At 39.4% G+C, this 144,179-nt stretch overlaps 4 protein-coding genes across 4 annotated transcripts; 3 read left to right on the top strand and 1 right to left on the bottom strand.

Moving 5' to 3' along the window:
- Positions 1 to 29,388: 29,388 nt before the first annotated feature.
- tnn (tenascin N) lies at positions 29,389 to 66,992 on the bottom strand. Its single transcript, XM_083928032.1, has 19 exons — positions 66,851 to 66,992; positions 59,606 to 59,803; positions 59,085 to 59,285; positions 58,523 to 58,897; positions 53,795 to 53,928; positions 53,550 to 53,679; positions 50,030 to 50,212; positions 49,287 to 49,376; positions 41,670 to 41,933; positions 39,514 to 39,777; positions 38,949 to 39,212; positions 37,172 to 37,435; positions 34,679 to 34,809; positions 33,986 to 34,124; positions 33,638 to 33,789; positions 33,066 to 33,162; positions 32,810 to 32,974; positions 32,063 to 32,226; positions 29,389 to 30,742 (listed from the first exon to the last, which is right to left on the bottom strand). Exons 2-19 carry the CDS (start codon positions 59,799 to 59,801, stop codon positions 30,593 to 30,595), a joined length of 3,363 nt encoding a protein of 1,120 aa, XP_083784158.1. The 5' UTR covers positions 59,802 to 59,803; positions 66,851 to 66,992; the 3' UTR covers positions 29,389 to 30,592.
- A 14,561-nt stretch (positions 66,993 to 81,553) lies between these two features.
- Positions 81,554 to 84,108, top strand: mrps14 (mitochondrial ribosomal protein S14). The gene is made up of 3 exons (XM_083928920.1): positions 81,554 to 81,650; positions 83,316 to 83,480; positions 83,582 to 84,108. Exons 1-3 carry the CDS (start codon positions 81,582 to 81,584, stop codon positions 83,762 to 83,764), a joined length of 417 nt encoding a protein of 138 aa, XP_083785046.1. The 5' UTR covers positions 81,554 to 81,581; the 3' UTR covers positions 83,765 to 84,108.
- Positions 84,109 to 84,795: 687 nt separating this feature from the next.
- On the top strand, positions 84,796 to 91,043 carry cacybp (calcyclin binding protein). The gene is made up of 6 exons (XM_083928510.1): positions 84,796 to 84,894; positions 86,764 to 86,974; positions 87,097 to 87,193; positions 88,330 to 88,429; positions 88,939 to 89,033; positions 90,027 to 91,043. The coding sequence occupies exons 1-6, from the start codon at positions 84,877 to 84,879 to the stop codon at positions 90,199 to 90,201; spliced, it is 696 nt and encodes a 231-aa protein (XP_083784636.1). The 5' UTR covers positions 84,796 to 84,876; the 3' UTR covers positions 90,202 to 91,043.
- A 1,524-nt stretch (positions 91,044 to 92,567) lies between these two features.
- plk3 (polo-like kinase 3) lies at positions 92,568 to 100,120 on the top strand. Its single transcript, XM_083929128.1, has 15 exons — positions 92,568 to 92,886; positions 93,829 to 93,936; positions 94,051 to 94,167; positions 94,348 to 94,477; positions 94,605 to 94,692; positions 95,165 to 95,260; positions 95,380 to 95,578; positions 95,813 to 95,939; positions 96,210 to 96,325; positions 97,064 to 97,184; positions 97,284 to 97,367; positions 97,827 to 97,989; positions 98,206 to 98,335; positions 98,510 to 98,620; positions 98,743 to 100,120. The coding sequence occupies exons 1-15, from the start codon at positions 92,671 to 92,673 to the stop codon at positions 98,938 to 98,940; spliced, it is 2,004 nt and encodes a 667-aa protein (XP_083785254.1). The 5' UTR covers positions 92,568 to 92,670; the 3' UTR covers positions 98,941 to 100,120.
- Positions 100,121 to 144,179: the final 44,059 nt, after the last annotated feature.

Here is a 144,179-nt window from a genome sequence, read left to right on the forward strand (position 1 = left end):
CTATAGTCTACAAATATACTCGTGTAGATATAGAGTTGAAGATAATGTGACTTTTGATGTGTTCCTCCTTTAGATGCAAACTAATTCAGAAAGCCGCCTGAATCATTTCCCCTTTAACCACTGTATTTTTAACAATTGTTGTGTTGAAGGGCAGATGGAGCCTACTGCATGATGTTGACTAAATTGCGATCAGGAGCCTGATAGTAAATAACAAATGCCATAAAAATATATTTCATAGTGACATTTCTTTGCTGATAGGGGTATAAGGTGCTGTTGAAATAGTTTGTAAGGTAGAATATGTAAATTATATAGATTTATCAGGCCTCTAAACTGTCTGAAAAATGTCCTCGGGGCAAAATAAAACCAACTTTACCTTCAATATAATTTAAAAACAACAAACTGTTTCAACAAGTGACCTTTCCCAGGTCTGATTTATGTTTCAATGTCAAAGTTGTTCAGAGCATCTAATGTAATCCATCTCCCACAGGGATTTATAGTAGAGTAGGGAATTCTCCATGTACTTATTTCATTAACTACGTAGATGAAGTTTGCCTCAGTGCATTTTTGTACAAGGAACAAAGGTTGAGAAGCTTTGAATAAAAGGAACAAATTGTTATTTGATTGTGAGAGACACCTCTCATGGCAAAGTATAAGGTGCTCTTAAATCTTTCAAGAGAAACGCTGATATATGTATTATAGTTTATTTTACATATTCCAATCATTCATCAATTCAAGGTATTTCTGGCAATCACTGGGAAAGTACACAAAAAGGAAATTGTGTCTCTGCCCTGCCTAACATTTCAGGTTAATCGTTTTTTTTAACTTTTTTCCATTTGTTTTAAAAAAGAGAGAGAGAGAGCTTTAAGGAAAACAAAGAAGTTGAAGCTTAGCAAATGCAAATGTTTTGTCATGGAAACAGCATGCCTGTAATTAAAGACAAAAGAGCCTGAGGTATTCTCTTGGTGTTATGACGCCAGATCCTCTAACATCAAGGGAGATCAAGTTATTTGTTTTCCTCATTGTAAGCCAACTAAGTACTTTAAAAATATATATTTGGAGGAAAAGGGGGTTTGAAATGAGAATCTTATTATTCAGACTAAAACTCTCTGTCACTGGAACACATTCACACTGTATTAGTATTTGTTTCTACTGAGCCTCTTACAGTACAGGAAACTTTAATTTATCTTTCAATTACTCTATGTAAAAAAAAAACAACGTTATAATGACACATGGTCCTCTATGATATCAAAAAGAAAATGTTTTATTTCATGGGTTCACTTTTTCAAGTGAATGAAGTGATATGACCACCATGTTTGGTCGTATTTGTTATATAAGCCAGAATCTGAAATTGCATTGATTTGAAATCTTGCCATGACATGTAAATGTTGACAAAATGTGATCTTGACTGTTTGAGAAGCTCATATATGCTAAAACTAAGGATTTATTGTTGGATAACCTTGTATATTACTGTCAAATTTAGCTCTAGTTTGACTTAAACATGTACTATATAGTTCCTTTTTTAATACATTTTCTACACATTAATAAAATATTCAAATAGTCTGATTTGGTGTGTTTTGTTTCTTTTTGTTGAGTACATTCTATTATATATGATAAGATGTAGAGAAGCTTGTTCATGCGTTTGTTTCTAGTTGCATATAAAAGCAGCCATCAAAGTACTGCATATTATTCACAATGCTGCTGCCAGGATTTAAATAAACCCTAAAATGATAGATCACATAACTGCCTGATCCTGGATTTTTTAGAATAGACTCTAAAATATGTCTCTTAGTTTTTAAGGCACTAAATTTACCCCCCCCCCCCCCTTTATAGATTCCATATAGTATAGTTAGTTCCTTATAGTTTTATGATACTCCAGGAGGCTAAGATCCTCCACAGCTGCCATTTTAACTGCTCCCAGGGTCACCACAAAAATCTTTGTGGCAGATGGATTTGTGCGATATCACAAGATCACGCGGGAATCGCAGAATTACATCACTCACTCATCACTCACTCATCTTCAACCGCTTATCTGGGGTCGGGTCCCGGGCCACATTAACCAGCTCTAACTGGGGGATCCCGAAGCGTTCCCAGGCCAATGTGGAGATATAATCTCTCCACCTGGTCCTGGGTCTTATGGCCCGGCAACCAGGAAGTGCGGCAGACTTTGAAGTCAATTTGACATAGTGGCCAAACGATACAACTTCTGCGTTAATCACGTGGTTCCATTGGGCCCAAAATACTATTTCTGATTGACTTACATGGCAAAAGAGACGTCTGTAAATCGGTCGATCATTTTTTATCATCACAACTTTCGCAAAATGACTTGTGTTAATATCAGAATTTGATCAATTCAGTCCAATAACATTTTTGAAAGTCTACAAGAGCCGCACAAATAAATCATTTAATTCCCATTCAAGTTAGTCAGAGGGCTCAACCAGAAATAGCCGGCTCGGTCTGCGGAAGTCCCTAGTGCGCCTGCTCTATAAGCCTGATAGTGTGGAAGTTGATCATCCGGGTATTTTTAGACCCAGTAGTTGAACTTTTCTGGCTTCATTCGCCACAGAGCAGCTTTCATAGGAATGCAGGGGACTCTGCCTCGAAGGCTGTATTCTTAGTTCTTGTGTTAGTTCTCTCAATACATCCATGGTTACAGCAAAACAGGAAGACAACTGTTGATTCAACAATGGTGGCTCCTAAAGAGGTTAGCATAGATGCTGCAATAGCATCAGTTATGTCAGACTTTGAGAGTGAAAGGAGAGAGCACGGCCACCAACGGAGATGTTTTCGCTCTTTTGCTTTTCAGATGGTGTTCATACATAATGAAACATGATGATGAAACATACAATGTTGCAACTGAATAAACATCCTTGTGCATATGTATGGTTGTAAACTTGTTCATTCGTTCATTCAAGTTCTTTAACGTCAATGTACCACATCTTTGCATGAACAAAGCTTAAAGTTAAATTAGTTCACTTTTAGAGTCAGATTTTCTATAAAAGAACTCAAGCTGTGGTAACTACTACTCCCCCTTCTTACTGCTATGAAATAATGTAGTACCCACCAACTGACTCCATGTCATAAACCTTTCAAAGTGTCTTCACTTCTAATTGGAGACCATTAAAGAACAAAGACAGGCCAGCAGCAGTTAAAGTGAACAGGGAGCGTGCACTCATATAGGTCTGCCAGTGTGGTTCCAGGCCCTTCAATTTCTGCTCAAACACATCAGACGCGCAGACATGGACACACTTCTGAAGACAACATATTGGCTTAACATTCATTCTACATACGTTTTCATCTTCAAAGAGGTGATTGTAGAGAACGAGCTGTCGGCAAGAGCCCAGTTTTAAATTGATTAGACCAGTCAGAATTACAGGAAAGATGAATTTGAATTAATCAAACAACATCAATTGGGGTAAGAGAAGGAAAGGAAGGGCCTTCAGTTTACAGTATTAGTCATTTTGTGTGTGTAAAAACAACATGTGGATTTACAGGGGTGTGGTGGGTCAAACTATTTCTTGAGTCCGGTTGTGACTTTGAGGTTGCTAGTTAACTAGCAGAGACACTGCCAGTTGCTGCACCTTGTCAAGATGCAAGCTGCACTATGTTAATTAGTGAGCTGTAGCTGTGCTGAATTTGTGCCAGGCTAGACGTTTCCAGTCTTTCTGCTAAGCTAACTAGGTGCTGGCAGTAGCGTCACATTTATCATACATGAGTGTGGCATCGAGATTCTCATCGCTCACCAAAAAAAGCAAATAAGTAGGTTATAATTCCCAAAATGGCATACTATTGCTTACCTTCCCGATACTATTTATATGAAGTACAGCGCAGTGATTAATCTAGTAAAAAATAAGTAAGTACTGGAGATCATCTTGCAATAGGATCACACCAGCCGTGACACCAAATCGTGCCAGGGGCGTAAAGTGGAGGCGCCAATGTACTCTTTCCTACTTGTGACAAAATCTGGCAACAGACAGACATAAACAGACAGCAAAATACTCAAATACAATTTTGTGGTAGTTCCACATTTGGTCTCCAGGAGCACATTTTGCACACAGACTCACAAGGTGAAGACAACCCCAGTGCCGCTGTTGTGGCTGGTAATAATCGTTAGATACGTATATTTATTGGCCTCAGAGTCAGTCATTAATAAATCACAGACTAACAATTACAAACTTTCAGATAATGCTCCAGCGAGGGGATTTGAGGAGCAGATAAGAGATGCATGTCAGTATTTGCCTGAGGGTTGCTATAGTAACACATTGTTCAACTGAAACCCTTATCAGCCATAGTTTACAGCGAGCTACCAACTACAGTTGACCTTGCATAGTTATATTATTTAAAATAGAAAGAACACATCCCAGTAAAATAAAAACGACAGAATTGTCATTTCACCGCTCTCCTATCAATGAAAAGGTGTCTCACTGAAGAAAGAAGTGATCGGAAAAGGGTTCACAGGTTCGGCCGATGTTGTTAACTTCCTGTTGATGTCATTCACATACACTGCAACTGCAACAGGGAATAAACTGGGACACATTTAGAATGGTTATGTTTCCAACTGTGAATTGGTCTGTACCCAGAACTGGAGTGCATTTTTAAACAGCTAGTTTTTGCATCTTTACTCATAAAAACAATGCACAACTACACACATTTGATCACACAAACAGATACTCTACAAACCCTCATTTCAGCAGTTTTCAGATTCATTGTTTAATTACTGCATGTTCTAATTATCCATTAATTATCCATTCAAATGTCTGGTCAGCAGAAACAAACTGATAAGTAATGAGCCTGCATGAAGTTTGTGAATATATTAGAGTCAGACACAAATAAATGAGCAACACAGCAGTGTAGTAAAGGTCAGCGAGATAAGCTCATGTTCAGCCTTTATCAAAACAAAACATTTCCAAAGAACAGCTGCGTCATGAAAACAATGCTCACAGTTTGACTCTCTGTCAGAAATGTGGAAGTGCATGGGCTGAACAGGAACTACTGTGGGTAGATACAGTAGCCTCCCTTTAAGAAGGAGATGCCCCCCCCCCCCCCCCCTTCCCTGCAGTTTTATAAAAAGATCATAATTTTCTTCACATTCTGCCAGCCACAAGTGCACAGTGTGCCTCACTCTGCCTTCAACCAATGACAGAGCTCCAAAGGGAGCGGTAGTTTGAATTAAAAAACGGGTCAAATTTACCTGATTAGCGTATGATTAATTCAAGAGACTACAAATCCTGCTGTGCTGATGATGAATGAATGAACAAACCCTTAGGTGCTCATTCTATGTATATCTGCAATCCCCACAGGTTGTCTGGTAGAACAGAAAAGACGATAGGTTAACGAACTAACACCCCACTCATTCATTGTTTGCAGTTTTACGTGAATGGGAGCACGTGGGTACAATGAGTTATGATATACTGAGACTTGTGATTGGTGCAGAAGGTGACACTGTCTGCTCATGCGAATGACATGCACAAAGACACAGACTGTACTCTCTGTGAATGTAAACAGTGAGTGGGCTGAAAAAGTGGGATGCTTGTACTGGAAACTGTTGAGGCTAGCATTGGCTAACGTTACCGCCGAGTTCTAATAATGATTTGAAGAAAGAGTTTATTCAATGAACATTGTTTATAATTAAATACGGTTAAATGATGATGAGCTAAGGCATAGCGTTTTAACGGCAACATTCTGAGGATGTTTTGGGACGTTTTTGGGGATAAGATTATACACTGTCCTTTAGGAAACATTCCCACACTGTTACGTGATAACAATAAATAAAGACATGCCTACATGAAAACATTACTGCAGGTTACATTCTCAGGACATTCTTAGAGCAAAATGTATTCAACTTTGTCCACAGGAGATGTTCTTTTCTGTGATGTTGAAACATTCATACATATATCAAAGGAGTAGACTAGGAATACGGTAAGAACATGATCTTTTATTACAACTAGCTGATGGAGTAAATTCCTCATTTCTTCTCACTTTCTGTACCCTGAACTCTAACAAAGTTTTTTCATGTGGATCTAGAAATATACTGGTTTAATTTTCTTTTTTATAAATGTGTCAACCATTTAAGACTTACAAGGAATTACAACTGTTTATTTATTTTTTGGTTCAAAACATTTGCATACTTTATGTGTTTCTGTGGTTTGCTGTAGTGATATTCCACATTACAGCTGCCAGTAATTACATCTCAGACAACTGGAAGAGCGCGATGTCCCAGCTAAATCACAGACCACGCAGTCATCTGAACCTGCCTGGGTGGCAAAAATGACTCGAAGATTCCTGGCGAAAATAGATCTAATCTCATCTTGAAACTAATTAGGAGAAGTTGATTTGAGTGTGATAACAATGTTATACCACACTCTCCACTAAAAGATACTATACCTCTTACACATTGATTTCCATCAGTTCAATTATATTAGTGAACTCATTTATTTAGTTTAATTAATCTGCATGATACAGTCACATGAGTGTCCCCTACTGCCAATCACAACAGCTGTCAGTCACTGACCGATAAAAAGAAAGAGTTGAAACCAAAGGTGTATTCTGTGTTTCTATTCTACCAACTCTAAATATTCACATTTATATTATTAAGAGCGACATTTTTATTTACTTGAGTCCATTATTTAACTATTTATATTTTAATTTGCAATAAAATGATGTTTTATTTTAGCACTTCTCTGAACTATTTAGGTTTTTTGAAACTATATTAATCCCCTATTTCTACACCAGATCTAAAGGTAAAAGAAGATTTTTTTTTAAGCTTAAAGCTGTGACAGAAGTACATCAAAAACAGCATGACTGATGTGAAAATCTTGGGTTATGTTAGAGAGAAATATAACAGTTTGGTTAAGAATGCAGTTGCGGTTGTTAGAGGTTCAATCGAGGTACAAATATAAGTAAAAGTAAATGGCAGTCACCCATTAGGCTGGCTGTAGTGTATCAGCCTGCAGGCTATTCAAACCTGTCCATTCTCATGCAACAGTGATGTAGCCTCTTAAATATTGTATAGTTTGATGTGAAACAATTATAAGAATGCATGTAAATTATATATTTTAGTTCCATTATGCAAACATTAGCTAGAACAATGGCAGTGACTGAGCCTGGAACAGTAGTCCCATTGTTGCAGCTTCTTTCTGGACTCCAGAGGAGCTAGAGCTGATTGAACGAGTGTTCATCCCGTCACTGTCCCAAACATAACGTGATTATCTGACTACAAAGGCTCCGCGTTCTAAGTCCATGAAGGTTGGTTGTGGTTTCTCTCCAAATTTGCCAGGTTCACCTCTCCAAAATTGGTTGCGGGTTGTGAACATTCGTTAAGACTTAATATTTTCCCTCTGCTGCCTACATCACAATGAAAAAATTTAAAATGTTGCGCAAATGTCAGAAAAAGTGTTTTTTGTGATGCTTAACACAGCTGAATAGCATGAATGTCTTGTCGACCTCTCATCACCCTACCCATCCAGTAATGCCTCCACTTCCCTCCATAGGATTGAGCACAGAGCTGGTGACGGGGTGAAGCTGATGAAAAGCGGCGTTGTGAGCCTTCCCCAGCCTCTCGTGTGCTCCTACAGCCTCTTTACATCTCACTGAACCCAGAAAGTTAACAGGCCCTGGCAGGCATCTGAATAAGAGGGAGGTGCAACCCAGATTCCTCAGTTAGAGTCTCTCTGTGACAGGATTGTAAACACCCGGGCTTAATTGGCAAACCGGCCGGTGAGCAACTTTATTTCCATCAGCCATCTATTGATGCTCAAAGCTCCATGAGTTGGATGCACGGGGCCTGACAGATCACTGTAGGCATGAAGATTTAACTATTCACAACCTCAGGGGAATCTGATGTGAGGTAAGACTTGATGTGCCGATTGAGAATCAGATTAAATTTGTTGTTGTTGTAATTAGTGGATCATAAGCAAAAGAGCGAAAAACGACTATTTTTGTACAGCAATAATCCATCCGACCGTTCATTAAGGTTTTCAGCACTCTTGAACACTGTTAATAATTAAAGAATGGAGCCTCTGAAGTCTTAATACTGCTTAATGAGACTGTTCTTCCTAGCTTTTACCTAATACTGATTGACCAATTATGCCCTACACTAAGATTTATTTTAGATTTACTTTACTTTATGCAGCTGCTCAGACTTTATCCATCCAAAACCCCAACCCATATAGCAACCACTAAATGCATCGCACTCATGCCCCCGCCTCCTGAATGCCCCCGCCTTTAAATGTAGATGGTTCCAAGAAAATCAGTCAGACTGACAGCTTGGCTCCAGGGGAACAATTAACCAAAAGTGATCCAAGAGCAAACGGTGAAGAGAGAACGTGTTTATAATTTTTACATGCTGTTATTTTCAGCTGACTTTTAGAAGCGTTATAATGAACGAAGTGTTATGGATTTATTCAGTCTGTTAAATAGTGTTAACACCCCCTGTCCTACAGTTGGTATGTTGTCATATTGATGTATAATTGTAACCTTATTTTGAGCAACATCTATACCTCATGTACAAAAGGGCTCCAAGGGTCTTACCCTTTGATCTATTGAGTGGCTTCATGCAATAGTTTGTATATAGCATGTTCCCACAGAGAAACCACAGCTGTATGTGAATCCACATTGTAAGACATAGTTATCCTGGTATTGCTGATGAGGCTTGGTCACTTTTTCTTTAGGTGAAGTCTGTAACTCTACCATCTGGAGTGACAGAAAACTCAACATTTCCACAATTATTTTTTTATTCCAGCTTATAACTGACTTAAGTGTGTCTTGTAAAGTTAGGCAACCATAGCTGGTAAGTCACAATAACACATTTGTAATCCTATTCATGTGCTCAATTTCTTCCAAAACACAAATATTTAATTACATTTTATCAAATACAATCTCCCCATGTACTCTCACTGTTATTGGTCTACATAATTAACCTCTGGGGTACAGGTTCCCCTGGTTCACTGATCCTTTTTATAGCCACGGAGTTTGTTTAGCTGGGGCTTCACTGTGTTCTGGTTTGTCTCCAATATATTTCTCCTGCTACGAAGAAATGCTTTGCTATTTTCTATTCATGATTTAAGGTCAAATAGGAAATGGAGTTTGACTTTTTTTGCAGTTTGCCAGCAGCACTCCTTAATGCCCGCCCCCGAAGAGGTCTTCAGAAGCCATTCAGATATGAAAGCTGACATATATATGAAAGTGTCTCTCAGGGCTGCAGTGACCTGAGAGTCTGTACTTTATCAGGAGAAGCAGTGTTACATGCTCAAGACTTTGGAAGGGATTTTTTTTGCAAAGGCCCAGGAGGAGGAGGAGGAGGAGTATGTGCTTGTGTGTGAGTTTTTTTGAGAGAGTAAGATCATATTTGCTATTTGAGAGAGCATTTCAGTATTCTTTTAACACATTGATGCACAGTTTGAATTGAGGGAAGGCCCTACAGAGGAATAGGGTAAAATTTGTAACTAGTCGATATCAACATGAAACTTCCCCGGTTGATTACTTACATTAAGACGATTCTTTTTTGTATTACAAGTTTTCTGAAATTTTACGTTTAAATATGCAAATTAGGCATTAGCTTATGAAATATGCATTAATTTCCAGAACAGAAATGTGAACATTGGTTCAAGCCAGGTTCAAAATTCTTGTTTCATTTTGATGACATGCAGCATAAGGGTCAAAGGTCTTTACAGAGGGGATTTTGGACACCTTTCTATCACCCCATGAATCGGAAAATACTGGCAACAGCCTTAAAAAAATCAATGTGCGCCATGTTTTCAGGAATAAAATGTTGTATAAACCAGGCTATGAATGATACATAAACAAACCCCTCAGTAAAAACCTTCAGAATATCGATAGGGATGAAACTGGAAAGTCTGCTGAAGTGGAGATTTCTGGCTCAGAGTAGGAGAAAAAAAAACATTATAGAAAATGGCCTTTACAAGATATATATTGTCAAATCGCATGCATTTTGCAAGACACTATGAATATGGTAAAAAGAAAAAAGTTTATTTATGTTTTTGTTTTACAAGTTCTCTGAAATGCTATGTTAGAATATGAAAATGAGGCATTATCTAATGATAACTTTTTCACAAAATTAGAAGAAATCTACAGACCCAAATAGTGTAGTGTACTAAAATAAACCCCTAAATGTGTATAATGGATGTTTTATTTCCACTAATCTGAAAGAAGACATGTTATGGAAGCCAAATAAGACAAAATCTCAAAACGGACCAGTATATGAAAATATGTCTCCCCTTGAATGTAACTGAGGGAAATCATGCTGTAATGATATGTGGGTACAACTGTCAACTTGTTTTTTGGTTAAGGTGTGGAGTTAAAGACCAGGAATAAAAAAGGAATGTCAGGAATGTCAGTCTAAACATTTGAAGAGAGAAACCCTAAAAAAGGAAAGAAAAGGAAATGTTTATCTCACCTAAACTACAGTTATATGAACTGCAACTAAAAAAAGCTGTGTGCGTAATCACAGCCATCGGAAGTTAGTGTAAGCGTCACATGGTTTAGGTTAAGAAATTTCTTCCTCAAGGCTTAGAACACATTTTCATGACTATTAGGAAACATTGTAAAAAAAACATCTGTGCAAACACAAGCACATGATGGTCCACACCAACACAAAATGTTTACAGATTTGTTATAATGTTTTTCTTTGTTGAGCTCAGCGAGTAAAAAGACATTTCCATTGTCAAGATTGCTTCCTTTCTGCAGCCACTCATACAAACTAAAGCTCACTTAAGGTGCTCTGGGTGCATTCAGGGACCAGTCTGTTGTTTTGCTAACAGGTGACATTGATTAACAATAATTAGCTGAGGGAGGGTACTGGATACTGAGATAATAACAAGATGAGAAAATGTGAGATTAATGCAAGCAAAGGATTTGATCGCTGCAATGTTGTTGTGAATTGAAGTTGAGCAGAGTTTTATGTTGAAAAAAAGCTCATTTTCTTTTTTTCTCCCTAACTGCAGGGTGAACATTTCTAATTGAGCTTGCTGGCTTTGTCAACATGTTCCCCTTAGATACACATTTTAAATTAATAATCAGTTTCAGACTGCATGATTCCCGTAATCATTGTAACTTAAAACAGCTGTGACACTGCGTATGAATGGTTTCAAACACTCACAGCAACAACAAAAAACCCAAGAAAGCTCCGCATGAAGGAAGAGTCCTTACTAGAATTCTACACAGGTGCCAGTTCTGGTGAAGTTAATGGGGCTGGCATGGAAAGTACCACTGTAACCCAACTAGACCCAAAACTACTGTATGTGCGCATGCATTTGTCTTTTAGAGTGTTCTCAAAAACAGAGAAGTACACTTTCGTTCTTCTTTGCTACCCAATGACCACATAGGGTCATGCCACTGTCTGTTTATCAGACAATTGTGTTTGGAGGAAACACCAGTCAGTTTGGCTGTAAAAGATAACGGCACAGCAATTATTATGAAGCATTAATCAGCCATAACACACAGTTGTGTTCGAACTCAGAGACTGTCTATCCATCTATCTACCCATCTATTTACCTATCTATGTATCTAGTATGTATGTATGTATCTATCCATCCATCCATCCATCTATCAATCCATCTATCTAAAGTTCGACATTTGCTTACTTGCCAAGAGTTAGATGAGAAGATTGATACCATTTCCCAACCACATACATCTATCAGTTGGTTTTAGCAGTTTTGTTATGACTTGACTCGTTATCTATTTCTCTAGTTTGTTTTTTACTAGCTACCTTACACTCAAATCTCCATGGCAACCCAAAATGTTGGCTAGCTTGAGTGACTTTTTATTCCCAGTGTGTCTCATTTGGCTCCTTCTGCATTTGGAAGAACTGGGGAGCAAAAAGGAACTGAGAAAGTCCCCAGTGATTTAATTTAAGAACATTGAAAAACACCTATTTTACTGCGAGCTCACAGTGTCGCCCTTTATTTATTTATGCAGCACAATAAATCAAGCTACATTCTGTTCTTCACAAGACCAGACAGATATGTTGAGTGCCAGAACCCAGGCTGCATCATGTAAAAACTATGCTGAGATTATTATGCAACTGAATGTTAAAATAGCTCAGACTGACCTCATAGCTGAAATGTGCATTTAGGTGCCCTTCTAAAAGCCTTGAGTTTACATGCCAACCAATAGATCTTTGATGATGACTTTTCTCGAGAGCAAGCAGCAATTCCTTATATAGACTAATCATGTCTTTGCCTGTCCTGCTCTCTGCCTTTTTACAGCATTGGGCCCAAACATTTTACAAGACTGAATCACAGCTAAGGTTTGCCTCTTGGGGTGGAGGCGGGGTGTTGTGGCGGTGGGTGCTGGTTTTATTAGCAGACTGTTTCTGGACACTTGTCAGATTCCACTACGGCAACCTTTTAGTCACTTTTCATTAGCACTCACATTCAAGAAGTCACAGAGTGTACCGTGTTAGGGTCACTCATATTTCAGTGTGTGTTGGCAGAACCAGTAGGCCGTGATGATTTGTAATGCCCCTTTTGCACAGTCCAGTAATTCCATGGGGCTGTCTTTAATGTTACTTGTAATGTCATAGTCACTTTTTCGCTATCATGATTGTATGAGCAGTGATCCAGTGGGAGCTCGCTGGTCTTTCCTGCAATTTGTTCAGCTACAGACTCGAGCTGGATAAAGGGATATATTGTTTGAGCTTTCCCTCATAGGTGAGCTCAAATGAGAAAAAAAGGTTTCTATAAGCCAGCTGTGCACCACCACAGCACAATGCAGTATGTATTGAGAGTAATGTCTCCATAGAGGGAATGAGACGCATACAAGGGTCACTGCAGTGTCATTTGAACACGAGGTGTACTTAGAGAAAAGAGAAGGTATAATTGGGTCCATATAACGTAAGAACAAAATAAAGGCACACTGTTGCATGAGATCCAACAGCTTTTTCCAGATCATTCCTCCTTCTCATAGTTGAAAAGCAACTGACCTGAAGCATCATGCAGGTGGAATATATAGCAAAATCATTTTCATATAAACTACTGTAAAGAAGGATTTCCATCAAGGAAGGTGCTGCTACGCCGAGGTCATTAATCAACACTTGCTCGAGGTGAATGGACACTGTAGTGCTTCAGCAGCAGCTGTGATATAGCTTCACCGTGTTGCACTAAACGCTCTGCCAGTCAGCCTGCATCCTCTGTGCTTGCAGTGTGTGTGTGTGTGTCAGTGTGTGTGTGTGTGTGTGTGTGTCAGTGTGTGTGTGTGTGTGTGTGTGTGTGTGTGTGTGTGTGTGTGTGTGTGTGTGTGTGTGTGTGTGTGTGTGTGTGTGTGTGTGTGTGTGTGGGCGGATGGTTGCTATTTGTCTAAGATGGCACAGACACACCTGCAGACATGGTGAGGCTTGTCTCATCAATTTTCATGTAACCATGCCCCGTAGTAATGAAAACACAAACGCTGCATGTTCATCCTGTCAGATAGGCAGGAAGTGTGTTTTCAAGATTATCAGCTGTAGTAAATGAACATAAAACAGAAGTGGTGATGTGCTTATATTTCAGACAGCGCTTCGCATTTATTGCTTGTAAGTTTCAATATTTTTGTTTGAATTGTGACATTTCCACAGCTACTTTAACGGGCATTAAAATACATCTTTTTATGTGTTAAATTCTTAGCGAATTGAATTTGGAGAGTGTAAAACAGACATCAGAGAAATAATAAATTTCATTACATTTTAAAAAGGAATTTCATGGTTATGTGGCCTAACTATACAAGCCAACGTAGACCACTTTTTCAGTTACTGTATGATCACGAGTACACATTATATTGTTTGTGAGTACAGTATTCCAGTCAGTGCACTTTAACTCCTAACTTCCCCTTTCAGGGGAGCAGAATAAAGAGACTGCTACTTAATGCCAGAGGAACACTGTTTTTCCCCTTTTTTCTTACTTGAATAAAAATCCTCTTTTGCTTGACTGAATTGAAAGGGCATTGGCCACAACGCCACAGGCATAGCAAGAGTGTGTGTGTATGTGTGTGTGTTTGTTTACATGACCTCACTCTTTTATATCTCTTTTGCATGACTCTTGGACCTGGTGGTACACACATTAACAGCTTTCATTTCCGCTTTTTATTTCCCATTTTGGGACTCTGAGATGGGTGGAGTGCTTGTTGCTCTAATATACTGTTGTTATGTAAAACGGTGCAACCAATCGCCTGTAACTCAAGCGTGTGTTGCAGCTGGGTTTTATAGATCAGCTTGTGTTCATGTAGAGGATCCTCTCTTTTTAATATCCAAACATTTGTTCGAGACACGTTTAATAAAGGCTTCTTTCATTTCATTTTAGTTGACCTAACTTCCCCATCTCTGCCTGACATCATTCAATGCTTGTGTGAGTAAATGTTTAGCAACCACAAGAATCCAGTTTCCCATGCAGGAAACTCATAAGCAGAGACAGAGGGCCTATTCTTACACAAAGTGGGCAGGGTGCAGTGACGTGACCAAAACACACACTCACTCACACATAGAAAGAGGAGGAGGAGGAGGAGGGGAAACAGGGGTAGAGAGGGAAACAGGAACAGAAAGTGAAGACTTGTCAAGATGTCTGGGTGACGGGGACCAGAACAGAGCAGAAGCCAGATGCCAAAACAGAAACAACAGAAGTTTGAGCAGCTGACTGGATTAGACGGGAGGGGCGAGCTGACCTGCCACTTCACATGTGCCTGTGGGGGTAAGGTGCTGCTTTCAAAAAAAGATCTTGAGTGCCAGTAACTTGAAATACTTTCTGAGTGGTTTACAGAAACTCCTGATGCTTTTTGTTGTGTGGAAAAAGAGAGGCAATAGTGCTGCTACTATGGCAGACTCCTGTTAAAAAGGTGTTGTTTTGGCAGTGGTTAGATTCGACAGGACGTTGGACTAGTTACAGAGATGAGCTGATATGTTTCTTCCTACTCTTGAGTGTCAGTATAACATACTCAATTTTCTTGACTTTTTAAAATAAGCCATTCAAATTTCAGTTTATTAAATGAAAAAACATTGTAGTTACTTACTTTCCGTTGCTCTGTTCTTTTTCGGCTAAAACATTGACTGATGTTGGTTTTAGTTTCCTCCTCTTACTCTAAGAATGTCCTAAACTTTGCTCACTGCACTTGGGATCGAGTTGACACAAGTCTGAGTCTGTAATGGGCTTGTGCACTTGCCGTTGATCACTGTGAATAACTTCACTCCTTCAGACTGTCAGCAGGCCTGTAGCAGCCCAAGTGAAACAGCTTCACTTAGTGATGCAATATAGCTCATGTTTTCCGCAAAAATAAAAATGAGCATGGCTTTAATAGTTTGTTGCTCGCTGACTCAAGTCAAATGGAACGTGTCCAAGTGCTCTGGATTAATACTGACTGATGAGCGATCTACTCTGACCTCTTGCTTGGGGCAAGTCATTAAAGATTCCTGCCTTGCCTTCTGTCACAACTTTGTCTTTTGGGTCGCACATGTTCCTTAAAAAAGGCAACAGGGGCTAACTGGGTGAAATCATAACATTTTTCTCAGCCCCTTCCTGGCTTTGTGTGCCCCAGAAGTGGCCTTTTCCTGTATATGAATGGTTCCAGGAGAGCACAATGTCATGAGAAAGTGAAGTACCCAAGAGTCACATTCTTAGAATGGCATCCCAGTGAGACAATATCTCATATTTAAAGGCTGTGGCCTCATTTAAAATATTCAGAGCCATAGAGTCATGGTTTTGTAAATAAGTATTCTATTTGAATACAATACATACCTTGGCTTTATATGTGAGCACACAGGAAAGACTAAATGAGATTACAACATCAATGATCTAAGATTCTTTTTTATATTTTCTGTCAGTTAGTGTGAACACTGAGGATCATTTTAGACATAACTATACAATGAGTATTCTTCCCGGCCAGAGACTATAATTATCATAAGGCCTGGTGACTTATCCATTCCATTTAATGACTTTACCATTGATGCATTGTTAGTCATCTACCTAGATCACACCTCTGTGCTGTTCCCGGCCTTTGTCTCTCTCCGACAGACTGATTGTTCAGTGACTCTGGCTTGTCGTGTTGACACTGTTTTCATAATGTGAGGGAGATGAGAGTGTACGCAAAAGGTACTGATGTACCTACAGCAAAGGAAATGACCAAGAATAAGGTGGCAGCTCCCAACAATATGCACAGTTTACAGTGTAGTTTAAAGTAACGTTTCCATCCAAATAGTGCCAACTTAAAGGAAATAAATACACATTTCCATCTATTACTGTTGTGTGTAATGTCTATGGCTATATCTCAGGTGCATCAAAGGAGATGATGGTCCATACATATCTGATTTTTTGGGATTTTTTTTATGTTTTTTTTTTTTTAGGAGCAAATTTGAAATGTGCATAAAAGGTTATGAGTAGTTCAACCAAAGAGAAGCTGTGAATCCAACCCCAAAAATAAAATAGTCATCATGTTCACACTGGAAAAGTGATTAAATAAAATATACTCAATATACTTTAAGAATAAAATCCTTTTTTTTAAAAATGATGCGTGCTGTTGATATTCTCCCGTAATGCAATGCAAAAAGGAAATGGTGGAGGTTCTCACAGCTGCATAGCTCCAGGAACACATCAGAAAACTGAGTTTGACTGGCAGTGACCCTAAAGACGCAGTTTGAGTTCCTTTGTAAAATGCAAGTGAAAACAACAAAGTAAGTTTCTGCAAAAACAGTATACATAAAGATAAATATAATGTATAGTGGAAACAGTGAGTATGTAGTAGTTTTTAGAGACCTAAAAGGGGATTGTGATCAAGTTAGGTCATAGAAACATCTGAAAAAAAAATCAATACATTTTACCCTTGTTTTTAACTTTAATATAAAAAAGTACACAGAAATACATTTTTAAATGTTGCCTTATATACTATTATATATATATATATATATATATATATATATAAATGGCAACATGCACAGCTTCAAATATGTTGGTTTATTTTAGTCTCACTTTGACATTTCACATGCCACTTAGCTTTAAGCGTTCAGCTTCCTGTTGAGCAAATGAGCAGGCAGGAAGTTAGCAGGCTGTCTTTGGGTAAACAAATTTCACACTTGAGACACAACGCATGGCCACAGCCACAGCAGATCTATTTGCTCTCCAAATGCAGGTGCATCTTCCTCGCTCGCACTCTTTCTCTGCCTATAAGCAGCCAAATGCGAGATGAAAATCTTTTCTCCCTCCTGCATCTAGAATACAAAGAAGGTCTCTAGCAGGGAGCTATATAGAGTTAAAGGGACGTACTTGATGCAAATGGTGTTTGTGAATGGATGTTTTTAAGACTGTTTCAATAAAGAGGTTGCCTTAAAACCTCTGACTTAATCAAACAGTCTCAGAGAAAACAGGAACAGTATTACTTTCATTTCTAAGACTGACTTATTTTGCGGACCTACTTCACCCATTGAAGCACATAACCTTGTGTTTTCTTCTCCAAGAGGGCTGTTAGAATGAAAACTTAAGCCACACTCCATCTATCCCCTCCAATGAGAGCCATTAGCTGGGTATATTCAGATGAATATCCTGCAGCAGGTCTCTCTATAGCCTGCCCCTCTCCTCTTTTTTTCCTGACACTCTCCGTCTCAGTGGGACTCTTAGAAAGATTGGTTACCTTTATCTCTGTCTGGCCTTCTCTCAGACACAATCTCCCTCTTCCCCTCCTCCTCGTCTTCTTCTCCTCTCTCTCTCTTTGCCCCTGTCTTCCTCAGTGGGACTTTTAAAGAGATCTGCCCTGAATCCTGAATGGCTCCTCTGCAGTATTAATGAGGGGAAAGCTGAAAATCTGAAGCTGACACTGACAAGAGTAGGAGAGCAGCAATAGAGATGTTAAAGACAGAGACAGAAAGACCGACGGGAGTCAGGGAAGGAAGAGCTGTCCGCTGAAAACCAAATGTATGTCCATGTTCACTATCTCTTTCTTTTGTTCCACAGACACACCCAAATTGAACTACATCTCTACAAAACTAAACTGAAGGCTAAAGGGCAAGAGGACAAGAGAAGACTCCAGAAGACAAAAGAGCAAGAAAATCGAGGAATGCCAAGCAGTGTAAACAAACTTAAGAGCTTAAGAGCAGATTTGGGCATTTTCATCCTGCATCAGCTGGACGATTTCAAAGAAAATCTTGTCGTAAATAAACAAGCTTTTGGTCTTTTTCGATCTGTTTAAAGAATACTTTGGTTTGCGCCTCCACAGGGCTCTTCAAGGAGTCATAAGTGAAGTCACCCTCAATGCTTCCTGTGTTTCCATTTAACATAAACAACACAAGCCTGAGTGCGTACACACACCTCATCAGATAGTGCTCTAGACACTGAGCTTCAGAAGTAGAAAGCAGGATCACATGAAAGCTCAATGTCAAGTCAACAACCATATCTGACCTGACAGCTGTAAAAGAAAGAGGAAAACTTTGTATCTTATAACAAGTTGGAACCAGATCACGTAAAATGACTTAAATTGGCACCGTATCTTGATTTATCTGGGTGTGTCTAGCTACTTAATATGCACATTTACTGACTTACAAACTTCACAGCCACTTTAAGGATTTATTAAAACTTTACAACTGCCAGACAGACTCAATTAAAAAGGAGTCACAGCTCCGTATCTGAAAGCCATGGATGGAAGAACGGACAACATCCAGGATTTTTTCAATCAACTTTGGAGCTTTGCTACGGACAAACACAACCAGGGGGTGTACAACACAGTCTGCCTGGTGGTGCTCCTAACTCTTCCCCTGCTGGTTCTCTTCACCACTTTGGTGGTGTGCTGCCACTGCTGCTGCTGTCGCCATGCCAACAGCTGCTGTTGCTGCTGCAAAGACACCATGGCAACCGCAAGGTCAGAAACAAAGAAGAAAAAGAATTCGACCGAAGACTTGTGGATTTCTGTCAAGACGGGGCCGATGACCCCTGACAGGGTCGCCCTGGCCATGCTATAGGAATCCATTTCCTATTTTGAAAACTGAGACGGACCTCACATTGTAATGGCCACAGATTTGGTTGAAATATATAAACGGTTTACAGATTCTTGTCATTTTGTACTCATATGATGTTGTGTGTGGAGAATATTTACAACATTTTCTATGAGCTTTTGGTACATAAAGGAAGAAATATGCAGAAGCGTATACAAAACTGCAAATTTGTGTGTGCTTCTATGAGTGGGTTAGAGGGAGTGTGTGTGTGTGGGTGTGTGTGTGTGTGAGAGAGAGAGAGAGAGAGAGAGAGAGAGAGAGAGAGAGAGAGAGAGAGAGAGAGAGAGAGAGAGAGAGAGAGAGAGAGAGAGAGAGAGAGAGAGAGAGAGAGAGAGAGAAAGACAAGTACAGTGTTATTGAGAGCACTTTGTTTTTGGAGCTCACATGTGAAATTTATTGCGTGTTGTGTATTTGGAAGAGAGAGAAAGAGACAATTTCAGGTCCGCCCAGTGTTCAGATGACTGTATTGCTGCCTTCTTTTCACATTCAGACCTTTTTCACATTCAGACCTTTCATGGTTGGCTCTCTTCAGTTGAAGTGAGCGTTAAAAAGGCACAATTCAATTTTAATTTTTAATTTTAACACTAGACATCAACTATAGCAATGTTTTTTGGGCTTGTATTTATTAAAGTTTGGGATTTAAAGGGATATTTCCCAATTTGAATCCAGCTCTGTGTCTTGGCAGTGTGAGTGGTGTGCACCAATGTTTGGCATCACTCTGTTGCAGAAATCCCTGCAGAGCAGGGGTCCAAGCTCAGTGCACTGCATCAACGGAGGGAAGCCAAACACCATTTATCTGCACACACTGCACACACAGCCATGACACAGAGCTGGATTTAAACCAGCAAAATATCTGAGTAAACATTCTTCACTTTTTACAAACAAAGTGTGAAGCTGTCACAACTTTAATTTACTCTTAAATTTAGGCGATCATCATCATTGTGTGTGTCTTGGTCCTAAATTGTCTGATGTCCATTCCCTATTATTTCATTCTTGTAATACATTAGGATTGTTGGTGAGTTGTTCATTTTCTCATGTTATTTGTTACTAGATACTAAGGATACAAAACGACTGTTGTTTTGCAGAAAACCATACCAATGAGTAAAATATAAAGATTTGTTTCAACAAAGAATGAGCAATGTGACAGATCCTTGTCTTTGAGGTTTACTCTTAAGTTCTACCTAGCGTTTTTAAGCAAAATTCAGATCCAGGCTTGTTTACATCAATAAAGTTTGCACACACAGCTACATTTAATTACATTCCTTTGATAAATGGACAGAATAATAATTTAATCTCCAAGTGAAACTATTAAACAATGCATGTGATTCGACCTCAGAGTTATTTAGTCAAAAAACAAGGTCTAAAGAGTGTTCAAAGCAATTTCTGAACTTATTCAACTGAACATGTTTTCCAAAATATTCAGAGAAATGAAACCTTGACATAATCAAATGATTTGGGCTTCAAATAGATTCTGCCTGAAGGCTCATATTTCCGCCAAGTGTATGACATCTCAAAGCCCAATTAAGCAGAAGTGTCTCAGCAGTATCATCATCTTAGGGCATTAGTGTACACTGGCACTGAGTTGATCTTCTTGCTCAAGTGCTGCTGGGAAAACAGGCTCCAACCCATTTCGTTACTGCTCAGACACACACATTCCCATGCGAAAATAGTTTTTTGTCTCTTCTGCGTCATGTTCAGAGAGAGCTACTGTACTTGTTGAGCTTAATTTGAAAGCTTGTCCTGCAAAATAAAAGCCTCTGTAGCAGTGCATTATCACAAACGCTCTCACTCACACTGAAAGGTTTGCCAAGAAATTACTATTATTATAACCAGGTTCAGGGTTTACAATTATGACAGACTGTGGCAGGCATTCTTAAAAGCATAAAGATTATGATTAAAAAATAGGGAGTAGAATGGTAGAAGGGAAGAAGAAGGGGAAGAAAGCTATGATTGGGAAATACTCTTCTTGTCTCCTAAAAATACATTCCTATACAACAATACTGCATTTTCAGTTATATTTAGATCAAAACGGAGCCCGTAGTGAAGCAGTCGCCATTTTAAACATGTGATTAATGTGATGAATTAAAATAAAACTACTTGGTAAGGTTTAGAAAAAGATCATGGTTTCGGTTAAAATAATTATTTTTTGTTGTATAATTTAATGATCCCGTCCAGACATATATAAATAGTCTACTTAGAACAATAATAGGTACTGTACATGTTGTGTTTTTGCGCAAAAAACAAACACTGAAATCCTTAAAAAGGTAACTAATCCTTTTACCTCATTAAAAATTTCAGAAACTATGAATATGCTTATTCAGTTAAATTTCAAATGTTCCTGCTAGACACATGATGTCACTAAGCCTATACACACTGACGGCTTCAAGTTTCTACATCACACTATATGTTTCAAATCGGACCGAGATTGACTCTCAAACTAGTTGTGATGTCACAAACCATGCTCGTAGGCCCACCTCTTCAACCTTTGAATGAACACAGAGAACAACTTTCAACTTTCATCAGATGAATGTGAAAACATCTTTCTCTTGTCAAACTCTGCACAAACATAACTCTACTCTCACACTTCACACAGTGAAGCTCAAGTATCCAACAGGAGGAACAATAATAATTCCAAAAAGTATTTTTGAATGGGGGCGGGGGGGTAATTACGTGATGGCTAAGTATCATATGTAAATATGTCAAGATTGGCTTTTGGTGTCACACGGAACACGATGAGCAGTCTCCTGGGTGAAAGTCCTGTGGTTGTTTGATTTTTCCACCCCTACCTGTTTCCACGTGGACATTGGCAGACTTAAATTAGAGATGCACTGTATTCATGATACGTCAAAGACAAACATAATCCAGGACAAAATAAGTTTCCCCTTGAAATGTAACTGACAATGCAGTTTTAGCGTATGGGAACATCATTTCTAGGAAGCAGGGCCATCTTCTTTGCTTTCTTGTCGAGAGTCAGATGAGAAATTTGGTAAATATGTCGCTGGTTAGCTTAGCACAAATACTAGTAACAGGGGTAAACAGCTAGGTTGGCTCTGTCCAAAGATAATAATTATGCTAATTAATTATTAACATGTTTAATCTTTTTGTTTAATCCATTGAAAAACTAAAGAGTAAAAATGAAAATTTACTGTTTTTACAGGCATTATATGCAAGAAAATGTTTTTTTTTCCTACTAAACCTGTTGAATTATTCAGACATGAATGCTAATATGTTTTCAATTAATTACATGTCGGTTGCCTCCCTGCTGCAATCAATTACCAGCTGACCATGTGTTACTGATTCATTATCAGTTTTCTGTGGGTGTTTTTACAACTCTGTGCTATAATGTATACCATGCTGAATTATTGGTCGCATTAATGAGAATATGTTTTCTTTCAACATGTTCACACAACCATGCTTTTCTCTTAACCTGTTAAGCAGTGTGATGTTGAGCCTTGCTGTGTTTTGACTTCACTCACTTTGAACAGATGATATCCTATTTTCTAGAGTAAGTATGTGAACCAGCTGCAGAGTTAAAGTTAGGTAATTTGAAATAAATATGTTTTTGCTTTTTCCCTTTCTCTAGGAACAGAGGTCGCAGGATTTGTCATCTGTTAAAACAGCAAATGTGCCATCTTCAATAGTTCAATAGCAGCTCTTTTTTTTATCCCATATAATTATTCATGACATTGTATATATTTAGGGACATGTTTTCTGTTGCTCCACAGTTGGAAATGCTGAGGTGATTATTCCTTGTTTTTTTATTATGTGCCTGGCTGGGCTTAGTTTTGCATGCATAATTCATCCTGACATAAAGATACAATGATAAAGGACAGCATAATGTGGAAGATGACAGGGAGAGAAATAAAGTGTTTTTTTTAGCTTTGTGGAATCTCATCTTTCTTTTTCTGATCTAAAGCGAAGTTAACAGAGCCTTTGAGATTTGACATAAAGTCATTATCTCTGTGTGAACATATTGCTTCTGTATTGCACAGGCCTCTTCCTTCAACAAGGCTGCTAAGACTCAGAAAATATGCTAAAAAATGTAGTATTTATACAGCCAATGCATTTTTTTTAGCAACATTTGACGCCATAAATGAGCCTCCGCTAAGCCCCTCCAGAGAGCGGGCAGTGTCCAATCCTTCGTTAGCAACCATATCTAGGCACAGGAGGTTCATCAAGTTGCAGAGAAAGGAAACGGTGCGCATTAGGGAACCTGTGCAGTGTTTCCAACAGACCAGGTAGCAGTGTGTGATTCAGGGCCGTCAAGGACCTTTTGAGGGGCAGGGGCTCTGACCTCTCTTTGTACAGACTCTGACAACAGACGATGATAGATAGCACAATGACATTCTGCGAAAACGTTCTGCAGGGAGGGGAGACACTAAGACTTCAAAAGCCCATGCCCATAGGGCAAGTACAGTTCATATTCTACTTGCCCGAATGTCATGTTCACCTGTAAAACAATAATGAGTACAATTTAATTACACCTTTTAGCAAGCAATGTCTCTTACATGCAAACACTCCTAACCAGCCTCATCCTGACCAGATAAAACCAACATGTACGGCATACTTTGCACAGGAAAACACCATGGAAGTTCCACGTTCCAGTCATCAACACATTTACACTTACAGTGTAATTAGTATTTTTTTGTAGTTTGGAATTGACATGTTTTCAAGGAATATCAGCATATTTATATTTTCAGAAGCTAAGATCTCTGCACATTCACAAGTGTGCATCCCTTTTTAAGATTTCAGCAGCAACCAGAAGTTAGAGCAAATCTGTGCACACACTCACCCCGTAAACTGTGCGCACACACAGGCTGCAGTGAGTGTGAGTCTCTCTCTCTCTCTCTCTCTCTCTCTCTCTCTCTCTCTCTCTCTCTCTCTCTCACTCTCTCTCTCTCTCTCTCGCTCTCTCTCTCTGTGAATGAGAATTACAGGGAGAAAGAGTGCTTTGCAAAGATGAATAAACGGTACAATATATGTAGCGCTCGGTGTTGATTCTGTGGCGCAGCACCACACATTGGTCTATGTATGGGAAACACTTCTGTGAGTCTGACAGCAATTTAAAGACTTCTTGAAAGCAGCGGGGATAAGGAGTTAGGCACCGGGTAGTTTTTTCCATGCTGTTGATCAGTGGATCGGTGGATGCTGTCGAATGTGCATTTTTGATACATCTCCAGTCACATCTCCTATGAAAGTGGAGCAACACCTCCCCACCGTCACGTCTTATAAAATAAAAGCTTGCCTGGTCTCCTAAAAACGATGCATGCAAACTGCATTTTTAATCACATTTTGAAAGAAACACATTTGCTACCAGAACCCGCAAGCAGGTCTTCCAGCTCCCCAGTTTCATTTGCGCTCATAGTAGCTTTCTAGCTTGTGGTGCTAACTTCAGCACATTGCTAACAAAATATTTCTAGTAGTTTACAATGCCGTCATAATAAAACATTATAACAGCCATATTTCAAAGGGTGAATTACTACAGCCACTAGAGCCATACATTTGGGTCATAGTAAGTTGCTTGCACAACAGACCTACGTTGCCGGGAGAACCCTCTGTTTTTTTAACATGCAGAATCAAAGCTCCTTATCATTTTTGCAGACTGTTAACACAACGTGCTTATTGAGATCTGATAAACTGACAGACTATGAAATCAAATTAAGAACAACTGCAAAGAGCTGCATTTGCTTGTTGTGCATTCAAATATACAGCTGCCTAAACACTTTCCTATTACACTAGCATCCACTTTTACTGCAGTGAATTATGGAAAATTAGTTTATAAAAGTGGTGGAGGAAGGTTTCCCTAGAGGAAGGCCTCTAGTGATCTCATGAACATGTCATTTCCATCATCGCTTTGATGGCCGTAGCGAAGCAATCTTTGATGCCAGTAATCAGTTTGGCTTGAAGAGCAGTTCATCTTTGACAATATTAAGGCTCAGACATGTACTTTGGGAAATATGTTTCATCTCACGCATCCTAATTCTTAACCTGCGTGAGATATTTGGTGTTTGTCAAAGTATTAGCATAACTTAAATCTCAGCATGTAAATCGTTTATTTCATTATTTAAGGCCTGAGGTGTGAAAATGATCTTTCACAACTTGTCATCTTTTCACTATGACATGTGCGGAAAAAGTCAGAAAGTCTTTTTTTCTCTCATTTGATCAGGGGGTGTATCCAACTCCCTCCGAGATCGTTATCATGGACCAGCTTAGCCAAGGTTTGATTCGATTGCAAACAACAATCATCAACAGCATTTTTAACACTTTCAGTTGCGTGGTTCCCAAGCATTTTTGATGACTTAGCGTCGTGATTTGGCTGGCATCGACTTATATTCCCATTTGCACAGTTTTACTAAACACAATAAGTACATCTAAAAACCCACATTAAAGTCACCCAGCCTTTTAGGGCAAGCCAGCTGTGGCTCTGGACATTTGTTGTAAGAGCACAATTTGGTAAGAGGTGCATGTGAGAAGGCCAGTGTAAGAGAACACTTAAGATGTGGCTGTACTGTATACACAAGTGGAACAAAATCACACCACAGATCCTTTTTGTCCAAACAGCAACTTCCTTTTCTATAGATGACACTTTGCAGCCTGTGCATACAGCTGATTATCGATCATGACTACCATCCTCTGTATAGACTCACTAGAATCATCCAAAGATGAGGACACAACTAAGACAATTAAACATGATTGACCATCAATAAATAAAATCCTCACTGGGTCACATAAATAAAAATAACCTGAGACTTCTTATAGAATCCACATTAGAATAAACACATCACTACAGCAGACAGAGATGTGAAATACAACAAAGGAGAAACTGGAAAGAAGACACACAGACACATCCATACACATCCACACACACACACACACACACACACACACACACACACACACACACACACACACACACACACACACACACACACACACACACACACACACACACACACACACACACACACACACACACACACACTCTCTGGTCCCAGTATAACCAGTCCACTCAGCCTCTCTGTCCCAGTATAACCAGTCCTCTCAGCCTCTCTGTCCCAGTATAACCAGTCCTCTCAGCCTCTCTGTCCCAGTATAACCAGTCCACTCAGCCTCTCTGTCCCAGTATAACCAGTCCTCTCAGCCTCTCTGTCCCAGTATAACCAGTCCACTCAGCCTCTCTGGTCCCAGTATAACCAGTCCACTCAGCCTCTCTGTCCCAGTATAACCAGTCCTCTCAGCCTCTCTGGTCCCAGTATAACAAGTCCACTCAGCCTCTCTGTCCCAGTATAACCAGTCCACTCAGCCTCTCTGGTCCCATTGAACTTCTCAAACTTTTCAAACATTTGGAGCTGGATGAGGCTCTGCAGTCATACCTGTTACCGATGAAAAGTCACATACAGCAGATACCAAGGTCTTGTGCACGCAGAAGTCACCGCTGGAGGATCCACCATGACTGACTATGTTAACCTTCAACATGTTGGCACGTTAACCAGACCCAACAGTAGCAAAACGGTAAACACCGTTTTCAGATTGAACGTGCCTCTCTTTTCTATTCATCACTGTTTATCAAGACTTTTCTATGTGACACTTGTTTTTAGTATAGGTTCAATTGAAAGTAAAAAGTTACTATAGCGAAAGATATATTTCAACGAGTTGTAATGAACTCATCATTTGACCAGCAGCAACAGAAATACCATGCAGCCAGAATTTGTTAATGTGAGTGAAAAAGAAAATCCAGAAAACCCACAGACATATTAATTTTCAAAAAAATCTTCCCCTGCAATGCTGGCAAAGACCAGGGACCTAGTTGATTTGTTTTAGTGAACACACACCTTGTCTATAATGCAGGGTACCCTATGATTCAATCTTGGGGTTACTCTGGTAGTTTTTGTGTTCTCGCTGGCTGGGACATATTTTGACAAACAGAAGGTAATTCCAAAGTCCCTTCTCTTCCCTAACCAATAAGACCACTCTTCTGGTCTGTGCTTCTCTCTTTCCATGAACAGCTCACACTCCACCCTTTAAAACAAACACTCCCTTGTTACATTACCAAGTCCTCTCATGGAAAAAGCACATCACTGTGAACTGAAGGCGTAAGTGTAGACCAAAGTTACATGGGCAGACAAATGTATATGTCTGCAAGCTCCTACTGCTGTGTATGAAACCACAGAGGGGACAGACAGAAAGAAAGAGAGTGAGGCTCCCCTCTCTGTTTATGCTGGCACTAAGCAATCCACTTCCCTCGCAGAGCAATGACAGGAACCAATCTCCTTAAAGTAATTTGCAATCACTGTGGCTGAAAAGGCCTCTCGCATCAGTGAGCTTTGGTGTGATATTTCATTTCAAAGTTGGAATGAAATGCTATGCTAGAAATATTTGCTTCCAAATTTTAGGCTGCAGCCTTCTCACATGCGCTCTCATCTAATTTTGATGAATAAACCCAAGAAACATTTTTCCTTTCATTTCCTTATTTGGTCTTTGATGAAGTAATGGCTTTCCAGAAGTGATGCAGCGTTTGTTTGAAGAGATCATATCTTAATGATTCCTTTCCATACACTTATAGCAGCTGTGTAAAAATATCACAGCCAGTGAGCTTTTGCCGTCTACAGATCATGAGATACAGAATTGGGAAATTGTTGCGAGACCAGACGGCAAACAGTCCCTGCAAGTACAGTTGCTCAATTCAGTATGATGAAAGTGTTGCACTGTGGGAGCAGCTCTAGATGGAGAAAATTAAGTGAAGAGCCTCAGCACTCGCTGAGCTCGATAGATTGATAATATGAGCTCAAACTTAGCAAACTCCATCTGCCAGTGAACAGTGGGACGTTGTTGAAAACTGGCAACAAAAAAAAATAACTTGATGAAAGGAGTGATGAGTGAGAATTTTGTCAAATTAGTAATGCAACTGAGCTTTGTGAGAAGACTTTGAGACGTAGATCATTGAACTACAAGATACGAATTGGTCGGAAATAGTTGTACAGATATCAGAGTGAATGCAATTTTGCCAACATTCATGATTCACAGATGATGAATCCTAATTAATTGTGATCCCCTGATGCTTCCTTAGCACCACCAGCAGGTTGACATTTTTGTTTGAGCAAAATGTCTCGACATCTATAGGATGGATTGCCACGGAAATTGTTACAGATTTTCCCCCACAATAACTTCAATAAATCTAGGGGATTTTTAAAAATCTTTTTATCTAGTACCATCATCAGGTCAGAATATGATAAACTGCAAAACAGCAGCATGTTATAATTGTGAGCCATTGACGTATTAAAATAAAAAATACTGGTTGCTGTAATTGTCCCTCCTGCCCTTACTTGTCTTTTCTTAAAGCAACTGTATGTAAGTGATGGGGGACAAGATAATTCAGACCAAGGACAAATGAAGTTAGTATGAGGCTTCAGCAGTCTGCATTTACTTGAAAAAAAATGAAAGTGATTCTATTTAATAAGAGAGCTCTTATAATAAGGTTATGTGAGCATTTAGTTTAGATGGCCTAAGTGCTGCCTTACAGAGCTGCTAGCATGTCTGTAGACTATGGTCTCTTAAGATGGATCAATATGGCACGACACAGTAGTTCAATAATTTAAACCCTCTCCTGCCATTCACACGCTAAAGTTCAACTTCCACCTCTGCAAAAAGACACCTACTTATTAATCATTTTGTTCAACCTGTATCATTTAAGGCTCTACAATGTCTTCATAGAAAAACCTCATTCATGTACTTATTGTGCAAATGTGTGGCATGAATATGAATGAGCAGTTATAATGTCATTCTGACCATACCATAATTAAAACAAAATAGACTCATATAGATTTTCAAATTCCTTAGAGACGTTCTTCATTTCTGAGCCTGAAAATGCTGACTGAGGATTGGTTGAAATAAAATCCTATGGGCCATGAAGGTATAAGAAGACATTTGGCTGAATACTAAATTCATGAGGAGCAGACAATAGATCAATTCTGGCAGATCAGTGAAAATATTGATTGATGTGCTCCATCCGTGTCTCATAAATCAACAGTTTGTTATAAAAGTGTAAAAAAATGTTTAATTGTGTAATGAAGTCAAAGTCAAAGGCAGTATTAATATAATTTGTCAGCTTTCCAGATTGAAAACAAGAGTTTGGTTCGGATGGGACGGACGCGGTTCATTCTTATTGATGTTTGATAGAAACACATCACATTGATTGATATGCGCTGTCCTATCATATGAATGTAAAGCAGGAGCAATGTGGTCATCCATTGTTATTCTCTGGCTCGTCCTACGCACACTAATGTGATGTGACAGTGTTTGCTGCACAGTGACAGCTGAATGTGACACAGCCAGCCAACTCCATAGTCAATAAAGTCAGGACAGTAACGGATCTTAAAATAAAACACACAAGCCATTTTTAACACTTTTTCTTTTTTTTAATTTATGTTGTTATGAAAGTACTCAAATTCTTCATAGGACATAAAATAAACACATATAATACAAATAACCTTGGCTGCTGCCCTGGGGTTTAACAAGGAGGTTAAAATGAATGCAGTAATCTGAGAAAATTTGATTTTCCTGCTTAAATCTACTGTTTTCTGATTAATAATGAAGGTTACTACCAGATCAGTCAAACAGGAGTTTCTAAAAAAATAACGCTTGCATTATAACTGATAAAAACTAAACTTGTTAATTTTCAACATCGGTTCACTTCAAAACAACTCCAAGGCAGTTTACTATTTGCCTTTCAACAATCACGCTAAAGCCAAGAGTTTCTGATGAATCTCATTGTATACAATCAGATTATAAGTTATTATTGCATATCTGTAATTGTGTCTTTGCTCAAAGACGTGTACATATTGTCCAAGAGTTGAGACACACAGAGGGATGTAGACCAGTGGGGACATATGTATGTACATATGTACAGAAACACCCAAATCTAGTGTGATGGCAGGTTAATGGGTCTGATGATGGCTGTTGTGGTTTAAGGCTACATCCACACTACTCCATTTTTATTTTAAATTGATAAGAATCTCCATCCGCATCAGTGTTTTAGCTCTGTATGAGAAATAATCACAATCCATATTAAAACACATGTCACATGACCATTCATGTACACTGATCATGCATTGGACCGGTGTGAATAGGAAGCAGATTGTCTTAAGTTACTCTGAGGTTGAAAATACAGAAAATACTATGGGTGAAACAGCAATGGCAAAAAGAAAAACAAGAGATGCCTTTGCTTGGACTGACGACAAGGTGGAACTGATACCGAAAGTAACATGAGTACATGGTGGTAAAGGTGGTACAAACAGATTGGGAGTCGTTACAAAGCAAATACGGCGACATATAAGAGCGGTAGAGCATTATCAATCATTGGAAGAAGCCATGACACAGAAAGGATGAAATCACAAAAGGTAGACTGATGGGAGTATCTGCTTTATCGTTTCCAAAAGTCTCAGTTTTTACCGGTCCAGACTAAAACGTAACCCCACAGTTTTCCAATTAAAAATAGCATCAGCAGCGTTTCCAAATGTTTAGGGAATCGGGAACACTGGAGTAGTGTGGATGCTAGGCATACATGTAGAAAAAGTTATGCATTTTAAGATGAAAATGTATGTTTGTAGTAGTGTGGATTTAGTCTCAGTGGGAGGTGCTCTTTTATTTCTTTTGGAGGTTTGTGGTTCTGCTGTTCTCTCTGGCCATCAACGACCGCCTCTTCCTGCTGGACAAGGCTCCTACAGGTCGGATCTTCATCTCGGTGAAGTCGAGGGACATCAGGTGGCCCTTCCACGGTTCCCAGTTCACTCCCTGACAGCAGGACAGCAGATTTAGCAAGAAAGAGATTAAAGAGGGGGAAGCAAAGTATGGTCAGGAGGAGACGTTGGAGTGATGAAAGAGAAGGGAGAGGAGAAAGGAGGGAGACAAGAAGGGTTGAGAGACACAGAAGAGGCAGGCGGCAATGACAGACAGGCAGAATGACAAACACTAATAAACACCAGCCTCTGGCTTCATTTCATGTGAGTACAAACTTGTTTTGACTGTTATTGCATTTCGCCGGCAAACATTGCGGGAGACATCTGCAGCAGCGACATTATGGATGAAATCTCGGCAAGAGCAGAGAAATCCCCTGGCATTTTCTTCAGTATCAGACTCTTAGACATAATAACTGTTGTTGTTACCCTATCAGCTTGGTAAAAAAACACTTATGGTTTATAGCTGGTGTGAGAAATGTGTTTTCTTATCGCTGCTGATGGATTCAGGCCATTTCTGCTTCATCTCGACAATCCAAAACAAAACAACTAAGAGTGAGCTTGGGCGAACTTGTCTTTGATTGCCGACAAGGGAACAGCCTCCCGGTGAGCACTCTTGTGAGGCCTTTTATGTGTGCATGTGTGTAAGAACCACAAATAACAATGATATGTATTTGTTGCGCATTATAATACCAGTAACAAATTCATAGCGTAGAAGCAGCTTGTTGTGAGTGTCTGTTGAGCTCTCAGGATAACTGAATTTCTTTTAGCAGTCAGTGGTACGCACAATGCAAAATGAATAGAAAAAAAACAGCACAACTCTTCCTTAAAACCTCCAATGACTGCTGAATTAATCAAGAACACTCGCTGAAATTTTTATTTGCCACACTGACATTTTGAGCTGAAGGGGCAAACACAGAGAATAAAACTGTTTTAGTATCCACTTATTATTCACGGGCACAAAGTCTCCAGTATATCTTAACTTAATGAAGCAGATTCCAACCACCCCAAAAAAGAATTCACGGGCAAGGATGTCTGACACCTCAGGGACCCTATGTTAACTGGCAACTTGTATAGTACAAGTATATACAAGTATAAATCTGTCTGCACATAATACTGTCAGTGCCACCTATTGATGGGAAGGCACACTACACCAGAAGAGTTGACTTGAATACTTTGTCATAATGTTAAACCATCATGACTGGTTATGTTTGGAGTATTGTCAATGACAGAACAGTATTCATGTTGTGTTCCCTCCTTTTTTTCCTATTTAAACCCTTTATAAACCCACATTGGTAGATCCACAATAATGGATCATCATAGCACCCTATGACCATCATGTATGATCCAATGCACGACTGCCTCCCTGTTCACTCACCAAACTGTGCCTGTTGTCTCCCCATTTTCCATTGGGGTTGGCCAGATGACAGTTTTTGTACCACCAGGCACCACGGTGGGTCAGGGCACAGTTGCCCAGGGCGATGTCATTATCGTTATCAATAGTAGTCCAGGGCCGGCCTTGGTGGTAGCTCATAGCATCACCTGGGGATCATCAACAATAATATTAGTAAACTTTAAATGTTCACAGTTCTACAGAACAGTCTGTATGAAGTTCAACCTTTGTCTATCAACAATGTATTCTCAGATTTAGCGTTTGCTTACTTTTTCCTCCATGTGCTCCCTTATGGTAGAAATGTATTATAATATACGGATACAAAATATGTCAGCGAACAGTGGTATGTTTAGACGCAGTGTCCCACTTGCTGTGCGTTTGTATCTGTCTGGCTTTAAAGATCACTACAACCCTGCCATCTTCAGATACCACCTTCCCTATATAGCTCCTGTATATAACTGGCTGAATATATTTCTCAGACAAATATCCTACCTATTGTTGATGTGTATTAGATTTCTCAGCATCGCACAGCATGATGGGTGGGGTGCCTTGAAATCCCTCTATTCCCACCCCTGTCTGTCTCATTGCCCTCCTTACTCTCTCTACTTCTTTTCTATAACATCTTCTATTTTGAGTAAAGTGTCAGAGAGGAAATAAAAGTTTTGAAGGCTACACATGCTGTCTTTTGTATTGCTAGGAGTTCAGAAAAGATATTAGGAACAAAGTGCCCACCTGCTGTCCCTCTGTATTTGCCGATAGTGAGTCTGAACTTCTGCTTGACCGGTGCAATCTTAAAGTTGTCATACACAGCATAGGCTCTCTCGCTGCCCAGTCCCAGGTCAAACCTCAGCTCATATTGAGTCGGAGTATTGGTGAGCTCATATATCTTATCCAGACCTGTGGGAACGGCCAGACAGAAAATGTGAAAGCAAGAGAAAATACTCGGTTACTTTTCATATGTGCTCTATATTACATCTGCAGCACTCACCGATCCAAAACTCGTCGGTCATGTCGCCAAAACCAGCTATGTACTGTCTCCAGCGTTTCATAAAGTCCAGCTTGCCAGTGGTACGTCGCTGGAGCACCTGAAAGCAGCAAGCACAGGATGTTCACTGTAAATGTTGGTTACCATCTCCACCATTTAAATTCCAGTAGCAATAACCGTCAACTACTATCATTAACTCTATACTATTACTATACCTAGTAAACTAGGACTGCATTTCCATAAAGCCGGGGGACTATGGTCAAATCAAAGCTCAGAGTTCCAGATATCGTGACTTTTAGTCCTTTGCTCTAAAAACACCAGATCCCACATTACCTATAAGGTAACTCAACAGAATGTGGACATCATCAGGTTAAATTTTCAGATCTTGAGAAGCCCCAGAAGACATTATACAATTGTTTTCACAGTCGGTGGGAATGCTCCTTTAATATTTACCAGTAGAAATTCTGCCTGCATAATAATAATAACAACAAGAAAATAAATAGTATTATTAATATCCTGAAACCTTTTACAAAAGATAGAGTTTTCCATATTTTAGTATGTGCAGTAATTCGTACCAGCCAGCCACCTCCATCAGTCTCCATGTCGCAATAAGCCTCAATTGGTTTGGAGCGGTCGTTGTTGATAAAGACGGTGTAGATACCACTCTTCCTAATTCCGTTCTTCATGATCTGGACGCAGTCCATGGGGAAGGGGTACATGAGGCCAACTATGGGAGAGATGTGACCGTATTATTAATCTTTATTTATGAAGTGATGCCGCTTTACAGCGCAGAGTTACATAACCTGATAAATGTCTGACAAATCCACATAAAAATATGAGGGAAAAATAAGAAAGGAGGACTCAATAAACAGCAACATACACAGAGAACAGTATGACTCAGTGGAAAGCAGTAGTGCACAGACCTGTTCTGAAGACAGTCTCTACCACCTTGCTTCTCTTGTTCCCCCTGTAGGCGATGATGGTGACAATATATCTCTTCCCTGTCTCCAAACTGGATACAGTAAAACGGCTGTCGCTGGCCCCAAGCTGCTTTTCAACCGTCTGAACACGATAAACAACAATTGCTGTTAATCTTACTGAACACTGCGATGATACTGTTTTGAACTTCAGATAGAGATAGGCATTAAAATCTTAAAAAAGGTGTCAAGGAAAAGATCAATCACCTCATCCATGTACTTAAAAATACTGTGCTTCCAGATTCATTTTATTTTGGACCACAAGAGGTCAGTGTTCTACAGAGCTTAAATTTAACATACAACTTCACTGTCTGAGCCTACAGTATTTCAAATGGTAAAGAAACTGTTTTGAAGTGGCATTTGTATGCGTGTTAAGACAAAAACAGGACATACAGTCCAACTTTGTGTAGTTCAATATTACAATTTGTCCAGAGAATTCTCAAAGGAACTGCAGCTCTGCTTTTATCCAATGCAGAAAAAAAGCTTTTTGTGAACTCATCTTTCCACATGAAGGTGTATTCTTGTAATTTATTGTAAGAGTTATACATAACAAATATAACAAATATCTGTGAATATACCTGAATAGCAGTATACTCTTTATGGTTGAAAGAATATGTGTCAAACCCCATGGCTAAATACCTCCATGTTGCCATCCTCATCTCTATAGGTGAGGATGTACCCGTCAATGTCAGCAAGAGGAGAGACCCAGGTCAGGAAAGCAGACTCCGGCGTCACATCTGTTGCCCTCAGGTCCTTAGGGGCATCAATGTCTGTGGATTAGAGTGTATTACAGCACAAGAACAGAAGTTTACCCTATGTTCATTTATACATCTTTACAACTCAGGTCTAGATTGGGTGAGCAGATGACTGCTTTTACTTTAAGAGTCTCTTTAAACAGGTGTTTCAACTATTTTGTTAAATTGTTTTTAATTGTGCTTATGTTTTTACAAGAGTGCAACCTTTCTCATACTCACATGCCAGTTCAGTGTTTCTCTATAGTCTCGCTGGGTGTAGACTGTTGGTATAAAGCCTTCCACTTACGTTATCTCCACTGTCTATTTTGCAATTCTGCTTTGCTTAGCTTTGAGGAGAAACAGTACGTCTGGAAATTCAAGTTTTACTGTCCAGTATCCGTTCATCTTTATATAATTTTTCTATCTCAGTACACCGTTAATGTATTTGACGCTAGATTTTCAGCCTTCTCCACCTGAAGCACCACACCAGAGATGACTATCAGCCACCTGCAAAGTTACAATAGGCTGAAAAAGTGGGTCTGACACAAGGACGCCTGCTGTAACAATGAGAGTCATACTTTATTCCTCTTCACATCCAATCATCAGTTTTTCTATCCCCCAAAAAATGGTAATTATATTTTAATGGGAGAAAGTAGTGTGAACTGTGACAAATTCAGTAGTGCCATTTGTGGTGTCATAAGTAGAAAGTAATGCTGCTGAAAAAGTCTGTGAAATACACTGATGTTGGTTTGAGACTCTAACTGACGTATTAATGGTGCTTGTTACTAGGTCCAATAAAATCACAAATGTAATAACATGTGCTTTTGTGTGTCCCAGATGATATCTTTTGACACAATGGCTTTCCTATCTGAACCTAGCACTGCGTTGGTCTGCAGCCATCAACTGTTTCTAATGAGTTACGACGAGACAAGTTAATAATCCAAACCTCGGCCGTTTGCTGCCTAATTGAAAAAGATCCAGCTTTCACTTAGTGGTCCCAGGTGATTTAACAGATCATCTGGCTCACACAAAGATACTACTGTTGTAACCCGTTCACCATGTGCTGCCGCTGCTATTTTTACCCCTCACTAAGTTACCAGACATACCCGGGGACCTGGCCTGGCAAACATTTCCTGCCGCAGCAGGAGCTCTGGTGCTTCTTGGTAGTTTAAAAGTTCAGAGTGAACTAATTTTGACTTTGAAAGAAAGCAGATCAAAGGACATAGACCATAAGGATTGATGGATCGTTATTTTGTGTGTGCAAATGCATCATCAATATTAAATGACTATAGAAAGCAATACCTTAGATCACTTGGTCTCCAGGTGTGTAAAAACTTTGGTACATTATTAAAGTTTGACGGAATTAATGTTTTTGACAGCAGTTTTGAAGGTTACACCTTATACTGATAAAAAGGCACAAGTTACGGTGTGTTCATCAAAAAGTCCAATAGGTCTCACTCGTGATACAAAACACCACAGTTCACTCTGTGTTTTTCCTGACTGCTGATTCTTAACCTTTGAACCCTGAGAATACCAGGGTATGCAGTATTGTCACATAGAACAGTCATAAATAAATAAAATGCACCCTCAATTGCAGAAATCTACAACCCAATTCAATGCTGTTTTGAGTGAATTAAAATCATGGGATGTTTTCAACAATTGTATAGGAATATAATCACTGTAATTCTTGTCGTCTTCATCTAAAAGGATTCAACTTTCCTTCTGTCACATCTGTACCCAACAATGCTCCAAGATAGTGACCTGTTACTGCTTCTAAAGAACAAATATTCCCCCAAACTAGGGCCACATGTAGCAGACCCTCACTGACAGGAAATTCTCATCAGCATTCTCAGACTAAGACCTTTGATTTTTAACAGTAATAGAGCAATAACCTGTTTGAACTTGTTACTGGAAAACAGCTTTCTGCTATGATCACAGCATTATTAAAACAGTGCAGTGGTTATGCTTATGGGCCCTGTGCAGCTTTATGATGTCTCGTAAGAAAGGTATTTAAAACAATCCAGAATCTGTTTTTTCAATGCCTTTTTGTTCATTTTTTTGTTATTTCACCCATATGTGTTCCTATATATCATCCAGTTTTGGTTTAGTGTGTTTCACCTTATGTGGATTTAAAATTCATGGCTGAATTTCATCATTAAAAGGGCAGGCAATTCTAACAGTAAACATCAGATTAATGGGAGGCAACTGGTTTGGGATGACAACCATTGGTAAATGTTTCCACGTAAAACGCTGTTTTGTCCTTGTGTATCAATTTCTTTAAAGACTGCCACAACTGTCAACAAATTAACCTTTTGAGACGTTTAATTGCCATTTGAAGAGAGGGAGTAGAGCTTTGTTATTACCAAAAGAAACCCCTGTCTATTTGTAGTGTATTAACCTGTCTCAGCTTTTGTTGAAATCTTCCTGCTGGATTTGCTCCCCTTGATGGCCCAGATGTAGACAGTGTAGAGGACACCAGGCCTCAGGCCAGTTAGCCTGTAAGAGGTGCTGTCAGACCTGACTGGGATTTCCCCACTAGAGCCCTCAGAGGAGCTGTAGGTTAGGATGTAGCCATCAATTTCTGCCTGGACTGGATCCCATGACACGCTGAAGCTGGACTCTGTTTCATCTCGGGCTAAGAGGTTAGCAGGAGCATCCAGTTCTAGAGAAAGATGTTAGTGGAGGTGGTTATTATCGTACAGATGCAAACTAAAAGAACTACTGATGCAAACTACAAGATGTATTGTTTCATTTCTCACCCAAAGGCGAATAAATGAAATCTTCTGGCATGCATTTGCTAAAATCATTAGTAATATGATGGTAACTGCAAGGAGAAGTATGATATTTACCTCCATATATTACATCATAAAAAATAAGATGCTCTCTTTAAATATAGAGTATATACAGTATATTAGATGTGAGATATGTCTCATTAAACCCTCTCAGTACTTATTTCCCTCTCACTGCCAAAATGTAGATGATGTGAAGGACACAAGCACTCAAGCAGTACATTTTTATGAGACAGCATTGGATCCCGGAGGTGTCTCAATGCTTGAGCTCTCATCATTTAACTGGTGTTCATCTCATGATACAATGATAATGGGAGAACCCAGTTCTCCATATGGAGAATCTCGCCTAAAACAAGGACAGGAGCCCCTGTGGCCGGGTAACCCCGCAGCTCAGCCAGAAATTCTTGAAGTTTGGGGCAATACATGTTAAGCAAATGGTAAAGACTGAGGACATTTGAGTCGTCTGGTGCACCGCTCTGGGGAAGGAAAACCAACGGTTTGCTGAAAAGTCTCCTTTAAACACTCTGTAAACACAATACAGCATGGACTTATTAAATTCCCTATCATGGAAGCAGCTGCAACGAGCTGTGGTTAGAAGGTGAAGTGTGCTCATCATTGAGATACCCGAAGAACCTGGTGGTGGTGGTCAGCAAGAGTTAAGCACGCTGGCAAAATGAGGAAGGAGTCTTTCAAGGCCTTCAGATTGTCGGTTCAGGTAAAAGGATTTTACTCAGGACTTGGAGTGTAGGACAAGGATAAAACATGAGGGGAATTGGGCGCAATGCATCAAATCCTAGTGAAGAGACAGCTGAGCCAAAGAGGCAATCTTCAATCCATGGGTGGTAAAGGAACATGAATGATGATATTGTTGGATACAAGAGACTGAGATGAGGTTCCCGAACATGTTGTCTGACCTCAGGATACATGATGGAGTGAAGAATCGCTGCTAGAATAGCAAGTAGATGCGTTTTGATCACTTTGAAAGAATGGCCCATATGTTTTACGTGAAACAAGGTGGAGGGATTACACCTCTGAGCTGACATGGGACCTGCTCAGGAAGAGCTGGAGTAAGTTATTGGGGGAAAAGGATGTTTTGGTGGCTTAGTCCGCCGTGACCCGCTTAAGAAGTTGGCAAGAAGATGGATGAAGTGATGGATGAATACAGTCGAAAACCTCTTTAAACAAACAAGCTGATTAGTCTACCATGTGAATGACACATTTTTCTTTTGGGGTTTACAAGAGGGTTTTCTTGTTGAAATATCTGTAGAAGATATGGTGTATTAAACATAAACATGGCCCACAAAAGAATATATATATAATAAAGAGTATTTCAATTGAGGCATGGCTATTATTGCTCGGTTTAACAGACAATGGTAGATTTGAGACCTGTCTGAGCTTGTGTCGAGATCTTCTTGCTGGCTTTGGTTCCTTTGATGGCCCGGATGTAGACAGTGTAGAGGACCCCAGGCCTCAAACTAGTCAGCATGTAAGAGGTGCTTTCAGGCCCCACTGGGATTTCTCCACTAGAGCCTTCAGAGGAGCTGTAGTTTAGGATGTAGCCATCTATTTCTGCCTGGGCTGGATCCCATGATACTTTGAAGCTGGACTCTGTCACATCTCGGGTTGAGAGGTTAGCAGGAGCATCCAGGTCTATAGGGAGATGTTAGTGGAGGACATTAATGCACTACTGATGCAAACTACAGACCATTCCATCAACTTTTCAAGACCTGGTCTCCCAAGCTGGGAGAGCTTTTTGTAATAGACTAATTCGACAATGGTTGAAAGCTACATCTAACAACATCATCCATGAAAATACAAAAGTATCTTTCTTTGAAATGGTCTTAAATTGGCCAAACAAACATGCGCGTACATGAGCACTTGACCTCAAATTTTTTGCATTAGCTGGTCAGATAATTAACAGCTGTTGAACAGAAAGTCATAGATCTGAGACCTGTCTCAGCTTGTGTTGAGATTTTCCTGCTGGATTTGCTCCCCTTGATGGCCCAAATGTAGACAGTATAGAGGACGCCAGGCCTCAGGCCAGTCAGCATGTGGGAAGTCCTGTCAGACCCGACTGAGATTTCCTCACTTGAGCCCTCAGAGGAGCTGTAGGTTAGGACGTAGCCATCAATATCTGCCTGGGTGTGATCCCAGGACACCCTGAAGCTGGACTCTGTTTCATCCTGGGCCAAGACGTTAGTAGGCGCGTCCAGCTCTGCGTGGGGAGCTGTGGTTAGTGTTGACTACAAAAGGACATCACTACAACCAGTATAAACATAACAACAACTACACACAGCTGATCCAAATCAACATAATGTGGTTACCTCTTACACAGTGACCGAAGGTTATGTGTAAGAGGGTCGAAAAGTCAAACTTGGATCCAGGTGTTTGGAGTGATTTGAGTTTTTTGGGGTCCTTTAATCAAAATGAGTAAATTACTTTCAATTTCTGTTGCTTAACAAATGTTGAAATTATTTGACTATGTGACATTTTATTTTATCCGTGCTGAATCCAAGTTTGATGTCATTTAACACACATTGTTATGTAAGCACAGCTACTATGAGTATACTATGAGCTAAAGAACATGCAAACTACTATTGAAAACAATAGAAGAAATGACACTGTTATGGTTAAGAAAAATCAGAGCCACTGGTGTTGTAAGATACTAGATGCATCCTGTATGAATCTGGTATTTTTGTTTTCTCCAAATACAGGTAAGGAAGTGCCCACTAAAAAGGGCAACCCTTTTAACACTAAAGATGAAAACTTTTATTATATATACAGCAAATACTGTAGTTTCACATATCTGTATTACAAATATTAATAACAACAATTACTCTTCCCCATATTATAGGTAATTGAGATCACAATTGCTGACATAACCGAGAGCAAAGTGAGTTTGAAGCCCTTTCAGATATTTGTACCCCTGCTGGTTGGTGTGAGTGAAGTTATTGGAGCTAAACATAGAAAAAAAGACATCCGTTATATTCAGCAGACACAAGTGTGGATTTACATTTTCTGCTCTCACACTGTATTCCTGCACATATCAAACATTTATACTATTGGTGTTTAACGTCATGTCAATGCACATGTTAGACCTATCTCTTCTTTCACTGCTGGTATAAAAATGTCATAAAAGTGTTTTGGTTTCTAAAGCAATTTGAATGTATGCCAGTCAGCGCTCAAAAGTGTTCTTCTGCTGCCTCTCTTCAGAGACATAAAGGCATGCAGACAGCAACAGCTGCCAACCTTCACAGCAGCAACGATTAAGAGACAGGAGAACACAAGAGAAACAAAATTGCTGGCTTTGTTAATGACGTAAAATTGGCTCTTCTCAAACTTCTTTGAGACATTCAGCCCCACGGGCTAAACTTAACCGCCTTTAAATGAGGTGTCCAGCCTAATTATGTTAAATAGCCTTTAGGAAAAGAGGTGTTGGTGTGCTCAGTATAAAATATCTACTGTGATGCCTTTCTACTTCTCGCCACCACAGAAAAGACAAGCAAATTGTGGAGAAAACTAACACAGAGAACATCAAAGGGAAATGATTTGTTCATTGTACTACATAAGGGCTATTTGAGGTGAGGGCATCTTGCACAAAGGGGCTTAAGAAAAGGGCCACTTAAAACATATTTCTCTCTGCTCACAGGCTGTAAAGAAGAAAGAAAAAAATGAAATGCTGGGAACACTTGAGATATCTGAGATTTGCAGGTCAAAACATTTGTACATCCATAAAAGTGTTCAAACAAAAGTGTTAGTAATTTAGCTCTTATGTCTAACACCCCAGAAATTATTTGTTGCCATTCAGCATTTATATAAAGGTCATTTTATTATAGTAATTGACCTCGAAATGTTTGCTGTTTTGGATGCTACGTGTTTTACTGATTGTGTCCACTTTGTGTTTGTGTGTATGCATGACTATGCTGCTGCCTGACTTGGCCAGGACACTCTTGTAAAAGAGAATTTTAATCTCAATGAGTCTTTTTCTGGTTAAACAAATGTTAAATAAAAAATAAAAATGTGTAAAGCTCTCTAATTGTAGACACATGAAAGATAAAATGCATCCATCACTTCTGCGATGAACCAGTGAACCAATCCAAAGTTTACCTGTTTCGGCTTCTGTTGAACTCTTCTTGCTGACTTTGTCTCCCTTGAAGGCCCAGATGTAGACAGTGTGGAGAACTCCAGGCTTCAAACCGACCAACCTGTACGAGGTGCTGTCGCGTCCTACAGGGATGTCCGCGCTGGAGCCCTCGGCAGTGGTGTAGCTCAACATGTAGCCCTCTATTTCTCCCTGGACACGATCCCATGAAACTGTTGCAGTGTCCTCTGTTACTTCAGTGGTGACCAGGTTGGTAGGAACCTCCATGTCTGAAGAAGAAGAGATACAATAAGAGACAGCAGACAAAAAGAACAAATGAGGAGTTCCTGTTTGTCAGGGATCCTTTCAGTCCATCCACTGTGGGTATAGAAACTCAGTTGACCAAGAAGCACAATCTAACAGCACCCAAAACAGAAAACTGAAACCTGTGGACAAATATACTGTAATAATTAACATGCGGTTAAGGTTGGGGGACAATTGTGTTTATGTTTTAAAAAAAACAACTCAAATTGACTGTCAGTTAGAAACTGGAAACAAACCATGGCTTCCCTTGTGAAAGTCTGACCTTTTGTTGACCCATCCTTCCTCCCTCAGCGGCTTTATAATAACATCAGCTGACTTCCATCTTTGCTCCAATCATAACTACTAAGGCCATGGTGTTGTCATTCAAACATAAACATATGTTATTAGATGAAGAAAAACTGATACTGTTGTTTTTCTCGGGAGGCCAGCATGAACAAAGCGTGGATGCATTCTACTTAGATCACGCAGGCAGGATGAGCATAAATACAGGAGTTCAATGTACAGTACGGATAAACTCTGGTTTACGCAACAGCATTGAATTGGTGTGTTTGCGAGAAGCAAGAGAGGTCTTTGAAGAAAATGTTATTGATTGTTGTTTTTCTTTTTTTAATCATCTGTCAAGCTCATTATCTATATTTCCATTTGTATGGGCAGGACTGAAGATGACAAATGAACCAACCTCTCAAAGGAAGAGCTCTGTGAAGCTCTTCAAAAGAACATCACAAACACACAACCTACAACCCACGTTCCGGTCCCGAACACTGAGCTCCACAGGATGAGCTGCTGTGAGACGAGGACACAGGAGCATATGGGAGACGCAGGTGGAGAAGTTGGTTGTGAAAGAGTGCGGATCGGCGTCAGTCTCTGTCGAGGGAATCTCGATGAAAGCGAAGACAGAGAGCGACAAAGAGAGAGAAGAGTCACAGAGGCATAGTAAGAGAGACAGAAAACGTGAGGGGAAATGTAAAAGCAACCATCATTTAGGATTATTCCTCTGTGGCAGCGGCTCAGTGGAGGTCAGTCTTGTGCGCAGTCTGCTTCATGAAAACGGATTGACGGTGAAAGAAGAGAGGCGGTATGCTGCTGTCTTACCCTGTACCCCTACTTTGTCTCTCTTCTCCTGTTGTCACTTTTCTGTCCTTGCGGCTGCACTGATTGACAGTCTGTCACGAGCTAAACCGCAGAAATAATTTATTATAGCTCTATTTTATGACGGTTGAATGTTTCCTCCAAGGCTTAAACATGAGAGGTGAATCTGTAGTCTAAGTACTTAAGTGAGCAATACTTAGGGAGCCCAGAAAGCGTTTATCACTACACTACACAGTGACACGGCATATAATGTATCACTCTAAATGTTTGGTAAATATTTTACTGAAGACTATAAAATGCAACATTACCTTTAGAATCAATATAAAATCAGTAGCAGTTTGACATTATACGTGTGAATCTGTTGTGTTTGGTTTTTGTGTATTGCTTGTGTTTGTTTCTCTTTCCCCCTGCCCCTTGTGTTTCTCTCCTGCAGTGTGTTGGCAGGGGCATGGCTGGTTTCTCCAGGCTCAGCTCATCAACCTGGCAATAAAAGCCTGGCTTTCCCTTCTCTAAACTCCTAGATAATACCGTTATGTTCGGTAGTTCTACCTGTGGCTTACCTGAGTTCTCCAGTGCTGGTTTTGCTGCATACGTTTTCCCTGTGCAATTTTCCAGTGAGTAATTACCTGTGTTCTCTTGTGTCCCGATCACCTGGTGTGGCTCGCTGCCTCTTCAGCCTTTGTTTCTATGGCGCTTCAGTTTTTCTGTGTGCTTACTCGCTGGTTTTCCCCAGGGACTTCACTCTCTACTCTCCTATGGTTAAACCTGCGAACCAGCCAGCTCCCCGCCTCAGTGGCCTGCTCCTGTTTTGTGCATTTTTTTGCTAATTAAACACTTTTTACATGACTACCTGTGTCAGATTCTCTGCCTCTGGGTCCTGACTTGAGCTTAATCCTAACAACACGTGTACCAAATGAATCTAATATTATCATCTTTTGTTTGGTTGTTAATACGTATTCACATGTACGAATGGTCACACAGATTGACTAACAGCCAATTTAATTTTGCCAAGGCAAAACACTCCTGCCTGTGATTAGAACTGCAAAGATTATAATCTTTGAGTTATGGACAAAACAAGACATTCGAGAATGTCTTCTTAGGCTTTGAGACACCCTAATCCACATTTTTGAACATCTTCTGAAATTTAAAAAAAAAACAAATAACTAATTGATTGAGAAATGAATGAATGAAAAATGAATACATGGGATACATAACATAAGATGAAAATAAAAGTCTCTGGTATCTGATATCTGGTATAAATAAACACAGCAGAACCTACTTTTCCTGGGGGACACAGACTCACCTCGGGTCTTGATTACACGACAAAGCATTTTTCAGCTACCTCAGAACGTCTTCCCCAGGGTGTAATCTATAGCGGTATGCTTTCCCCATACAGCCAGACATCCAGCAGTGCTTTCTGTCTGCATCTCCCCAGTGATACAACACTGGACTGAAACAGGCCTGACATTTTACTACAAACACTGCTTTTCTACAGTCAGCCTGAAGAGAATGAACCTTTTTGTCCAAATGAACCATGGCAGTGAAACACGTTCGACAGCTTGAAGCAGGGGCTGTTATTGCTTTTTATCCCTCACTACAAATTAACTTAAATTATGGGTTGTAACCATTTAGATAAAGCTGTATTCAAATATATATCTTTAGTTTCCCTCTCCCTCTTTTGTGTTACTGTTTTACCCTCTGTGGTTCCTTTTAAAGGCAGTATAGCTGCTTCTATATTCTATGTTATTAGATCTTTTTTCCAAGCACCACTACTTCTTGAGGGCGCCTAGCATTTGCTCTGAAGTTACAGTGTGTGATGGATTGAGTTCCTCCAAACGTTCTACGCCGCTAGCTTCGTAGCAACAGTTGCTACCATGATACAGAACATGAGCTCTGGCTTTTGGGAAACAGCTTATCCATTATGGGTGGTGTGTTCAGCAGAGGCATCGACCACAAGACGTACAGTCTAAGGCCGTCTTTCATCATTTACAGCCTTGCAGCCTCATTGTACAGTGGAAGCTATACAGTACGTCTGCGGATGGAGCCAAGGGAAAATATATGCCAATGGGCGCCATGCTTTTGGAAATTACAGTATGTCGTGTGTGACATATGTTTTGTTGTGGAGTCCTACGGCTACCACAGGCTTTTTTTCATGTTCATCTAACAATCTATTTGTACCGTAAGCACCTCATAATTCTTTATGACAGAAGTGACCTGTCTATTTTGCCACATCTAGAAGTAGAAGTAACATGTACTATGAATGGATGATACAGTTTGAAAGGACCCTATTGCCATCATAAATCATCCAATCTAATGCCCTAGCAGGTATGCAAATTTCACACCATTAGACCAACAGAGTTATTTTTGTTTTGTAGCTTGTACTAATGCTGTCAATCTCTCCTGTAGCAACACACAAACACAAACAGGCCAACAGGGCTTCCTCAGAGACTCGGTTGCCGTTCCCTACAGTACACTACCTGTCCACCAGATGTCCTGTTTTTTTCACCAGACTTCCTCATTCATATCAAGGAGGGTAAGGACTAAGAAGAACTCACAGCACAATAACATTGGGGTACAACATATGCAAAGTAAAATATGATCTGCAATTGCCAAAAGGCTGTGTAGCTGACGCACTATAAAAAAAAGATATGTATATGGGCTGCCATCCATTCGTGCATACACAATAAGTTCTATCAGGCTGAGCACACCCAAAGAACACCTGAATGACACCATCTCTATATGTCTGCTTTTACCCTCCAGCATCACACCTCCAGTTACATTGCACATGTGTCATAACCCGTTGCACCCATGGGGTCACAGAGTGTGTCTCACCCTTCACTTAATCAGCCTTGATTCATATGCTAACCTGTTCACACTTCCCTCCTCAGTCTCTCACTTACTACTGCGCTCGGGTCCTTCTCCTGCTGCCTGCTCTACTAACCCTGACATCATCATGATCTTTATAAAATGTTCCTTCTCACATTTTCACTTCTGGCATATACTGCACAGAGCTGTCTCAAAAAGCACTGATGGACAGGTCTTAGCCGACAGGGTACTCCCACTGGGCCACATGAGGTGCTATAGAGTGTCTAGATAACATAAAGACTAAACATTTAACTCTTCTACCAAAGCCAAGTCCATCTGCTTTTGGTTACACAGGCATTGGTTGGGACTTTATTGAATCTAAATCAGCAGCAGCCGTAGTATATCGTGTTTATACAGCTTATAATCTTTTGGCAGGTTAGTGACTGTGAAACTTCTACTCCAGTGGTGTTTTCCTTAATGTAAGCTGTCATTGAATCATTTTTCCTCTGAAACTGACAGCAGTCAAAGGAAACCTCTCTCTCTCTCCCTCCCTCTGTCTCTGTCTCTGTCTCTGTCTCTCTCTCTCTCTCTCTCTCTCTCACGCACACACACACTACAAGACTACACAAGTTCACAAGGCCGAGGCCATTGGCCAGCATCATTCACGTTGTCATCTTGAAGATACAACATTCATAAATTCCCACACTGGCTCAATTACTAATTTACATGTTTATTTCAGGAAGATAAAAGTGAGTAGAAGACAGAGGGTAAAAATCAGGAAGAAAATAAGGAAAAGTAACTAGCTAAACAGTAATACATTTTGCACTGCTACATAATGTCACTGAAATTGCCTCTTTGTGACCCATTCATTTTTATATCCTGTCATAGTTATGCTCTTGATTTCACTATAAATATCTAAATTTCTTGTATCCTTATTGTCCCTGTGTACGCGTATTATCCCTGCTCAATTTTACATTAATGTCTTGCTGTAACCACAGCTTTCTTTATTGCTGTTGCACTTTTCTACATTTCCTCCTATTCCTCCTTTTATCTCCGATTGCATATATCTACACCGGACCAATGCAAACAGCATGTTCAGTGAGATAATATGTCAGTGTGGTCTCTGTTGTGCAATGCCAGGCATCATGAAACCAGCACATTCGTGCTGGCAAGCAGAGCTGAGGACTATCCTCCTCAATCACCTCTAAGCCTTTTCATGCAACACCTAAAATGAAGGATTGAAGTAACTGGAGCGGAGACATACCACTGTCTCTCTGGTGTAGATTATCCCATTCACACACACGTACAATTACTACATGAGTAGGTGGCACACTTATACAAAAAGATTAGCAGTGACAGGGGACCCTGAGTACCTGACTGGCTGCAAAGGAAGAGAGGTGAGTATTGAAAATACATAGCTACACTGATGACTAAAAACCATTAAATTGGCTGCCCCAGGGTGTATAAAAAAACGTAAAACCATCTTGGAAACAGTTTTTGAACTGAGGAAGCTCTGAGGCTGGATGAGAGCGAAGGTGAAGGAGGAAATAAAGGAAGGACAGAAAAGTGAAATATAAAAAAGCACAAATGAGGAGGCTAATGAGAGAAACTGAAGACCTGTCGAGCCATAGACCATCTGTCAGTCACTTAGCCTTCTTTCACATTACAGAGCTTAATACTTTCTCCCACAGATCCAATCTTTCTGCCGAGTCTGTTCAGAATCAGGTTTGAAGTGTCCTATATCTGACATCAATCTGTCTGTAAAGTGAATAGATATCTGCCATGAAACACCTCACCAATAACGTCACATCATGTGGAGCAACAATAAAAAACACCACACTTTAGAAAGGCATGTTCCCCGCTTTTCACAGATAGGGTCCCGGGCTGTTGTTTTTTCCACAATCAGTACCGAATTCCCCGGCAAAAAGTCCTATGTAGACCCTAACACTACCCTCTAACCCTGACCCGAACCGTAACCCCTTACCCAATAATGTGTACCCTGAATATCTTTTTAAATAAAATTTTACATTTTAACCATCATTTAACCTTTAAGACCAAAGGAGGACTTAGTGTTTTAATGACACAGAAAGTCACCTTGCGCCCGTGTCCCCCGTTTCATGCTAAAACTTAGCAAAATGCTAAATTAAATCAGCAGAGGATAGGCTTATGTGACCGGGAATATAGGACCCTTTTCAACATAGGACCCGGGGAATAGGAGTGACCCCTTAGCTAGCCAGCTGCCACAAGAGTACAATTTTAACAACTTAATGCATACAATGTAGGACAGCACATTGTTATCGTCAAATAAGTGACAACTAAGAGCAATTGAGCAAACTAGTTAGCTAGGTAGCTTAACTTAAATTAGCCAAACCAAGCTAACACTCATATATATAGAGCATCCAATCACAAGGACACGTTGAGGCAACAGGATTAGCCAATCACAAAACCGTTGGACAGAACTGGGCACCTGCAGAGCAAAGTATGACGTGGAAAAAATACACACAAATTCTAATGTTAACGTTCTCACAGGAGTCGCATGGTCATTGATCAGATATCTATCCTGTTAGGATCTAATGAAAGTGGTATAGGTCTGTTTGGAAAAAATCTAATTTCTGTGTCCACATAAAAGAAATTAGATCTGTGTCGCATTTTCTTTAAAGCAAACTTACTGTAGCCTTAAATAACAACTGTAAAGCAACTGAATGTCATGAACAGCTGTTGTGTGAACTATTAAATGAATTCGTACTCACGTCCTTAAACCAAATGCTGGATCAAATGCATCAAAATCAGTGCCACACCACTAAAATCCAACATTAACAGATGGGCTCTGTAAATCATGGACTTTCTCACCTCAACCACCAGAGAACATCTTGTAGTCGTTACACCATTGATATCATATTCCCTCTTGGTGAACAGGCTCACCACAGCCATTACGACCTGTCCAGATTATAGTCTGTAAATTCCAGCACTCCATCATTATCCAGAAATCGTGCTCCTTGCTGGCTGTATTCAGTAAGCTATTTTCATTGGCTGCGCGTGGAAGGTAATACCAGGTTGTATCATACAACATGTCAGTATTGTGTATGACAGATTGTGTTTTTCCTATTAGGTTTCGACCACTGGGTGAATTACTAGTGGTTACACAGGACCTTAGAGCTTTCTTTGATGCTGCACCCAATTCAGAATAAGTGGAATATGGATGTCCTCGATGTTTCTCTAATGTGTTTCACACAAGTGACCAATCAACCATTTCAAGTGTCGTGCAATTCAGGCACAGTAATTGGTGGCACAAACGAAAGTCTCTGCGTCCAGCGGTAGACCATTTGAGGAACATTGGGCTCATTTTGTGCTGATAATATTCATTATTTGTATTCAGTAACATATTAAGTTCAATGTATAATGGACGCTGTTGTGTTGACACTGACCTGTGGCACCGGTGACAGAGGAAGGTTTTCCCTCAGTGGTTCCTTTAATGGCCTGCACTAAGATCTGGTATTCTGTTCCTGGAAACAGACCTGCAGGAAGACACATTTTTGTATTGAACCTTTCTTTCTTTTTTTTCAATTTTTTTTTCTATAAAATTCATCAAATGTATATCTGACAGGGGAATTCATTATTTAGTTAACTTGTTCATAACCTGTGCCCACATTGAGACCCTAATCTATTATGAAGCCTCTCAATAAGATATAATAATATAGTATCTGACATAAGTACTGTGTATGGTAAGATATTTCTCTTTTGTATTACATGCCTTTAATACGTACACATCTGTTTTATATAATATATTGATAATTGTATACAATTCAGAGTTGCATTTACATACTGAGTGTGTGCATGGATATTTACAGTATAAAACAGAAGTAACATTAACAAAAGAACAAAATATAAGTTAAGAACAGCAAGCAAGTATAAATTAGTCATTTGTATTGGATGGTCTAATACTGAGAGGTAAAGTATAAGAGATAAATTAGGGGTAAAGACAGCAAATGCTTGCCTTCTTATATTTTAGGGCAAGCTCTTGTAACATCCAGTGCTATATACGCTGGTTACCTGAAACACTTAGATATGGGCTCATCAATTGAGAAGAATACTCAGGGACGTCAGTTTAAACATGATTTAAAACCCCTTCTTCTGTGAAGACTTGTGTTCTATCTATTACAACACTTACCCACAATATTGTATTTTGTGCGTGCCTCTTGACTCCGCCGTACGTTCAGCTCCTCCTCCTGTCCTGCCGGGTCAGTGTGTGTGAGCCTGAAGTGATCCACCTCAGCTGATGGGTTCTTCCAGTCCACCTGGATAGAGACTTCTGTCTGGCCAAGGACTCGGATACCATCAATAGCAGAGACATCTGGGAAGGATGCAAGTATTGGACAGCAAGGTGGAACTGGGATTATAGATGTGCCCCTTAAACTAGAAAGCCTGCATTTAAGCCTCTGTAATCACAAGCATCTGCCCTGCTCTGCTCCCATGTCCTTGAGCTAGATGAGGAATATCTTCCACAATGAACTGTGACCTTCCTGAGGAGGAGCCAATATAGGGATTTGGCTATCAAGAAAATATCATAACCAAACATGATTTATGAAAATAAATTAATCACACCTTGTCCTACCACATACTATTGATAATATCTCCACTTAAATGTCACGAAAAAGGCATACTAAAGTTTATGAGAAATTACAAATTACACAGAACGACTCTCAGTTATTACTGTGTCATGTTAGGCTACGGAGACACTGTAAATTATATAGAATAATTTTTTGTCTTACATGATTTAAACAATACTCCATCTCATTTAATATAATTCTGAAACAGAATTGCAATGCAACTACATAGTAAGTGTAACTAATGCTCTTATATTATTGTTTTTCTGCCATGTTTTGTCCATACCAATACAAGTCTACAAGTCAAAGATGTCAAAGATATGCACATATTTCTAAGCGCACATTGAGTGTTATAATGCATTACCACTGATCTCTATGATACTGTGAGTCAGATGTACTTTACTGTATCATGCCCAGACAGAGGTATTTGCAAAAGATTAGAAGCACTAAAGGTTTTTTCTCACATATGCCATTTGACAAATATATGAAATACTTCTAACTGCGTGTTCAGATGGTTGGGTACCATTTGAGATCCGAGCATAGCCAGGAGGGATGTCAGAATTGGCAGCATTTGGTGAAAAAAACAAAAACCTTCAAACAAAACAAATGGTACCAATGAAAAGGGTTAGCATACTTTTATGCCAGCTATGGGCTTTTCCAAGGGGAAAAGAATAACATTCACTTAAACCCTCTTTTGAAGTAGATCATCGTTTGAAGCTGAAAACTATGAAACCAGTCTGCCACTTGCTATGTGCTCCTCGAGTCCTCACATAACCATAAACCAGATGATGGTGTGTTTTCTCATGCCCATATGGGAATGCCATACTCTGTGAGGCTTTCCATGGCTAACCAGACTAACCACACATTAGAGTCAAACTCAATCTCTCCATCAGTCTGTCTGTATCAATCAACGCCCACCAATCTTGTCTAGTAACCTCGTTCTCTTCACATCTGTCTCTACCACATCTGTTAGAAAGTCTGATTTCCATTAAACACATCCGGGGAAACATTTCCTTGTAATTATCTTTACATTTAATGGTTAAAAAACCAGGCCTTAATGAAACACTAAGTAATGACAGACTACAGTTGTTTCAATGTGTTTTAGCATTGCATTTACAAAAATGACATTTACAGCAGTTTTAAATACAGGAAAAAAAACACTCATCATCTAAACTGTATATGCAAGTAATTTAGCATAAGGGGAACATATTGTTCATCAATGCATGGATTAGAGATGTTCTTATACCATTTTTTCTTTCCCAATTCCAATTTATTTACCTTGTGTATTGGACAATACAGAGTGCCAATCCGATGCCAGTGTGTTAGTATTTATTAATTGTTTAGCTACTAATTGCTATCATGTTGTATGTCCTGCTTCACTTTAAACCTTTAGTAAAACGTGAACAAATACATAGAAGATAAATGCCATAGAACGTTGTCTTATTATTTGACAGTTGGTCATAAAATAGAACAAAAATCAATCAATCTAGGAATAAATAAGAATTTCTTGAAAAACTGTTCAAGTACCGCCACAACTGAGTAAAATAAAACACATTTGATACAAATGCTTAAGTTATAATCCTTAAGAATTGAGATACGTTGTTTCTAGCAGCCTCTTTGGCGGTAAGACTTAATTGCAGGTGAGCCTTTGGGCCTTCATTTCCCAGAGTTCCTTTCTTCGGGATATTTTGTTCTTACAGAGCCCTCCATCTTGTCACGTTCGCGGTTGCTATGCTTCTTGATTATTTGCCCTTCTTCACTTAGATTCGTTTTTTATTTCTTTTTCGTTGGACTGGAAGTTGAACGGTCTTCTCTCTCCGTCTGTTGATCCTCCGTTGTGAGTCAACAGTAAGAAAATTAAAACAAGCATGACTTAGTTGTTGGAAGCTCCTCATTTCCAATTACAGTGAAACGCAACATCAGTGACTAGCTCCACCTGGGCAAACCAACCACTGCTGACTGACGTAAAAAGCGTCACTAATAGAGACACTCATATTTCTGGGCGAAGCAGCAAATAAAAGTCCTTTCATAGTGGAACATATGATCAATCACCATTGCTTCAACTTACTCTTTGATAGATAGTAACTTTAAATGATGATGCCTTTTGGATGAGAGGTGAAAGGTCTTCCTAAACAAACAATCAAGTCCAGTTGCTTATGACTGAAATTTCTTTAGGGATAACTTAAAAGACAATTAACTAGATGAAAATCTTACGGATTATAACTATTCTAACTATAATAGTAGTATAAAACGGTTGTGCAACAGCAACTGAAATTGGCAACACTTGTTGCACCCCTTGCTTTGCGGTTTTATTGACAGGATTTGTGTCAAATGTTACACTCTCTGCTAGCAGACCAAACCCAAATCAATTATTTGTTTCCGCTCAGGAGTTGCCAGTGGCAGCGCAAGTTGCTGTGTGGACAACTGTTTTAGAGCAGTGCAGAAGAATTGATTTCCAGGAAACTAATTAAAAGTACATTTTTATTTCGGGGCTTAATTATATTGCATCCGAACGGTGCATAGACCTGCATACTCACCAATACCCAAGCTTTTTAGGCAGTATCTGAGGCATTTCTGATATTGGTATGGTATTGATACAACTCCCACATTAAGAAGTGATCAAAAAGTGTTATAGTCCATATTACAAATGTACTAGGAACCCATTACCTCAAACTTGTCTTTCCCTGTTCTTATATTTCTCTTAAAATCTAGATCCATAATCTGCAACACCTCCTTCATCTTAACCTTTAAGGGCTTGACATTTAAGTGTTTTCATGCCTCATCACGAGCACACTCAAAATGTGACGAGCTTGACCTCAAGTGTGGTCGTTTAATTCACAGAATATCTAATTAAACTCCCAGACATGCAGACTGTACCTGGCCTCCCTGCCACATGAGTCTTTAATGGGTCAGACCTGCCTTCACAACTACGTCACCACGACATTTAAAAGCAACATGCTGCACCCCATTGTACTGCACCAGTAATGGATCTTCATCTGCATCATGCTCATCAAGTTAAAAGATGTATGCATTTTAAGGCCTCCTTTTTATTTTTATGTCCTGCTCACAGTGGTCTGCACTTACCTGTGGTAGCTTCGATCTTGTCTGCTTCACTTTTGATTTTGTTGATGACGGCATACACCTGAACAATGTAGGTGACCCCTGGAGTCAGTCCCGTGATCAGGTGGGAATTCTCTGTGTTGGGAACCCGGACCTAGGATACAGTAGGTTGAAACAAAGGTGTTTTAAAATGAAAAGGGAGTTTCTATGCTAATTCCTATATTTGACATACCTAAAGATATGAACAACTACAAAAAGAGATAGCCTACTTGCTCCAGGGCACTCTCATCATCTTTGGGATGGTATGTCAAAATGTAATACTCTGCCCCACGGACTGACTCCCACTCAACCAGGAGGGAGACGTCGGTCACCTGGATTAACCGTAGACCCTGAGGGCCGATGACTGAGAGAGAAAGACAGACACAGAAAAAGAGACAGGAAGTTTAACAGAGGTTGTAGGACATTTTAATACAATCTTCTAACACTTAAACCACTTTCTTGACTGATTGAACGTTTTTCTAATAATGCATATTAATATTATATACATACACCTGTATATACTGTATATAGTGATATAATCTTTAAAATTTAAAACCAGAATTTTAGGGGGTTTAATGAAGAGACTATATTGATGTTTTTGTAAATTTTGGCCCAGTGATTACTGCTGAGTCATTTCCACTCAATTTAGTGGAAATCAGCTTGTGTATAATTGAAACCTGCTTACGATACTGTAGGTAATACATACTTAATACATGCTTAAAAAACAAACAGTCTAAAATGTGATTATTTGGTAAGGCAGCACAGACTTTGGAAACACCTAAATTACCACCAAATGATATCATGAACCAACAGAAAAGAAATGCACTGTGGTTTCTTCTCAAACCTGATATGGAAATGGAATAAAAAATATTACTTTTCACTGGTTATACAAGGCCAAAGTGCTTCTATGAAGATGATGGAAAAATATGGCAGGGGGCAAATCTGAAGGTATATAGCTATGGTGGAGTACAATAACAAAACAGCAGCCAAAAGACAGTAGACAGCAAGTCAGCAGTGTTGGGGAGGGAGGCTTTCCATGAACAAGAAAAATTTTCTGTGGGTACGATAAAGCGGGATAAATGGTAGATGGTGGTACATTTCAAGTAATACACAAGCGTTAGCATATTTCAAGGGAAATGTGTGAGATGGGTGGTGGAGGAGGCCACCATAACTTTGGCAGGGAAGGAATTCACATCAGGTTCAGATGCCGCTCCGCAAGGCAAAGTCAGGAAGCTTGATGTTTTTTTCTCAACTGTAGTAATCCTTTTCCATCCAGTAGCAGTTAATATCCCCCTGATGCTACTCTAGGCACGACTATCAACAATCTTTACCCTCAAATAACATCTCGGAACAGCTGGTGGGAACACATTAACATGTTAAGATTGGAGAAAGTGGAAACTAATAGTGATTTGTGTCTTCTCTGAGGAAAATATGACTGAAACAACATTTTTAGACTTCTTAAAAAGGCTATAAATCTGTAGCAAATGAGCATTAAGGAAGTATCAGTGTTAACGTTGTTCAGGACAAATGAAATGGAAATTCAATCAACTTCTGCTTTTTTGGTTCCTCTGTGTCCCATTATCTTTTCCATCCATTTAGAAATATTTTCAAAACAAGTATAAAGTCTCTGAGGCAACTCACTTCAACAGAACTTGAAAAAGTGACCAAATATGGTTTTGCTTTGATGACAAAATTAAATTACATTGAACATAATGCATTTCCAGTCATTCAAAGGAGCTATGATAAGAATGTTAAATCTAAAGTATCTGCATTATGTTGATATAGCTCTAAAGAATTTACTTTTAATAATCTCACCTGCTTTATATTGAGATTATCTCGTCAGATGTGGTTGCTAAACATAAATCTAATCTGATTGACAGGCAGAATTCAGACTGCGAAAATATTTTCATTGTAAAAGCACCGCTGATTTTCTAAACCCTGTGGCATCTGCCTTTGATAAAGTAGCGAAGATGAAAAATAATAATATTAAAGCTACAACATCAATGGCAAGGAATTTAACTGGACTATACTGGATGTACAGTATATTTAAAGCCATACTTCAAGACTCATATCATCACCCGGGGAGCAGACTGACATCCATCATCCAGGTGCTGAAATGGAAATCAGCCACATAAACCAAAGAATGTCTCCTCTTCTCCTGGTGCGTATTATCACTTCTATTACCAACACCTAAAAGCAACACTATGTATTTTTTTTTCTTGCCTCCCTCCCATTTTCTCTTCCTCCCTGACTTTTCCTCTGACACGGTGCCACCATTGATGTTGGCCCTCATTCAAGAGCACCTACACACAAAACTGAAGCTCTGTCTTTACAGTAGCTATGCTCTACCTCCGCCGAGCAAAACACAACTTGAAGAAACTAAACCCCCTTTAAGGGTTTTACATATCTGACCTGCTACTGTGAAGACTGTAGTTCATGACCAGAAATTGGTTGTAGAGCTTTTTTGGTCAATTCACACTTAGCTTACATTAAAAAAAAAAAACCTGTATTAAAGTATAAAATTCAATTTAGAGGAGGAATTTAATAGACAATTATAGCTAGGGGTTGCCATATTGTTTTAAAGCTTCTTATGGAGGGAAAGAGAAAAACACTTTCTGAAAGCATTGGTTGGTTCTGTTCACCTGCAGCAGAATATTCTTAGAATATTCCTAAGATATCCTTTTATATGTTCCATGCATGGCTGGTGCTGCTCAACTTTCTGCTTGCCTGGCCTTAAATTGCCATAAAATGCAATTTTCTCCCCTGGTCCTGAGGCAGGACAGTAACAGCGGTTTGGTGAGCAAAGCCAGATGGACCCCCAAAAGACTGATGGGCGTTCTTATACTCCCATGGTGTTACAGTATGGGACCTGATGTCATACATTCTCTAGAAGCCATAACTGTCCTTGGGCATGAGGTCAGACCACTGAGAAGGCCCCATCAGCTGCCCTATCTGAAATAACTGTCAGAGAGATGCTTTGAATTCACCAGAAGTAGGTCACTATGACCATCATGATAACTGCCATAACTTTAGGTTTAGTCAGAGATACTTACGTCGATGAACCGACCCTTTATGACCCCCGCAAATAGTTAAGAGTTAAATTTGACCGAAACTTTACATTTAACAGAAAAAGACTGCTCTGTGAGGGAGCTCTCAGTCAGCTGGTTACAATTATTAGATAATAAAAATATAATTTAAAAAGTCAACAGTATCAATAGCTTTAAACCATAAGAAAGAGTATGAGTGTTGGAGAAAGCAGCAGAAAGTGTTATAGGTCAACTAATTGGATTTTTAACAAGGGATTTGAAATGATTCTATAATAATACTATATTCATAGAAAACAAGAGTGACAATCATCAGGTAAAGAAGACAACCCTGCATTAATATACTGGGTGTTAATAATACAATAAATGATGGCTAAATTCCAGTTAGCTTATTTGGTTTCAGGGTTTTTACTAAATGGCATGGGAAGAACATTTATATGAAGGTGAACTGGACTTTTTAGGGCAAGTGTTATATATTTATTAGTCCCAGAGCTTCTTGTAGCGTCTGTGTTTTCCATGAGATGGCAGTTAACATTTACAGCTTAATGTCAGCAGAGCTGTAGAGGTGTAAATGATAAAAAAGGTGAAATGTTCATCTTAATTCTCACAAGAAACACAGATCAAGCTAAATGCAAGCATGGGTCATAAAAAGTTATTACGCTGCACCCCAGATATATACTTCACCCATAAAAAGATCATGGTGGAAAACGCTTACTCAGGCAACGTTCATCTCTCTGGGACATATCGGAAATGTTTCTGCAGCTAAAAGAACAAAATCTGTATGCATTATCTATGCCTGCAGGGATCAAATAGACTGAAAAAATAGACAGGAATTTTCCCACTAAAATTGTCAGACCTTACTGACAACAATGCGGCTTTAGTCCATTTCAAGACCTGATCACATCAATGAAACAGCAAAATGTAATGGTAAAATCAATTTGCTGCAATAGATGGAATCAGATAGCCTGGTATCACCAGACTATTCACAAATACTTAGTAGTATTGGCCCTCTAAGTTAATTTTCAATTTCCAAGGGGTGTTATCGGTGCAGAGCAAAATACCTCTGGTTCAATTGGATAAACCCAGATAGTGCTTGGTCCGAGGAAAATAATGGCAGCCGGGTCACAAAGCTTGTCAAATACAGTTAAACAGTACACTGAATTGTGAAACATAATCCTGATTCATATTTGAGCAGCGCAGCCTAGTTTGACAGTTTGATCTGAGTTTCGTGTGACTGGTAAGCTGCAGACTGGACGGTGATGCTGTCAGTCGTGGCCCATCAGACCAAGCTGCTGGAAATCTGTATCTGAATGGCAGAGGTGCCAGATGTATCTTCCAGAGCAAATTAAGCATGATCTTGGCAGATTCGTCTGGTTTCCAAGCTAGGATTCACATGCAAGGGGTGAAGTGAATCTGCACAAAAATCTCAAGTCCAACTTCAGGTCTGTGCCTTTTGAGCGAATGGAGAGCCTCAAATGGATAAAACTATCTTAGCTTATTAGCTGTGTTGCACCATTTAACCCTTTGTGGGAGTCCAAAGTGTTCCACACTGTGTTACACACAGTTATTGTGAAATGTGAATTTATTATCCTATTATTGACTGAGCTAACAAGCTAACTTAATCTGCTTATTTACCCTAACTCTTCATTGAATGAAATAACTATTTAAGAAGTAAAACATACAGTGTTGACAGACTGGAGATGCTGATAGCATGATCCTGTCTTGCTAGTGTTTACACGTCAGTTATGCCTAACCTAGCTAGCATTTATAACATTGTGTTCAATGGGTCCTTTTGATTAGTCTTGGAGTAGCTTACTCCCTACATCTCAAAGCCTATAGAACCACCTATTCCCGGATTTATTATGGATGACGTACAAAGAAACATTTGTATTGTTAAGCATTTTAATAGCTTACCTAATGAGCAGTCTTCACCATAAAAGCCTTCTTCACAGATGCACTGACCGTCCACACACTGGCCGTTACCAATGCAGTCATTGGGACACTTCTGTATGCTGCAGTCCTCACCGGTGAAGTGCGGGAAACATACGCATTTTCCATCTACGCAATGTCCCTTGTCATTGCAGTCGTCTGGACACATAAGCTGGCTGCAGTCCTCTCCTGTGTAGCCTTGATGGCACACACACTTTCCATCCACACACCGGCCATTGTCGTTGCACTCGTCAGGGCAGGAGGACACTGAGCAATCTGGGCCTTCCCATCCTGGGTAACAGAGGCAGCTGCAGGTGTCGGGTTGGTAGGTACCATGACCACTACAGCTTGTGTCCACTCCTTGAGAAAAAGAATGGTGAAAAGGTGTTATTATATGGTTGGTAGGTAAATCATTCATAGGTATAAGATATAACAAATCACTCTTAGAAAATAAGCTGTTTTTAACATATAAAATAAGATTGTTTGCAGCCACCTCCCTATTGCAAACTGCTCTTTCCATTTTTTACCATATGACCTGATAGCTTACCTGTAGCCCCACCGCTTCCACAACATCCCTGAGTACACTGGGTCTTAAGGTAGTTGACTTCTTCCTCCAGCCCGTTGACTCGGTACAAGAGTGACTTGAAGCTTTCAGACTCTGCACAGTCACACTTTGGTGTTTGCAGCCTGATGTTGTGTCTAAAGATGATATCATTCTCTCCATTTGTAGTGGTCTCTGTCTGCAGACCTACAGTAGGACATATATTTTTTTAATTTGATGTAGTGCCAATGGGTCACAATAGAAATACACAAAATTATACAGTATATTTCTTAAAATATTATTTTTTCCAGTTGAAAAATTTAAACAATACCAAACTGCATTCACTTAACATAATCTTAACAATGAAATATGTAAAGTTCAATTATGCCCGTGTTTAAAATGTGAAAAAATCATCATTTTACAGAAACAGCTTTCTGCAAACACAAACTCATATTCCACTCTTATCCCTTTTGTAATTATTCTCAGGTACATTTACTCTCGCTCTAATTCTTATTTTGGTTTATGACCTGTTTCATCCTGTGTTGGCACACTCTCAAGTTTACAACTGGAACTCCCCGGGATGTCGATTTTATAGACGTGGCTGAAGGTGACTGCCTCCCCTGGGGCTGAGGGGTCTGGGTGGTTGGTGGCGGAGCTAAAGGGTGACATGGTGCAGAGTAGGACCAGTAGGCACAGGGCCCTCCACAGGAGTCTTGTGGTCATGGCTATGAAACCAAAATAAGAGCAGACAATTGTGAATTTAAAAAAAGATTTTTGAATTGTGAGCATGCAGAGCACTGACTCCAAACTAAAAACTATAATAATACATCACTTCCATTAAATAGTAAAAAGGAAAGAAGAAAAGCAGTTATTGTTCAAGGATAGAAAATAAAAACACAACTTAATGACTTTTATAACAAAATTGTGGTAGTTAAATTAAGCTAGGCTTGGCAAAAAAACAACAACTCTTCACCCCATAAACACAATCCCCCAAACGGTTGCATTATTCATTGAGATAAAGTTGTTTTTACCTTACACAATGGAAACAAAATCAATAGGAGCAAAACTTAACTTCATGCTGACTGTTAGGTAAATCAAATTCACTTCAACTCTCAAAAAAAGTGTTGTTAGCCAATTCCTCATATGGAGATGAAATATAGATTCCATCTGGGTTTTTTTAGTGTGAGCCTGTACTATTGGTAGAGATTGGATCTTTGGCATGAACTATGTAACAGACTACAGAAACTGTAGATGTTTGTCGTCCCGGCTGACTGGACCTGTGTCTCCGGGTTGAAAGAGGGTCACATTTGTACTTTCCAGTAAGTGTTTTATAGAGAGGTGAGGACAGAAATACTATACATGAGTTACATTACATTCAGTGGTGCACGCTGCTGTATATTTAATCTCGGGAAACCTGAACCATTGTGTCACTGTGGTGTGTGTGTGTGTGTGTGTGTGTGTGTGTGTGTGTGTGTGTGTGTGTGTGTGTGTGTGTGTGTGTGTGTGTGTGTGTGTGTGTGTGTGTGTGTGTGTGTGTGTGTGTGCGTGTGCGTGTGTGTGTGTGTGTGTGTGTCCATGTGTGTGTGTTGTGCTCTCATTCCACAGTATGGCAGCAGAAAGTGTGCAGTCATCACTTTGCCAGGGATCGTTTTGTTCTAACCCATAAATTGTGTGCAGTCAGGCGTTTCAGAGCTTTAGAAACACGTCGTCAGTGATGATGTCATTGTGTCTAATGACAGTGATGTCATATGAACTCAAAACCTTTCAGCAGCAAGTGGCTTCCCCCAGGAAGCCAAATTACATGCTTTCAAAATAGTAGGCCTCTTATAACCTTCAGTAAGTCTTTTTTGGGGACTTTGGCTCGAATCTGACATTCTGGTGTAAAAGTTTGAATAACGGCAGAAGAAACTTCTGATCTAACTGCTGCGCCTGTGTGGTCTATGGAAACACAAACCCTCTAATAGAGTGGCTGAAAAGAAAGCTCAGTGATAAAATATTGTGGGCCCTGCTGTGATGCTTGACAGCTGGAAAACGCTATAGCAATATACAGTTGCATACATGCTGAAATAAATATGATGGATTTGTTTGACATCATACAGGATTATTAAATGGAATATGCATGCTCTGCAAAACCCCAAAGTTGTTGCACACATTGTTTATAACCATAGAAGACAAGAACAGTAAAGAGAGAATGGAAAGTGCTATACCAGTCTTTATTAGCATGACATGGTGATGACTACTCAAGAGCATCCATAAGACACTTGAATTTACAAATCATTATAAGTCACATTTATACTGCTTAATGACTGGTGATGTAGCAGCAGAAACCATTCTGTGTTTATGAGTGTAGTTATAAAGCATCTAACCTGACTACGCACGATGGATTGATTCGCATTTGCTCAGCATATCCATCTGGGAACTCTCGGTTGGAGATCTTTTGGGTAGAATATTGGTTGCTGATTGGATAAATCATCTGTCTATCACCACCTATGTTGGTGATAGACAGGCCAAATCAACCAATCAGTTCAACGAAGCGTATGACATACTAAAAGAGCGTTGAGGCATATTAAACAACATGTTGGTAAAGGATATTTGCCATTTGTGTAACATGAATTTACAGATAAAAGGCACAATTTCAGGTGCCCGGTCCAAATTCAAACAGAAGGATCCAATAGAAAAAAGCGTTAGCAAGTGGCTTGCCCGATAGCTGCGCTCATCTTATCAGTTGAAGCTACCGTTGTTAGTGTTTTTTTCAACTTTATTTAAATTTTTAAAATTTACAACAATAGGGCAGATTAACATTCCTTTAATGAACAGCGGAGAAAAAAAAAAACAGTTGCTTCTCGTAGTGTCACACTTCGAGCCACCTCAAGACCAATGCTGATTGGTTCGGTCGCTTGGGAAACCTTCTACCAGACTGATCTGCAAGTAAAATACAATGGGTCTCATGAGATTATAAAGCATCATGGATGCAATAATGAATGCCCTCTAGATGTGATCTTCATAGAAAGTGTTACCAAAGCCATTTCACGTAAATTAGTAAAGTAACTATTCTGATGTTTGCCAACTAGTTGCAACTTTGAGAAGGAGAAATCTGCCAACCAAAATGTGATTGTTGAGCAAGAAAGAATAAAACAGATGGAAAAGTAAAAAATGTGCAAAGAAAGACAAACAGATCCTAAAAATCCCATTGGACACTGTGTGAGATTTTGCCAGAATATTAAAATGTCAGCATGTGAATCATAAACCTAGAGATACTCCAATGATACCATTTTCAGATTAACAGAGATTCTGAGAAAGTGAGAATACAATCAACAATACTTGAGTATGCAAGGGTTTTTTTTAATATGTGGAAAGCTACTTCACTTACTCAATTGGACACAATTTGTTTTCAGCAAAATAAACTTTGGCTCATGAATCCTCCCTCTGATGATTTACGCAGGTTGTTACTCAAGTAGTTCTGTGATTCAAAAGTCTCCAATCCTTAAATAAAATAGATTTACCATAAACTGTGTCGAACTTGTCCAAACTGAATACAGCTGACCTTGTTTGGTTATTTTAGCTGTCTATTTGATTGCTGCTGGTCAAACGTTTGAGGTCGAAGACGGGTGCCTGTGCCAGGTTTCAAATATATCAATCCAAGCTATGACATCACTAGGGTTTTGCTTTTCTGACCCAATGTGGCGGCCAAAACCATAGTGTTTTATCAATGGCCAAGATATTGGAGGATACACCAGAGATGAGGTAAAAGAGACATTAAGAGAAGGAGATGGAGAGAGTCAAATGGAAAGTAAGAGACGCAGAAGTGAAAAAACAGTAAAGTGAGAGAGATTAAGTGAGTGAGAGGGTGAATAGATGAGAGTGGGAATGATGAAGAGTGTGTGTTTGAGTCAGTGACAGTCTAGCAGTTAGCCATATTATAGACAGTATACTGTAGCAATGTGGAATGGCACTGAGCAGTGGCGCACAGAGATGCTTAACAAGCATGTTTATAGCTCTCTGTCAAGGTTTTTATTTGATGCTTGCCATTTTCAGGCCCCTTTCTTATTTCTCTTGGAGGAGATAGCACTGTGACCTTCCAAGCATAGCAGAGGGCCGCTTCTGAGTGCTGAGAATGTCCCAGTGTGGGAATGAGAGAGATTGATGGAGAGAGGAAATGGGGAATAGAGAGGGAAGTGGGGCAGTCACATACTGAGATACTGCCAGAGAGACGGATGGATGGATGGATGTGTGGCTGGATAGACAGACAGAATGACATACAGACATACAGACAGACAGACAGATAAAACAGATAGATAGATAGATAGATAGAAAGATAGACAGATAGATCGATCCATCGATAGGTGGATGGATAGATAGATAGATAGATAGATAGATAGATAGATAGATAGATAGATAGATAGATAGATAGATAGATAGATAGATAGATAGATAGATAGACAGATAGATCGATCCATCGATAGGTGGATGGATAGATAGATAGATAGATAGATAGATAGATAGATAGATAGATAGATAGATAGATAGATAGATAGATAGATAGATAGATAGATAGATAGATAGATAGATAGATAGATAGATGGATGGATGAGCTGATGAATAAATGGTTTGATATGGAAGGATGATGGTGCGAAGGATGGATAAATAAAGCAATGAATAGGTAGATGGATGCAGGGCTAGATGTATAAATGAATGGATTATTAAATGGGTTGAGGAATGCGTAGATGGATGGATGAATGGATAGTTGAATAAATTGATGGATGTGTGATGGACATTAGGAGATTTGGGGATGGATGAATGGATTAATGATTGATTGATGGGAGGATGACCAATGGATGGATGGATGGATGGAAGGATGGAGAGGTACATGGATCAATTAGTTATTGGATGATGACTGAATTATGGATGGATTAGAGGAAGAGTGGGTGGATGGATGGATGAATGGGTTATTGGCTGTTGGATGAATATATGGGTAAATGGATGGATGAATTGAAATATAGCCGCTAGGGTAGTATACATTGTATAGGCTATTATAATAGGGTGAAGGGATCAGATGGTGGTTGGACAGTGAAATGACAGGAAATATTGGTACCAAAGAATGAAATACTGGATGTATGCAGCATTAACGGACGTTCCCAATGGACCAGCAATGTAAAGATTTTGAACCTTGGTTTGGCATCCGTGTCCAGCACATTCATGATCTAAAAGCAGTTGACTTGACTGTCATTAGTCACTCCAAGTTGACATGGAGAATACTAAAGCAGGAAAACAGAATCGCTGCAGTCCAGTGTATGCTCTTACTCAGCACGTGGGCCATCCAGATAGCATTTCAACCTGGCTTTCAAACCAGCTCTCAAGTAAAATTCAGCATGTCCATAAACACACTTAAAAATTCCTTCCTGACAATAACTTCTCTATGTCAAAGTAGAGCTATGTCAATGGGCCTGTAAAATGTTTGTTGACTGACTTGGATGTGTGTTCACTCCTTTATATGGGAAAAAGAAGTGTGTGAGAATCTGCCCATGTGTGTACAGTATGTGTGTTTATAGCTTATAGAAACGAGGGAGGATTGCCTCCACATGTGACAACAGCAATTTAATCACCTTAAGACAATACTGTCTGGACCCTCAGACACATTTCTCTCACGGCTTTGAAAACAGTGAATGTGCTCAACATTGGGTTGGGATAAACAGGGAATGGTTAGGGAAGACAATGATTGAAAGAGAGACAAACTGCTGTAGAAAAAAAACTTATATTGGGAATAAAGTTAAGCAGAGAGAGAGAGAAAGAAGACTTGGAGTCTGTGCACATCCTCTCTAGAGAGCCATTAAGCCTCAGACAAAAGGCCAACTGTTTTGCCAGGTTTCAACTCAAGAAAAATCTCATTGGACCCAACCAACAAGCCTGAGGATGAGAAGAAGGGAGGGTTTAAAAAGAACAGCAACTAGCTTGTATTTTTTATGTGTGGTGGCAAACTTGTGGACTTTACTTTCCCTTCCTCTTTAACTTCCTTCGCAGCAGCATTCAGACAGAATGTGGAAACTAAAATGAATAAAACAAAGCTGAAAGCAATTATCGTCTGAGAGCAGAGCTCATATCTTCACGATTCTGTCTACCTCCTGCTGCCTTACAGACCACAAGTAGCCCTTGATAAGGCCCTTCCATTTATCAGAACCATGGAGGCTCCATTCCCCTAAGTAGGGCTGTCAGATGAAAACCTGACCAACCTAAAAGAAAACAACACAACCTGAGCATGAATAAAACCTAAGCCTAAGTTCTAGACATAGATCAGTTTTTTAAATAATACAAATGTGTTCAGACTAGCTTCAATGTGCCCAGGGGCTTTTTTTAATCAGTGAAAGAAAATTAATTCTGAGGTTTCCATGAAAGCAGTCACATTATGCAATTTGACACTTTTTTTTTTATATAATCCACTCTCTCATATTTGTGTGTCTCTCTCTCCTTCTCTCTGTATCCTCTCTCTATCATTTTGCATGGCTGAGAGCCCACATCTGTAGCTCATTTCGCAAGGGCTTCTGTGTATTCCCTGAGCCAGCACAGTAGCATTACAGGTAAATCTACTGGATCGTCAGCCTGTGAGAATATCTATTCCCTCAGCACGTAGTTCCTATAAATATTTATGTTATTATCATAGAGGAAAATTAGTGCTTGCAGCTTTGTTGACAGAAAATATAGGATTATCTACAATACAATGTAGAACTGGGTATATAAATCTTAAATAATAACTCAAAGACATGGTTTCAGAAATTAAAGGCTGTCACAGCTGCCCCAAGGGTAAAATAACTCTTAATTATAACTTCATGCACCATATTTTATATAACAGTTAAATGTTTTGTAGGTAAAATCATAATTTGTGAAGTAACTACTATCTAAAGCCGCTAAATAAATATAATGGAGTACAAATTATAAGATTTCCCTTTGAAATGTAATGGAATTGATGTGTAAAGTAGCATGAAATAAAAATTCCCAAGTAAAATAACACAGCCCATTTATACTTATCCGTATGTACTTTACTTTTTCCACCACTAAACTATATACAGCGCTAATTGATTTTGTGAGTGCAGAAAAATGAACACACTTAACTTTACACTGAACACAAACACTTCAGAAACACTCTCCTAACTTTCATTCAGTGTGTCAAACCTCACGTGTCAGGAATCATCACTGACCAACTTTCTTGTAGACAAAGTGCTTCCATGCAAACCCAAACTAACACAAGATCAGTTTCAGTTCAGAGACACTTCATAAATTCCAGTTACGTTAAACTTTGTCATGTACTGTAAGGGGTCTGCTCACAGAAAAAGAGGTGAGAGGGATGAAGAGAAAAGGAGAGTAAGGGGAAGACATAAGGGAGTTTAGATTGATGGAGAGAAAGAAATGCTTAGAAATAGCTGAGATGGAATTTGTAGTGTAAATAGAAAGAAAGAGTATCAAAAGGGAAGAAAATGTGTAATTGGTCCCTTTGGGATGATGTAGAAATAAACAAGAGCACAACAGAATCAACAACTTTCAATTATCAGCTGTCAGGGAAAACTGCAAAGTTTTTTTTCTCTTGATAGTCAGAAAAATGTCCTCCATTTAGTGAGCCACATGCTTCAAAAAGTCATAAAATAAATCACATAAAATTTTACATTTAAAAGAACAAAACCTGCCAATGAAACAAAAAAGGTTTATTGGACTAATAATGGCCAGTAAACTTTCTTAAATAACTGGGAAGGACAGAGAAAGACAAAATGAAAATGTTACCTTACCCTTCAGGGATTTCTTGAACTTTGTCTCCTCTATTCTGTGTCTTTCTCTCTTTTCTCTGAAGAACGTCACCAAGCCTCACCCTCTGCCACCTGTTGACTGGGCAGAAGATTCAAAGACCTCCACAATGCCAGTGACTTTTACGCTCTCCCTCTTCAATTGCTAGAATCTCTCCCAAATGCCTACAGGCCAATGGGCAGTTAGTTTGGGAGTGTCTTCCCTCCTGAAGTGATTGAATGAAGAGGAAAACGGAGAGGAGGAGGGGGAGGAGGAGAAGGAGGAGGAGAGAGATAATGAGCAGCATTTACTATTTTCCTAGGTAAATCACACCTCTAAACACTTTTGTCACTTTTTAAGAAAATGTCATAATAATAATACTAATGAAAATATTAAAAGAAAATCCCTCCCTATATGTATTTGCTTACCACAGCAGAGGAGGTTGAAGTTAATCTCTTTGGCAGAAGGAGTATAAGGTCTTTAACACAGTAACTGGATAAAGTTTAGATTCAAGAGAGGGAGACCAAAGCCAAGAAAAAAGTGGAGTCAGCTCAGGATAGAGGGAACTACTGGGGAGAGGTTATATTTGACAAAAGTCACTTTTAGAAGTCTACACAAGAAAACACTTCAAATAAAGGACACATTTGGATTCAATTGACATGGCTGCTGGGGACCAAACCGACCACTATTTCCTGGAATAAAATCTTCTGGGGGTGTGGGTTTTTAAAAATGGTGATGAGTCTTTTTTTTTTTCAAAAGTCTTGATTCAATTTGACATTTACGTACTGTTCTCTCCAAAATGTTCCTCAGGTTATTTATGTGAAGACAAGCTACCTCTTAGCAGGCTGTGAGGATACATGGGGGGCCAAGGCCTTCAACCAGACAGAAAAACCACAAGTGTCTTGATCAAAAATACTCTCAGACTGCATTCACTTTATTAAAGCACGCAAAAAACTAAAAATCTATTTCAGTTTGTTTTTTCTGTCAAGTATAAGTAAGTTTCTTTTTCTTTAAATCATACAGTCTGTTACCCATAGGAACATAACAAACACATCGACATCTACAACCATGACCATCACCAAAGACCCCAGGTGTCAAGGTTGGCAATACTTTACGCTGACGGCGGCTGTTTGTCTCTAAATATACACCTATGGTTTCAGATTTCACACAGAAACACAGATAGTTCTAGTGAAACTGGAGCTGGAGCTGAGGGGCCAGGTCTGACTGTTTGTGCAGAACAAATGCTGCTAGAATATTTAATTGTGCCTCTGACTTTTTCGGCCACTATTTTTGGTCCAACTATATTTTTTCTCAACATCTGATAAGATGCTTGGCAGCATACCATAGCACTCAGCACACAGGAAGGCAATTAGAAATACATGAAAACCAACAAGATGTAGCAGTGAACCAGCAGCTGAAAGGCTGGATAGAGTAAATAATCACAGCTAAACAACAGCAGGCAACAAATACAAACGACTGCAAACTGGTTAACTTCAGAATCAGAATCAGAATCATGAATACTATAATAATCCCAGGGGGAAATGATTTAAACTCAAAGCGCGGAGCAGTAACAGGCAGCATGCAACTTTCGCGCATGTGCACTATAACTTAAAGGAGAACTTGGACATTTTGGAAAATATTCTCATTTGCCTGTCTTGAAAGATTGCTTTTCCAGTGCTAATTATTTAACACTGATCCACTTTTGGTCACTTGTTGGCATGGAAACAGACTTTAATCACTATACTGACACATGGATAACTTGCTGGTTAACTGTTGCTTATTTAAGTTCTGGCAAAAACATTTAAACTATATTTTTGTCCAATATTCACTATCCTTTTAGCTCTGTTTTGGTCTTTACTGACTCCTGAGGAAATTATTTGCCCCCTAGCACCTAAATCCTCCACTATGTTGACTGGCTAGTTGCTAACTATCTGCCATTTGGTGCTGCAGTGGTGATGATGGGTAAGTCATAGATGAACTGTGTGCTTTTAGATAGCATATTTGTTTTTAGAAAAAAAAGAGGCAACATTACTCCTGAGAGATAATATCTGTCATTCTGCTACAGTGTCCACAGTGTTCTTGGACTGTATGTATTGGATGTATGACTAACCGGATGCTCCATAATGACACAATCATTACAGATGGTTTCCACTTCCTCTGGAAGTTAGGATGTAACCCCAGAACATCAGCTCATGTAATGTTCAGTCTTAAATTAGGTCCTGCAGCAGAGCTATCTACCCATCCTGTTAATTTCCATGATCTGACAGTTATAAAACTAGGACACTTACAATTATGCTATGCAGACAGAATAAAGACTACAAAGACTAATTAAGTTGCCTTGAATTTTCATTTCATGTTTCATGTTGAAAAATGAATTTGAAGGCGTGCAAAGCTCTTTATCCTTTGTCACTAGAAAGAGGAATCTGGAGATGTTTTAATTAACTTCGACAGAGTGGAGGGTAAAATCACCTGGAATGAGAAATTTATGAAAGACAGAAAAGTAGAAAGGAAGATGAAGGAGACAAATCTGATATCCCCATAACTCATAAGCCTCAAATACATTTCCCCTTACCATAGTAGTACTTTAGAAATCACTGACCAAAGAGTACTGCCGTATGTCATTGTATTAAAAAAAAAACTACTTCCATGTTTGTCTGAGGTCCATAGACCTCACACAAAGACTGTTGTCATTTTGCCAATACTTGTGTCTCATGTCTGTGTGTGAGAGTAGAGATGTGAGCAGGCTGTTTGTTGCTTATCTGAGATCAGCTTAAAATGTTTGGACACAATTACGGACTCACTGACTTTGATTTTGACACATGAAAACTGATTCCAAACCAGCACAGGGGAATGCAGTAACACACGCACGCACGCACGCACGCACGCACGCACGCACGCACGCACACACACACACACACACACACACACACACACACACACACACACACACACACACACACACACACACACACACACACACACACACACACACACACACACACACACACACACACACACACACACACACACACACAAACACACAGACCAATCAATCATATGACAAAGTTGTCGTCATGTCTGTCACAAATGTCAACGAGCATTAAGTTTCTATTTCAGCTGAGAACTCGTCCACAAGTGCTTTTACTAATTTTGGGAACATTCTGTACACCAAAAGATTGATGAGTGAGTTGGTTGAAAATAGCTATCAATCACAAACTTTAAAAACACATCCTTTGTCCTATCCCTCCTGTGGAGTTACAAGTTCAACTACAGCCATCTGCCTGTAGATTAGTACCTTTAATAAAACTGTAAAAAATGAATGAATAATAAGAATATATTATGGGCTTATTTATGCTATATCAATCCACTATTATATCATCCTACCTCTCTATCTCTATCTCTGTCTTCCATAGAGCTGGGTCTGTCTGACGTTCCTGCCTGTAATAGGGAAGGTTTTTGTTGCCACTGTACTCTATGGGGGGAATTGTTGAGTCTGTGTAAATCATAAATAAGTCAAAGAGTGTCGTCTATACCTAGTCTGTAAAGTGTCCTGAGATAACTTTTGTTATGATTTGGCACTATAAATAAAATTGAATTGAATTGAATTATTCATCTCTCCTTCCTCGATCAAACTTAACAAATGTGTTGATCATTCCTAACAAAACAAGGTCCTAAGCTTCAGCGAATATTAAGGATAACCATAATGTCAAATCGGCACATTCATCTTCATTCATGCACTCTCCCGTTAGAATCTCATGCTGGGTGAGAGGTAATGACATTTACAGCACGTCATAGTACAATGAGAAAACATCTCATGCGTGTCACTATACTTTCAGGGAAATGTGACTGTTGGCCATTGTCAGAACAAACCCCAATTCCAATGGAGTTGGGACGTTGTGTAAAAAGTAAATACAAACAGAATACAATGATTTGCAAATCCCTTTCAACCTATATTTAATTTAATACACTACATAGATGAGATATTTAATGTTCAAACTGTTAAACGTCAGTGTTTTTTTTTTCAAATATTCACTCATTTTGAATTTGATGCGTGCAACATGTTGAGTTTTTGGCTCTGGCTGTGGAGAAAAGACAAGAGCTGGGGGAATCGATAAACCACACAGTAGACCTGACCATCAAAATCCAGCTGAAAGGAGCATCAGGGAGACGTCCCGGTCCACTGCCCCACCATCCTGAGATGTTCTGGTGAATAAAGGGGTGAAACATCAGTGAAGGATGACTCCTAGCTGAAGACCCTGCAGCCAGAACTTAGGCACTGGAGGAGCGCGGCAGGCAGAAATGCCATGTAGGTCAAAACTTCAACCTGTCAATAAACTAGGTTTCAGCCCATGACGGGAAACGTACCCCACATTAGCAGCAGATGTAACTGAGCTCCCACAGAACTCACAGCAGGGTGAATTTTATATTATGTTTTCTTTAATGTGATGCATGTCTGGACTCTGTTTCCTCTCGCTGAACTCTTATTAGAATTGCCCACACACGTTCGAGTTCCCTTCCCTGTTCTTTTTCTGCCAGACCAGAAGTTTACAATATCAAAATGCAAACCAAGCAAAAAGGTCAACCCACTTGCTGTACATCTGGTCTACTCCCACTGATTTGGCCTGTACTTAATACGTGGGATCGTGATTTCAGCCATCTTCAACTGTCAGTTTATTTGAGTCTTTTGCTGCCTCATTAACGCCAAGTTATAACTATCAGTATATGAGACAGAGGTGGATTGGCTTTCTCTCCCTTGTGACGCTTTCATCAAAATCTTAAGCACCTTGACTTTGCATCTGTAGCCTCTCTTACTCTATGTGATGGATAGGGCTGCCTTATGTTGTCACATACTGGATGGAAAAATGTCCAAATAAATGAACACCTCCAGAAATAGAACTAGTGGTAATAGATACTGACAGATTTACAATGCACACATTTAAGGAAACATTTCTGGAAATACTGGTGGGCTGTACAATGACAACAACACTTTCTTATGATAAATGTTCTTGTTTCTTGTGTTCTCTTTATGACAGTGGAAACTATTGGCTCAGACATAATTTTAGCAACTACTTTTCAATTAGGTTGGGATCTGGTTAGTGGGGTTGATCATGAAACGAGGGTTACATTTTTCTCATGACCAAACTTCCAAAACCGTTGCTGTTATCTTAGGCATTGCTGTTGTCTGGTTGCTATGCTACAGTACAGAGAGCATCCTGCAAATTTGAGTTAAGTCTTCGTGGGAGGGCAACAATAGTTACAAGGTTGCTCATGTAAGCTGAAAAGCATTAAAATCCTCAGCACGTCACATTCTTTCCCGTGGGGCTACAATAAGAGCGCAACATCAGTAGTTAAAATACAATAAAAAGCTTTAAACACTTTAAAACCTCATTACAAAAGGTCAGTGCTATTTTCCATAGATTAAAGGTAATTTTGTTGTTAGACAGTGCATTCCTGTCTCTTTATCACATGCCTTTGATCAATCATCATTTGCTTTATCAATGCTCATTGCATTGATAAAGCAAACTGAACAAAGTTACATCACTCTATGTTAATAGTCTCAAGTTATGCGGTATTTTTGATGGATTAAATGATGAACATTGCTGACATACCTCGATCCCAGCCGATATCTTCTCTTTAGCAGGTCTCGGATTTGACTTTGGATGCTTGCTAAATAGAGGAAGTAATTTATTGTCCATTCCTCTTTGCCTGCTGCAGCTCTTTGTTATCATCTTGTTTTTCCTGCCAGCTAAGATAAATTGCAGCCCCCCTGATGCTCATATATTTCTAGTTAGAACAACCATGTGTAAGAACTTGCAAGCATTGTTTACAAAAGGAATTTAAACTGCCTAATGTCCTGCTCTAATCAACATGATACTTGGAACATTACCGGTTACATCAAATATCTCAACTGCAATATTCAACTGTGTGCCCTTTATAACAAATGTGTTGTCATCACAAACTTTACTTTAAAGAATGACAGTTTTCAGATATTTCTTTCAAATATCTACATTTGTACAGCAAGGTGCCGGTGCCACAGCATCTCCTTGTCTATATATAAGTATTCAAACAACATTTTCAGTAACTTAAACCTGAAGCTTCTTTGGATCCTTTCAAGTAAATATACAAAAAGTCCATTAACTCTACTCTTTGAACTGAAACATCACTGATTGCATGTTTCCTTGTGGATCTGGAAACTGTTGATGAGAGGGCTGATTTGATTTGAAGGGGAGCTACACTATGAGGGGCTTCGTGCAAAATGGGAACTGACAGACTGATCCAAATAGCACCCGCAGATATCTAACACATGTAATATGTTTAAAGACTGACTAAATGATTGACTCGTCTGGGGTTTAGTAGATTAGCTAGATTAACAACACAACTCAAAGCTGACGATTTTCCATCATTGTGGTAAAAAGTAGATTTTTTCCCCATCCTGTCTAAACATTTAATAGAAAAAAGGACATGTTTTCTCAATGTTTACTTAGAAATGACAAGATCAGAGGAAACCGGGCCAAAGTTGGCATCAGTGCCACGTTTTGGATGTTTACACATGTCTTGAAGGCTGTTTTTATTTTTTACCGGAGTAAACTGAACGTGTGTGACTTTGGTGGATAGCAGATCAGATTGAAGGACACAGTGTAGATAAAGCTGAAGTCATTTAAGGGGAAACAAACTAATGCCATATGGAGGTTTGATGAATGTTTCCCTTGTTGTGTGTGTTCAGCTTTCTTTGATGCCTACCACATTGTGCACATACAAACAAACTTGCACTCACACGTAAACCCAAATTATACATCTATAAACTATAAGTTGTTGCCCTTCCTCCAGTTATCTTAAATGCACATTACAGTTGAGTTGTAGGTTTTGTTTTTTGCAAACCACACAGTATAGAAAAGGCAACATACACTATGATCAGTAATTGTACGTCTACTTTAGAATTATCTACTAATGATGTTCAACTACTGTGAGCGGTCAACACATCCGGCTTTCAGATTTTCAAAAATTCGTTTTTAATGTGGCCTCTGCTTTGCTAGACAGCATATGGTAAAGACCAACAATGATATGAAACAACGGCTGTGGTCTAGACACAGAGCTATGACATCATAAGTACAGCCCATATCTGCTTCAACTCCTGGGAAAACTGGGAAGTGTTTGCCACAAAAGTTTGTTGTCTCAATACACACACTGCAATTGCTAGCTCTGTTAAAATTTAGGAACTTAGGTCATGTGCATGGAGTCAGTGCAAGCACATTAGTTAATTGGAACAGACAAGGCAAGTAAAGCAAGAGTCTAACAGATGAGCTGGACTCACCAGCTGTTGCAGAGCTTCCTACATGGGCTGATATGAATACCAGACGCCAGGGTCAGGTCATGAGCATGTGGAGACTTGACCCCCAAATCCTTTTTGTTTATCTTTGGGACTCATTGGTGATGAGTAGCTCATGTTCACAAATATTGACTGAAATGTCCTAGATATGGAAATAACATATTGGAATTCTTAATTTAGGTGGTGTTCCTGGTGGAATAGATGGTGTGGATCTGCACTGCTTCCATAAAAGTAACTGGCTAGCACTGTCACCTCACAGCAAGAGGGTCCGATAGGCCAAGACCTTTAGGGTCTCCACTGGAAACTCTAGGTTCCCAGTTACAGACAGATTCACATTGACAAACAACACACTATTCATGAACAAAAACTTGGAAAAAGTGAGGTCATATGAATCTAAACTTTCTCAGACTCTGACAAAAAGGAAAGTATTTCAGCTTTGTAAAATGGCACCAGGAGTTACCCTTCACCTGATTCTCTTGGGTCAAGAAAAAATTGTTTTCAAAGCTTGCGGCCTACACTTCCTAAAGCACTGGTGGTCCTGTAACTAAGTATAATCACAGATGTGTCTGTATCCCCCCCTCTCTGTTTCTTTCTCTTTTTCTCTACCAAACTGGACTCATTTGAATTCAGATCTCGTCATCTTAAAGTACTTCTATTCTTGACATAAATGACATAAATACGTAACCATAAAATCAAGGGATTACAGTTTTGGCTTTTACAAATCCGTCTTTATATCCTCTGAAATGGGTAAAACAGAAGTGGGGAAAAAACACAAACCACCTAATGTTTTTCTTTACGAGATTATGCATCAAACATTTTATTCAAACAAAGAGTGGAATAGAAGAGTTGTTGGTTTTATAAAAGCCTCCCCACAGCCGAGCATAAGTGTGCAGCATACTTGTAGATGGGACTCATCATTTTTACTTGACCCAAAAGACTCAGTTCCAAGTCTTTCGATATTGTGATTGATAATATAAGTTTGTAATATTTGTCTTCCAGGACAAGAAAATGATAAAACAGATGCTATGAGACAATCACGCATACGACTGATGCCCACATCATCATTTAACAATTTAATGTGTTTGATGGGCACAATTTTCCAAATGTCATAAAGATACATTTTATTTGCGCATCTTTGGAAACATCATAAATTATAAAACAAACCTCTAAAAGTCAGATAAATGTATCAAATGGTTTTATTATTCCAGTCTGGGTAAAGACGAAATCTGTTTGTGAGTAATAGATTAATGCATATTGTATTTTTATATCGACCCCCAAAATGTGCTGTTATGAAACCCTTATCACTTTAATGGAAATACATTTAATTGCAAGTTTTGACAATGCAATTTTGCATGTGTTGATCAGGCTGAATAAAACAAACATGTTAGGTAATTTTTGTTTTTCTCATTTGCTCAAGTTTCCACTAAATAAAAGATGTATTTGTATGAATATGTAAATATGGTTGTGAATTACTCATTGTCCATTTTAATATTTGATATATTTTACATTTTAAAACATGACATGTTAAGAAATTATACGTTATATTTCTAAACTTACTTTAGAATTATACTTTTATTAATTCATATATGTATATATATAGTTACTTTAATCGCAATGTAAACACATTTGTATACTGCCTGTAATTCTGCTTACATTTCTATTTCCAGAAAAGGCCCCGTCCTATGCACCGTTGCACTTGCATGAACATGCATTGAAGTAAAGAGGGCTTTCTTTGAAAGTCATGATAGGTCTTTTGTGTGTGATTCATTGCTTAACATGTATGTGTGAACTTAGTCAATTAGGGTGTAATTATACAATAGGCTTGTATGCATGCCATAAATTTGACCAAGCTCACTCTTTTCCTTTCTTTCTCTCTCTCCTCTGGGAATAAAGACATTCCCGAGGTCTGGAAAGCAGAGACCTCTGAGTCAGTCAGGTCACGGCCTCCGACTAAATGAGCTGTATCTGCTTCAAATGGACACTGATTACTAAGAGGAGAAGGAATTCCCATGCTGACGTGTCAGTGAAGGTATCGTAGTGGCTAAAGACTGCTGATTCAGTGCCTGGTGCCTAATGTCAATGCGCACCGGATAACCAAATAATGCTCATATATTTTAGAAACATGTTAACATGGTTTACATGTAACACAAAAGCCAAACACTGCTGAGCTAACTAGGGACTGTATTTGGTTATAAAGTAGTGGAAGATATTTTTCTCCCCTAATTTTGCTGTCTCAGTTCCCCCATGCACTTATACATTGTTTAAATACTGTATAGTTGCATGACAGAATGAGTTTTCCATGATCAAAAATCCAGTCTGAATGGTTTACTTTGTCAATGATTTATTAAATCAACTTTAATTACTGCAACACATGCTTGGTTCTTTTCATTAGGCGAAAAAAAGCTTGTCAGAGACGTCCGGGATAAAACAGTGGTCCAGTTGAAGTCTTGAAAACTGTTGCTCCGCTTGTGAAGTTTTATGACATGTCGAGTACAGAGAGAGTTATTTAGCTTACCTAGCGAGAGAAATACAGGAAATATGTTACGGTTACCTTTTTTCCTCTTTGCACCAGGTACTTAATGCATTTGATTAGTTTCATAAAAAGAGTGGAATACTTTAAATGTACTATAATCACTTCACCACATTTGTATAGACTGGGCTGTCAAGACATAACACTTTCTTGACACTAAGTGACTACAATATCTTTGGCATTGATTACAATAGGTACACACTGAATTAAAGTAAAGAAATATTTTTAAAAAGAAAAGAAAAAAGAAGAATGAACACTTTTTGTAGATTGGTCCAACATGAGAAGAACTGGCTTATTTATAGTATTTAATCATTTATTTGTCATTAGGTCACTGAGTTGTGTTTCCTGATCATTGCTAAGCTATACAACGAATATTAGGTAATCCAAAGTTTGTCATGAAACCTCTTTCTGTGCCAACTTCTACCACATTATGACCCCATATAATAAACATTTTTTAGCAGCTGGAGATAACTGCACTCGAACTACCCGATGAATACTTGCTGAAAAGTGATGCTATACTCCATGGCCTTGAGCAGTCTGAGATCACCTTCTTTCCCAGATGCCAAAGTTAAGCTTTGTTAAGTTTTATTAATATACATTTCACTACTATTTTGCTCCTGACTGGTACAGTGTAATTATGTGGGTGCGATTTATGTTCACAGGATGGCCATGTTGTACACAGTTAGGTCCAAAGTAGGAAAGCCCACCCACTTAAACACAGCAGCGTCTTTAACTGCTTACACGTTTAATTGTATCTATAAAAATCATGGTTATCAGAAGTGGTAGACTTTGTTTATGTTTACCATGGAGACTAGGCTCGTTTCTGTTCACATATGTGTGTTTTTGCATCTATTCACACAATTCATTAACACAATAGCCATATAGGAAAAAAATTGACACATTAGCAACACTATAAAAATGCATCTGAAATACACACTGCTTCAAACACTCCCAAACAACCACATGAATAGAAACCCTCTTGCCATAATATTTCATCTCCATGTGGTTATGTTGGAGATCATTCTGTTTAATCGGTCAGAAGACCTTTTTTTTACTAGATTCAGCAGAAGATAGAGGTGATGAACACCAGGAAGGACAGCTGGTGGTCCATGGCTGTCTGTCTGGTCATTCTTGGTTGAATCAGAGAGATTACCTTCAAACAGAATGAGTCACATGTAGGGCAATAGCCTAACTATAGAGCTTTATAAGAAATCTCCTTAACATGGTTTCCTTTTGATACAGCAATATGGACGTGCATTTGAATAGGCAATGGAGATCAGAGTGAAGAAAATCCATGATACCTTGATGCCTTTTGTGTGAAAAAAAACTGCCTGTGCTATATGGATGCAGGCAGTCCATGCGTGTACCTGGGCATTATTGGATGACAAAAAGATTAGTTTACACCTAGTCGCTCATTTGGTTTCAAATTCTACATGGTGCTGCAATACTAAAGTGAAACCAGTAGTCTCAGGCTCAGAGACATCAATTGGACCATGTTCACTGCACTGCTGCCAGTTTATGGATGAGGTCTGCTGTGTCACTGAATCTTATCCCATCTCAGGAACAGATCAGTTTTATATTGCATGGCTTTGTTCCCAAATCTCCCAAGTATTTGCTATGATCCAGCCTGAGGTCTCAATCCCCTTGTAAGGCATGAGACCACTGCTGCTAAGACACCTGTGTACATGACGCCTTTATATGCATTTGCTTCTTTGATGCCATCTGACAAGAGACTGCGTTGTAAACTGTCATTTGTATTATCCACTCGTAGAGTATAAAAAGTCCAGGTATCAAGGGTTTCTTTCAGTATGTTCTCTCCAATGGTTCCTTAACACAAAGCACAGACATCAGCTCAGTAAGCATCATACATCCATTCTTTATACTGTCAAACAGTCAGGCTGTAGAGCTAGTAATAATGAGTAACTGTGGCTAGAATACCTTGTTGTAGTTAGCGTTTGTGATACTTTGTGAAAAATGTTCCAGTTGCTGATGTTAGTTGCTGATGTTAGTAACATGTTCTCATTCTTTTCATATTTTGTCTAATGCAGTTTACCATTACATGTGGCAGCTGACTTACTTTTACATAATTTAATGAGAAAAAGTCTTGTTGTTTACACCAATCAAGGTCTGAAGAAGGTGTCTGTGCCAACCAACACAAAGCTTTAATCTTGCCGGCAGAACTTGGCAGCCTGCAGACGACATCATAAATTTTACAACATATGAAAACGTAGAAGGTCACCTTTCAGATCCTCTCAAGCCATTGACATCTCTTTGCTGTGGGGGTAAAGGAAATTACAGAGTGAATGATTTTCCTACGATCTTGGAACAGCCACATGAGGGGTTTGAACTAGAAGCCAAAACCAACTGAGGGTCAAAAGGCATTTTAATTAATATACGCTGCTGCAGTCAAACGACAATGATAAATAATTAGCATTTTTTTTCTTGCTTGACAACCATGTAGATTTACAATTACACTGTTTTGAAAAGATTAGTCTCCTACTAACCCAGAAACTAAAAGACAGATGAATATTTTGACCTCAACTGGTTATAGTGGTTGTGGCGTTGTTCTGATGCTACATATTTAACGGCAGGTTTACAAATACCAATATCTGTTATAAAAGCGATGTTGATGCACTTCATCTACTATCAATTTTTATTTAATTCAAGCCTGTACAGATTTTACAGCCTGCTTCATAATGTTGCTCTTTATAGAGGAAGCACTGCCTGCAGTTTGTCATGTGTTAATATTTAACCAAGAACGCATCTGCTCAAGGCTCCGAAATTAATGGGGATTGTTTAAGAAAACTCTAATGGAATCTGGAAGAATTAAATTCTTTCTATAAAAAGGATTTAGGACAGTGCTCTGCTGAACCACATGTGGTGAAAAAGACCAAAGTGCACTGTTTTATATATGTACTTTCATAAGGAACAAGAGTTTCATTGTTAGTGGTGTCAGGGGAGAAAATATGCCTGGGTTTCAGAAGAATAGGATTTCAGTTAGACATAAGGTTTAGATTCAGCATCAAGAGAGACCAGACCACCAATCCTTTGGTAGGTGGTGGGAAAGAGAGCGTATGAGCTTAAACTCATAGAACGACGCTGCCACCTATTGGGCTTTTACAAGTAGACTACTACAAGGGTCTATAACATGCAAGTCCTCACATGGGATTGACTCCTTAGTCAAGTCAAAACTGCAAAAGGTAGCCTAAAACTGTTGTTGAACTCACGTATGCCATCAAACTTTATTAGTCTCACCAGGGGCAACTGATTTCAGCAGCTATACTGGCACAGTACAAAAACACAGTACACAATAAATACATAGAGAATAAGTTAATAAAGTAAATAATAGAATAGAATGCCAAGGTATACAGTGTCATCAAGGATCAGTTGAATAAAGGGAATAAATACATAGGCTGCACATGTATGACCAATAAGATGCACACGGTAAAGGGAATATAATTTATTATAAAGAATTTAAGAGACGAATAGCAGAGGGGATAAAAGATTTTTTTTTTTTAAACGTGCACGTGACCTGGAGAAGAAAAAATATTGTTTGCTTTCCTCAGAGTTTGTTAGTGACAAAAAACTGGTCAGGTCCCTAAATTTCACTCTTGTGATCTTGGAACATGTTTTTATAATGTTGAACAAGCTGTTTCTATCGTCCAGTGTAAGGCTGGGAAACCAGCAGATGAAGAAGAAACACAGGAGACTTTGGATAAAAGACTGATATAAATGACAGAATAACAAGGCTGACAGAAAAAGAGTTCAGTTTGTGGAGAGGATGGATTCTCTGTTACTCTCGCTTCACAATGTCTGCAGTGCTCACACCAAATTCCAGGGTCTTGTCCAAAAAGGTGCCTAGATATTTATATGAAGTAACTCTTTTTCCCAGTTTTGCCATGGATGGTGCTATCTTCAGCTGGGATTTTGTTGCGTCTAAAACTAAGTAGCTTATAATTGATTTTAGACACATTTAGGTCTAAGCAGTTTTTGCCACACCATGAAATAAAACCAACAAGATGTCCATGTCCTGCTTCAAGTCCCGGAAGAAGGGACAGCAGTGCAGTGTCGTCAGAGAATTTGACTAGGTACCTGCCTTGCTTAACGCTTCTGCATTCATCTGCAAATAAAAAAAAGGTAAGGGGGAAAGGACACACCCTTGTGGTTAACCGGTGGACAAAGCTAAGGAGTCTGAAACACAGTCATTAACAGAAACCCTCTGCTTTCTGTTTGTTAAAAAAAACTGACAACCATAAATCGGTGACAACCATCAGTGTTGATACAAAATCTAATCTTGCAATCAGATGTCTCATAATAAACTAATAATAGTTACATAATCAGGTTGTTCTTTAATAGATATCCATACTTAATTGCCTACTATATTATTCAAAGGGGATAATTACCTCTTGATTATCCATTATAGGGAATTTCAGCTAAAGTGCAACATTGATGGATTATTTTATTCTATTTTGCTGTTTTATTGTATGATTTTATCAATAATTTCATTTTCTTTAATTTTTTAAAAACTTTTTGATTGTTTGTCCTTCTCTTTTATTTATTATTTTATCCATAATGCTGTAAGTGCTGTTCTTCTTGAGTGCCACCTATTGCTTTGTGCATGTTTAATTATCTTAATGGTTGTCTTCTCATTTTTATGCTTCAAGTGTAAAACACTTTGAGCTGCATTTTTTGTATGAAAGGTGCTCTAATGATAAAGTGTATTATTGTTATTATTATTGGATAAGAAGCATAGAATGATTGATCAACAAAACTGCATATTTGTTATCCTGTCACACTCCTGCTCAATAGGTGGCGATATTCCCAATGTGTTACCATCCTCCTTCAGTGGTTTTGCCTTTGCACGTCAAAATCATTCAATATGGCAGCCCACAGGATAGCATGTTTAGGGGTAAATGCCCTTTATTCCGCTGCCTGCGCCCCGAAGCAGGTAACTTACCCATTTTAACGCTGAATTGTGTGATTTAGGTGTTTTAATTAAGACTACATCTCAAATCTATGACAGAAGGATTGAGGTGTTCAGTGTTAGCTAGTGAGTCTTACTATCTTTAGCTTCGTAGCTAATGCTACGCTATTAACGCCTCTTTCTGTCTAATAAGCGTAAAAACTTAACAGTAAGGGAAGTGTCTGGCGGTTCGGATTAAAATGTAAACGTTTTTGTGCCATAGAGAAAACATCTCAAGAGAAAAGTAACACATTTGAAGTCATTTCTGAAGCTAACGGGTTTGAGATGCTCCCTTACCTGTTATGTCAGCCTGTTCATGAAGGTGAACGGCTGACACGGACGTCTTCACATCCTTTCTTTTGTCTTGAGTCAACCAGTGAGTCTCAGAGTTACTATGAGATGAAATGTTTGCGCACATGGACGTGCAAACGCAGAAGTCGGGTTGGTGGGGGGAATAGGTCATGAAGGAAGGTGAATCAGAGGCTGCTGTCTCGTTGCATTTGTTGAAGGAAAACACGCTTGCTATAAACTGTTATCAGGGGTTTTTAAATGTGTCTAATATACATGTATAGGGGCGGCAGTAGCTCAGTCCATAGGTGACTTGGCTGGGAACCGGAGGGTCGCCGGTTCGTCCCTGTGTGGACCATGAATGGAGCGTGGACTGGTGGCTGGAGAGGTGCTAGTTCATCTCCTGGGCACTATCGAGGTGCTGTTGAGCAAGGCACCGAACCCCCAACTGCTCGGGGCGCTGGTCACTGGCAGCCCCCTCGCTCTAACATCTCTTCATTAACTGCACGTATATAGGTCCTGTTTGTGCATGTGTGTGTATTTCGGGCCTGTGTGTGTGTGTGTGTGTAACATGAAAAATAATAATAAAGTGAAAAAATCGAATTTCCCCGTTGCAGTACTAACAAAGGAATTATTCTATGTACACAATATACAAAAAAAAGCCTTAGTTCCTGTCTTAATGAATTACAAAGCAGAAAAATAACAATGGTTTTTATTTAAACTCTTCCCTTTATCTGAATTTGGATTATAGCGTACAGAGTTGTTTGTAAAATAGACGTAGTCATCCATTTGTCTTTATTGTTTGATTATAGGCTACTGATGCAGAGCCTACAACATGAGCTCCATGGTCATCTTCACGTGACTTGACAGTGTTTCCAAAAGTGTAAAAATGCATGAACTAATGACAGTAAAATCAAGCATATGTGTCTGTTTCAAAAGACATGTTTGCTCTTTAATTTCTCCATCTATAATTTTGTCTCCATCAAAATTGGTTATATTTGGCAGCTACATTAGGTATAACAGAGTGGGACTTTGAATTATATAATATGTAAAGTCTGTATTTTTCTTCTTCAAAGACCATGCTGACTCTGTACTTGTCCACACCATATAACAGTGTGGATGAATCCAAATGATCAGTTGGTAGGACTGCATTCATATTTTCCCTATGTACATCTCTTCTTTATGTCAGTGACCAGTGTTTTCAATCAACCATCTGTAAAAAGGCTTTTAAGAATGAGTCCAAAACGTAACTTAATTAGGCTCAGATCTTGAGAGCAACTCAGTTTGAGCCATTCACTCTGTGTGTAGTGACCAGAGCGTAAGATTAGCTGTCAACAACATCTGCCGTAACACTGTGTGCAGGCCCTGCGGAGCTGCTGGGGGGCGGTGGAGCAGGTGAGGTGTCACTACGTTGACTGGAGGATGCTGAGGGATGTCAAGAGAAGACAGATGGCTTTTGACTATGCTGATGAGAGGCTACGGATCAATGCCCTGAGGAAGAACACAATCCTTCCCAAAGAGCTTCGGGTACAATGAACAAACTGCAACTTTTTGTCAGTGTTTCGTACCAATTTTAAATTATTTAAAACACAAGTAACATTTCCTAAACAGTTTAAAATATTTTGCAGGAAGTGGCAGATAAAGAAATTGCAGCGTTACCAAGAGACAGCTGTCCTGTGAGAATACGCAACAGGTGTGTGATGACTTCCAGACCTCGGGGAGTGAAGAGGAGGTGGCGACTGAGCCGGATTTTCTTCCGTCACATGGCTGACTACAACCAGATGTCTGGGGTTTTGAGAGCAAGATGGTGACTGGGGATCCATTGGACACTGGAGTCGGATTGGATCAGGCTGTTAAAGTGATTATTGTCAGAAGAGCAGGACATCAACATTCAACAATGTTTTGACCTTTTAGTGTCTGGAGTCTGTAGAGGTATTGAAGGTAATCACAGTCCCACCACTACCAACAAAAGCCTGGAAAATGTTAATGTTTGAAGTGAATCCACTGACATTACTGCAGCATATTTTCAGTATTTTGTATATGCTGAGGACATTAATAGATCCTTTCTGTTGAGTGTTTGTCAGAAAATGATAATGCGACTTCAGAGGAACAAATGTCCATGTAACTAACTGTACTCAGAAAAAATAAAAATAAATATTGTTGTACATTATAAACATTTTTCACTCGTGTCTCTGTTTATCATAGAATTTGATACAGAATCTAGCCATGTTATTGTTACTGGCATAAATGTTGTCAAAGAAAACCATACTTTCCTCCACCATCACAAATTAGTTTTCTAAAAGTAGTCTTCTGATTGCGGAGGAAAAATTTAGAAAAATTAAATTGAGTTGTTACTTAGTGGACTTCCTAGAATACAGGATGGAGTTTTAATATTTAATTTAACTTATAACCTTGATGTAAAGAGCGTGTAATTTCGATATATGCATTTAATATAATGATACTCTATATACATGGTGTAAACAGACTACAATTTCCCATAAAAATTGTGCTAAGTAATCTTCAACTTCCACCCCACCTACTAAACTGGACTGTCATTGTGTTTTTATTTTACCATGTGCCCCCATCTTGGAAGAGCACCTGATTTCTTTTTTACATCTCCCACTATACCCCATGCAGCACTCCCACGTTTTCCTTAAGTTAAGCTATGTAGTCTGAAATGCATAACAAGAAATCTTGTCAAGTAATTCGGTAGTTAAAGCAACATTTAAGTGAGACGATATTTATTTGAATCTGTGTGCCTAATGGATGTCCAGTGGGGGCGGTAGTGTGCCTACAGGCTGGCTTACCAACCGCCACTAATACAAAAAATAAAAGAAGAAGAACCTCATTCAAGTGAAAGTAGCGCAGATTGAAAGAGGACTCGATATATTTCTGGCTAACTCACATTACCGATAAAGCCTAAATGGATCTAACCGAACAGGTAAACAACATGTATAGCATGGTTTTGCATACGCCGACAGGGCAAATCTAGGGTGTATCTGGTATTAGCTAGCTGAAGTGGCTGAATTTCGCTAGCGTTAAACGCTAAGTTACGTCAGCTAGCATTAGTTACGGTAATTAATTTAGCGCGTTAGAAAGCAACAGTAAACCGCTCGAGTGGTGCGGGTAACTCTTTATCTTGTAATTAAGAAGTATGTATATATTGAATCTTAATTCACTGGTGTATATTGCTAAAGATAATAACAGTGCGTAGTCATGTTTGGTGGCATGTGTTAGGAGCTAGCTAACAGTGAGCTAGCGTTGACTGGAGTTCACCGGAACATTCTAGCAACTGCCGGTCATCTTTGACGTATCTAACGTCCGCGCATTATTTGTTGTTTAAAACGTACATAATTTTAAATTGTTCATCGGTGTTACCCGGTTAAATCCTTCTTAAACAAACTCAAATATGATCTAGAGCTGCAGTGCCACACTGTCTGTGAGTTTGTGACTCCCATTCTGAGACTGTTATTCATCTGCTTTGGAAATCTGAATATACCCGTAAATTGTGGCATGGTATTTGTAGATTAACTTGATATATCTGCTGTGAGTTTGAGCTCCTCTTGCAAAATGTCCATTTTGGCTTTGTACAGAGTGACGCTCCAGCTGAAAAATAATATTTTTTTGATTAATCTAATTTTAATTCTTGCAAAGTTTTACATCCACAAATGTAAATTTGCCAAATTAAAACCCATTTTTTTGTGATCTCATTAAAGAGCTGGAGGTTTAAATCAAGTCAATATCCTCTGCTAATAACAAGAAAGCTATCAAAACTATAAATCTGTGCTCACACTTTAATATCTTTAATTCAATTTAATTTTCATTGCACATGTCCTCTGGTGTTTTTTACTTTTTCCCCCTTTTTTTAAATTATCATTATTTTTATCTCTTTGTGTATGTATTTATTTTGTTCTTACGTCTATTTGTTATCCTCCAATTGTTATTAATGTGGTGCTCATCATATGCTTTGATGCACTTTGATGCAGTGTATTTCGTTAAAGACACAGATTTGAAATCATATTTGACCACTATGGAAAACTTTAAACTCAAAAATAATAAATTGGCTAAAACTAACAACCATCAATGTCCCACCCCTCTGTATTAGATAATCAGTCAATTTAATTTCAATTCAATCTTATGTACACATATTGCCAAATCATAACAAAAGTTATCTCAAGACACTGACTTATTTACATAGTTAGCATTTTATGACTACTTGCTTCTCTTGTGTGTTGTGATAGACCGATCACTTCTCTCCCACTTAACTGATTCCACAAGGTAAAACCAGGCTAAAATAAAACATCACTTTTAAGAACTTGTCTAGGGCACCTGATACTTAGTCTTACAAAGTAGAGTTATGTCGGTGTGATAGACACTTCAATTTTATATTTCCAGTTGGTGTGATCTGCATTATTAAACAAGACTCTTGGCAAAAAAGAAGAAAATACAACATAAATAACTATAAGTATTATTATCAGGGCTGAAACTAAGTTAAATATTTAAGAGGCGACACCAAACATGGATAATATGGTTGTTGTTTTCTTCTTACAGTAACAAAAATTACCATAAGTATTACGATGACATTCAAACAACACTGTGTGCAACCTTTCTGAAATTAATATTGAGTATTTTTAACTTCAGATATGATGTGTTAGGATGATCAAACTATGGTGAAACAATTCCAGTTTTGGAATGTAGACTGAATAAAAAAAATAATCAGTTTGGGCTTTAACCCTTTATCTTAAAAAACATGTTCTGACAAACTGTCTTTTAAATGGTCCAATACTGTTTATTTTTTCCACCAATACAGATCAACCAGTTGGAGGCAGATTTGCTGGAGCTGGGCTCACTCCTGGAGAAGGCAGAGAGGAAAAGAGTGCAGGAGCTGCTAAAGCAGGAGCAGAAGAAGGTGGAGAAGGAGCTTGCAGTCAAACGACAACAGAAGGAGAAACAAGCCAAGAGAGAGGCAGATCCATCTGCTGCCTCAAAAGCCGCGTACACAGTCAAGATCACCAACTATGGTATGGTGCTGTTGTTTAATAAAATATTACTGTCGTTTGTGAGAAAGTTCAATAGTTAAGATGTTTGCAAGTGCTGAAAAAGCATTTTGAAAGTTGTTCATACCTTTGCCTCTTCTATGCAGCGTGGGACCAGTCTGAAAAATTTGTCAAAATTTACCTTACATTGAAGGATGTGCACAAAATTCCATCAGAAAATGTGGAGGTCAACTTTACAGAAAGGTGCGGTGATAACACACACACACACACACACACTATTAGAAATGTAACGATACCCCGCAAGACAGTAAATCTGCGATTTGATTCAAATCAAATCAGTCTTTTCATACTTTGCCAGTAGGACAACGTGCCTTACAGATAATCAAAGCAAAAAAAACAAAAAACAAAACATGAACAACAAGGAAACACCATGAAAACCCAAACCTCCCATCCCCCAAAATATACACACAGAGATACACAAAGACATACACACTCACACACAAAGACATACACACTCACACACACTCACACACACATACACTAGCGGTTGCTTAGGAGACTTGTTTGGACACCAAGATCTGAGGTGAGGAAGAATCTACCTTTGGGGGCTTAGCACACCGAGTAGAAACATGGTCCATTGCTGCTGGGGGCACCACCACAGAGACTCCCCAGCCCAGGCAGACAGGAGGCTCCACACCATAGTGTAGAGCTCTCAAGCCACCCAGGCCAGGGAGGAAACACTGGACTAAAACAGTGAAATAAGATAAAAAGGTATAGAGGCTAAAAAATAATTTAAAAAATATAAGACGCATGAAAGGAATTGGAAAGAATTAAGCAGGTCAGTTAAAAGCCTGATTAAAAAGTTGGGTTTTGAGCCTCTTTTTAAAAAACATCAACATTCTCTGTGACCCTGAGGTTCTCCGGCAGGCTGTTCCACAATCAGGGACCATAATAACTGAATGCCGCCTCCCTTTGTTTGGTTCTTACTTGTGGTATGTTTAAAAGGTCAGCACCGGAGGACCTCAGGGTCTGTGAGGGTTGATAGGGTAAAAGTATTGCAGATAAATAGGAAGGCTCGAGACATATAACTAGTAAAGGAACCTTAATATCATTTAATATCTGACATGCAATACTCTTTTTAAACAGTAGATGGTGCTATTTACTTTTTCTGCAGTTGACTGTAAAGAATTTCCACCTCTGTCCTTGTGAAAGGTTTGGCAGTAGGGGACATTGTGAATGTGCAGAGATCTCAGCTTTTGCCTAAAGCTGACTGGGAGTTCAGTGAATCAGTGTTACATCACAAACACACACACTGTTTATTATTCATCATGGCCACTAACCATACAATTAATTGTATTTGCTCATCCTGTCTTTTGCAGCTCATTTTCTGTGTTGGTAAAGGATCTCGATGGGAAAAACCATCAGATGACAATTCTCAACCTGTTATGTCCGATTGATGAAAAGGACAGCTATAAAAAGGTGAATAAAGCCCATCATCACTTAAAGGAATAAACTGTGTTTTAATAGAAAGTGACATTAATTTTTTACTTGACCAGTCAAAAATATGAAGCGGGGAAATTGGCTGGATTTCTAACAATGTTTAAGCCATAACACTTCATCTTTTGAAGATTGAGTTTTTTCCATTACACCTCTTTACATCTAACAGTGTCTGTTTGTTTTTAAAGATTGTTAGCACACACTAGAACCTGTTGTGGTACCATTTTTTTTCTGGATCAGAAAGGTGTAAAGGATTAAGTGTTCTGTTGTGTACGGTTGACTTAGGATACATTTCTGACCACTCCAGGGTAAAAAAAAAAAAAAAAAAGACCCCAAAATGTGATTCATCAAGTGCAATTGCCAAATGTTTGTTATAGATCCAGCACCACCAAAGAAACATGGGCATCTAGTGGTCTATTTTCTTGCCAATGGCTGTATTCAACATTAGCACTAGTGTTGTTGTACTGTAACCATCTTTCCCCCCTAAACAGATAAAGACAGACATGGTCCTGGTCATGTGCAAGAAGCAAACAACAAAGAAATGGGAGTGTCTAACAATGGTGGAAAAGCAGTCCAAAGAGAAAGAGTAAGTTTGAAGAAATAAGGAATATAGATTCATTTTATAATATGCACAGAGTAGGGATTATAAATGACTTAACTCCACTATATGCTTCAATGGATTCATTAGTACAAGGTATTGTGCAAAGTATATGATGATGTGTATGATAAATACCACTGCTAAAACTGAATGTTGTCAGTAGCTAAGGACGGAACTGTCGTGAGCGGTTGTGTAAAAAAATACCATAAATGACACGTCCAGCCAATCACTCCAAACATCACTTAGGGCGCACTCGCACTGTCCTTCCGCACCGGGCCAAAACAGGTTTTGCGGGTAAAGCCTGGTGCGTTTGACCAGTGTGAGTGCAACTGCTCCGCACCTAGCTGTGGCCAGCTGGCCCTCCACAGCCCGTTTAAGAGAGGTGGGCTTTTGTAGAGCACGTGTATGAGCACAAGGCCTACGGCGGCTCTCACGTCCTTTATGTGCACCTGTTCGGACATAGAAAAAAAAAAAAAAGACGGACCATGCGCAGACATTAAACAACAACAACAATGGCGGCGAAAGGTTCACGTTGGTGTGAGGTGGAGTGTTTACTGCAGATTTGGTCTATGAAAATATTCAAAAACAGTCGACAAGACGCACAAAGACTTGAGGTCTATGGAAAGATTTGTACACAAAGTGATGCATCGCGATGACATCTCAATGCATGTGACGTGTTACGGCGTGACGATGTATGGACAGGCAAGAAGAATTTGCACGAGGCCCAGGCAGTGTGAGTACAAACGGGCTGGCCAACAGGGGGGAGAGGGAGAGGGAGGGTCGGACAAGTACCTTAAAGCCCGGGGCACGGTGCGGAAGGCCAGTGTGAGTGCGTCCTTTGAGACACTGGAGTGCACTATTTAGTCTGTGAGCCAAGTGTCACTCTAAAATGCAACCTGGGTGCATGTTACAGGTTGAGAATGAGAATCCCAGCTCTACTAATAAACCCATTAAAACTGTCACCCTATTGTCCCTGCACAGTAAACCCAATGTTGATCAGAATGCAGACCCCAGCGATGGCCTGATGAGCATGCTGAAGAAGATTTACTCAGAGGGAGATGACGAGATGAAGAGAACCATCAACAAAGCCTGGTCAGAGTCCCAAGAGAAGAAAGTCAGAGGAGGAGGAGGAGGAGAAGACATGATGGACTTCTGAACTGCTCTTGCTGTGTTCCCACAGCAGGACCAAATGAGAGGTGCCAGGGATGCACTTGACATGACTTGAATATTAAATGTTATGAAGTGAAGTCCAACATATCTAAAATCATAATCCCACAAAATCTAGCAATTCAGTGTACAGCTCATAAATAAAGTTTCAGAATGAATGCATAAGCCATGGGTGGCATTATGTTGTCCATGCTTTATAAATCAACCTACCCATGACCTGATAGTCATGGGACATAATGCAGAGACCTCTCAAGAAAATGCTCACAAAGTACCTGTACAGATGTGTAAGCAGTGTCCAGCAGATGGCATCCTTGATGCAGCAAGAAACCACTGCGTTGTTGCTGTGGTCATTTCAGATTTAATGGTTTAAAGGACCACAATGCAGTTTTTTTTTTCTCGAGATTAATGTCTGTTAAGTAAATTATAGTTAAATTGGACATGGGTAAATGAAATATGTCGCACCTGTTTGTTAGTCACATCTTAATGTTGTAACTGTTCAGCTAAACTGAGCTGATATTTACGATATTATCAAGTGTACATTAGCTTACATCTTCATATCAGCCTTTTATTTGTCATTCCAGAAGTAACTCAAATGATAGCTGCAAAGATGGTACGGCTCCTGCATCAGTCCAGTGTAATAATTAACATTACCGCATATGTCTGTGTTTGATTGATGATTTCATGTATTTGATCCATTCCAGTTGCACAGTGTAAAACTCTAAAAGACATTATTTGTAATTTCTTAATATTGACATTTTCACACTGTAATTCCTGTGTTCAGTAGCATCGTTGAAGCTTTTGTCATAGTCGGTCCTTGGGTTGTTCATAAAGTTCTCACAAATATCTTGAACTGAGTCTGCTTTGCTTTTGTCTGGTCAGCATGTTTTACTCCGTGTTATTAACCAACAGTGTATTATACTTGTCTGCCCCCAGAGTTAAATTTTTGTGTAGTCATAATTTAAATACACCTTTGCAGGCCTGCCTGCTCACAGGAAAGTTGGTATTTTATATCAAGACCAAGAATACATCAACTCAATCTTAACCCATTGGGGAAAAAAACAGGCGCAAGTACAATAACTGTCTGCGACCACGTATGTTCATGCATCCACCTCACAAACACTTAATTTCCAATCAAACTTTCACCCTTCTAAAGCAAAAACTGTCTGACAAAGGGTGGGGGGATTTGTGCGGACCGGCAGAGTAGAGCTGCTGGTCACAGCTAAAAACAACATTGCTTTTTCAATCCATACAAACCTTCATCCAAACATTAAAATAAGATGAGCAATGGCCACTGTTGGATAAAAAATGGTCACATAGTTTAGTGTTTGTGATGCAGAACAGCTTTTTATTTAAAGTCACAGCACAATTTAGACTGGTGAATAAAGGGAGGTAAAAAATCAGCTGCACGTTTCGTCCACCAGGTGGCAAGCTGCAACAAGTAGCTTACATGGGTTTCTTCTGGGAAGTTCACACACACACACACACACACCCACACACACGGGTGGGGGAATCTCCCAATATGTTTGAGTATTTTGCTTTTATGGTGTAGGATTCTGCACACTTTGGCAGAAAAACAAACTCCTGTGCCTGCAGTTTTCCTAAATTAATTATAAGATTCTTTTTTTACGATTTGTAGATCCTAAATAATTTATGAGTCATAACTATTTTGGACCTACCGATAGGGGTCATATTATATGACCTGTTGTAATATTTCCATGGTAGTATGCCAGTATAGCTGTATGACTGCTGCCAGCTGGGGATATATTATGCAATTTCTACTATGTTAATTCATTTACAACATACACATAAATTATATAAATAGATTACTGAATGTGGCAAACTGGAAATCATTAAGATTGTTTTTCATTGCTCAGTAAATGTTGAATAATTCCAAGTTTGTTGAACTTTTTACTTGCACTTTTTAACCAATCACTCTTAGATAATGAAAGACAAAATGCTTTAGAGCCCAGGCTTATCACAGTATATAGTAATAACCGTATTAACAATAAAAACATTAGATTAAAAGTATCCTCAGAGGGGTGACGCTGCGCATCGTCGCATCAGTCCCGGGGAGCCATTCAATCAACTGTTGATTAAAGAAGACAAAGATCGGAAGCTCGGGTTACAGCGTGTCATTTTCCTCACTGCAGCATAGACACATGAGTTACATCGACTGGACCGATTCTTTTGTTTCTGTTTCATTCATATTTTTTTTACATTCCACATAATGTTTTTTTTCCCCTGAACAAATCCTCTCCACCAGTGCACCACCTTCCCCCGCCCCCCTGCTCCGTGACGTCGCCCTTCGCCTATATAGGCTGAGGAGCGCCGTGCCCAGACACGCCAGATGGATACGGTTGGACTAAGCGGACGTATCGTTACGCATCAGACCGACTATTGAGAAAAAAAAGCGAAAACGGATATCTACACGAACTGATTATTTATACCACTGAATCCAATGGATACCGGTTGTTTCACCGCGGCGCAGCGTATTTCTTGCCACGCCATGAACGCGGATTTATTTAAGTCTGCTCCGGAGCGTGGACCCCAACAGTCCTCTGCCCCGGTGAAAACCGGCAGGAATAAACCCGAACAGACCAAACCAGAGCTGGCCCAGGTGGTGACAGACTCCAAAACGGGGAGATCCTACAGTAAAGGCAAGCTTTTGGGAAAGGTACGGCGATTTAAATTTCACACGAGCTTGTCTCGCTTCACCACAGGAATGCTTTTATTTGGGCGTTTTATCTGAGGCGGAAGATGGATCTAGAATTTGTGTTAACGAATCGATGTGTTCAGTTCGATACGGAAGGTGCATATGATTACAATTATCAACCATTTTCCAGGTGTGACACTAATGCGGGAATAGGGAATGACCTCGTGGTGGATGTGGCCAATCTCCCCCTGCTGTGCGCGTCATTGCTGAATGAATCAGGCGCAAGGTGTGCCCAGCGCATGTGGACACACATGTTTGGCAACACCTCCTTTTAAAATATATATATATAATGCACAAGAATTCTCACCTTTTTTAATTAAAAATGACATCTCATGCTACCGCTATCCTAATGATATACCTGACTATGCCATGTCCCCCCCCTCACCATGTCGCTGCTGTCATGATTTTGACACCGTGTGTGTGCTCTGTATGAATGGAGCGACGGCATCAACATGTTGCTCGTCGTTACGCTGCGTCGGGCGGCCAGCCAGTTCTTCTTTTTCCTCCGCCGCCTGCCGCAGAGCTGGAAACGTCTCCGTCAGTCTAACGGTTAATGAATGCAGCAGCTGTGTCTGCCTCAACCCTCAGGTCCTCAAGCATGTAGTCCTTATTGCATCAGGAAATGTGCGTGAAGAAACAGCAGTAAACATTAGTGTGTTTGATTATCGTTTATTAAAAGCATATCATCATCCAAGGCAATAACGGAATGCGTACCAGTTGATGATCCTGATTTATAAAATGTTGCATTTGAGTAGATTTGGTTCTAGATTGGTCATTTCCTCTTTGAATCATCATTTTGAATGCGGTACAGCTATTGATCCTCAGACCCAGAATATTTATGGCTATTGCAGGCATTGCAACCTTCTGCTTTCTTAACTGATCATCCTGTTTGTCTACCCTCAGGGTGGCTTTGCTCGATGCTACGAGATGACAGACCTCTCCAGCAACAAAATGTATGCCGTGAAGGTGATTCCACAGAGCAGGGTGTCCAAACCACATCAAAGGGACAAGGTGGGTTATAATCTCAGTATGTCTTGCAGTGAGGCCCATGCATTTATAAAATATCTGAATTGTTAGGATGAAAATGTAGACACAAACTGACTGAAGGTTGTTATATTTCAACAGATAACAAATGAGATTGAGCTCCACAAAACCCTGTCGCACAAGCATGTGGTGAAATTCTCTCATCATTTTGAAGACCCAGAAAACATCTACATATTCCTCGAGCTCTGCAGTCGGAAGGTGAGACTCAGTGACACGATAGACTACGCACACTGTATTTATTTATTTATTTATTTATTTATTGAAAGTACTCAAAGCTATCAGCCTAATCATTATTCATGAAGCGTTGTGGGCACCCACCTGAATTACAGCAGTAACGGTGGTTAACAGTTCACTCATTGTCACTCGATGTCTTTGCAGTCCCTGGCACACATTTGGAAGGCGAGACACACGCTCACAGAGCCAGAAGTTCGATATTACCTCAGACAGATCATATCCGGCCTCAAGTACCTCCACACCAGAGGGATCCTGCACAGAGATCTCAAACTAGGTATGCCAACGTATGGCCAAAACGTGGCGTACGTAGACGGCAAGCATCCCAGGAATCCGCTGTGACTTTGGGGCAGGCTCATGTTATCTGTGGAATGCTGACTCAACATGTGTTTTGTCTCTTTCAGGCAACTTCTTTGTCAATGAGAACATGGATCTGCGACTGGGAGACTTTGGCCTTGCTGCCAAGCTAGAGACAGTGGAGCAAAGGAAAAAGTATGCACTTTTTAAATAAAAAAATAATAATATTTAAACTACTTTACTACTGCTACTGTTTTTAAATTTCTCTAATGGAGGGTTGAAGAGAAATTGTTTTTGGAACAATTTATACCTTTTTTTTTTTTGTTGGTTTTTTTTTGGTTAAAATCATTGACTCCATGAGTGGCTACTGTAACAGTCTTAGCCATTTTCTAGGATTGAATAATACACATTGGCCTAAAACCATTAAGTCTGTTACTAATCACATTCCTCCTCCCACTTCTTTCCCCCCGGTAAGTACCTAACTAAACCGGTTTCCAAGTGGCAGTTGAATGTTGCTGTTAGTGCAGAGTTTCAATACTAGTTTGACACCTTCCTGTGGAATACCAGAAGAATGAGTGCAACAGAAAAAATGTTTCCTTGCACGGTGCATCTACAGAACAGGAAGTAGTTTGAGGCATTAAATCTACCCTGTACTTGTTTTCCTCAGAACAATCTGTGGGACTCCAAACTACTTGGCCCCTGAGGTGCTCAACAGACAGGGCCACGGCACAGAGTCTGACGTTTGGTCCCTCGGATGTGTAATGTGAGTCATTTTTCCCCAGCAATGTATATTAAAAAAATACACTTGTTTGATGCTGTAGAATGTATTTATTTTGAATCATTATTGTGTGACTTGAGTTGACTTGCTTTATCACATTTCAGGTACACGCTGATGTGTGGCAACCCTCCTTTTGAGACTCTCGACCTGAAGGAGACCTACAAGTGTATAAAGGAAGTTCGGTACAACTTGCCATCCTCGCTTTCCCCCGCTGCACAGAAACTCATCTCAGGCATCCTGCAGAAAAACCCCAGTGACAGATTCTCACTGGATCAAATCCTCAACCACGAATTTTTCACCAAAGTACGCAAAAGTCTAATTTAGTCAGTTTAAATTATAATTACAATGATGGGATTTGATGCCTTTAATCCATGTATAGACACACTTCCCATTAACTAAAGCTCATAGTGCTATTTTTGGGAGTGGGGACAATGGTGCTTGAAACTAGAACAGTACATCGCATCACCACCATCATCATTATCATCGTGTTGTTTCTCTTATATCCTCCTCACCCTCTCTGCCTTTTTCTTCCTCTAGGGTTTCACCCCTGATAAGCTCCCCCCCAGCAGCTGTGTGATGGTGCCAGAGCTCCACCCCCCCAGCCCTGCCAAGAAATTCTTCACTAAAATGGCAAAGAGCTTCTTTGGCAAGAAGAAAGCGAAAGGTAAGCAGTCAAATACCAGAAACCAGTGACACAATGCAAAAACTAGGTCATCTGCTCGTTACATATTTGTCCCCTGCCTAATGTAGTTATGCACAACACCTGCCATCTTGTTGTTCTGGTTTTGTCTCACAAGAACCAATGTTTAAACTACAGGTTGTATTCTGTTTTGGGTTTCCTTCAAGCGTTTCCGACAAGTACTGTAGTTGTTCAAACGCTCCTGTGGTTAAACATGTATGTTGTGACTACAATGCAACAATCTTTGGTTTGCAGTGGAGAAGATTCCATGCGAGGATAAAGATGATAAAGACATTTCCAAGCTGGTGTCTGGCATCGTTAAATGTTCCATCAACAGGCAGATCAGCTACAAGACAGTGGGACCCAATGAGGTATGCATTTAATCCTTTGTCTGTTTGCAAGAGAAATAAAGTTTGCATTCTTTACCTAAAACAAAAAGTGATTAAGTGTGAGCAGCCATATTCTCTTGAAGAGAAAATTTAGTGAGAAGCTGCTGAAGTACATTAGACTTATTGAGGTCAGTTCTCTTTTCTAGTATCTTAGAGCTGCATACCTAGCAAAATCCCTCCTTCCCCTTACTCTGTACTACATGCGTTTTAATCCTACTACAGACTATCTTGTATGCATTTTTAAAAAGATTCAGAGCTGAGGCGAAATGCCACAACAGCAGGAAGCTCAGTTGGCCAATCCCTCATCAGACTGGTCTAGATGCTATTTATAGAGCCCAATAGGAACTACATTGTTTGATCTTTGGTGTGAATGTTTCATTGTAGCTTGATAATCGGCCTGTGCTGAAAAACCAGGTTGTTGTAAAGAAGATGCTGATAACACAAAGTAGTCACCATTAAATTCATATTGAACAAATGTCAAATTATTACAAAAAGACCACTGTGGTAACACGAGATTAGAAACTATATACCAAACTATATACCTTTGCAAATGTGAAAGCATTAATCGAAAACGTTCACAATGTCTCATCCTGTTCTTAACTTTGTGGTTAACTTCTTTTTTTTTTTTTGACATATCATTTTCTTTCCATCCTCTTCTCTCACTATCACTTTTGATTGTTTTTCTTCTCACAAACGTGTTTGTTTGCTGCTGCTGCTCAGGTGCCGTGTCCCATTGGTCACGTGGTCAGCTCCGTGCCTCTGGAGCCGACTCCCGCTGAGGAGGAATCCAGGAAGTCAATCTCCCGCTCCTTCAAGGGCACCACAGCCAGCAGCACTGAACGTATGTCTCCGATACTTTTTTTTTTTTCAGAATGCATGTATACATTTTATTGCATTCTTCTGTGATCAGTGTTTAATGCAACTCTTGTTTTCTCTCCAGCATGCGAGGACATCCTGACACCTGCAGCTGTGTCTGAGTCAGCCGTGAAAGTTCTCAACAGCTGCCTGGCTACCATGCCTGCAGGTAGGAGAGCACACAGCAGGCTGAGCATCTTTGGCCTACAGTATAATAATATTACTGATGTTTGTCAAGTCAGATCAATGACATTGATGTTGATGGACACAGCGGAGTAACCTTTTTAAGTCTTTGCACCTGAAATTAGGCTACAGAGCAGCAAAACAGAACGCCTTTCTTTTAACATGATCAGTGACTTTCTGTTGCCTTAAATTACAGATAAGCTTAATTAACCATATCTTTTTCAAGCCTCAGCCATTTTCTCACATCTGCTGACTCATGTAGCATAGAGCAACTTTTTAAGCTCATATCTTACCATTTGCAGCATCTTTCTTTATATATTTTTTGTGTAATGCGGATTTCTAGACTTTTGAAGCATTATGTTTATTATGTCCTTTATTTACTCAGTATTGATATTATTATGCTGTGAAATTATTCCATTAACTTTTTAATTTCTTATCTCTCCAGCCACTAGAAACCCACCGTGTTTGTCCAGGCCCCAGTCCTTCCTATGGGTGACTAAATGGGTCGACTACTCAAACAAATATGGTTTTGGCTACCAGCTCTCAAACCAAAGCATCGGTGTGCTCTTCAATGAGGGGACACGTCTCAGTCTTTGTGACCAACGCAAGTAAGTACCTTGTTGTTTCCCCGATTTTTATTTTTTTAATTTATTTTTTTAATATAAAATACCCTGTACTTGGAACTTCTTGACTTAAGTAACTGAATTGGTCCAATGTGTTCCAACTAGACATCCATATCAACATTTTGATAAATCCTCATTTAAAATTAACTTTGATTTTGAAAACCTTAACTTTAACTTTTTTTTTCCTTCCCCTCTAACCAGGACAGTCCACTACTGTTTACCTGACAACAAACACTTCACTTTCCCTGCCAACTCTCTACCTGAGCAGCTTCGCAGCCAGAAACAAATTGTAGAGCTCATGGCCAACTACATGGAGCAGAACCTTATGGAGGTATGAGCAAAGCAGTCATTGGATAGATTATTCACATACTAAATATATATTTGCATTGAATTCACAATTGTTTGTATACACAGAAGACTAGGTCCTTTCTTAATTTAAGAGCAACTGGACTATGATTTAACGTGACAACCTGTGAGTGATTGATTGACTTCCTGTCCTCTTTAGGGTGGAGATCTGCACTATGAGGACCAAGTATCTGGTTGCCCTCCTCTGCTGCTCCAGTGGGTGAAGACTGACCACGCTCTTGTCATGCTCTTCAACAATGGCACTCTACAGGTTTGAAAAAGCTAATTTATTCTATATTTCAGACTAATAGCCATTTACAGACTTCGATAACTCTTGTACTGAGTTATGGACCACTTCTTCTTCCATTCATGCTCTGTTTTAAATCCCATCAGGTTAACTTCTACGCAGACCACACCAAGATCATCCTGTGCAAGTCATCCGATGACTCCTACCTGCTCACATACATCAGCCGGGAGCGTGTCTCATACACTTACCTCCTCAGCATGCTGAATGAGATGGGCTGCACCTCTGAACTGAGACACCGACTGCGATACGTGGTCCAGCTGCTCCAACACCATGCTGATGCCTGAGAGCACCGCACAGTGCCTCCCAGGCTGCCTGATTGGCAGATGCCTTAGAGGCGTCCTGACTGGTTGATATAATTTCTCAAGGCAGTTCCAGATGACTTTACGCCTGTTCAGTTGACGGATGGGAAGCTGTTCAGAGGAGTTGTGCAAATATTCTTGTCTGAACCGGTGCTTTGGCAGCTGATTATCAAATGGATTGACCTTGATAATCATCAAGCAGTCAGGAAGTTGCCCAACGCAGCATCTGCCTTAAGGGTTTGTGCCTGTCCAGCTTATGCCTCAAAGGTGTCCACCTGGAAGGTATTGATGCCTAAAATAAGAGACTCCTACTTGGACTGAAATGATGAATCCCTCCCAGACAGATGCCTAAATGAACACCCTAACTCCCAATTACCCATCCTCACTCAAAACCACTGCTTCTTGGCTGGATCTCTGAGCCACCCAGCAGCTTTCAGCTTCCCACGATGGCCGATAATCCAGGCATGGTTTGTTAAAAGGTATCCAAACACTAAAATAGTTTTATTTGCTTGCATTGTAACAAGCATAATCTTGCGGCTGGAATTCTTTTAGGCTCAATTTTCCAAAAGTATTTTAGCAGCAAGGTCCTTTAGGGTGTTGACTTGCACTGGAACTGTGATCTTGCGGCAGAGATGCTTTGGGAACAACTGTGGTTTGATTAGAGCGAGAGAGAGAGAGAGGCCCTCCTACCCTCAGTTGGTTTCTGGCCTCTTTGGTGTGCACGTTTATTTATTTTTTTTTTCTTGGTCATTTTTAAAAAAAATAAAAAATTGAGCCAACTATAGGATCACACTACGATCTTGACCTCACATGCACAGATAACATTCCTGGCCTTATTTGATGATGGTAATGCTATGGTTTGGGGAAGGCTACTGCTTCTTCTGATCATACATTACTTTTGTCTTTTATGTTATAATTGTTAGAAACAAATTTCACTAATGTGGTACACAACATACTAAAGGGGCTATGGGAGCAACACAATTTTTGCACTTTTTTTTTTGGTGTAAATTCATCTAGAAAGCTAAATATTTTACTACCACTTGTTATATTTTATTTGTTTTTAAATATACCAAAAGGCATTTTCTTTGGTTTTTAAAATTTATTCAGTTTTAAATTCACAAAACAGTAGGTGAATGTATGTGTGTGTGCGCCACATTTGCTGGTAAACAACTGTTGGTTTGAAAATGAGGGTGGGGAGGGGGGAGGGGGACAAAAGTGCCTTTCTGAGGGATTTCTGTATAGTGCAATAACAACCCTTTGTGAATGTCAAGCTGGATGCAAACAAGATTTGAGAGATGGGGTTTACAGGTCGGATTAACTTCTGTACTTTTGAGCAAAGTCAAGAGTAAGTCCAATAGCACTACACTCAATACCTGGTATAAGCTTTTAGAAAAACTCTGATCATCATAAGTATATAGCCCTGTAATATTATCTATGGAGAAAAAAATCCCATTGTACGCTGTTGTACTGTACTGTAATCCTTATGGGTTTACATTGCTTTCTCGACCTAGAGTTGTATCCTAAAAACTGTGACCTGGAATGCAAGTATTACATTGTGTTTTCAAAAAACCCAACATTGTGAAAGCCATCTGCCAATTCAGAAGAATCTTTATTTTTTGGCACATAATGTCCTGTTTGTTTATTTATTTTTTTATTTATACATGTTTTTTATTTATTGTGTAAATGTTATGGTCTTGACAGAAGAAAATGTTCAATTCCGATCACCTTTTGTATGTAACATATTTGGGGGGGTGGGACAAAAATAAAGTTTATTGAAAATTAACTTATTTTGTACTTATTTTTGTTCATTGAAAACTGCATTTGCTGCAGAAGTTTGATTTCCTAGTACACTGGCTATGAGGAACTCATTGATTCTCTAAATTGGTATTTTGCTTTTATCACATTAAGTATGATTGCAGTCAAATATATCACACTGCCTCTAATATTTGGTGCATAATTTCTCTTTTGAAACTACAGCAATGTTTGGGTCTTGTCATACATCTCGGGATAATAGTGGTGGGTGACTCAATTTTGTCAAGATAAAAATCACCTTTTCTCCTTTTTGCAGAACACTCATATCAAATGGATTTGTCAGTGGTGTATCCCTCCCCACTGTCTCTCTATCTCAAATGTATGGCACAGGACTGTCCAAAGCTCTGCAGCCACGACTGAAGTTATAGAGATGGACACTATGCAGATGACATTCTTTTGTTTTTAGAACAACAATAAGTTTCTTAATCCTACCAGTGTCCTCTCCTGGTCTCTGTATCCTATACTGTTATTGATGACAAGCATACAATGACCCCACTCTGCACTCTTCTGCTTTATGAAGATCCTCGGCATCTATCCTAAAGGAGTTTTCCTTGTCTGAAAATGTCATGTTTCATGTGTAGCATGTCTGTTCTTTACAAAGAGGAGCTTCTGAATATAACCTTTCCTTGTTGCCCTGCAGCCCTCAGCAGAAATGTCACTGACACCCCCAAGTAGGTTCCTCATTAAAGCATCTGCGCTGGCAAGAATCACTTCATTAAGTAACGACTGTATGCAGATTAAACCATGTGAGTTCCTCCTCACAGCTTTGATAAAGTCATGAAAAATGAAGAACTGTTTAATACAGTGCCAATATAACCAAGTGTGACTTCATTTAGTAAAGAGTGTTACAGGGACCCAGCATGTCAAAATCCTTTCTTGACATTCTCCCTTAATTAATACGTAGGTATTTACAAGAGTCTTGCATCACTGTTTTTAACTTGTCAAACTAGTTTTATTGTCTGTTCAAGAAACAGTTTCCAAAGATATAAATACCTTGAAAAGGCATGAAAGGGCTTCCTATCATTTGTTTTATTGGCAAGCAGAACTCTGGGGGAGTGACAAGGTTGAAGTAACACTTAACAGCTGCTCTCAAAAAAGGTTATTTCTCTAATAACAATAACCCAGCTCTTACCTTGCTCCTTCTAACATAGGGCAAGGATCCAAAAAAATGTAATGGTCCAAAAGCCCTATTGGTCAGGACTCTGTGTCCTGGCGTCCTATGGAGCAAAACATTGCTTTCCTACTAATTTAAATCTAATCCAGTATTTCTCCTAAACTGTCAAAAACTAAATTTGTCTACATAATCACTGAATGGATTTTTGTTTGGCAACTTTCTAATACATTTTGCAAAATTACACCTAATTGGTACCCTCATTTGCCCATGTCTTATGGTCTCCAGTTGGGTGGACGTCAAATATTACCCCATTGGACTAATGATGGTGTACACACTCTGGAGGTTTCCCTGAGCAAAAGGGTCTTCGCTCATTCCAAGATATTCAGAAAAGCTTAACTTAACTGGATCTTCCTTTTTCTGTATCTGCAAATACGTACAGCAATGTGCACCTATGGTGTACCTCGGGATTACTTTTGAAGTACTCATCCATTTCACACGGCCTTGACAAAACGCGGCGGTCTAGTCTCTACCACCTATGCTATCTTGCCAATTCTTCTAAATCTCTTGCGATTATCACAGTGTGGATGGGGGACCTATGCCCCCAACCACCAAATCATTCACTTTAACACATACACATAAGATAATTGGCTCTCACACACACACATAGCCTGGCTCCCTGTCACACTTTCAGCTGATGTAATGTGCTCTTTCTAACCCTGAACACCCAAAATGGAAGTCAATGCAGGCTTGATGTGAGCAAGTTGTTTTGTATTGTGTGAGGCGGTTTGTGTGTATACACAAGAAAATGGCCTATAGATAGACAGGACTCACTTGACTTTGAAACCTCATAGAGACACAGAGCGAGAGAGAGTAAGAAATGTGTCAAAGGTGTAAATGACAATCTCTGTAAAATTCCTTCCACAGAGTTTGGACCAGGTCGATTGCTTTCATTAATGTTTTGAATTTAGCAGTGTGCTTACATGAATGAGGATCTTGACGTCACATTACAGAGAGATGAGCAGATACACAAAGAGGGGAGTCTTGTGCTGATTTGTGCTCATGTTAGAGACAGATAGCAAGAAAAGTTTCAGTGTTAAAGACAGAAATGAATTGATGCTATCTGCTCATACTGGCAGGTACGAATGGTGCAGGGAAGCTTGCTGTGTACTGAAAACATTCACAGGCCTACATTATCTTGCTTTTGACAGCTTTTTTTAAATGTGGGTGAAGAGGCATAGTTCCTTTTATTTATCTGATTAGGCTTTTACTTTTGTAGCTGTCTGTTATGGTCACCTCAAAAAAACACAAGCGGTCAATTAATCACACAGGATGTAAACAGACCAACAGTTCATCTACCACTAGCAGGATATTGGTCTGTAAACTGTGATGATTGTTTACAACAGACAGTATGAGTCACGATTTTACTGCTTGCCTTTGTTTTGTCTTCAAAAATGAGTTTAAAACCTGCCTCATTGTCTGACCGGTACTTCCTGTTCCATCTGAGTTTTCTGCAACGTTGTGTTTCTAGATAGAGTATATTATCATGACAGTTGGCAAACAAATGAAAATAGGATCCAGTTTGTAATAATCTGGAATTATCTTTTAACCCGAGAGAGCGTATGATTGCGCACACTTCTGCCCATGTCTTCACAATAACTCCTGTATATTAAAATACTTTTTAAGCATTCAACACCTTTGACATAATCTTTGACATGAATGTACCTTTGGCTGCTTCCTTTTTACAGAATGATGTAATGCATCAGCAATAACACCCATATTCCGTTTATGAAATAATTCATTTTTTGCATTTGTTGTGTTGCCTTCTCCACAGGAGCCATCAGTAATGTGTTTAATGATTCCAGAAAAACAGCAGCCTGTTTGGAATTACGAGAAGCTCTTCCAGCCTGGAAAGGAGACAAAAGGATGAAAACCATCCCGTAAAAACTTAATCAACAAGGATTCAAACATACTAACATATGATATACAGTATATGAATGAGAAATCTGGGAAATGCAGGACAAAATGATAGTTTGACATGTCATAAGCAGGTTTAATTGTTAAAGTTCACCATTTTAAAAATAACCTTTATTTGAATTGTGCCTTTCTAAAACACTGTATGTGAAGAAAAGACAGAAAGATACGGAACAATGGTAAAAATCCGACATTGTAATTAGATTGTGGAATCTGGGATACATCCTGGAAATATACTGCATATGTAAGGTCTTTAGATACAGCTTAGTTACTTCAGCATTAAATGATTTGCTCTACAGTATACCTACCTTTATGGCAATATGCCAACTCCCTTTGGCAATATGAGTGCTTCCTCAGCACCTTCTTTCTTCCTTTCTGGTCAAATTAATGCCCACATATCTGGTTGGGTCATTAATTATTACTGATGAGAGATTTAAATTGAGCTTTTCAAATCTGTTTATCTAAATGAGGTCACTTTGTCACTGGAAAGGGATTGTGCAGTGTATGGGAGCGAGACTGTGACATGTCAGAACATGTTTGGTTAGGCCTGGTGACACTCATGGCTCTGTTTCTGAACAGGAACTGGGCTTGAATACAGATCATAATTATTCTGCGAAGACATAAATGTTTGTCATTGGATAGTTAATGCTACAGTAAACTTAAAACATGGTGATACAATTATGATATATGCATACAAAGATGCAAATCCCTCATCCAGACATTACAGGGGGTCCTCTCAATAAGTGGTGTGTGTGTGTGAAAGAGAGAAAGTATTGAAACAGTCTCTCATTAAGCTTCTGCTTAAAGTGTCATGTTAGCTGGAAGATGCACTTTTCACACATTTACAAGACGATAAGTGCCCCTAACATGTTATATGACATCATGTTTCCATGGTGAAGGCACCCACACTCACATATTGGAAAGTATTTCCTGGGGTAGGATACACATGTATCGTTGAGGGCAGAAGTACTGTATGCTGAGAAGAATAAAGTAAATATGTTATTATCATAGTACGTTAATTTTAAGAAATGTCAATATTTAATAAGTATTTTCAAGTGTGGGTTTTGGGGGGCTCTGCATTGTAGCTGACCACTGCTCCTATTGTACAGGAGAGGTTCAATGAAGAGGACAGATTCCACTAAAATGAGAAATGATTTATGAAAAGCCATGGATACTGATCAGTCTTATAAATCCTCTCCCCAGTCTGCCTGTCTTTAATGGAGGCTGACAACAGCAGCAGCCAATCAGCATAAAGATCTGAGACTGTGTTTAGAACTGCCTCTTTCTATTTACCAGCCATGACAGTGACGCTGGTATTGTTTTTCTCTCCTGAGTCTGTGTGTGTGTCCTCAAAACGTGGTCCTGGAGATTCCTACTACTACAGACGCGGTTTCGAGTATTTTGCCAGCTGTTTATATTTCTGTCTGTCTGTCTTTCCATGGCCATTTTTTGTCACTACGCACTTTCAACAGTGCAAGATGCTGTCACAACATCTTACAGGTGTGTAGTTGAGATAAAAATCAAGACTGAGTTTGAAAAATGGGTGTGATCAGATGAAGGGGACAAGAATCGGGCCCACAACTTTAGACCTCTGGCCATATAACCATGAAAGATGCAGTCATGAAACTTTACAGATGTATAGTTAAGATCAAAATGAAATCATAGTTCAAAGATGGGTGTGGTCAGATCAAGTGCGCAGGAAGTAGGGGGATAGGAAGTAAGGGAGGGGTCATTGCCACACCACTTTACACCCCTGGCCCGATTTTGCTGATATGATCCCATTGTAATATGGTCTCCAGTTTATTTTATCTGTTGTCTTCATAAACTGTTCCCAACTAATTAACTGTGCATCAACATTCTAGTTCAAGGCTAGTAAAGTCATCCAGTGAGTCTTTCTTTTTTCATTCAGTGCCAATGAATCAAATCATTTTTAATGCCATTTTTATTTGACATTCTCCAAACCTACTTGCTAGATCTGCTAATGCCTTTTGTTGTACTCCCTCCTTATTGATGACTAACTTGGGGAAATAATCTGCCAAAAATTAAATTATGTTGAGTTTGTGTGTCTTCTATGTGTTGGTTAGTTTGCGTAGGTATGTCTGATGCTCACATTCTGACATTGCTTTTCATTTTTTTGTTTAACTTCCTGAAAAAGAAATGTTATAGTGATATTTGTGGAGCTGTATTTTTAACTTCAGATCGTCATTACTGCTGTGATGTGTAAAATCTTTGAAGTAAGTCATGTGAGACAAAGTCCACAAAAGTGGCATGGAAAATGCGTCAAAGGAGGGGAAATCCTTCCCTTCCTAATCTTCCATTGACCTGTGGCCACATCTTTTTCTGGCTGTGTTGTGCATAAGAGTGTGTGTTTGTGTTGGCTGCAGTTTATCCTTCATGCGGGATCCTGCTGCTGATGTCACATTCCTGCCTGTTAAGACTACAAGGAGTGCATCACACACTTACGTACGTCACACACCAGTCCTACAGGAAATGTGTGTTTCCTTTTTTCCCTCTGTTTCCCATTAAAAGCACAAAGGAGAATGTCATCCACTCTAGTGCTACCAGACTCTCCATGTTTCAGTAAATCAGTGAGCACAGTGACTCAAGTTCTTTCCAAGCATTTTGAATCTAATCATAGGCCTTTTTTTTTGACAGCCAATCTAGCCAGCATTTTGGAGCTTTAAATACAGTTTACAGGCTTTGTCAAACCTTTATCTCCTTTAAAATGTAAATCATAACAAACTAAAAGTAAAGAAAAGCAGGATTCACATTTCTAGCAAATGAATATGCATTTTGTGGGCTGAAATGACAACTGTTGCTTGCTGATTTTATCAACAGGAGTAAGGTAGCACAAGTTAATGCAATGCTAACACCCTGCATCTCTGTCATCTCTTACATCTCTGTCTAAACTATTTGATGTTCCCTGCTTATTCATTGTAAAATGAGAACCTATAAACAATAATGACAACATCCCCTTATCAGCTGATGATTCATGCAGAGGGCATAAAGACAGCAGCATTGCTAGCTATCAACCTCTTGTATTCATTTTTAGATACACATTTGTAGCACACAATTACCTAAACCAAATAATAGTGCTGCAGGGGTCAATGGAATTTTAACATTGGATTTTGGATTGTTGCAGAAGTCATGTGGCACACAAAAGTTTATGAAACTTACATTTATTGTTTAATCAATTCACCACGTTTTAGCAACTGGTCAGTTGCAATTGGTTGCATAGTCAGGAAGTGTCTACAGGGAAATGTCATGGTAATTTTGGTCTCCTATAGACTTCCTATTCCTACTTAGAAATATTCTATATACAGATGGAGGCCTTTGAAATCTATTAAAACACATATCCTGTATCTTATGCTTCCTGTTTAACATATTTTCCCGTTTTCTGCAGCGTCTTTCTTCTTACTCTCTGGTGTTTCAGCTGGGCTCATTATTCATCTTCACTAATGATCAGCTACAATGTATCCTGCTGCGGCAACAGAACATGATCTGCACTTAAATCAAAGTCAATGCATCAGGAAGTCAAACACATCTGGAGGGAGACAGATGAAGGGGGGGGGGCATTCAGCCAGACATCTAACTGCTGTGGGACAATTTTACCTAATTAGTAACTTCTGTTTTCTCAAGAGCTTTCTCTCTCCCCAGTCCCCTTCAGTGTGTGTGTGTGTGTGTGTGTGTGTGTGTGTGTGTGTGTGTGTGTGTGTGTGTGTGTGTGTGTGTGTGTGTGTGTGTGTGAATGTGTGTGAGGCCATTGTAATGCTCTTTCCTTATATGAATTCCAGCCAAGACCACAAGCCAAGGCCCTTTTAAATGTGTGCGGTAGGTTTTTGCTTGTGAAGGCTTTCTTAGGCTAACACTCGCTTCCACTCAGGAACAAACGTTTCTGAGTCATTTGCATCTGTTTCATCAAACCCTTTCCCTTCCCACGACTCTGCGTTCAGACCTGGTACATCCTAATGCATTGTTCAGATCTGCACATTCATTTCCCAGATAGATTTATTATGTTTATGGCTTTCCTGTCCACGTCCTTAACACAGAAAATGATGTCTCCCTCAGGAGGAATTATCTGTTCACAGGAATAATCCCAGTTCTTTCACAACGTCTCAGGTGTCACCCACAACCTGCTTCCTGGTTTCCCTCTGCTTTCCCCATTTTAGATCCTTCTATTCTTTCTTTTTAAAATCTTTCGCTTAAGGGTTCTTACTCGATGGCCCTGCCTCCTCCTTATGCTGACAAGATGGCTATCAGTCAACCATAACCAGTGGTAGAATGTAGCCTAAAGTACATAGCCTACTCAATTACTGCATTTAAGTTCTTGTACTTTTCTCGAGTATTACCATTCTACCTTCTAGCATACCTCTACTCTACTACATATTTGAGGGAAATGTTGTACTTTTTACTCCACTACCTTTGTTGTGTTTGTACTTGAATATTTGTGATAAACTGAAGGATGAAGTCTTTCTTGATGTGTTGAAAACATCTTCCTTCTTTTTAAGTCACATAAACTATTTAAAAGGCCTCTTTGATCAGCTGGAAAAAGCATCATCCCAAAGCTGAAAACAACTCATGAACAACGACGCAACAAACATATGATGATCTTATAGAATATGAAGCATTGCTGTAGATTAAACTACCCAGCAGCAGTGATCTATATGAAGTACTTCAAATTAGCACAACAATAAACATATACAGCAGTAAAATGCAGACTCATCATACATCATAGTAAAACAATATGTTTAGTAGTTTACATTTTGCTGATAGTACTTACATATTTTTACTTAAGGTTTTCAATGCAGGACTTTTACTTGGAATGGAGTATTTCCACAGTGTTGTATTAGTACTTTTACTTCAATAAAGGACCTAAGTATTTCTTTCACCACTCATCATAACTCTGTGCTTGCCAAACTGATACACAACTTCTGTATTTTTCGACATTATGTTTAAATTATGCTTAACACACAAGTCAATCTAAAAAAATGACAGTCAACATTTAATTGTTATTTGGCTGAAACTTAATTTAAACACATTTTAAAAAGTCAGGTTTACATAAACGGTAGATACTTTTTAGTGTAGTCCCAGTAACACCAGAACATGTCGTGAAACAGTCTAGTGGTAACAGATTGTAAACAGTCAGCCTACATCAGTGTAGCGCTTTGCTTCTTTGATATCTGATATAAGTATGCTGCTAATAACAACATAACTGTCCAGATGGCTTTCAGCCCTTTGAGCTCAGAGCCAAGTCAAAACTGTGACTGTCCTTCACTTGTGTGTGCATGTGTGCGTGCGCGGGCATGCTGTGATATCCACAATGAAAATGAACACGTGGAAACAGAGAGAAAAACTATTTATAGAGGTGAAAAGTCATGGGGGGCGGGGGGCTACAGTGGGTGTGTTGTACTTCGTGGAAAGATCAACTATGATTATCTTACATCCTGTGGTAAACACACATATGCACACACATACACATACAATCAAACACACACAACTTCCTGTCAGGTGCAGAGGAAGCCAGATACAGCCCACGCAACAACAAACTTGTGAGACAGAGCTAAATAAAAATACTTGCATGGTGATTTTCCATCAGTTGTGAACGTCAAATATGCAATCAGCTGCAGTTAGAGCATTTCAGTTTTCTTCTGTTGGAATATCAGTGTCACACAGGTGTGACTCTAACACCGATTTTACCTCTGATGCTCTCAGAGTTAACAACAAAGTATTGGAAACAGATTGATTCTGATCAAAAATCTTGCATTCCCTGCGATGAGTCAGAGGTGCATCCGGCTTTCTGGTTTTTCATACTTGGCTGGTGCACCACATGAAAAATCACTTTGCAAGATGTAAATACTGTATGTTGGTTTTATATGCAAATGTAGTGAAAAAGAGCTCTTAGTATTTTTCTAAAACATGAACTACAACTTGATTACTCATCTCTTATTCATTTGACATTGTTATCGGCAAGCTCAAGGATGTCAATACTCGATAGCTAATATCTGGTATATACTGTATACTTACCATACTGTATATATTGTGACTGGTCTGTTACTATATTATAGTTTATTTCTCTTTGTCAGCTTCCAATGACACAGCATTTTTCATCTTTGGAAACAGCATGTCCACACCCTTGAATAATAGGGAGACACCCTGTGTGAGAGACTGTTAATCCACTAATGCCTTTGCTAGCAAGAGACACTGCTGACAAGACAGAAACTCACAGAGACTGCAAACAGATGGCCAGAAGACAGTGATACAGATGATGCCCTGAGTCCCCAGATTAAGTTTTCTAAAGGGGTTTTATAGGGCTTGCACTGTAAACTGATGCATAATTAGATCTGTATAGGCCATTTTATATGATTATCGGATATGCGCTGTGTGAGACGGATCATTTTCAAACCAGCAGTAGCATTTAAAAAAAGATAGTTTGCAGATATAAAATGTGATGTCATGTAGTGTGTGCTTCATCCTAATAATAACAACTACTTTACTGTTTTCAATAAATGTGCTTGATCATCAATCATTATCGCAACCATCATCACTAAGTTAATGTACTGAATTGAAGTTTAGCTTATGAGAAGCACAAGCAAGTGTTCAGACCACAGTGTGGTCAACAACACTCATGTGATATGGAAGCACGATGGGATGGACAGCTCATCCTCAGGCTGATTGAGATCATTGAGAATAGACAGATCAGCAGCTTCTCCACTCATATGACAGCTGATTGAGGTTATAGCCAGGTCAACTGCTCACATGACAGGCACCAAAACTGAAAAACTGAATGAGTATAGTCATCAAAGGGACAAGCGAGGCAGCATTTGTGTTCGCATTAACCTACTGATATAATCATCATCATAACCCTTGTGATCTGACAATAGAAACATTCAGGTCATCTGGGACAAAATTGAATGAGTTAATAAGTTAATGACACATTGACCTCAGAAAATTACCTTCAAAGAGACAATGCATGCTTTGTCATCTGTGTGAGTCTTTTGAGTTTGGCTTTGTTGAGTTTATGTCAACGAAAAAAACTCCAGCTATCTTTTTTTCATCAGCTGACACACTTTCATCGGTTGTCTCGGAGATGAATCTGCAGACATGTGAGTTCAGTTAATGTTATAATTTCATCCATAGAACTTCTTGGATTTATTGTCCATGTTGGTTTATAAGCATGAAGGTTTTTTTTTCTTGATTTTGGAAATATAGTTATCGTGGGAACCAGATGAATCTGCCGAGCTCTTGGTTTATTTGCTCTCACATTCAAATGGATTGTCTGACAGCTGACCAATACAACGCACCGGGCTCAAACTCAGCTGTAATGTGGAAATTTTAGTGATTTTAGCAGAAACTTAATTTCATTTGGCTTAGCTCAGTATAGAAAACGTGATTTCTGGGTGGAAAAACCAAAACAAAAAAGATAATTTGGTACAATCACATGGGAAATATGTAGGACAGGTACTAACTTGAAAAATGTGGTATTGGAAGATTTTCATGTGATAACACGGGAAAATGTGGTCAACATGTGAAACACATACAATCCCATGGGGATTTTGTGTCTGGAATTACCTAAAAAAACATTTAAAAAAAAGAAGAAATTAGAATCTCTGTAAATGCATAATTACTCCTTTGATCCAGCAGCTCACAAGATCATAAAATCAGATTTATGGGCCCAGCCTCTTTCAACTAGATGTTTCTCCTTTTCACTGAGAAGTGTTTTTGTAAGCCTCATGACAAGCCTTTTTTTCTTTTCACTATACAAGCTCTGAAGGCTGCTTTCTCTGTTTGACAATCGAGACACTGAAAAGCCTCCTACTACAAGTATGTTTGAGCTACAACTCCATCTGATGTAGAATAAGAGCTTGTTGTAGGACAAGGCACCCTGGGCCCTCACACACATCTCAATGGGACACTTTGTGCTGTGTCCATTTCTATGTGGGGGTTGTCTGAAAACACCCCCAGGAGGCTTTATTAGCTCCTAATTCAAAGTAAAGACTTGGTAGAAAAATTCAACTAAAGCAAAAAAGACCTCAAACACGGCTTCTGCTAATTAAAATGATCTGGATGCAGCGATTATTTTCATATTATTTTTTTAGTTAATTATTTTCTCTTCCCCTCTCTCTTCTCTTTCACTGCTTCTCTTTTTGCTTTCCATAAACCCAAACAAACACTAGCACCACAGAGAGATTCCAGACCAGACCAGACTGATGAAAGGGGAATTCCCACACTCATTTACCACGCATATGTTCGCACACATACACACACAAAAAGCCACGGCAAAGAGCCAAGTTTCACCATGACACAAAGTTCAGTTCAGATGAAAAGCGCACGTTAAGACTTTAAGTTCAGCAAAGATTTATTTCTGCATTAGCTTTAATTTTTGGAAACATGAAGGGAAAAGTTTTGATTTACAACATGGGAAGTACCTGCAATGTGATTCCCCTACATACACAGGTAGTTAGAGAAAAGAAAGAACATTTGTTTATGAGATAGAACTTCTGCCAAAAAAAAAATCCCCAATTTTTCTGTGAATTTATTCCATAGAAATATGAACGGGGAAGCAACTCTTTTCTAGTTAAGTATTAATAAGGCTCAGCATTCGATGTAATGACATACAGTGTGTAAGCAGCACATTTTAAAACCTTGTGACACAATTTCATTAAGCCAAATATGATGGCTGGGAAACACACTAATCTACTGTCTATGAACCCCAAGGCAAGCAGACAACAATACACATAAAGAGATTTTAAAAAATAATAATCTTATCCAGGAGGAATGGGGGGAAAACCCACAACCTGACTGGCCATGAAGAAAACTCAGCGAGCTGTGATAATGGGATTATTGTGCTATATTTTAAGCTGTCTTGTGTCAACAGCTAGAATAGTTGTATGACTCTGTTTACTACATGAGAGGTCTTGGACCCCTAGGGATGAGCAACTAGAGCCGGAACCACGATGACCCATTTTGGATCCCATCCTGAGCTCGTATGAGAAACAGGATGCTGTATGGCGGTGGCTTACCACAAGGAACCATATGTTGAATAAGTTCACTTGTTTATCTAACAGACAGGGTGCAAGCAATTAAATAAGGGATAATGTCTGACGAGGCATATATTATCAGGAATTAATGGATGACTGGAAAGCCAGACGGTTACCTCTGCGGGGTCCTGATTACGGACACCTCAACAGGCTGATCCCCTTCATACCATGGTCACTTGCCAAAGAAAACGAAAATAAGACCATTCATTTATATTGAAATGCATTTTGCGATCAAAATCTGAAGTTTTTCACAAGCCATGACTGAGGGTTTGATACCCATATGGTTCTTATGCAATTGAAACATTGTTCACTGCTCCAGGAAATAGGATGAACCTTAGTTGGCAATGGAAGATATTTCTAGACTGCTCAGCTCGTTGAACCCCAGCTATCAGCCAGAAAGCTAACTTTATGCTAGTAAGAGTGAAAGTTGACTAGAGGCCCTCTTGTGATGGTTCATTTTGATCTCAACTACACATCTGTAAGGTTTCATGACTGCATCTTGCAATGCTATCATGGTGAAAAACTCTGTCCAAAGACAGACAGACAGACAGACAGACATATACCTGCCAAAGTACTCAAAACTGATTCTGTGGTAGTTCTGCTACTGTACTAGTAGTAGTCTCCTGGATCACATTTAGCCTTGATGACACACACAAGCACGCACACACACACACAGACACACAGACACACACACACACACACACACACACACACACACACACACACACACACACACACACACACACACACACACACACACACACACACACACACACAAACAAACAAACAGACTCAAGGCTTGAGGCTTGAGGCTGGAATTAACATTGCATACGGTTGACAAACAGAAAATGTAATTTGAGAGTATGTTTAAGATTTTGGCACTGCGATAGGGTCACAGCTGCAGAAGATGCAGTCATTAAAATTTACAGATGTGTGGTTGAGATCAAAATGAAGGCATGTATGAATGTAAGTACCGTGATAGGACGAAGGGAAGGGGCCTGGTTATGATCCCATCAAAAGATGGTCTATAGTTTAAAATGCAATTCATCCAACAGATGAAGTCATTTTCACTGTTTTTTTAAATTAATTCTGAGAGGAGGAACAAGATAAGTCACTCCGTCATTCAACATGGCAAACAATTGTCACATAAAAAGTGTGGAGGAGGGGACAACAATAGTTCCTTCAGCAAAACACCCAGCTACTCAGCTCTGGATCTCCCCAACACAGCCTCCACTACTTTTCACAACTCACTTTGATGTATTACAATTAACTGTGGGGCTGTCCCACTGGTGCCACCTCCATTAGAACAACCCACGGTTTGTATTCATTATCAATCTTTCAATAAGGGGATCCTAGAAAACCATGCTTCACATCTGAGCTGTGTGTATGTGTTTGTTGAGGCTTGTGTGTTGGTGTGTGAGTGAAACCAAGGTGCGTAGTTAAGTATTTTTTCTTGAAAGACTTAAAGGTTTCTCTGCTTGATGTTTGCCTCTTTACCAGTAATCTTCTCAGGGTTTCACCAGCGTGTATTTCCCTGTTTAAACAAAACAGTGAGCCTGAAGGATAAATACTGCACCACTATTAGACAATAAGCACCGCTAGAAGAAAAACATGTCTAAAGGCCTTTGATTAGCTTATTACACTTCACTTATCTGAACGTCAGACTAAAATACAGCCAGCTGTAAATAGCTGAAGTTGTCAGGAGTGTATTTTATGATACCTGACAGATAAGGCCGTAATTTATTTCCAAAACATCGGCTGATGTTGTTTGCTAGTGAAACTCAATGGTTTGTTACCAAACACTGATATATTCTCACGTGGGTTCATAACATCTAATCAAATTAGGATTAATGTTAGATTTTGGGCCATTAAGCTTTCAACTTATTGATGTTTTAGCTTAGTTGTTGTACAATACATGCTTCACTTCAAATGTGACCTTTGTCAGATTACAGAGATTCCAGGGAATGAGAAGAAGGAAGTGAAAGGACAGTGAGTGGGTAAGAAAAGACTCAGTTGATCATAGATGACTGAACATTTAAAGGGAAGTCTGAATATCACCAACCCCAAATAGCTTACCAGCACAAAATCTGCAAACACTGAAATCACAATGTTCTCAATAAACGTCACCACAAAGATTCCACAAAATCTAGTTTTACTTTAGTGAATCAGAGGAACCTCATTTTAACATGGACTTACGTTTTCATTCTAAAACAGGGTTAAAAACAAAAAGGTCTCCGTATACACAAACGTTTTAGCTCTGTATCAGATAATCTCCGTCCAAATTAACACACCTGAAAACACATATCACACGACCGGTCGTGTACTCTAGATTGTTTGCTTGGACCAACTATGAGGTGGAATTGTTACTGAAAGAAGCACATAAAGGCCGTAGAAAGCCATGGAAAATGGAAAGAAGTACCCACACGAGAAGGATTAAATCACAAAAGGTAAGGTTACCCAACTGATAAGACTGACTGACATAGGTGTCTACATCTCCATTTTAGGGACACCGGAGTAGTTTCGACGTAAGGCATAAAAATAGCGAAAAATATACGTTTTTAAATGAAAATGGGTGATGGATGGGTCCTAAAACATTGGACTTTTACCCAGGGGACTAGTGTTTAAGTCACATTATTGTTCACACCATATTGAAAGAAAGTGTCATGGTGCCGGCCTTTATGAAATGAAAACTGAAAGGCCAATGAGAATGATACTTCAATAAATCCTGTTAATTATCACCCTTTGTTGTTTGTCCACAAAGCTTGGTATTTACAAGCAGGTATCTCTCCGTTAACGTGTTATAAATTAACCCTGAGTCTAAGTGTAGGTTTTGGATCGTGATTAGTCAGGGAGTCTGTATCAGTCTGTGTCAAGCTGTAAAATGTTCTCTTACACTTTTCCTGTAAACAGTCAGCACTCCCACTCTGAGAGGCTGCAAAAATTCCCAGCCAGTGTTTGCTGGGACGAAACTCAGTTCTGCATGAAAGACTGTACTCTCATCTGTTGTGAATATTTGTAATGTTATGAATATTCCTATTTGTCCTGAATATTCATGCACAGCTTTTATGTGTGTGTGTGTATATGTGTGTGTGTCTGTGTGTATGTGTCTGCTTTGAATAGAGGTTGACATTAATTAATTTGTCCTCAGCAGCGCAGTATATTAAAAGTCACTATTCTGGAATTTGTTGTTTCACAGTAGTGACAGCTCAGCCTGTCTTAATCACATGTCACACGTTTAGATCTTGGACTACAGTCTGTGGTCTACAGTATGACCACACACGCACACGCGCACACACGCACACACACTTGCACACACGCACATAGGCTGTCTGCATTTACAACAGCTGACCCTGAGAATGAGACAGAGATCAGAGACAGATACAGGCACTGACAAACACAAATTTCTCATATGAGTTTCATCTTTCAAAGAACAACAGATTTGGCAACTATGATATGGCCTCTGAATGAAAGTAATAATTTTAAGTTATTTCTGTTCCAGACCTCAGCAGCAACAGCAACAATTAGTCTGGTGTCTGACTGACAGCTGTTAAACAATTGACCAATCAGAGCAGGTGGCTTCAAGAATGGGTGTGTCATCTTTGTACATAGCTAGTTAGCATCCTAGCTACATTAATGAGAAAAAACAAATGAAGTGTGGGCTGGATAAGCCCAGCTGTGAAAGTATGTAATGTTACAGATATAACAACTCTTAAATTGACATATTTCTTGGATCATTATAAACAACGGTAAGTTAACTGCTCATATCCACTGCTGCCATATCAGTCGTTATTGAACAGGAACAAGACACCAAGAGCACAATGTCAGGCTGAATGAATGAAGTGAAACAAAAATAGCAAATCAGTCTGATTGCATTCTCAAAGCTACACATGCTGTAGCCCAGACTCAAAATAAGATGACACCAGAAATGTTTGACAGTCAGCATCAACTTTAAAATGCGTAACACACTGTAAATGTCATTTTAAAGCAGCTATTTCTTTCCAATGAAACTCTCACAATGCAACCCCCATGTCACATTGAAAATATCTGTGCTGTTTGACTCAGCGATTAGGGGCAAGTGTGACATTACTGCCACTTTCCACCCACTGACACACAAACACACACAAACAAAAATGAGGCATTAGTACATTACAGGATGTGTTGCCATGGTAACGTGACAACCCATAATCACACTGTGTGTGTCTTAATGAGTCACCCAGTGTTAATCCATATTAATGTCCTCCGAGTACTTGTTTCTCTTACATTCGCCTTTATTTGTGCAGTCCTGTGGGTTTCTCTGTGTTTACACAATAATCATTTTTACATAGGATGCATTTGTTGAATTTAATCATAGGTTCATTGTGTGTGTGTGTTTGTGTGTGTGTGTGTGTGTGTGTGTGTGTGTGTGTGTGTGTGTGTGTGTGTGTGTGTGTGTGTGTGTGTGTGTGTGTGTGTGTGTGTGTGTGTGTGCGTGTGTGTGTGTGTGTGTGTGTGTATGTGTTTGTGTCTGAGAAAGACAAGATAAAGATATGATGATTTTGCTGGGAAGTGTCCCTAATGTTTTCTCCAGTTTGCCCCCCTCCCCCTTCTCTGATGTATTTTCCAGAAACTAGGACCCCACTTTTTCATCCTGCAGATCCACCCCCATGCTGTGCCAAGTCTTGTATAGACCCAGGTGCAAAGCTAAACCAGTAATTTGGAAACCCCGCATTTGACTTTTAGAACAGGGATGCGATCAAAACCTCCATTTCATTCATGGACCTTGGTACGCAAAAATGTGGATCATAATTTTAATATAGTAGGGCAATCTTGCTGTGTCTGACACGAAATAACTCTGAATGGAATGCTGTCTAACAAAGGGAGCTAAGCTACAGCACGAGGTTATGTAAACGAGATAGTTCATGTGCATCTTCTTCCACACAGACATGTGATAAAATATTTTGAAAATGCAAGGATAAGTGCTGCTCCAACTGTACTTGTAAACAGTATTTTTAGAAGTTTACAGAAAGTTGCTTCGTATCCAAATAGTGTCCGTACGTAAGCTATTTTAAAATTTTGGTCAGCTCTGACTAGCTAGCATGACACATGGAATTCCAGTGAGAAACGGAAGCTTGTAGCAACAATAGCGCTAACCAAAATTATACACAAAGTTTACTCTGAGTGAGAAATGAACTGTGAGAGTCCCAAACTATCAACTGGCTGCACAGGGACACAGAAACCCCCTCACATAAGTTATATTTGCATATAAATCACTGCTGTTTGCCTGCTGCATCAGCTAAGAGAACAGATCCTCCCTCATTCTGAATATAATATTATCATATATGTATATATATATATATATATACATATAAACTACAAGAGTTGCATTAGTGCAAATTTATAAGCCTAGCAACATAATGCATTTTCCATCCAAAGCAATCAATTTGTATTGTTATCTGGCAGGCTGTCCTCATTCTCTGTTTGCATATAACTACGAAAAATAATGAACTGTAATTTGTGAGTATTCAATGTATTGTACTGTACAAATCAGGAAATCAGGTGATGAAATATAAAACCGCTAATCTCTGCATAGGGAGATGCCTTACCCTAATCGTTACCTTTCGTTGCCTAAACGTAACTGTCGTGGTCCACTTCCAGTAGCCGTTTCACAGCGTCAAATAGAATTTCGTATCTCATAAGATATCATACACATCTTTGTGCATTACGTTTCGTCTTATATCATATGAACCTGTTGATGAGAATACATCATATCAGCTGTCACCTAGCCTAGCATCACCAACCACTGGCATACCTGCCAAAGATTTGTTTTGTTTCCAGGCAGTCGCTAGGACAACTGAAACTCTAATCGCACGTTAAAACTGACACCAAAACATTGAACACGGAGCCTGGCAAATGTTTGCACAATTCATTAACAGCACACAGTAACATGACACCTGGTGATCCATGATGGGCTGGTGTGAACTCTTTCTAGCGACTCTCTCAGGCAGTTCTACATGTGATGCATCATGCAGGGCGTCTGAGGTGGAAATCACACGTTGCAGTTATCTCTATAAATGGCATTTCTGTCTCGGGTCAGTGGGAGTAACAGTCTGCAAATGGTTACATGGAATTCCTCAGCCAGGTTTGTGAGTGCAGATTTTAGATTCAAGCTGTGACAGCTGCTACAGTTGTCTTGTGATTAAATGGCTCTGGAAAATGTTGTTAATTACGAGTGCATCATAAGTGCCTGTTATTCTGTGGTGCAATTAATGTGCACTTTCCCACTGAAGGAGCAAAGTGGCAGATGGCTGAGATGTACAAAATTAACCTCAGGGTTTTATTTGAAGCAAAAAAAAACGTTTTATTTTTTTCCAGTGAAAGCAAAATATCTTTCTTCTTGTGGCATCATAAAAATGTTTGCAAATAAAATATATATAAATTAGTTTTGTTACAGTGTGCCAGTACTGATGTTCAATATCAAGCCTTGCATTACCTTTTTTTAAAGTATGCAGCTCTGGAAAATGGTGCAATTGGGTTTTCACTGTAATTCCTACGTAAATATTCTCTTTTAGAAAAAGAAAATGGATTATGGTAAAAATCCAAGTCCCATTATATGCTGAATATTGCAAAGTAATTGCAAAGGATGTCTGCATTGTACAAATAAATAACAGAAAATATCAACACAAGCAGGCAAATGGGTGGAATTATGTCAGTATGTCTAATAGGTTTGGCAATGATTTCCAGAAGACTAAGCAAAAATAATCTACCCATTCATTTTTTTTACTTGCATAACCTGCACAGTGTCACCCACAGGGTTCTGGAGGCTTTCCCAACATGCATGTATGTGTAGCTGTCCCTGGTCTGCCAGACTATGACAGGGATGCAAAACATTGAAACATGTGCTATGTACATGCCTACATTTTTGCCTAGATAATAAAATAAGTTCCACTTACAGTGTAGTTAAAGTTTAACAGGGGTCAGCAACAGTAGACACGGATGCCACCATTGGCACACAGTTAGCTTAACCAATACACTAGCAATATGCTTGTAAGAGAACTGGAAATGTTGAAATGCCCTCTCGTCTTCAGGCCAAATGACCACAGCCATTTACAGGTGCATGAACGTACTCTGCCTCTGATGGGCTAGTACTTGTCGCCTTCTTCACAGAATGAGTCACAGGTGGGGGAAAAATAAGACTGCGAGTGAGCTCAGTAGATTAACGGGTGCGGGACTAGATAAGCTTTTGCTTCCCTTTCCGTAATGTGAATTGTAAACCAAGATAATCTGTGATGATGATTAATCTAACCGACATGCCCGAAATAAACAAATAAATAAATAAATAAATGATCGCAGACTTTTTGTTGATAGTGCACATTGCTCAACAACGTTTTAAAATGGCACCATAAAAAGTTATTCGTCAATTTCATACAGGTGCTTCAGGGTAGCAGAGAAGGATATCTTATCCCAGCAAAGGTAAGAGCTTGCTTTCAACATTGCAAGACCTCTCATCAGAAGACTGTGGAAGAGTTACCTATAAACAAGTTCTGTAACATTAGGGATAATAATAGAAAAAATATTTTCATTTACTTAAAACTGCTCAGTGAGAATATGACATATCATGTACAACACCCATGCTGTGGGTGTTGTTCATGACATGTGGAACAGATGGTACACATCATATAAGATACATATTTGTCAGATATTTGTTCTTTATAAAGAGTTACTTTACAATTGAAAGAAAAAACATTGGTGTCTCTTCTATAGGATGCATATATAGCAAAATTAGAGTTACTTCCGTGTTATTAGGATATTTGTTGCACTTAATGCCAATTTTAATCTGCATTTAAATCACAGCATTTGACTCGTCATGTGACTGGCAAAGACTAACGCAAACCATTTCATTTATTTAATGTCTTTGACAAATAGAATGACCCAGACAACAATATCACATGACAGCTTAGCTGGTGGATGTCTGTGTAAATAACACCACTTTTGTATCTCTCAAGAGATTTGGTTAAGAAAACATAAACAGGAATGAGGAAAACAGGCTGCACAGCAAGACTGGTGAAACTGATTCAGGTAAAAACAGAAATCCATGAATGAAAATAGCAATGCATGACAAATAAAATATTGAATGCATTGCAGAAACTCTATGGAAAAGGACATCCCATCAAAGTTAGGAAAATGCATCTGAACATCGGCTGCTCAAGTTCTCCGCTCACCGCTGGTACATAGAAAAAGACAAAAGGAAAAGGAGGATTATGATCCAGTTGCCATAGCAGCAGTAACTTGGTCAGGATGCTGTTGTTAGTGCAGCATGACTATACAGTCTACATAATGCATCCAGACTTAACTGACGTAAGCATTGTTCGTAGATGTTGCCATGCACTGAGGCTTAATCATCACAAGATTGAACATCATAGACCGTTGAACTCATTACCTTTCTGCCTTGACGTACTTTGTTGTTCAAAAATGTTTGTATTTTTACATCCGAGGAATAGGGAGGGCAAACACATGGTATACATATTTAGCAGTATGTTCTACACCAGCAGTATGGGATGCATTGATTAACATATTGTTTGAAATATTTTTTTTTTTTTGCGGAGAACTCACACCCACACCCACAGTGACTTATTCATTTATTATCAGTTGTGGCTGTCAACTATCTACGTGATGTTCCTGAAATAAAAAACAGTCATATATCAGAACAGAGCACACATCTCTAAAGAGTCAGCACATGATTTAGATTTAGAGAACAAAAGGGTTAGCCACCATAAAATCAAGTTCAGCTAATTTGTATTGCCTTTGAGGAATGTTTAATTAATCTCAGACGTGGTGTTCCATTAAGGTTACTGCGTTATGAATCACCAATTGTTTTATATATGACTTTGTTAGCTGTGCTTGAGTGATCAAACCATTTCTAGCATTATGACCCCAATGAAGCACAAGGATAAACTTTTAATCCTTAATCTTTCTTCATACATCATGGCTGTATTTAGAATTTCACTGAGAAATTAATTTTAGTATTAAATCCTAAGCACAGGATTCCAGGCTTTTACTGTCCTGTCCTGTGTCCTACATTTGATAAGGCTCTTACTTTATCAAAATGTCTCACTGTATCTCTGCAACTTTAGCATTCATTTAGAGTTTCTCTCCACCTGATGAATGTAAGTCAAATATTCTGCTTTTGGTCTCCACCAACTCTGCTGCTAAATGCTATTTTAAGAAGCTTGTTGCTAATGAGCTGATTGCCCGTTAAATGCTATTTTTACAAGCTCATTGCTATCTGGGCTTTTAGCTGCTTAAAGCTATTTTAAACAAACTTGTTTCTAACAGGCCCTTCAGCTGCTAAATGCTATTTTAATAAGCAAGTCACTAACTGTCTGTCTGCAGCTTGTCTGAAGTCTGGTGCTGAGCAGTTAGCATACAGTGGGTTTTGGAGCTTTTTAAATGAAAACAGATGGAAGAATATCTGTCACCAGGGTGTTTCCCAGCTCATCCTTTTAATATGACACATTAAGGAGACCGAAAAGTGTGTTATGTTCCCAGAAATGTTGGATTGAAATTCCAAAAATACATGTCCATTTAGAAAAGCCATGAGGTTCCCCACCCAGATCAGTAGTCTGGGAGAGTTACCGACATGTAATCAATACAGACTGGAGATGGAGTATGTCATGCATCTCTTATCAGAGCGGATCTACGCAGGGTTAGGCAGGAATGAATCATGACTTCCAGTATGCATTCCTTTACTGGGAACAACACAGCAGTGTTTCTTTAAGTTCCAACATGAATAGGTATTATAGTGTCTTTGCATTTCTGAACGAGATATTGAGGCAGTGACTCTCATTGCTGAATGAATAGATATTGCCACAGAGGATCCTCGCTCTTGTGAATGCATGCATATTTGTTTTTACCTAGGGGTGCGGTCAAAGATGTATGCCATGAATGTTTGTGTCTTGAACTGAAACTGAGATCAGCATTACTTCACATTGAAGTCAATTAAATCTGATTAGAATATTACTGGAGGTCCTTCGTTCTGCAGTGCTGAAAACTCTTAGCATTCTTGTGAAAACAATATAGTTCAGATGGAGAGAGAGCAAGCAGGAGAGCATAAATGATGTAGTAGGACAGTATGACAGTGTGCATCAGGCCTCTTTCAGTACAGAGCATCTGCCCCGTCAACGAATGAGAGCAAGAGAGAGGAGAATACCAGTATAATAGTTTTCTTTACACGCAGCCAGCTGACCATCCATGCATTCAGACACAGACAGATAGTTCCCAGAGGTACTCCTTTGGTAAATAAAATGGGAGGCCATGGTGCACCTTTTTCTCTCTTTCTTCCATTGTCTCGTTCTGCATCTCTTCCTCTCTTTCTGTCTCTTCAATACCCTTGTCCACCTCTGTCTGCCCACCTCCTAACTTCATCTTCATCTTTTATCCAATTATTTTTTTTCCTCTCTCCTTTCTTGCTCTGAATTTTTTTCCATCCCCAAATTTTCTTTCATCCATGCACTCTCTTCATCTCTCTTCCTCCACCTCCTACCTTACTTCAAATCAAGCTGGAATAGAGCATTGTCTCTTGGAGTAAAAGCTGCAGCAGAATACCAAACAGAGGCCAGACATGGAGAGGAAGAGAGAGAGAGAGTGCAGCACAATGATGTCACGGCTCAGACGTGATCGGCCTACATAACAGGGTTCCCACCACACCTGTCATCCTCACTATCGTCATCTTTTGGTTAATGGATCAGTGCATTTTAATGGGTTTGATTCATTCATGTTTTGGATATTTAAAGTAATACCTTGCAGAAAATAAAGAATGGGAACATCTGCCCTAATATTGTGTGCATCATTTTGCATAAACACAGAGCAGGATGACTGGCTGCCAGTCCAGTAGCGTTCTCTGTTCCCCAGATCAACTAGAATTCTTTGCATCTTTATTTTCGTCTTGAACATCTCTGAGTAAGCCTAGCTCTGACCTAATCACACTTATAGGGAGTCTAAATATTTCCCATCTTTTATAAAACTAACTCTGCTACGTGAGACCTCTGTAGCCCGCGTGTTCTATTGCTTTGAGTCACATTCCCTGCAAGAACGATGACTCATCGAAGTCTCTGTAAGATGCTGTGAATTCTTGTGCTCAAATTATGTTTAAAAATGTAGTTTAGAGAGTAGGCCTGGAGCAGAACTGGGGATGAGATGACATTATATATGTGTGAATGTGTCTGTGTAATACATCTAACTATTTCAGCTATCAGCTAACATTCCCCAAAGTCTCATATTCAGATTAGGTATTTCTCTCATTGTTTATCCCTCTGGTATTTCGCATAGATGATAATTAATTATAAAAACTAAAATGCATGGGACATTTTAACATGAAGAACTACTAACTAGTACGCACAATAAGGCAGGTAGGTTAAATAAAGTCAGTTTTATATTATTTGCCTGAAGGCTTTACAATTTGCACATTATGCCCCCCTCTTTCCTTAGACTTCCAGTTCAGGGAAAGAAAAACTCCCGACTGCATAAGTACCTCATACAGCCCCATGTCAAAATAGCCAAACTATCCCTTTAATTAAGAAGTTTTGTCGGAATGATGGGAGGCCAAACGAGACGTTAAACTATAGTTGCTTTTGTGCGGACTGCTGGCCAATGGCAACCCTTCGAAACATTTTGTACCCAAATGTGACGAGAATTGCAAACACTACATATTTATCATCTGCAGTCATTTTCAGTGCTTTCACTTTCATTAACTTACATTTAATACACTACTTAAAGTGTGTGAGATTGCACCCCCCTAACATATGGTCAGGTTAGGGATGACATCTTGAAGAAAGCTGATTACATGGCAACTAGTGGGATCTTTGGGCATGTCAAAGAAATGATGTTCTGTCATCAATGCCAGTGCTGCTAGTTACGGCTCGCAACAGCATTTTTTTCTGTGCAGTCCTCAAATATATGCTGGCTCCATAGTTTGGAACTGCAAGCATCCGTGTGTCAAACTAACAAAGGCTACCTTCTATCACTATCTAGAGGAAGAAAATCTAATATGAGGTAGACTAAGCACAGAAAGTTAACAGTGAAATTAAAGAGAGGAGGGAAGATTAAAAAGAGAATATTGATAGCAATGGTCGCCTGGAGGCTGTCATTAGATTAGAGAGGACATGTAGGATTAGACCAGCAGAAGATGCATATAAAGTGTTTCTTGAGTTTTAACACATTTTTATAGATTGGCCATATATTCTTAAAATGTATCAGTAGCTGCCATTGTACACATGTGGCACAATTATGTCATTTAACATTCTCTAAGAAAGCACTAGTGACCATTGGAGCCCTATAGATTGACCTTTTAACTAGATAGCTGGCTTTGCTTCAAGCTTTACATGATTTGGAAAACCATACAAAGCTTTTGTCAAGGGGGATGCATTGGAGCAGCTCAAGCAGCAGCAGTTGCGTGTGCCATGCATTAATATTCATATGACCCCTGGCAGACTTGGTGTAGAGATCCTTTTACAGCAGATAGGCTGAAAGAAAAAATTAGATCCTTGAAAAGCAGGCTGCAAGGCAGCAGCAGGAGCAGCTTTAGGGCATTGTGGCAAGTTTAGGCTGCAAAGCTTTGTCTGGGCCTCAGCAGGGATCAACCAAAATCACTCCCCCTACCCACACCACCAGCCCTGCCCTGCACAGACAAACAAACACACACACACACACACACACACACACACACACACACACACACACACACACACACACACACACACACACACACACACACACACACACACACACACACACACACACACACACACACACACACACACACACACACACACAAACACACAGAGAGAAACAGGTACACATACATGTATGTTTGCATGGATATCAGCAAACAAGTTTATTTTAAACAGACACACAATATTGGAAAAGTAAACAGGTGCAAACAGTAAAGTAGATGCATAGCAGGAACAGGCAACAGGTTAAAAAAAAAGCAGAGGCACACAGAATCCTCATCTGCTATGATGAAAGCAGCGAACGCTGACTTGACACGTGACCTTAAGCCTTAACGGCTGCCACTTTTTCAGCCCTACAAAACCGTAACCGCCACTGCTCCTCCTCCTTTCCCTCCTCCTCCTGCTCCTCCTGTCTTCACTAAATGACTATAGTGATTGCCAGTGCTAAAACCCCCATAAACCCACCAACTGTCTCCTCCTCCACCTCCTCCTTTCGGCTGAGTGATCCGGGGCCCCTCGGCTCAGCACAAAGACACGGCTGCTCGTCTGTCAACCAGGCGCAGGACAGAGCGGGGCCCCTACTGACTCCTATTCAGCACCAGTGAATGGCATTATTGAAATCCCAATCCCGGCTGTGTGCATGTGCACAGGCAAATGCTCACACCTGTCCTCTTAGCATGCCTGCCCGAGAAGACTAGATAGGGTGGGAAGTGTGGGCAGAGGAATGTGTTGATGCACTACCAAACCAGCTGTTTTCACTGAGCATTTTGGAAAATACCTTGTGTTTTTGCTGCTATTTTAAATGTTCGGATTTACCACACACACACACACACACACACACACACACACACACACACACACACACACACACACACACACACACACACACATGAACACACACACACACACACACACACTACAATAGTTGTAGGAAAACTGAATGTTAATCTCAGTAGCCTTGCTCTCGACTGACGTGCATGTGTGCAGCCTTGTGGCAACCTTTCAAAAAGTAGCTCAAAACTTGAACTAACATTCACACTTAACATTTTTTCAATTGAGTTCAAAGGGACCAGTAAAGCATATATCAGCCAGATCAATACATTGAAAATATTATATATATAGATTATATTATTGTGCCTTTAAGGTTTGGAGGGCAGTGATGGGCCAATGTTTTAACTACAAGCTGGCTAAAAAGCCACCTGTTCTTTGGCTGGAATGTGGAAAACTAGTCTGTGCTATGGTCCAATAGACAGTCTGAGCATGTGTAGATGTGGTGTGAAAATGTATGTAATTCTATGAATGTACCTGGGCAAAGAAATTGAGTGTTCTGCAGAACTGCAGGATCAGGGTTCTTGGAAATACCTCATTGTTGCCTGTGCTCACTTTCATCTGTGCCTTTAGAGAGAAGTCTGTCATTTTCCATCTGTTGCTGCACTCTTTCATGCTCACAGATTTATGTGTGATTATTGTCCCTCTATTTTGTGTGCTTATGTGAATCCCCGTCCCACCTACCAGACTTTCAAAAGTGAATTTGCTCAACACTGTAGATAAGAAACCGCCTGTTTAAATAAGAAAGTATCCTGGAGGGAATCTTTAATGTTTTCAATGTTAGCAGATTCTTCAAGTGGTACATTAATCATGACATACTTCCAATTTATCTTTGTGTGCTCCAATCTTGGTACCCTGGGACTGATATTGATTATTTGGTTGGGACAAGCCCCAAGGGGTTCACACAGGATCAAAGCCAATCAATATGCAGTGCTTGTGTGATAGACTTCGGTAAAACACATCAGACAGGAGGAAGGTATTGACAAAAACAAGCCGGGCTTCCCACTCCCATGTGAATTGAAAATGTAATGTTACCTTTTCAAAGTGACTCTAACATCAAAGGACCCTAGGGAATTTTGTTGTCAGTTCATAAAGTTGAAATTTGTAAACCCTAGAGAACATTTTGCGATAGAATCACACCAGTATGGCAATGGCACTTTGGGCCAGGGAGCTATGATCCCTTCTTAACGTTTACCCACCTATTTCTGCGACCCTTGCTGGGACCAAACCCATTTCCAAACTCGACCTTCATTTTGATCTCAAAATTGGGGGGAGGGAGATACGTCCATCTGGCTGATGTATAACTGAAATATACTGAATTAGCAACATTAGCACCACCGCCTTGGAGCTAGGCTAACACAACACATTACTAGACAAACAGGAGTGGGAGTCATTGTTGAGATTTCCCTAGCGGAGATTACACCGGAGTCAAGAACAGGCAGCCAGCATTTATAATCTATGATTTAAACTGATATTCAACACAGTACCATGCCCATAGACTGTGAAACACTGACCCTTATGGCCCGAATCCTCCCGGTGCTCCAGAATGGCATCTATTGTATGTGCCATCGATAGTAGGCTATATTGTAAGTCATGGTGCAAGTGCAGCTATTTAATTAGCATAACAGAGCCAACGTTAACACAGTGTGTTACTAAACCATCTGTTAGTACAGTCTATCGAAGAGCAAACCATCTTGTCACTTATAGTAACACCACCACACAAATGACCGCAGTCCAGGTCGAGATGATGGAGTTACAGTAGCAGGCTAATCCTGACAACTAGCCTCTGAGGCGAAGTGAGGGCCAGCGGCTAGCTGTCACTCAAGAGGCTGTGCCCTAATTACTCATAAACTTCAAATAAAATAAAAAATAGGTTTAATTATGCTGTGAAAACGGTCTGTTTAACATGGGGTTCAATGAGAAATTGCTCTATTGTGCAAACTACTCCTAGTGGACACAGTTCCTTATTGGATCAACCAGGAAGTAGCCGTGGGTGGGGCTTGGTCAAAGCAATACTAAATGTAAATGTAGCAAGTGTAAACTGTTCTGTAAAAGGTGCAAACAAAAATACAAATTAGGGTGATAGAGCAGAAACTTTGGTTCTCTGTGTTCCTGATACCCAACTTTAACTTTTATCTGAAGCAATGTATGGTAGCTGCAGCTTTTCATGACAGGAATGTGAATATATTGCTGTCATCATCATCTCCCTTCTTCTCTCAGAGGCTTTAACAATGTCACCTTTGTCAGTGTTCCAGTTTCAATGTTGTGTTAAAATAATTTTAGCTCCTTATTTGACCTTCTCTGTCAGTTATTTGTCTGGCTTCCTTATTATCAGTATGTAACCACGCTGCTTTATAATGTGCCCTTGAATTAAATGACAGTACTGTGGGCAAACAAAAGCAGTCTCACCCACCCACAAAACACACACACACACACACACACACACACACACGAACACCCACACATGCACATACTGCATAGACATATGAAGTGTAAACTAATATGAAACACTAATGAAACTACCTTAGGTGTTCTCATGTGAAGCTCCTGTTTCTCATTGTTGAGCAGGATTTCTGTCACCATCCGGACAAGGTAATGTTAACGGAGGACCCCAAGAAGCTGCGGTGTGACCCAAAACAAATCATGCTGGACATGGATGACAGGTGTTTACACAAATTTAAGGTCGCAGAAAATTATAGTCTTGAATTATTGGATATTTTGGAGGAGCCATGGTACTTAGTATACTTACCTGGTGGCAAGACTGGTTACCTCATATGTTCAGTTTTAGGCTAAAAAAGCTGTCAAAGAATCTGTTCAGAACAGGCCATGCTGCAGTTTTTAACTCTCCATTGTTAATTGTAGTAAAGCACTTTACCTTTTAAATCTTTCAGAAAATGATGTGTGTGTATCGAATCGTATCGAATCGTATTGAATCATATTGTTGATTGAATATCGTGATATATATTGTATCGTGAGCTGAATATCATATATCGTATCGTGAGATTGGTGTATATCGTTACAGCCCTAACATAAATGAGAGCCAAGGAGTCTCTGACTCAGCATGGCCCACTGGCTGACTGGCCCTGCAAACTTTCCCATTTACGGGTTTACTTCCATGATTTGCGGCCCACTGAATATAAACAGTAGTATTTCTTCCACAGGCCCTGCCTGTGAGTTCCTGGTTGGCTCATCGACTTTACATTGGGATGACGTCACAGGTTTTAAAACTGTTATCTGGGCTTCAAGAAAGTTGTACAAACATAAAAAGTCCAGGAATGAAAAATTGAAAAGATAAAGAATCATAATCAACCTTGTTTGTCTCTTTTACAATGGTGGCCTATGAAGAAAATGCTTTTTGGGCTGCAGGTGGATTTGTTTGTTGCAATACCACAAGTGGCCATTGGAAACTATTGGCTGCAAGGTTGATCTAGTGATGTTAATACATCAATGAGACACTGACATTGAGTTTCATTTTTATCTCTTCAGAAACCTACGGGTGATGTCATATAGACTAAGTCATTATTTTATACAGTCTACGTATGCTTGCAGGTTCTTTAATCACTCAGTTTTCTTTTTGTTTACTTGGAGTAGCCTCACATACCGAAAGACACCCTGACTTATTTTTGCTAGAGTTGTTATGGCTAGTGCAAAAAAATGTTCACAATGTCAAACAGATAATACATTCCATTATTCTTTGTCTTGGTGGCGGATGATGACATCTTGCATTTCACATCAGCCCAGTCCAATCTCCATACATTTACAACACACCGTGTACACTGAGGTCGCTGGGTTAATCAGAGCTTTTTTTATCCTCAGAATAGCTGCCTGCTTCTACTGAAAGCATGGTTGATGAGAGCAGTAAAACTGAACCATACAGTAGAATCAGCAGTAGAAACAACAAAAACAAAAAATAAAATTGGTAAAAAAAAAAAAGGCATGATAAAGAAAGCTTAATATGGAGCTAAAGAATTTAATAAGTGCGAAGTTTCATGTAATTAAATTAATTGTTTGTGTAAAAATACTGGAACTTTAAATCCAACTCATTGCTTATCAAGAAAATGAAAAGAAAAGGAAGAAAAGAGTCGTAGCACATCTTTCTTTGCTGTTTCCTTTTTGAAAGTAGCTTGCCTAGCAACATGAGATGGAAACTTCAACATTAACAGACTTTCTTGTTTGGTGTATCTAAATTAGATAGAAATTAAAAGTGGTGTGGCCTAACGGTAGAAAAGCGCAAACAAAAAAGAGGCCACAGAATTGACATGAATATACATGTTTGATTTTAGTGTGAATTATTTTCATTCCTCAGAAGCAGTGTTGAAAATACACACTGCTGTAAATTGAGCATCTGGGTCACCAGAGGCATACAGCTGGTCGTGCAGTTCAGCACATTTTTTTTGTGTGGTTTTCCATTAGCCCTTGGCAGATGTTATAGACTCCACAAATAACTTCTTAAAATAACTTGATAAAAAAAAGTCCCTAGATATCCCTCAAATAATGCTGTTTTGGGGAGGGTGTAAGATGATTGAGTTCAGCTTTATTCAGGTTCAACCACTTATTAAATAATACCTTCATACATTTATTTCAGTTCTTCAAGAACTTTCCATATCTTTGGTCCAACAGAAAAGCAACAGCGCAGAGGCACACAGAAACACACCGCAATGTACTCTGTAATAACGACCCTTTCGTTGTCAAATACCGTCACTTTCTAACTTAGAGATGTCTAATGGTGCTTTCCCCTGCACGGTATGGCTCAACTCGACAAGACTCGCCGAGTTGAGTAATGTCGTGTCGAGTCGGTACCAATTTTTTTCAACTCCAAGCGACACGCGCGATGACGCGATGGACGCTTCATCGCTTCATAGCATCGCTCTTATCGCTCCGAATGCGTCGCCCGAAGCGACATCGTGTGTCATTGCCACATTTACATTGATTTTGAATGCTTACTTGACGCTTTCATCGCCTCCATCGCTTTTGGTGTGATGGTATGTCATTAGGGTTACCATTTTCCATTAGATAGATAATTGGAAGTATGTTTTAATGCTGAAATGTATTGTTTGAGTTGATTGTGCACTAGACTTTATAGTGGATTGTTTGTTATACAGTCTTTCAATATTTATTTATGACTTGGTGGTAATAATTTTTTTCTAGATGGATGACGATACAGCGTATTGGAGAATTGGAAATAAATACTACTGAAACAGTCTTAGAAGAAATAACATCTCCTTCTCTTCATTCCTGTGTCCTGATCGACACGCCATTCTTGTTTACTGTTAACCCTATACGAGTTAGTGCTACTTCGTTACCTCCAAAACAGGGCCTTAAATATCCTGGTTCCTGACCTGTGAATCGCTGCCCACATGTCAGTGTTTAGTTGGGGAAAAAAGGTAATTCAGTCCGAGCATAAGTCAAGGCCAGTTTTACTTTCCAGCTCCACTCCAACAAACGCAGGCTGTTTTATTATATAGTCATTGTCTGCGGTAAACCTCCCTAAAATGCAAGATCAGCTGAACAAAAGCTACTCAGAAGCTTATTTATAAGGCATACAAATCCACGGAAGAAAGTGTGAAAACTGGTGTTGACAGCAAAACACAGAATGGTATAAAAATAACTTAACTATAATAACTACAGTGTGGCTGCAGAGCATGACAAAAATGCTTTCCTCCCCCTTTGATCACCCCCTTCTCTCTCTCTTTCTTTCAAACATGCACAGACATGCCCAGACTGGTGAAAAGGGAAACCCCCTGCACATGGTGGGGAAGAATTACAGGACTGACCTGTATACAAGAAGCACAACACTTTGGATTTAGGTTATTGCAGTTACGAGGTTCAAATGTGACAATCAACACTGCTATTTCTGAGCTGATGGAGAGGAGAAGGCCAGACTAACCAGGTCAAAACAATAGCCTGATTAGAGAGAGAGAGAGAGAGAGAGAGAGAGAGAGAGAGAGAGAGAGAGAGAGAGAGAGAGATGATGATGGGTCAGAGACAGGCAGATGGAGAGACAAACAGAGAGGCAGACAGAAGCATTTATGAATATGGATCAGTCTACATGAATACGAGATCAGGCGAGAGCTGCCGTCGCCTGCCTGCACGTGTGCGCTTTGTGCATGTCCATATAAATTTCTTTCAATTCTTTCTTCCAGTGTTTGACCTTTGACCGTCTCTCCCTGCACCCCCAACACACACACACAACACACACAACACACACACACACACACACACACACACACACACACACACACACACACACACACACACACACACACACACACACACACACACACACACACACAGACCTCCAACACTCCCTATATCCTGGGCAGCTGTCAGCAGGGACCTGGCGAAAGAGAAAGACCCATCTGTCGCCTTCCTTCAAAGGTCAGGGCTCTGGGTTCTGTGTGTGTGTGTGTGTGTGTGTGTGTGTTTGTATGTGAGGGAGGAGGGAAGCCTCTTTTCACTCAGCTAATCTCTGCTGTTGTTCTCTCTCGCGCTCTCTGGCACACTTCTGAGGAATACGGCTGCTTTAAATGCAGACGCCCCTCGTGTCCATGTCTGGTGTGTTCAGTGTGTATGGCCTTGCTCGTTTGAAGGTGAAAGTTCCCTTGTGTGTATGTGCGTCACGTATCTCACATACTGCTCCTTTATATATTAAGAACAATAAAGTGCTGGTGCATATTCAGCACTTTGCCTGTTTATCATTCTAGTGGCTTTTTGTGTCTCTCACATAGGGCTGCAAAGATGTCAGATTATTCAGACTCTTATTTGTTTTTGTTAACAGCCCTATGTTTGTTATGCATCCTTGTCTTTGATCACACTAATTTGATGCGCCACAGTTAAAAGCCTCACTGTTTTTGTTTTATTTAAATCAATAATTCATTATGGTAATAATATTTGATGTAAGAAGTGGTTGGTAGGTTTAATTTCATTTAGATTAACAATGTCGGGTATTTAAAACATAGAACATGTTAATGTTCGCAGCACCATACTGAACTATATGTTTTATCAAAAGTTCGACTGCACAGTTTACCAGAGTAAGATAGGTCCTGTAAAACCAACAGGCCTGACTAAAACACTGAACAGTTTTTGATTTGCTCCCCCTGTTGGTCCATATCCAAATGATAATTGAACTCACTGTTGTTATTGTTGTTGTTATCAGTCAGGTAAAGCAGTGCTCAAAACACAACTGGGCTCTACTGAATGATCAAATAAACAAATTTCACAGTTATGTTAGGATAATGTTTCATTTTCAAGGATGTTTAAGAGAGTAATAGTTTGATCTTGTGCTAAGATATCTTGTCTTGTTATTGAACTTTTTACTCCACTACATTTATTTCATAACTTGAGTTAACGGTTACTACAGAATAATACAAAATATTACCAAAACATTAATGATGGCGTATTATTATTGATTATAGATTGATCTCCAGGGGAGCTGTCCAGCAGATAGTTTATGAAATAGTTCAACTTTACATTAATGCATTAATAATTTTAATACAACAATGTCATATACATTATTCTGAAATGGGCCATTGATGCAAAATGGGTTTTAACTTTTACTTAAGTAAATATTTGAATGCATACTTTGACTTCTATTTCTACACTGTGGAACTGCTACTTTTACTTAAAGGTAAATCACTGCGTAAAATCACCCCAGGGTCTTTTTTGTCAAATACACTCATCAAATAAGCCATTGAGACCATTTTTTTCATGTAACAACTATTAACGGAGAAATCCCGGACAGTCGCTAACAGCAGAATACGGCTAGCAGTGATTAGCTTGGGCAGCACGGTGAAGGCATTAAAATGTCTTTTTTAACCACGAATACTGCTCATGATAACACCAACACCTTTGCAGTAGCATGATAAGAGTCCTTACACATTAACTGAAGAACCAACAACGTAGTTAGTGAACCTGGAGTTTATTAAAAAAGTGTTTAGAAAGACTTACCAACTGGCCCCTGTACCAGCTCCTCTCATAGTAAAGTCCATTCAAGTCAATTACCAAATGCAATCCAAAAGAAAGGAGTCCATTGATGCTTGTGTCAATGTGTGGGGACTCTTATCATGCTACTGCAGAGGTTTGGTGTTATCATGAGCAGTATTAGTGGTTACAATGGCTGTTTTAATGGGTTTACCGTGCTGCCCCGAGCTAATCACTGTTAGCCGCATTCGGCTATTAGCGACTTTAACAGACTTCTCCGTTAATAGTTGTTACATGAAAAAAATTGTCTCAATGGCTTATTTGATGGGTGCATTTGCCGTAAAAAGACCCTGGGTGATTTTACGCTGGAATTTCACTTAAAGTACAATATTTGAGTACATCTTCCACCACTGCAAATTTGCTTATAAAAGGTCTCCTGTTCATAACAAGAATAATCTTGAGACTTCCTCATACACAATCTCTGCAGAATAGGATCTTCCCATTAAAATCGGCATGAAACCTATAGCATTATTGTTCTCCAGAAAAGCTGAACAAAATCTCTGAGGACGCTCAGTTTCTTGAAGTCATCAATTCCCTATTTATATCCTAATCTCCATTTCCTGTAAGAGAGGATATTAAGTTGGAAATCCCCTCCTTGTTCATGCTATTTTACAACATAGATGTCCAAACATTCCTCTGGAATCACAATATCTGCAGCGGTATAATGTTACTGTGGCTGATTTGTAGGATTCAGATCTTATCGAGGCAGCAGATTACACTTTGAATTAATTCCAAGTAGTGCAGCACCGAGCAGTCAGCAGGCCAATAAAACACATTGACAGGTAGAAACTAGTTTACAGTATGATAAAATGAGTGAGAGAGAAAATATAAGAGAGAGAGATTTAGACCATTGCATTAATGTTACGTAAAGGGATTTAGGGAGAAAACAAAGGCTTTCTCTGTGCAGCCACTGAGGGTCGTATGCAACTATATAACCTAATTTCTCTAATACGCTGTTGGAAACAAAGACTGATTGATTTTACTGATAATATAAGACCTTTCAGGCGAGTATTTTTCAAGTGTGAAAGTCTACAACATTAATAATGATGTTGTCATGTTAGCCTACTGAAAACATTTGACACTGATTTCATATTAGGAACTGTGAACTTTATTACTTCAGTTTAGGCAACAAAACTACTTGGTTATGTTTAGGAAAAGGTTGTGGTTTATGTTAAAAATAATTGTGTCTGTTATGTTCACTTTCACATGGGACAGGAAATGAATGTGACATGAACTGCAGCTTCCTGGGTGAAAGTCTGGTGTGTGTAAGGCCCAACCATCTATCCCAACCTCCTCCCTGAGTTGGAGGTCTGTCGCCTGGCTTCCAGAGCACTTGCTCTGGTCAGTCAGAACGTTTTATTACAGAATTGTTCAAGTAATTACATTATTATGTTTTATTCATCCACTCTGCTGAGAAACAGTAAACGTAATGAGCAAGAATATGAGGCATACCACAAATAACATTCATCACTGATACACCCAAAAAAGAAACAGGGCATGCTGTGTGTCGTTACACAGCAAATGTTGCAACAGTCAGAAGACACACTGATAAAAATGTGACTCAGACAAACTTACATAACAAGAATGCAAATCAGCTCAACCCCTGTAGGCTAACAGACAACCACAGAAATACCTGATTAGCTAAATAAGAACTGAATCTGTATTTAAATGAACCAAGTACAGATCATTGATACCTGCTCAGTTCAAATAATTTCATCACGGAGGCTGTCAAACCAAGACATCCTGGGTTTCTGCATCCCTCTTGCTACACCTGTCAACCTTTCATTGTCAAACAGTACATATTCAGTTTACAATGTTAATGGTGGCAGATTTAGCTCTCCAAATTCATAGTAATATTTAGAACAACTGATCTTTGATTTCAGACATAAGTAGACAAAAGAGACAAACGCCTCTGTCACTGGCATATTTTATCAGCTGTAGCTGTGTCTAAGGTTAAACAGTGTCTGCCTCGCCTTCATCACCACTGAGTCAGTATGCGGCGCCCAGGTCAGGCCCTCAGTGATGCAGACACTAAGCCATTTGAAGCTGTCCACTCTCTCCAACAAGGACCAATATTAATATTCTTCCCAAAATCCACTATCAATTCCTTAGTCTAACATAATTCACTTTTGACATAGAAGAGAAGGTTTTAGATGAGGACTTACAGATGTGTTTTGCACATATCGCTATCTTGGATAACAAAGTTTTTCACCAGGGTTGCTGGGGTGTTTTTGTTTTTAATTTTTTACATAACCTGTAATCTCACAATATTACCCCTTAACCTCTGCAGTGACATTGAGAATTGTCACCCATGTAGTAAGCTAGTTAACTGGCCATGCTACATCAGAGAGGATTAACAGGCCGTGTAATGCATTCCTTACACACTGGGTCTTGTGTTTTTGGTTTGGAAATGCGAAAAGAAACATAGAAGTTTCCGAACTCTCTGAATGAAAAGTCTCACTCTTGCTAGAGCTCCATGCACGTATGCCAATGTCTGGACAAACCCAAAGCTCACAGTAACAGGCCTGATGTAACACGTTACGTTGACTAAGCTATGATTGGAATAAGGGTTTAGTGAATGCTCAGTTGTTAGCAAATTCAGAAACTAGTACGCACACACACAATCAAATTACCAGAAGTGTTTTTACAGAGGGCTGAGCTGATAAAAAACAAAACAATGAATGCAGTGATGGAGGAAAAGGGAATGAAGGCATAAAAGAGGCTGTAGATTGATAGAATGAGGGAGAAAAGAAAAAAAAAGACTGAGCCAGAGACAGATGTGAGGGAACTTGCCTGGAGGGAAGGAGAAAAAAAGGTAGAGACTGATGCAGCCGAGCAGCCGTGGGCGGTTTGCGAAATACTGGATGATAGTTTGGGGCATTGCACTGTGTGTGTGAGTGTGTGTGCGTATGTGTGCGAGAGAGAAAGTGTGGATGTTTATGCATAAGTGTACGTATAACATAATTTCCGGTGGTTGCGTCATTACCTTGATTAGACTGCAGTAGGGAGAGGCAAGGAAACCCCGGCCCTTTCTTTTCCCTCCCTCTCTTCCTCTCCCTCCTACACTGTATCTTTTTGTCTGTCTCATTTTCTTCTTTCTGTCTTTCTCTCAGTCTGAATCGCTCACTGATTCTTGTAAATAGGTGCCTTCTTTTGCCCTGAGAGTCTTTTCTTTTTTGCTTTCTTGCCCACTTTTTCTGTCATTTTTTTCTTTTTCTTCTACCTCACTTTCTCTTTCATAAAACACACTGTCATAATGTTAGAACGAAAGCCTAATATGCAAAAAAGAAAACCCTGAAAAACCAACCCCCAACAAAAAATGCAAAAGCACTATGAAATACTGCAGGTTGTTTGCAGCACAGCGGAAACTATGCCCCACATGTGACGCTCCTGTGGTTGATTTAGCAACTGTGCAGGTGTGCCTGTGTGTGTGTGTGTGTGTGTGTGTGTGTGTGTGTGTGTGTGTGTGTGTGTGTGTGTGTGTGTGTGTGTGTGTGTGTGTGTGTGTGTGTGTGTGTGTGTGTGTGTGTGAGAGAGAGAGAGAGAGAAAGAGAGAGAGTGCTTTTGTGTGTGTCAGCCTGTCTGTTGTCTGACACCTGTCACTACAAAACACACGTCATTCAAATACTGCCCTGTAAAAATTCCCTTGAAGACTGACCTTTGAAAGCCTTTCTAGAAATTATTACCAGATAAAATAGTCAGACTAGTTGTCATACAGGGTGCCTCAGATAAGGTGAGCTTTACTAAAACTTGGGCAAGATACTGAATGATGTTTATGGCGTTTTGAACACTAAGGTTAGGTTAGGTTAGGTTAGGTTAGGGGATAAACATTTTCACACAAGTCATTTCTCTTTTCCATGGCAGCATACATTGGAGAAAAAAAAACAAAAAAACACAGGCACAACACCAGGACATCATGTACAGATAACACACCCTCTCCCCACAAATAACAAATGGACCCTCTTCCCACATATCCCCAGAACAACATATAGACATATAGACAGCACATAGCCATGATCTACATATTTCTGTTCAGCGCTGTGATCGCTGATGGAACATAACTGCTTTTATAATTAGCTTTCCTCCGGTCTAACTGCGGCCAGATCTGAGTAGAGTGAGGTGTGGGTTCAGGTGGTGATCCGGCCTTCTGACTATCACACGTGCCAGGCTTATGATAACATAAGGTACAATATGAATCAGTTTTGATTATACAGTACAGGTCTTTTTAAATGTTTATATCTTTTATAGAAAATGCAGAACTTCTCTTAGAGCTGCATTTTTTAAATGTATTTCTTAAACACAGAAACAACCTATTTAAATATTGAGTGGTTATGGAGCAACATTAACATTCATTTGAAATCATACTTCTGGCCACCTGACTAATGGTCCAGTATTCACTGTCCTTTAAGCTCAGTTTTGGTTTGAAGAAACTTCAGAAGGGAGTGGCTAGAATGAAACAAAAGGTGGATGAGCCAGAACATTAACTGTATGGGCTATAAAACCAAAATAATGAGCTTAAAAATGTAAGAACGCTTCACAGAGCTGAGGGGGGGTCGAGTTTGCAGGTAATTCTGTGTTCATTATGTTTATTACCTCCTTCATATTACACATAGTCAGTTAAGGATTTGTTGATATAAAAATATTGATTAGTACAGCTTTAAAGAGACAAACTCCAGACCTCTGAATCTCTACACACGTTTCACAACTTCAGCATTTCAGAATGTATATAATAATGTTGAAGTGGAGCAAATTGATTTTAAGTCCCATTGCGTTTTTTCTTGTTTATATTTATTGTCATCAAATTTACTTTTCTCAGAAACTGCTCGAGAAAAAAAATGAAAGAAATAAAGAAATGAGATCTTGTGACAGTGAAAGAACCACTGTGACCTTCTAACATCCTGTCTCATCAACCACAGCATTGCATTCCACCTCTAACAAACCAGAGAGGAAACAAACATAACCTTCTCTATGGAAAATGTCTGACGTTAGAGAGAGAGAGCAGCATTTCATTGCTCATCACTCCTTTTTTTGTAGAGTTAATTTGTGTAGTGGTGTCCTTCCCCCCATCCAACTTCAAAACCTCCCCCTCTGACTCTCACTTTCAGATGATATGATGTTTGTGAAATCAGTTCTGTCTGCGGCCATGACGCAGTGCGCCTTTGGTTCAAAGCAGGTAAAAATAATGTGTCCATCGTACGATTTTCACCACTGTCTGTGGTTCTCACCGCATATGGACTGTGTTAATCATAAGGTATTTTTGAAAAAGCTATTACATTGGCATTAGGAGTGGGTTTAAACATGAATGTTCTTTCTTTCTAACTTAATTTCTTTCTTTCTTTCTTTCTTTCTGACTGAGGAAACAGAGAAATAAAAGCTTAGGTTGCAAGCAGTGTGTTTAGTGCTGCTGGGGTGCTGCCAGGCAAACAAGAGACCAGCAGATGGCTGGAATGTTGAAAATGCCAAAGATCAGAGGCCAGTAGAGACACAATGAGATTAGAAGGGAAACAGAGAGCAACCGCCCAAAACTGAGCTATAAACATCCTTGTTAGTGTTGACGTGTGTTAGTGTGTGTTTGTTAGAAAAGCAGATTTTAAGAGATGTTGCGTGCAAGATATTTTGTGTTGTTTATTTGTTGCTTTGATTGCCCTAGAACGATCATTTTGTTGAGGAGGCATATAATTTTGAGCTGAGGTGGTTTTCATAGCATGTCAAAGTAAAGTTTCATCGTTGCGGGATTGAATTTTACTATAATGTCGGTAAACTGGCATGGTTTTGGCTCGACTTGGTCACAAACTTTATCATTTTACAGCTGAACCGTACACTAAAACTTTTATGTGCGATATAGGCAAAACAGTTACATAATCTTGATCAGATTTCATCAGCACTGCCTAGTTTCACAGTTTGATTGGAGTTTAAAGGCAGTCTCAGTTAGAGCAGAATACTCGGCTCTGAGGCGAGGTGGAAACTAGCACATGCTATTAGGAGCAGACGGAGAGGGCTCTGGAAACAGACTGGAACAAAAGATGGAGGTAGAGATACAGCACTTTTCCACAGGTCATCTGTCTCATTGTGCTGTAAGAATATATTGACAGTTTCAGCAAATAGGGTCAACCACAAATTGTGTAAATGTCAGTGTTTGCTGGGTAATACTCCCAACATATCCAGGTGTTGAAGGCAAGATACCAACACCTTGGCCTTTAAAAGGGAAATGCATTGATTTTGCACATCAAAGTGAGTTTACAGGAGAGAACTACTAAATATGTGAGAGATAAGATGTGTAAAGCCTTATGTGGCTTAAGAGAGAGTTTTATGAAGTGATGTCACTTTCGGCAATTGATCAATGGTTTGGACTACAAATCTGAAAAACAAAATCTAGGGGTGTTGAGTTAGAAAGAAGTGATGTAGCTCCTCAACTCTACTTGATTCTAGCAGCTTGATGTTTCATTAGCCGCTGTTAGCATAACACACCCAAATCTCTGACCAAACTGTCTGTAGTTGATTTGCTTTGTGGGTAATTCATGTGCCAGTTTTTGACAGGAAAGAAGGTGTGTAATCAAAAATAAGATAACACTGTAACTCTGATTCTGCTGAATAGATAGAAGTGTCCATCAAGTCTAACAATGTTATAGAGGTGTAATGCTAAATATGTAACTTTGCCTTGGTATCTCATTAGATAGATCAAAATATCAATCTCTCCTTTTAGGCTCTCCTTTAAGGTTCTCTGTGTGTCGACTATACAGAAGTCTTTTGAAATGGCCCTGGATAAACTATATTCTCGTCGTAATCACATAATTTCACCCATGACGACTTCATCCAAAACAAGAGTCCTACATAAATTCATGTGAATTGCTAAAATTACACTCACAGCTACACTTCAGTAAAATACAGTTGAATCTCTAATCAAGGAATAGCAACTTAATTACTTTCAAGCTAGTTTGCAAAAAGTTTGTTTCCCTGCATTTTCAATAAGTGTATATGCAAGGTACATTATACTACAAATGTATATGTCCAGTACAAACAAGCAAAACCAAATTGTTGTTGAGTCCTAGCAATAGGACAATTATATTCTGCAGTGTTTATTCTCCGTGTGTGTACAAAGGCCAGTAACATTGGTAACAAGTTTTCTGCATAACTTAGCTGGCAATTCCCGATGTGCCTACCTGAATATGCGGGGTCCCTGCAGTTTATAAGGCAGCACTCTGCTGTGTGCTATCCTTGTGCAATGAAGCAACACCACTCTGCTCTCATTACAAAACTGATGGAGAGGCTTTTACAGTGTCCATTATTTCACCTTGAATTATCTAACAGCAGAGCACAACAAGCAGAGTCATGTCTTACATACAGTAACAGTCACAAGAAAGAGTGTCTAATCATCCTTAACTGTGTTTGTATATTCTGCGGCAACATCTTCTAATCATAATGCTTATGGCGGTCTAGGATTTAACAATCCCCCCAGATATTTGACCATGCAGCTTACACAATAGCAACTAAATGAGATCCATGCAACATTTTTCACGTTGAATCTTCCAAAACAAATTCTAATTTTAAGCAGAGAACAGTATGAAAGCTATTTTTCTTCACAACACAGTTCCAATTACATGGAACTAGGGGATCACAATTCTCAGGTATTATTCTCACCAATGGCCCACGGGGAGACCAGTCCTTTACTGAGAGCAAGTTCAGGAAGAGATGGATGATTGGAAAGACTGAAAAATAAACTAAGAAGGGAAGTGTTTCTGTGTCACTCATTGGTTCAAGCAATGTGCTATCGCTGTGGTGATAAGTTTCCCTGCCCACAATGGTCAGTGCATTAACAAAAACCAGATTAGGCCAGGGCCATTCTTAAAGAGGCAAAGTAAAGATGTATCCATCATATCTGTGGTTTTATCATCAAGTTTATTGCTTGCTGTCACATGGGTCGATCATAGCTTGAACTTGGGGTGGCCCCTGCTACATCCAGATGAAGTGGATGTAGGCTTAAAAAGTATGAGTGCACTGTAGTCTTTTTTTTTTAATTCCTCTACTAACACCCTATTGTCACAGTTTCCCAGAAATCTATAAATATAAATTGAGAAAAAATTTAAATTTCAAAATGTATAAATTGAGATGTCATAATCTCACAATAAGTGAATAACAATCAACTCCTATGTAGTTGGAGCAAATCAGTAGCTTTTAGAAAGCAGCAATGGCAGTGAAGGAGGCCATCACAGCATTATACTGTTCCCGATGCATCCACGCATATAAACACTCTCTATCCCTATCACACTGCTGCAGTCAAGGGATAATAGAAAAGAGAGTGTGTTGGAGCCCAGCCAGCTGAGCGATCAATCAAACACAACTGTGGCTTGATTGCAGTGTGTGTGTGTGTGTGTGTGTGTGTGTGTGTGTGTGTGTGTGTGTGTGTTTGTTTTGCACAGAGTGAAAGAACAGAGTGTGTGTGACATTTAATGTGGCAAGCACCACTTTTTACTGTGGAGAACAGGATCACACAGGAAGATGCAGTGTTGTGTTGTATAAAAGAGACAAAACAATAGATCTAATATGTCCAAAACTGTAATAATAGCAAATAACTTACGGTACTATGAAGAACGTACAACCAATGAATAATCAGTGATATTAAACCCCTAAGAGGGAAAAAATTAAATAAATAAGGAATATGACATGCAAGAATGCAAATAAGGACTCAACTGCGGTGAAAAACATAAATCAGTGAAATTCTCTGAAATTTCCAGACAGCACAGCGTTGACTTCCTGTTTGCTTTTGTGCCTGTCACTGCAGCAGCATAACCTGCATCCTGTTAATACAGACTAATCAGAGATTGAGATTGCTTTAATGCTATTTCTTAAATCATTATTTATCCATCTATATATATAGAGAGAGTGATAGATATAGATATGATATATACCTATATGACGTTACTATAATGTAATATCAATTCAATTCAATTCAATTCAAAAAACTTTATTTGTCCCCGGGGGGCAATTCAGGGCACACAGAGCAGCAAATAACGACAGTATATTACAAGTATACATCTTTATTGTTGTCAAACTCAACTATTTCAAACATGCATCCACACATAGGAGAGGTAAGCCTTTCATTTGAACCCAAACTTCTATCTCTTCCTAAACTTAGCCAAATAGTTTTGTTGCCTAAACCTGCACAAGAAGATTTCTGTCAGAAAGCCCTGAAGGCCAGCTTTTCCCACATGTGATCCACTGACACACTGAAGAAGAGACTTTACATGTTTGTCCCTTTAAATTATGGAAATAAAGTTTCTTTGACTTACTAAATGCAAGTTGTCTCTTTTCATTTGCTTTTCTACAGTTTACAGTTTTGTTACTTATTAATATAACTTGCATTGCTTTCTGATGCCTCTTCTTATTGCACTTTGCTGCTGTAACATGGCACCCTGCTGTAGAACTATAAAAAAATGATCTTATGTTTATTGTTTGTCATTATGTAATTATGGCATCAATCTGCATTGTCACCTTGCATTGTTTGGTTGGATTAGGGCGGAAGATCGGAGGTTTGATCCAGTCTCCATGTTGAAATGTCCCTGGGTAAGACACTGAAATTCCCCCAAATGCCATTGGTGTATGAATGTACGTCTGAATCATTAAATTAGATCCTGGTGAATAGATGGCACGTAGCCCTCTGCCCTCACTTCTGTGCCCTGCACATAGGACCGCAAATGGGGAAAAAAACACTCTGGACCACTTTTTTTAGATGCAAGTCTACTACAATGTGTACGCACCGTGACCACCTGTGAAGAAAAT

This window comes from Echiichthys vipera, assembly GCF_963691815.1.
Source record: "Echiichthys vipera genome assembly, chromosome: 15".
Taxonomy (NCBI): Eukaryota; Metazoa; Chordata; class Actinopteri; order Perciformes; family Trachinidae; genus Echiichthys; species Echiichthys vipera.

Coding starts and splice junctions, on each gene's coding strand:
- tnn (XM_083928032.1), bottom strand. CDS start 59,801: ATGACCACAAGACTCCTGTGGAGGGCCCTGTGCCTACTGGTCCTACTC. Junction 58,898..59,084: donor TGGAAGCGGTGGGGCTACAG/GTAAGCTATCAG, acceptor CTTTTTCTCAAG/GAGTGGACACAAGCTGTAGT. Junction 34,810..37,171: donor TTCAACAAAAGCTGAGACAG/GTTAATACACTA, acceptor TCTAATCCACAG/ACATTGATGCCCCTAAGGAC.
- mrps14 (XM_083928920.1), top strand. CDS start 81,582: ATGGCAGCCCACAGGATAGCATGTTTAGGGGTAAATGCCCTTTATTCC. Junction 81,651..83,315: donor CTGCCTGCGCCCCGAAGCAG/GTAACTTACCCA, acceptor CACTGTGTGCAG/GCCCTGCGGAGCTGCTGGGG. Junction 83,481..83,581: donor TCCTTCCCAAAGAGCTTCGG/GTACAATGAACA, acceptor AATATTTTGCAG/GAAGTGGCAGATAAAGAAAT.
- cacybp (XM_083928510.1), top strand. Junction 86,975..87,096: donor AGTCAAGATCACCAACTATG/GTATGGTGCTGT, acceptor TCTTCTATGCAG/CGTGGGACCAGTCTGAAAAA. Junction 88,430..88,938: donor AAAAGGACAGCTATAAAAAG/GTGAATAAAGCC, acceptor CCCCCTAAACAG/ATAAAGACAGACATGGTCCT.
- plk3 (XM_083929128.1), top strand. CDS start 92,671: ATGGATACCGGTTGTTTCACCGCGGCGCAGCGTATTTCTTGCCACGCC. Junction 95,261..95,379: donor TGGTCCCTCGGATGTGTAAT/GTGAGTCATTTT, acceptor ATCACATTTCAG/GTACACGCTGATGTGTGGCA. Junction 95,940..96,209: donor TGGCAAGAAGAAAGCGAAAG/GTAAGCAGTCAA, acceptor TTTGGTTTGCAG/TGGAGAAGATTCCATGCGAG.